The 143,879-nt window shown below is 41.4% G+C and overlaps 6 protein-coding genes across 10 annotated transcripts in view; 1 reads left to right on the forward strand and 5 right to left on the reverse strand.

The window, feature by feature from the left end:
• Positions 1 to 12,381: 12,381 nt before the first annotated feature.
• hsdl2 (hydroxysteroid dehydrogenase like 2) lies at positions 12,382 to 26,785 on the reverse strand. Its single transcript, XM_061733526.1, has 11 exons — positions 26,621 to 26,785; positions 23,905 to 24,068; positions 22,263 to 22,361; positions 22,075 to 22,189; positions 20,603 to 20,706; positions 20,421 to 20,519; positions 17,496 to 17,690; positions 16,316 to 16,387; positions 16,079 to 16,225; positions 14,893 to 15,021; positions 12,382 to 12,832 (listed from the first exon to the last, which is right to left on the reverse strand). Exons 1-11 carry the CDS (start codon positions 26,635 to 26,637, stop codon positions 12,723 to 12,725), a joined length of 1,251 nt encoding a protein of 416 aa, XP_061589510.1. The 5' UTR covers positions 26,638 to 26,785; the 3' UTR covers positions 12,382 to 12,722.
• Positions 26,786 to 31,140: 4,355 nt separating this feature from the next.
• On the forward strand, positions 31,141 to 56,597 carry LOC133455502 (polypyrimidine tract-binding protein 1-like). Of its 2 annotated transcripts, none has more exons than XM_061734575.1 (14): positions 31,141 to 31,241; positions 32,706 to 32,769; positions 35,824 to 35,990; positions 37,319 to 37,453; positions 38,817 to 38,978; positions 43,583 to 43,693; positions 43,802 to 43,958; positions 45,406 to 45,465; positions 47,842 to 47,954; positions 48,038 to 48,071; positions 48,150 to 48,242; positions 49,543 to 49,765; positions 49,855 to 49,932; positions 54,194 to 56,596. In XM_061734575.1, exons 2-14 carry the CDS (start codon positions 32,739 to 32,741, stop codon positions 54,324 to 54,326), a joined length of 1,497 nt encoding a protein of 498 aa, XP_061590559.1. In that variant the 5' UTR covers positions 31,141 to 31,241; positions 32,706 to 32,738; the 3' UTR covers positions 54,327 to 56,596. The 2 variants fall into 2 exon arrangements, with proteins under 2 accessions (XP_061590559.1, XP_061590560.1); XM_061734576.1 differs by having other exon boundaries at positions 31,168 to 31,289; positions 54,194 to 56,597.
• Positions 56,598 to 56,637: 40 nt separating this feature from the next.
• On the reverse strand, positions 56,638 to 74,860 carry ugcg (UDP-glucose ceramide glucosyltransferase). Its single transcript, XM_061734577.1, has 10 exons — positions 74,548 to 74,860; positions 70,717 to 70,861; positions 68,020 to 68,122; positions 67,828 to 67,929; positions 67,625 to 67,737; positions 65,131 to 65,309; positions 64,970 to 65,056; positions 63,232 to 63,339; positions 61,818 to 61,896; positions 56,638 to 58,100 (listed from the first exon to the last, which is right to left on the reverse strand). Exons 1-10 carry the CDS (start codon positions 74,643 to 74,645, stop codon positions 57,930 to 57,932), a joined length of 1,185 nt encoding a protein of 394 aa, XP_061590561.1. The 5' UTR covers positions 74,646 to 74,860; the 3' UTR covers positions 56,638 to 57,929.
• An 8,445-nt stretch (positions 74,861 to 83,305) lies between these two features.
• On the reverse strand, positions 83,306 to 91,184 carry LOC133454801 (molybdopterin synthase catalytic subunit). Of its 2 annotated transcripts, none has more exons than XM_061733528.1 (5): positions 91,051 to 91,184; positions 90,489 to 90,600; positions 88,868 to 88,997; positions 83,496 to 83,619; positions 83,306 to 83,424 (listed from the first exon to the last, which is right to left on the reverse strand). In XM_061733528.1, exons 2-5 carry the CDS (start codon positions 90,598 to 90,600, stop codon positions 83,335 to 83,337), a joined length of 456 nt encoding a protein of 151 aa, XP_061589512.1. In that variant the 5' UTR covers positions 91,051 to 91,184; the 3' UTR covers positions 83,306 to 83,334. The 2 variants fall into 2 exon arrangements, with proteins under 2 accessions (XP_061589512.1, XP_061589511.1); XM_061733527.1 differs by having other exon boundaries at positions 88,841 to 88,997.
• Positions 91,185 to 99,585: 8,401 nt separating this feature from the next.
• LOC133454802 (protein asteroid homolog 1-like) lies at positions 99,586 to 110,081 on the reverse strand. The gene is made up of 4 exons (XM_061733529.1): positions 109,048 to 110,081; positions 108,790 to 108,973; positions 100,125 to 100,281; positions 99,586 to 99,885 (listed from the first exon to the last, which is right to left on the reverse strand). Exons 1-4 carry the CDS (start codon positions 110,047 to 110,049, stop codon positions 99,669 to 99,671), a joined length of 1,560 nt encoding a protein of 519 aa, XP_061589513.1. The 5' UTR covers positions 110,050 to 110,081; the 3' UTR covers positions 99,586 to 99,668.
• A 2,756-nt stretch (positions 110,082 to 112,837) lies between these two features.
• Positions 112,838 to 143,879, reverse strand: part of man2a1 (mannosidase, alpha, class 2A, member 1) — a 34,934-nt gene continuing 3,892 nt past the window's right edge. For 2 of the 3 annotated variants that reach the window (XM_061734579.1, XM_061734578.1), the window contains exons 4-24: positions 143,075 to 143,219; positions 142,908 to 142,995; positions 141,266 to 141,349; positions 139,394 to 139,521; positions 139,143 to 139,316; positions 138,209 to 138,395; positions 136,552 to 136,729; positions 134,982 to 135,172; positions 134,711 to 134,908; positions 132,847 to 132,961; positions 131,736 to 131,803; positions 131,425 to 131,593; positions 130,310 to 130,546; positions 126,932 to 127,060; positions 126,744 to 126,858; positions 124,726 to 124,859; positions 124,491 to 124,632; positions 122,096 to 122,223; positions 118,077 to 118,271; positions 114,030 to 114,140; positions 112,838 to 113,953 (exon numbers count right to left, since the gene is read on the reverse strand). In XM_061734579.1, the coding sequence (XP_061590563.1) occupies positions 113,783 to 113,953; positions 114,030 to 114,140; positions 118,077 to 118,271; positions 122,096 to 122,223; positions 124,491 to 124,632; positions 124,726 to 124,859; positions 126,744 to 126,858; positions 126,932 to 127,060; positions 130,310 to 130,546; positions 131,425 to 131,593; positions 131,736 to 131,803; positions 132,847 to 132,961; positions 134,711 to 134,908; positions 134,982 to 135,172; positions 136,552 to 136,729; positions 138,209 to 138,395; positions 139,143 to 139,316; positions 139,394 to 139,521; positions 141,266 to 141,349; positions 142,908 to 142,995; positions 143,075 to 143,219 (3,087 nt within the window). In that variant the 3' untranslated portion in view covers positions 112,838 to 113,782. Of the gene's footprint in view, positions 113,954 to 114,029; positions 114,141 to 118,076; positions 118,272 to 122,095; positions 122,224 to 124,490; positions 124,633 to 124,725; positions 124,860 to 126,743; positions 126,859 to 126,931; positions 127,061 to 130,309; positions 130,547 to 131,424; positions 131,594 to 131,735; positions 131,804 to 132,846; positions 132,962 to 134,710; positions 134,909 to 134,981; positions 135,173 to 136,551; positions 136,730 to 138,208; positions 138,396 to 139,142; positions 139,317 to 139,393; positions 139,522 to 141,265; positions 141,350 to 142,907; positions 142,996 to 143,074; positions 143,220 to 143,510 lie in introns of all 3 variants that reach the window. The other variant, XM_061734580.1, reaches the window with a different exon arrangement.

Genomic DNA, 143,879 nt, shown 5'->3' on the forward strand with positions numbered 1-143,879 from the left:
GAAAGGTTGTTTCTGCCTAAATATGATTTGATCTCATTCTTGAGCTTCATAATCTGAAAATCTGACGTTTCAGCGCTATCGCTCAACAGGCTGCTGTGCGCGCTCCCGCGGCCAGAAATCAGATTCTGGCAAGGAACTCGCTCGCTTTATTTTTGTTAGTGATGCCACTACTGTGACCACCAAATAATGTTGTTTTCCTGCCTCCACCTCATCCACAACATCTCCATCTCAGTGTCCATGAAATTTAGTGGCACCGGCACGGTTACCTGGCTCGACACGTCTCATTCATCCTGACGCACAGCAGAAACAGACTGCAGGAAGCCGCTGTGCATGCTCAGCAGGCTCATTTATATGCAAATACAGTCATCAAGTACTTTGCATTGCCCATACATGGTATGAAGTGGGCGTGTAGAGGGCGGGATATGAGGCAAATTCACCTGCGCAACCTTCCAGCTGGACTGTGATTTATAAAGAGAACATTGCGTGCAAGTGTGCGTGCACACGGTTTTATAAATCCAGATTTTTTTTTGCGCCCGCCATTTTCGGCTTTTGGGTTTACATGCACTTTTAGTATGAATCCTACACACTCTTTTATAAATCAGGCCCCAGATCAGCTGCAACTTACCTGGGCTTAATACAGCATGTCAGAGAAGTGAGTGTGTATGGAGAGTTAGGACTGCTTAAGAGTGATCCTGTGAAAGTAGTCCTTAAAGAAAACGCAGTGCCCTACTGTGTTGCAGCACCCCGCCGCATACCCATTCCAATTTCCCACAAGTTGAAGAGGAGTTAAAGCAGATGGAGAAGAATGGCATAATAGAGCGCGTGACGGAGCCCACAGAATGGGTTGCACCTATGGTACCAGTGATGAAACCGTCTGGGAAAGTGAGGATTTGTGTAGGACTCACAAAACTGAAGGAGAATGTTAAAAGAGAAAAGTACATCCTGCCCGCTGTCGACAGTGCTCTGCATAAACTAGCTGGAAGCTCGGTATACACGACGCTGGATGCAGCCAGCGGCTTTTGGCAGATAGCCCTGGATGAAGAAAGCTCAAAGCTAACGACATTTATAACTCCAAAAGGCTGCTACTGCTTTAAACAACTCCCTTTTGGAATAACTTCCTGGCTAGAAATATTCCAGAGAAAAATGCAGGAGCTGTTGCAGGACCATGAGGGAACAGTGGTTTATATGGATGATATTCTAGTGTTCGGATCCACAATGGAAGAACACGACCGCCATAAGTGTAAGGTCAGACTGTGTTCTCTTCACTTTTTAGGCCATGTTATAAACCAGTATGGCATCGCCACTTGCCCAAAGAGGGTGTCCGACATCACAGCCTTGGAGATATCCAAAAATGTAACTGAACTGAAGCTGGGCATGGTGAACTATGTTGGCAGATACGTACCACACTTGTCTGACACTTTGCATCCTCTTAACAAACTGTTAAAATCGGATGTGACATGGACATGGGGCCCCCAGGAAGAAGCCTTCAGGAAGGTTAAAGCACTGATATCCTCTGCTCCCGTACTCCAGTACTTTGACCCAAGGGGACCCACAGTAGTAGGCGCTGACGCATCCAGTTATGGACTTGGTGGCGTACTGCTGTAGGATCATGGAGGTACGCTGTAGCCTACTGCTCTCGTACTCTCACTGAAGCAGAAAAGAAATATGCCCAAATAGAGAAAGAATGTCTTGCTGGTGTGTGGGCTTCAGAGAGGTTTTACCTCTATTTGTGTGGTTTGGAGAGGTATAGACTATTGACTGATCATAAACCGCTAGTGACGCTCATCAACCACAGAGACCTGGATAGAGCTCCTTTAAAGTGTCAGCGACTTCTTATCCGTTTCATGAAGTTCAACCCAGTCGCTGAGTACATCCCAGGCAAGAATGGGCCGGATTCACAAAACATTCTTAAGAAAAAAATATTCTTAAGTGTCATTTTTTTCTTAAGTTCAGTCTTAAGAAGAAAAAAGTCATATTCTCCAAAAAAGTTCTTAAGTATTTTCTCAACTTTCTTCTTAAGTTTCTTCTTAAGAAAAAACTTAAGAATAAATGGTATTCTTGAAATAAAAGTTCTCAAATTTGTTCTTGACTTTTTTCTTAACTTTAAGACAACCTTGACCAGTCTTGAAATTTCTTCTGTGAAAAGGTAATAATAATAATAATAATAATAATAATAATGATAATAATAATAATAATAATAATAATAATTAAAGCTGCAAGCAGCAATGAACGGGCCCTCGCACTCACGGCCACCGCCCCCCATAAGCATATCAGAAACGACACCACCCACGACTTCCTATGTCAAACCATTCAAAAGTTATAGCAGAAAAAAGGGACAACCAATCAGAAGAAGGGGCGGGGCTAATTCAGGCCAATGAAGGTCAAGGACTCCATACAGAATCTGATGACACCACCCACGACTCTCTATGTCAAACCATTCCAAAGTTATAGCAGAAAATCGGGACAACCAATCAGAAGAAGGGGCGGGGCTAACTCATTACAGAGTCCCATGACACCACCCACAACTTCCTATGTCAAACCATTCAAAAGTTATGGCAGAGAAAAGTATTCTAGGGGGCGCTGTTGAGCCGTTAGGCCACGCCCATTAATGCAAACCATGAAATATCAAATGTATCGCCAGGCCTGGCTTGCATGCAAAATTTGGTGACTATCAAATATGGACCAATCAGATGAAGGGGGGGCGCGCCTTTTGGCGTCTAGCGTCGCCATGGTAACACTTTTGAAAGAGAAAAGTAATGCGTGGTGTCGCAGCATGGAGACGCACATTTTGATGTATAACACTCCTGGGTGCACGTTACGGTTCGGGCCGTATTAATTGCCGAAGGAATGGCATAAATTTAGCCAAAATTACACAATTAATTCAAAATGGCCGACTTCCTGTTCGGTTTCGGCCATGGCTCCAAGAGACTTTTCTTTAAGTTGTGCCATGCTACACGCGTGTAGCGATTTTCGTGCATGTACGTCAAACCGTATCGTGGGGCTTGAGGCACAAAGTTTTCCGGGGGGCGCTGTTCAGCCATTTTGCCACGCCCATTAATGCAAACCATGAAATATCAAATTTATCGCCAGGCCCTGCTTGCATGCCAAATTTGGTGCCTTTTGGGGAACTATCAAATATGGACCAATCAGATGAAGGGGGGGCACGCTTGTTGGCGTCTAGCGTCGCCACGGTAACACTTTTGAAAGAGAAAAGTAATGCGCGTAGTCGCAGGATAGAGATGCACATTTTGATGTATAACACATCTGGGTTCATGATACGGTTCGGGCCGTATTAATTCTCGAAGGAATGGCATATATTGCTCCAAAATTACGTGATTCATTCAGAATGTTCAAAATGGCCGACTTCCTGTTCGGTTTCGACCATGGTGCCAAGAGACTTTTCTGTAAGTTGCAACATGATACAGGTGTGTACCGACTTTCGTTCATGTACGTCAAACCGTATTATGGGGCTTGAGGCGCAAAGTTTTTTCTGTCTGAACCAACCAGATGAAGGGTGGGCGCGCTTTTTGGCGTCTAGCGTCGCCACGGTAACGCTTTTGAGAGAGAAAAGTAATGCGTGGTGTCGGAGGATGGAGACGCACATTTTGATGTATAACACACCTGGGTGCACGTTACGGTTCGGGCCGTATTAACTGCCGAAGGAATGGCATAAATTTCGCCAAAATGACACGACTAATTCAAAATGGCCGACATCCTGTTCGGTTTCGGGCATGACGCCAAGAGACTTTTCTTTAAGTTACGTCATGCTACAGGCATGTACTGATTTTCGTGCATGTACGTCAAACCGTATCGTGGGGCTTGAGGCACAAAGTTTTCCGGGGGGCGCTGTTGAGCCATTTTGCCACGCCCATTAATGCAAACCATTAAATATCAAATTTTTCGCCAGGCCTGGCTTGGGTGCAAAATTTGGTGACTTTTTGGGCACGTTTAGGGGGGCAAAAAGGCCCTCCTTTCGTCAGAAAAATAATAAGAATAATTAAAGCTGCAAGCAGCGATGAACGGGCCCTCGCACTCACGGCCACCGCCCCCCATAAGCATATCAGAAATGACACCACCCACGACTCTCTATGTCAAACCATTCAAAAGTTATGGCAGAAAATAGGGACAACCAATCAGAAGAAAGGGCGGGGCTAATTCAGGCCAATGAAGCTCAAGGACTCAATACCGATTCAGGTGACACCACCCACGACTCTCTATGTCAAACCATTCAAAAGTTATAGCAGAAAATAGGGACAACCAATCAGAAGAAGGGGCGGGGCTAATTTTCACCAATTAATGGTCAAGGACTCAATACTGAGTCCCATGACACCACCCACGACTCTTTATGTCAAACCTTTAAAAAGTTATGGCAGATAAAAGTATTCTAGGGGGCGCTGTTGAGCCGTTAGGCCACGCCCATTAATGCAAACCATGAAATATCAAATTTATCGCCAGGCCTGGCTTGCATGCAAAATTTGGTGACTTTTGGAGAACTATCAAATATGGACCAATCAGATGAAGGGAAGGCGCGCTTTTTGGCGTCTAGCGTCGTCACAGTAACACTTTTGAAAGAGAAAAGTAATGCGGGTAGTCGCAAGATGAAGACACACATTTTGATGTATAACACACCTGGGTGCACGTTACGGTTCGGGCCGTATTAATTGCCGAAGGAATGGCATAAATTGCGCCAAAATTACACAATCAATTCAAAATGGCCGACTTCCTGTTCGGTTTCGGCCATGGCGCCAAGAGACTTTTCTTCAAGTTGCGACATGATACAGGTGTGTAGCGATTTTCGTGCATGTAAGTCAAACCGTATCGTGGGGCTTGAGGCACAAAGTTTTCCGGGGGGGCGCTGTTGAGCCATTTTGCCACGCCCATTAATACAAACAATGAAATATAAAATTTTTCGCCAGGCCTGCCTTGCATGCAAAATATGGTGACTTTTGGGGAACTATCAAATATGGACCAATCAGATGAAGGGGGGCGCGCTTGTTGGCGTCTAGGGTCGCCACGTTAACACTTTTGAAAGAGAAAAGTAATATGCGTGGTCGCAGGATGGAGACGCACATTTTGATGTATAACACATCTGGGTGCACGTTACGGTTCGGGCCGTATTAATTCTCGAAGGAATGGCTCATATTGCTCCAAAATTACACGATTAATTCAGAACGTTCAAAATGGCCGACTTCCTGTTCGTTTTCGGCCATGGCGCCAAGAGACTTTTCTTTAAGTTGCGCCATGATACAGGTGTGTACCGATTTTCGTTCATGTACGTCAAACCGTATTATGGGCCTTGAGGCGCAATGTTTTTTCTGTCTGAACCAACCAGATGAAGGGTGGCCGCGCTTTTTGGCGTCTAGCGTTGCCACGGTAAAGCTTTTGAAAGAGAAAAGTAATGCGTGTTGTCGCAGGATGGAGACGCACATTTTGATGTATAACACACTTGGGTGCACGTTACGGTTCGGGCCGTATTAACTGCCGAAGGAATGGCATAAATTGCGCCAAAGTGACACGATTAATTCAAAATGGCCGACTTCCTGTTCGGTTTCGGCCATGTCGCCAAGGGACTTTTCTTTAAGTTGTGTACTGATACAGGTGTGTAGCGATTTTCGTGCATGTACGTCAAACCGTATCGTGGGGCTTGAGGCACAAAGTTTTCAAGGGGGCGCTGTTGAGCCATTTTGCCACGCCCATTAATGTAAACCATTAAATATCAAATTTTTCGCCAGGCCTGACTTGCATGCAAAATTTGGTGACTTTTTGGGCACGTTTAGGGGGGCAAAAAGGCCCTCCTTTCGTCAGAAGAAAGAAAGAAAGAAAGAAAGAAAGAAAGAAAAATTCCTACAGATACAATAGGGCCTTCGCACTGAAGGTGCTCGGGCCCTAATAATAATAATAAAAAAAATACAAATAATTCCTACAGATACAATAGGGCCTTCGCACTGAAGGTGCTCGGGCCCTAATAATAATAATAATAATAATAATAAAAATTCCTGCAAATACAATAGGGCCTTCGCACTGCAAGTGCTCGGGCCCTAATAATAAGCCTCTAATATCACCTTTTTCAACACATTTTAGACAAGTTTAGACTAGTAGGTCATAGTTTGAGGATATACTTTGTAATTAATTACACAAAGAGCCTGTTAACTGTTTGTTAGCATGTTAGTTAGCATGGTAGTTAATTATAATTAATTTCCCCCAATAGTATTTTTTTTCAACACATTAATCTCATCCACCATAACCTTGAAAAGTTCCTGCATCTCTTTTTCTCCTTCTCCATGTTTAGTGAGTGACTGACGGTTAAGACCAAACTACCTGTATAAATGTTGTTTGTTGGCGCGTGCAATGCAATTACATATTTTAAGAAGTTCTTAAGTAGGAAAAATAAGAAATTCGTAAGAAATGATAGTTCTTAAGACGGTAGAAGAAAATATTGAGGAATTGCACTTAAGAACTTTCTTATGAACTTCTTAATTTTAGATCTTAAGACATTTCTTAAGATCGTTCTTAAGAACATATTGGTGAATTCAATTCAATTCAATTTTATTTATATAGCGTCTAATACAACAAATGTTGTCTCTAGACGCTTTCCAGAGACCCAGAACATGAACATAAACATAAACATAAACATAAACATAAACCCCCGAGCAGTTATTACATAAACAATGGCAGGTAAAAACTCCCATAGTGGGAGAAAAGCCTTAAGCCAAACAGTGGCAAGAAAAACTCCCCTTTAGGAGGGAAGAAACCTTGAGCAGGACCAGGCTCATCAGGGGGGACCCTCCTGCCGAAGGCCAGACTGGGGGTCAGGGACGGCAACAGCACAGCAGGCAGGTGGAAGCAGCAGCGGGATGACCAGAGGTGGGGGGGGGGTTTTGTGCCCGACACACTGTCAAGACACCCGGAGTCTGACGTGGATGATACTGGACTAAACAAGGACATCGCAGGCATATGTGGATGCGATTGAGGAACAGGAAAAGCATAAGTCAGTGATAGAGCGTATAAAGGCGGAAACTGTTAAAGATGACTCTCTGCAGCTGGTCAGAGACTATATCAGGTCAGGGTGGCCACAACATAAGAGAAGTGTCGCAAAGCCTGCCATGGATTATTTTAGGCACAGAAGCAGTCTACGTGAACAAAACGGCCTGCTGAAAAGAGCAAACCAAATTGTTATTCCACAAACTCTAAGATCTGAGATGTTGGAAAGGATCCAGCACAGGCATCGAGGTCTGAACAAATGTGGAGAAAGGTACAAAGAGGCCATCTGGTGGCCTAAAATCAGCTCAGCAGTAAAGCACATGGGGAAGGGATGGAGTGGAACTGGGGGTCATCCAGGCGACAGGTACAGCACCACGGTCGTTTGTTGTGAAAACGCCAGGCGAGGACACCATCAGACGAAACCGCCGGCACTTGCAGATTGTTAACAAGGCCCTGCCCCTTTTCAACCTTTCCCCGACCCTGCACCCCAACCTGGGACTTGATGATTGGGCCGGAGCTTCGGGAGCTGCATGCTGGCCTGCGGTCCCCACCCCTGGTCATCCCGTTGCTGCTTACACCTGCCTGTGGTGCCCACCCCCGGTCATCCCGTTGCTGCTTCCACCTGCCTGCGGTCCCCACCCCCGGTCATCCCGCTGCTGCTTCCACCTGCCTGCTGTGCTGCTGCTTATGATCCAGGTCCTGGCCCAGGTTTCTTCCCTCCTAAAGGGGAGTTTTTCCTTGCCACTGTTTGGCTTAAGGTTTTTCTCCCACAAGGGGAGTTTTTACCTGCCATTGTTTATGTGCTCGGGGGTCATGTTCTGGGTATGGGTCTCTGGAAAGCGTCTAGAGACAACTTTTGTTGTATAAGACGCTATATAAATAAAATTGAAATTGAAAATTGAATTGAAACAAGGAAGTTACAGAAGCTCCATCAGGAACAACTTCCTCCCCACCAGGCAGCAGTGTCACCAGACAGGAATTTCCTGGCCCTGCCTGTACCGAAACAGAGACTGTTGTGACACAGACACCAAGAGTCAAGATGACACGTTCAGGACGTGTTGTGAAACCTGTTGTTAAGTTAACCTTTTAGTTAGTTGGAAGGAAGCAAGACGGGGCAGAATAATCCCTCTTCCTATTCCACCAGGGAGTGGTAGTCTACCCACTACCCTGTAGTTTAGAAAGGTTTTATTCTATTATATATATAATTGTGTTGCTATTTCATCCTTAGTTGAGTATTTAGAAAGGACGCTTAAAAATAACATTTTTTGGTTACCTAAAAGGGGGAAATTACATAATAAATAGACAGAAAATGCTAATGCTGAATTACTGTACGGAACAAGTTTGACTGTTACTGTTCTGAATTAATAATATACTGAGAGAGCTCCCGTGAGCTTTAAAGGAGCTTGAGGCAGGATTGAGGCAGGATTTATGAAAAAAATGTGTATACGTTTTAAGTTTTCTAGTAATAATGTCAGATGAAGCGTTCCAAACCAAAAAGAATGTTTCCTCTAGTGTATTTCTCCGTTGCCTTGAACAGGCTGTGTGCTGCAAAATGTGCTGCAATTCTGGGGCAGAGTTTCCCGCGCTGTCCTGCGGATGTGACGTCACATGACGCTGCATGCGCGTTCTCCCCGTTCTCCCATGCCGGCTTCACTGTTGGCTGCAGTACCCCCGACGGCCGTCGTGGCGAAGGGTGGCGCTAGAGAGTCTCATTTCTTAAAAGGAGCCTCATGCTCCTTTTAAAAGGGGGAGATGTGGCGTAAGCCAGTTTATTGTGTGAGTTAGAGCTGCACTCCTGCCCGAGCAGCAGGGGGGGCACGCTGTGTGTGAGTTCAGTTAATTGACAGCCGACAATAAAGCATATGTAAAACTAGAAAGAAAACCCTCGTCTCTCTCCTCTGTTCAAACAGTTTAAAACCAAACGAAACACATCACAAAAAGGACCACCATAGTCCCTGTCTCCAATAAATCCTCCATCACCTGCCTCAATGACTACTGTCCCATTGCACTGACATCCACCACCGTGAGGTGCCTTGAGGAGCTAGTCAAAACACATATTTGCTCCTCCCTCCCCTATCACTGGACGCACTCCAGTTTGCATACCGGTCCAACGAGTCCACGGACAACGCCCTCTCTAGAGCACTGAAGCCCTGTGTATGTGAGGATGGTGTTCATCCACTCCAGCTCAGCATTCAACATTGTTGTTCCCATGAAAAGCTCAGGATCCTTGGACTGACATTTCAATTCTGCAATTGGATTCTGGACTTTCTGACAGAAATGAAGATCCTCCTCCTTCACTATGACACTGAGCATAGAAACCCCTGTAGTTTTCACTTCTAAGTTGAAGTTTAGGGTCTATAGAACAATTTGAGTCCGAGTCTCAAACACACAGATAAAAAATGGCCTCTAGGGGGCGCCGCAAAATATGGAAACTGCTACAACTTTTGATTAGATTAACCAAATTTAACATATGAGGTATGTATGGATTCAGAATTAAAAGGAGAAACTGGTATACTAAGCATTTGGCGACCAGATTAAAAATAAATAAACTTTTAGCCCAAAATATTAAATGGACACAAGCGCAATGATGCGTTTTTAAAGAAAAAGTCTGAAAATATCCTCGCAGTTGCTAAGGAATTTTACTTTTTAATGTTATTTCATTAAGTCAATACTGTGTGGCGATTAAACTGAAATTGAAATGCTCCTCACTCTTCTATTCTATGCCCAAAATGTAGTAACAGCCATATTCTTTGTATGTATGGATTTAGGATCAGGAGTCCCAACTTTTTTTTTTTTTTTGTGTGTGGGGGGGGGGGGGGGGGGGGGGGGTGACGACATCCACTGCCAATCCAGGAAGCAGGAACACACGGAAACACACGTCAGGCACGTGTGGAGGGCATGGAGAAGATGCACTAGGACACGAGAGTCAGCTTCCTCTTGGTTGCAGCGATCCATTGGAGGACTGTTTCCAACATGGTGGACGCAATCATCTGCTGTTATGAAGACATCTTTGTCATCTGGGAACTGTCCATTTGTTACGAGCGCAGTTGACAGGAATGAAAACAGTTCTGTCTTATTATCCCCATTTGCCAGAAATGCCTGCCAATCTCTTGGGACTTTGGCAGTGACAGAGATGCGTTGTCGGGTGCTTGATCCTCGTTTTTCTCTTGTTCCTCCTTTCCTTTACTCTTGGGCAGAAGACCTTGTCGAAGTAGGACTCAAAGGTCTTCCCTTGGACAGTCGTGCCAGGCAGTGAATGGATAAGTGCTCCATCGTCAATAACAATGAAATCATAAAGATCTGGTGCAACTATCTCCTCATTGTCAGATCATTCTCCACTCATAGGATTTCCCAGGATGTAAAACAACAAATCTGACTTGGTACAGGAGTTGAGGGATCCTTCACATGATAATGCAGGTGGGTATGGAGAAGACTCGTGACGAAAAAACTCTTCCAAATTCCCGTTCCGGCTTTCCAGCACAATGATAGCTTTTCCATAAAGCTCTGCATGATGTTTGAAGTGCTGCATTCTCAGTTTAGCTGCTGTCTTGTTGCGTGTTTTCAAATGAAGGGAAATGTGTCTGCTAGTCTCCCCTCTTGTGGCAGTAGATGGCATAACTCTACCATAACCTTATTTTTGAAAAATCACAGTATTATCTATATGGATGAAAACAGTAAAATAATTAAGAAGTGCAACAATAACAAAAGGCCTGCAATTTGGGTGCTTCATATCACGTCGGCTATATGCAGCCATATTTGTGTATGGGTATCCTAGCTATCTTTGTGCTATAGGGATATTATGAACACCAATCTTAAATCCAGTTGAGTCATTACACAGCCTTTATTTACAATAACTTTAAAAATCCTGTTTCATAGCAACTTTGAGGACATTCCCAGACTTTATCTTCAAAAAAAGCACAATTTTGCTTGTGTCCATTTAATATATTGGGCTAAAAGTGTATTTATTTTTAATCTGGTCACCAAATGTTTGGTATACATGTTTCTCCTTTTAATTCTGAATCCATACATACCTCATATGTTAAAATTGGATAATCTAATCAAAGGTTGTAGCAGTTTACATATTTTACGGGACACCCCAGAGGCCATTTTTTATCAATATGTTTGACACTCGGACTCAAATTGTTCTATAGACCCTAAACTTCAACTTGGAAGTGAAAACCAAACTTTAACACCAATTTGAAATGACTGAGCCTTAAATGACCCCACTAAATGGTTAGACTTGGACATAAGCAACTAATATCTGTAAACTATACATGTAGTCCCAAATGGCCATGTTTAGGACCAGCACGGGTGTTTCAATTTGTCCGATTGATATAGAGCTGAACACCTGTGTTTGGTGCTCGACATGGCTGGTGTAGGACTACACATGAAACCCATCGATTATGTAGATGTGGGGCTAACGTTAGATAGCATTTAGGAAACTAAACTATACTACCACTAAACTATAACCATAACCAGCGCATGAATTACAGAAAGTAAGGCATTATTTAGAGGAGTGTATTTAGCTGGCACTGAACCCCATGCTGAGTTTCACAGCAGTGGTGTTGCCAGTGTACCCTGGCTGAGCTTCAACATCCACATTACTTATCCATTCATTGGATGGTTCAGTTCTTGCAGATATGAGGATCTTTTTTGGTTTATTAGTTCAAAGTTTGTTTTTATGTATAGGCTAATAGATCTATTTTCATGAAATTACGGTATATATATTTTTTTTTGGCTAATATGGCTGTTATCATGAAAGAAACAGTTGTCATGTTCAGGTTTGAGGTAGAAGGAAGCTTCTGGCCAATTCCAATGTTTCAAATTTGATTTTTGCATCATAAATAATGACTGATTAGACACCAAGATCATCCATATCAGACACTCACACAAATGATGGCTGCCATCTTTAAAAAATGGCGGCCATCTTGAATATTAAATGACAACTTTTCAATTATCCAAGCCACATCTACCAAGTACTATATGTGGTAAATATGTCGAAAATATCATATTATGTCCCTAAGTCATATAAAAAGAGTTGTTTCTGGCATCCATTTTGAAAAATAGCTGCCATGGGCACCATGTTGAAAATTCACGATGGCTTCACGTCCAATTATTTTTGGAATTTCTTTGGCTAATGTGTGTACCAATTCTCATGCTTGTATCACAAACTGAACGATTGTTTTGGTTATCTCTAAGTATAATTCAAAGTATAAGGACATTACCAAATGTGTTTGTATCTGTTTGTCTTCTAATCATTTCCTAACCTTTTATGATGTGGGGCTGGGGAACCAATCAGACGGCTCTGGGCCAGCCGATCAGACATCAAGACCAATCTGAAGAGACCCCCCCCCCCTCCCTGGTTCTGCCCAATGTGAAGACATGAACGACATCTTGATCTGCCATGAAGCAAACCTTTTTATTTACCGTTACCACGGCGATACAGTTGTCACAATTAAAAGTATTAAACTGTTTCTAGCAGTGAAAATCAGAGCTGTTACAAACGTGTTTACTGGCTGGCTGTCACACCAGCTGGACTGGACCGGATGAGAGCGGATGAGACCGGTCCAGAGCAGTCAGGCCTTGATCTTGGTCAGCAGCGGTGCCGTCACCCGGACGCTGACGTCATGACTGCAGTGCAGCTTGTTGTTAGTGTGAGACGTATTCACGTCTGCACATATTCTTGTTAAGGCATTGTTGAGGAGGCGTTGCCGGGGAAACCAGTGGGCGGGGCTTCAGCTTTACAGCTTGCTCATGCGGCCCATCAGCTTCTCCAGTTTTAAGGCCAGAGTCATGTCGCCTTTGATCTTCAGCTTCCCCGACATGAAGGCCATCGTGGGCTTCAGCTTTCCTGAAACGACACGCCACGGGGGGCAGCTGTTACCACGGAAACCACAGAATGGAAAAGCAAACATACTCTATACAGAAGATCACACATTACCGGTACTGCCAATGGTATGAAATGGTTTACACTTCCTGTCTCCTAAGTGGGCGTGGTCGCCCACCCAGTACAAGATCATCAGATCAGTCTAATATTCTTTTTCCCTTCCAAAAAGACTTCAATAATAACAATAATAGTATTATTAAGCAAAGAAGCAAGTTTTATTTTAGTTTTAAACTTCATTTTATCCGATGGGAAAACGACTTTGGCAGTTCTGCAGTGACCGACGACTCTGAGCAGAGCTATGTATTATTATTATATTATATTATATTATTAGCTATGAGAGCCAAATCTGTGTGTGTTGCTCAGACAGAGACAGGTCTCAAACAAAGTTCATTTTCTCCTAATCTGTCGGTCTGAAAATTTCCATTTTGGTGTCAGAATGTTCAGAAGGTTTGTGGCTTTACAAAAATGGGTCCCATATTTACTTACCGTATTTTCGCGACCATTCGGCGCACCGTGTGGAAAGGCGCACCCTCATTTTTGTGTGTCATTTTTAGATTTAAAACATACATATGGCGCACCGACCCAAAAGGCGCAGTCTACAGAGCAGAGCTGCACACACGCGTGCCGCAAAACACGCTGGCCGGAAAACACACACACCCGCTGCAGAACGCACACACAAGCACACAAGCGCTTATTTAAAAAATAGAGCGGGAGCAAAACCTCTGTTTCTGCATTAAAGAGCTCCGCTAATTCAGCTGCGCCAGTCCGAATTTCCTCGGTGTCAGTCACTTTCTGCACAACAGTAAATAAACTTTTCATACCCCGTTGTGCGGATCCTCCACCGCGCAGAGCCCGTCTCTCCCCAGCGGGGTGGAGCAGCGCGCGTCACAGCGGCTTTAACCGGGAATGTGACCTGTTCGGACCGGCTGGGACCGAAGCCACCCACCTGTATGGGAGCAGGGGCTCCCGGGGAAAGACCAGCGGCCTTTCGGCCGGATCTGCCCCGGGGATGGTGCGCCCTGGCCCGGCAAACCCGCGGCGGGAGCCTGGCGGCTCCTGAGCGCATCCTCTGCATCTTGGTTACCGGAGATCAAACCGACAGATTTGCCTGAAAATCTTGCAGGGTGAAGCTGATCAGACCTGAGACAGACCCCTGAAATCTCTGCTCGCAAAGCGGCCGGGAACCAGGTCATCGGACCCCGCTTGGGGAACCAGGAAGTCGGCTGCAGCAGCGCCCATCACCGCGCTGCTCCAGCCGCTGCTTTAACCGGGGAACGTGGACGGTTCCGACCAGCCGGGACCGGAGGAGCCCGCCTGCACTGTTGTAGGGGCTCCCGGGGAAAGAGCACCGGAATTTCAGCCGGATCTGCCCCGGGGAACCGGCGATCGGACCCGCAAACCCACGGCAGGTGCTTCCTCGGTTCCCGACATGCAAAACACACGCGCGCTGCAGAACAAGTGTGCTTATTTAAATAGAGCGGAAGCAAAACTTAGTTTGATTGTATTTTATTTCACTTTACACATCAAGCAAATCCTTAAAAGTTTTCATCATCTGTTTCGCATTAATCAGCTCAGTGGAGTCTCATTCACGTCGCAACTCACGGGGGTTTCACCCGCCCCCTTCTCTTTTTACCATTCACATGGTGGCCGGCCTTACATTACCGTAATTCAGGTAATAGACACAGCGCACCGTTTCTTAAGGCGCCCGGCACATTTAAAAAAAAAAAAAAAAAAAAAAGTTGCGCCTTATGGTCGCGAAAATACGGTAGGTTACTATGGGGTGAAGGAATTGGTAATAATCTGTGCTCACGTTCACTTTTCCCATAGGACTCAACAGACTCAGGACCTGCTTTAGTCTCCTAAAGGGGCAGGGGGCAGTGGGGAAACCCACGTGACACAGATACAGGAAACACAACCGGAGTGGGCTGTCTCGTTTATAGAACGTCTCTGGTAAAAGTAATATTACATTCCTTTACCGGAGCTCGGCACTTTTATCCTGTCCCGACGCCACGGTGACATCTCACCTGAAAACATCTTGCTGAAATCAGCGGAGTCCATGGCCATGACGACGTCAGCCTTAGCAGGTGGTTCTCCTGGCCCAGCGGTACCGGTGCCATTCTTCAGGTCCAGAAACCAAACACCAGCATGTTCTCCTGAAACACAGGAACAAACTCTAAAGGTCAGAACCACCTGTTAAAAATAATCATCTGCGTGGAGATTTAAACGATCAGACAAACAACCCAAAACCTTTATGCCATTATTTGTTTTATTTGTTGTTTTTTTTAGAGCCACCCTAAGCAGGAAAGACATTAGCAAGAGTCTCAGGGGAAACTTTTATCGACCTGGGGCCGGATTCACCAATATGTTCTTAAGAACGATCTTAAGAAATGTCTTAAGATCTAAAATTAAGAAGTTCATAAGAAAGTTCTTGTGAAATTCCTCAATATTTTCTTAAGAACTGTCATTTCTTACGAATTTCTTATTTTTCCTACTTAAGAACTTCTTAAAATATGTCATTGCATTGCACGCGCCAACAAACAACATTTATACAGGTAGTTTGGTCTTAACCATCAGTCACTCACTAAACATGGAGAAGGAGAAAAAGAGATGCAGGAACTTTTCAAGGTTATGGTGGATGAGATTAATGTGCGAAAAAAAATTACTATTGGGGAAAAATAATACGGTAATTAACTACCACGCAAACTAACATGCTAACATTCAGTTAACAGGTTCTTTGTGTAATTAATTACAAAATATATCCTCAAACTATGACCTACTAGTCTAAACTGGTCTAAAATGTGTTGAAAAAGGTGATATTAGAGTCTTACCTTTTCACAGAAGAAATTTTAAGACAGGTCAAGGTTGTCTTAAAGTTAAGAAAAAAGTCAAGAACAAATTTGAGAATTTTTATTCATTATATATTTAAGTTTTTTCTTAAGAAGAAACTTAAGAAGAAAGTTGAGAAACTACTTAGAACTTTTTTGGAGAATATGACTTCTTCTCTTTTTTCTTCTTAAGACTGAACTTAAGAAAAAAATGACACTTAAGAAGATTTTTTTCTTAATAATGTTTTGTGAATCCGGCCCCTGGATATTAAATTAATTACGAAACAAAGTTGTATTTGCCTAAAACTAAGACCAGATCACTCTTGCTGTGTTTCTGTTGTTTTCTGCACGTGGAAGTTTGGATCATGTGTCTCTGTCGTGTTACCTGAGAGGTCAAACTTGTAGACGCCCTGCGTCGACTTGATGACGTCTTCATTCATAACTCCTCTAATGACGTCAAAAGTGCTCTCTATTGGTCCACCAGACTGCGATGAGGCCGATGATGGTGGTGGCTTGAAGGCTGGAGTTGCCCCTGGCAACCAAGAAAAGACAGGTCATGTCAATGAAGACAGCAGAGGGAGCCAAAGCAAGTCCTAACTGTCCCACAGACTGTAGTACCGACCATGTTCCTCCATGTGCTGGACCAGTTTCTCTGGTGCTTCATCCAAGAAGAAGTCTGGCAGCAGGGGGTGACCTGTGGACCACAATCCATCATTAGTACCACATGCTAAAGTGACTACCTGCTCTAGGTCAGCTCGTAGGGGTGGAACGATACACTAATCTCACGATACGGTACGATACACGATATTGAGGTCACGATAACGATACGATATCATAGCAGTATTTTTTTAACAACCTTGAATGAGGAACATATGACTGGAAAAAAATGCTCTTTTATTTAAAAGACACAAAATACAAAACAATGCTGTGCGTTTGCCCTATTGTTACAGTTTGTAATGTTTTATAACTGTTTAAGTTTTAAAGAGAAAGCCAGGCCAAACATTTTCCACAAACTGAACTAAAAGTAAATGTCAGGTTTGGATTATGATCTTCTGTTTCATACAAGTACAAATATTTTGCCACAAACTGAATAGTTTTTCATGTATGATTTGACTTTTTTCTTTTCCAGAAATTTAACAACTAAAATTAAATAATTAAATAAATGTAAATAAATACATACAATTTTACATCATAAAAAAAGACTGATTCATGCATGAGATTTATTTTTGTTAAGAAGGTTATTTTGGTAATTCAGGGTTCATTATTTTATAAATATATTCTTTATATTGTGATGTAAATCAGGGACTATAATGACACTAGTCAGTTTATCTGTAGTGATTAGTCTGTTTTAGATTGGGCGGAGTGATACGCCACAGTACGGCACTAGGTGCTGTGTTGATGTTCTAAAATCCTACACTGTTGAGGGACATTGAAGTACACTGGAACTCAGCAGAAGTTGTCCCCGCGTTTATCCTACTCACCACCCCAAAAAGGTTTAATTTAATAAGGTAAGGCTTAACTCTACACCAGCCTTACATCAGTAAAAGTTCAGAGCTCAAAACCCTGCAAGAGTCCCGTGATCGGGACCAAAACGGTACTAGTTTCTTCTGAGCGGAGGAAGATTTTGGTCTGCGGGTCGAGGCGCGGTCGTTACTAGTCAACACAATAGATTAATATTAAATACCCAATATCGCCATAGAGTTTGTCACCTCCACGACACGTATCGTGATGTTTTTGTATCGCAAAATTTCCTGGCACGATATATTGTTCCACCCCTACCAGCTCGGTTCCACCACAGTCACCTGGCTGGACGGCGTATGGCTCGAAGTCCTTGACCCCCTGTGCCCTGAGGAGATCCTCGTCCACCACGAAGTGACCTGTGTAGTCCTTGGGTTTGGACAGGATGACGTAGGCAGCGTCTGCCATGATGTCAGAAGTACGACACTGCTTCCCCACGCTGTCGCCACCCAGCATGTCCATGGCTGCCGTCTGGATCGCTGCAGCAACAACACAGAGGTGGCACGGTTAGGCAGCATTATTATAATAATAATAATAATAATAATAATAATAATAATTATTATTATTATTATATTATTATTATATTAATAATAATAATAATAATAATAATTATTATTATTATTATTATAATAATAATAATAATAATAATAATAATTATTATTATTATTATCTATGTTTTTTTTTTATATGGACATAGCAATTACATTGGACAAACCACATGCATTGTTTAAGTGTTTTAGCACAAGTCCTAATTCACAACACTTGTCCATAGGCAGCTTTTGAAAAGAATAGAGAGCAATAAAATATGAAGATAACAAGAATGGTAAAAAAATAAAAATAATAAAATAAATGAAAAATGAAAAAAACAAACAATAAAACAATTGGAAAGGAAATCAAAGAAATACAAACAATTTTCAATTAGAAACATAAAAAGACAACAAAGCAAGGAGTCAACAAGTTAAGAACTATTCATGTGTCACTACTGATTAGATTTTAACCACTGTTTGAGTCCTTTGTTAAAAGCTTGTGTGGTATTTAAAAATAGAGCGGGAGCAAAACTTAGTTTGATTGTGCTTTATTTAAGTTATTACATGAATCAAACCCATCGAAATCTCCATCCTCCGTTTCTGCATTCAACCGAGCCTGATCAATGTGACCAGGAGAACTGATCAGCTGCGACGGGCAGAGCCCGCAGCTCTCTGGCCGCGCTGATAGCCGAGTCATTTTCCTTCCGTGCGGCCCCTCGGAAATGATGCCGGCTTTTGCAAAAGCCTGAACAACAGTCCAACCCAGCAGACACGTCAGCCCACGCATCTATTCTTAAACAATCCTTCAACAGTAAACGACGGAGCCCGCCGCCCGAGCGGCAGCTGACGCATCGGCTCCCGTTCGGGCGGTGGTTCCTCCGGCCTTCGGGCCCGTCTCTGCGGCGCAGCTCCCCCGGGAGCAGCGTCTCCTTCTCGGTAGTCGCTCCATCCGCTCCAGGCGCCCCGCCACGGAGCCTACGCCGTAGGCTCTGCGTCGGTGTAACGCGGAACCATAAATCAGCCTTTACAATAATACTATGGGCGCATTGCGTCATTGGGCGTGCGGTACATTTAAAAATAAAAAAAAGACGTTTATATCCGCCTAAAAGTCGTAAAAATACGGTAAAAAGCATTAGGGGACCATAAAAAATGTACCCTGGAACTAAAGTGCAAAAACAACGATTGACGTTGGACGGTTAATTGCAGCGGGACAATATTTGCAGCATCGGACAGAAAGCTTTAAACATCATTCTTCCCTTTGCCACTTCATATCTCTGCGAGAAGCTTTTCAGCTGTTGCTTCTCTAAAAACTAAGTAGGGCCTATTGATCCCAGCTCAACATTGAGCATGATTTGAGAGTGGCAGTTTCCAGCCTGCAACCCCATTTTGAAAGGATGTTCAGTGCAAAACAAGCAACACTGCAGCCACTAATGCAGGGAAAGTTCACTTGTTTATGTTTTTGCAAATTAAGTTATGATAGCACAACTGCACTTTTATTTTCTCTTTTTGAACTTTGTGTTATTTGTTGTTTTTGATTTTGATTCAGTATCAAATATGACTCATATACTTGGTGCTCGTAATTTCAATACATTTAAAATAATTTGAAGTAATTCGTCAAGATTTTTGTTTGGGCGACGGGGGCAAGTGGGGCTTGAAAATCCCCACTTGTTCAAAGTGGGGAATGACGAAAAAAGTTTGAGAACCACTGCACTAGTGGATGTTCGTGTGGTCGCTCTGCGAGAGAACAGTTTTGACACATGATTATTTAAACATTTAAAGAAACATTTTAAAATACTGAGGTTAATAAAATTTTCCTGTCCAGAGGTGTCAAGTAACGAAGTACAAATACTCCGTTACCTTACTTAAGTAGAAATTTTGGTTATCTATACTTCACTGGAGTAATTATTTTTCAGACGACTTTTTACTTTTACTCCTTACATTTTCACGCAATTATCTGTACTTTTTACTCCTTACATTTTAAAAACAGCCTCGTTACTCTATTTCATTTCGGCCTTTAAAACAAAACTATCCAGTTAAATTGCTCCATCCGGATAGAGTGAATTTGGTTGTGGTTGTTTCAGATGTTCTTGTCCAGTTTTGTTCTTACATCCGTTCCCTCAGATTCCTGCAACTAAACTTGGATGTACATTCCAATAAAGGTTAGGATAAATGATAACATGCCTCTGAAGTTTGACTTTTTGCACCATTACAATACTTATAGGAACTAGTCATCATATCTGCTGCTCTCTGAAACACATGTTAATGCTCAATAGTACACATATATGCTTCTTTAATATATTTACATTATACTAAGATACATTCATTTTCAATGGCTTTTGTCCTTAATGGCTTTTTCCCCCTTACATTACTTTTACTTTTATACTTTAAGTAGTTTTGAAACCAGTACTTTTATACTTTTACTTGAGTAAAAAACTTGAGTTGATACTTCAACTTCTACAGGAGTATTTTTAAACTCTAGTATCTGTACTTCTACCTGAGTAATGAATGTGAATACTGAAGACACCTCTGTTCCTGTGAGCATGATGTGATGCAGTATGATAAATGAGAAAGAATCATAGCATGCATGTATAGTTTAGCAGCTTGGTGAGACAAGTTCCTTCTGATAAAATGAAAACATCCCAGGAGGAGGTCCGTTAGAGAGGATACCCGGTAGCCACCGACCTGTTTTAGGCCAGAGGGCGTTGACGGCAATCTGACCCCGGAACTCTTCCGCCATTCCCAGGACGCACATGGACATGCCATACTTGGCCATCGTGTATGCTACGAAAAACAAAGAGCACAGAAGATCCTGATGCAACGGTGGTGGGGGGGGGTTCACATTATTAGCTGGTTGCTATGGTTACCTGTGTGGTTCTTAAACCAGACAGGATTGAGGTTAAGTGGCGGTGACAGATTCAGGATGTGAGGGTGGCGACTCTTCAGTAGATGAGGGATGACCAGCTTCGACCTGCAGAAGACAAACACTCGTTAACTGTTGCTCGTAAAACTGCAGATCCTTCACTGACTGCGTTTCCATGCATCAATAAGCCTTTTAAAACCCAAATATTGGCAATAACACGGATTAGCACGGCCAGGTAAACATCAATAACCCCTTTGAATAACCCGAATTTGCTCATATTCTGGTTTTTACAAACCTGAATATGAGCCCTGGGTTACTCCTTTTAAAACCCGAATATTGGGTCATGTAAACACCAAACGGAATATCCCCATCAAACGGAACAGGAATTTGTTTTCTGCGCATGTTCTTTTTTTGAGTCCAGGAAGTTCTTATAAACATCGAGAAACGCAAGACCACGCCACACTTTTGGAGAGAGGAGGAGACTAATCACTTCATAAATGTAATGAAGGATATGAACATTTCTGCATTTGTAGACGGTAGAAAGTACCGGGATAGAAGATTTACAAGGTGAGCGAAAAGTTGCAGGAACCAGCATTTGTTTTGAATTTGGATACAGGAAGAAGAAGTGGAAATGACAGGAATTGCATCTTCACGTTCTCCGCGCGTCGCTGGTTTGATCCAGATATCCCGAATGATTAATTACCATGGAAACAGAATATTCCCAATGATTCAGTAACCGGAATATTAGCAATAACCTGAATTTTGACTGCATGTAAACGTAGTCAATGTAGAGCTGCAGATCACCAAGCGTAGACCAGCAACTGTTGATTCTTAACTGCAGATCGTCGACTGTATATAACAGTGGACAAAGCATTCGGTCATGTGACTCACTGGTTTCTGATGACCGGTGTTTGAACCACTTAAAATCCTTAATTTTTCTCAAAAATCAGCAGAGCGCCCTATAATCAGGCACCCCTTATATATACATTTTGTGGAGCTTACTGATCCATCAAGGTCCACAATGATCATGTTAACATAAATCAGATAGATTTGTCTGGACATTTCTCTTGTGGGACGGGAGAAAAGACTAAATCAATGAATTCATGAGTTTTGCGGATGCGGGCGGGAGCAGGATGAAGAAAACAGTCCCGCTATATCAGGGCTCTAGTGCCATCTTTCTTGTTTTTATTATCATTTGCCACATAATTAAAGCAACCACATACTACATTTTTTTTAATTACTAATTATCAGATTAGTCGACTAATCGTTTCAATAGTCGGTGACTAGTCGACTATTAAAATAGTCGTTAGTTGCATCCCTATTCTTTGATGAGATTTAAATGAAATGACAACTGCAATTTGAAAACCTGTTAACTACCACTCGGTCAGCGCACTGAAGGAGCTGTTTGCAAATGCTCAGTGTGTGTTTGTATTCAGTAGCATGTTTCAAGGTCAGGTTTGTTGCGTGTCCTCATACGTCAGGTAGGTTCCTCGCAGGTTGATTCCCATCATCAGGTCCACCTTCTTCATGGGCGTCTCCAGAGTTCCCGTCAGGCTGATGGCGCTGGCGTTGTTCACCAGGATGTCGATACCTGCGAATCAAACACGAGAGCGGTGAAGATATAATCCCTGGGACAGTGACATCAGAAGAGAGGAGAGTTTTACCTCCAAAGGTCTCGACGGCTTTCTTAACAGCTGCTCCGATCTGCTGCTCATCCCGAATGTCAACAACACACGGCAACGCTTTCCCCCCAGCCGCTACCACTGCAACGGATAAACATCAATGTGAACAAACCCAAACCCACAGCGACACCTTGCTTCACAAAGGACCTTCCACGAACTGATGCTGTATTTCCACTTCACCTAAATGACCCCTGGACCTGCAGTAATGCTGACATCACACTCCAACAGCATTCACGTAATTTATAGACAATTTATTGACCTTGGAAGGAACATTGAGGCCTTGCGTTTCATTAATCAATTAGCACTATGTAACTTTCAGCTTTTGTTGAGTTTGGCGGCTCCTTTGGACCAAAGCGGTAGTGCTTTACCAGAAAGAACTACATTTCCCATGAGCACCAGCACGTACTGCCGGAAAACTCCTGTCCCCGTCGCTGCATTTGTTTTGATAGTGAATGAAATAAGACGGGACGGACTTTCAAAACTACTTTTCTGTTTTCAGGCCGTTTGCAGGATGGATAGTGAAGAGGTAATGTATCTATTTTTGGCTAAACAATATAATATTACGATGTTGAAAATCACTAAGTTCAACTTGGTTTTATTAGGGAAGTCTCCTCCGCCCCCCGTCCTGTTTCAGAGTTTCTACTGCACCTTTTTCCTGTCACATTTTTTAGAGGGACTTCGTCATAAATTAGTAGTCCAACATACTTACTGACAAAATAAAAAAATACTTTATAACCTGTGAATAACTGAATGCCCATTCCTGATATTTTGCAGATCAGCCCTGCACAATTTTACATTTCTCAGGAAAAATACTAGAACCCAAGACGAATCCCCTGTATGTGAAAACATTCTAATGTTGATTCTTATTGAACATAGAACTCTACATTTACATTTGTATCATAACAATTCTGTCTCTCTTGTCGGACATCCCTCCTCGTCTTTCAGCTCACGCCAGCGAGTGAACGCCGGGCCAATGTTTATTCTTGTCCGGGCATTTAGCTCGTTATTCTCCCGCTTTCTTTTTTTAATCGCCTCCTCCGATAAAACTTTTATTTTCTTCGTTTTTTCGCTGCTTGGGCCATGACACCAGCTTCTGCTGAGCTCTGCGCTCCACGCCCCGCCCAGCTTTGGTCTCCACTACGAATCGGGAAGAAGAGGTTCATTAAACCTGTTGGAAGTTGATGTACCATCACAATGACTCTGGAAATATTAGATTAAGGTGGAACAGTTACATAGTGCTGCTTTAAACTTGAATATGAGTTAAAAGCATCTGATCAGACAGTCAAGAGTTAAGTTTCAGTGACGACGCGTCACATTTTGACACGGGACAAAATCGGAAGGGTCAGTCTTGGTTTTAATTTTCCATCGTAACAGTTAACGTAACCGTCCTAAATGTTTTGCGCTGTCATACAGGCTTTGACCTTGATGAAAGATAAAAAGCCTGCTACTGCGTGATCTGGGCATCATCTCGTTGTCATTCTTCTGCTGACCTGGACTTGTGTGAAGCTTAATGTTGATTCATTTCTTTATGTTCAGGTTAGCTCACCCTCCTGCTACACTGTTTGCTGTTAGCGTGTTGGCTTACCCTCCTGCTACACTGTTTGCTGTTAGCGTGTTAGCTTACCCTCCTCTGCGGCTGTGTAGATGGTTCCAGGCAGTTTTGGGTGCGGTTCAGCCGTCTTGGCCGCGATGACGACGTTGGCTCCATCCCTGGCAGCTTTCAGAGCGATAGCTTTGCCGATGCCTCGACTTGCCCCTGTGATGAAGAGCGTGCAGCCGGCTAGCTTCCTGTGAGGTGCGCATGCAACATTTACTGTACATAAAAACCACACATAAAAACACATTACACAACATGGTTTACATTTTTGTGTTCAGGAAACATTTGGTATTACGTTTATTTGTCAACTATACTTACATAAAACTTACTTATTTAACCCTTTAAACTATTATAGAACAAGACACCTAATGATCAAAATTTGTTATTTCATCTATTCTATCTATTCTTTTTCCAGAGGTGTCAAGTAAGTACAAATACTTCGTTACCTTACTTAAGTAGAAATTTTGGTTATCTACAGTGTATACTTCACTGGAGTAATTATTTTTCAGACGACTTTTTACTTTTACTCCTTACATTTTCACACAATTATCTGTCTGTATCTATTTACTCCTTACATTTTAAAAACAGCCTCGTTACTCTATTTCATTTCGGCCTTTAAAAAAAAACTATCCAGTTAAATTGCTCCATCCGGATAGAGTGAATTTGGTTGTGGTTGTTTCAGATGTTCTTGTCCAGTTTTGTTCTTACATCCGTTCCCTCAGATTCCTGCAACTAAACTTGGATGTACATTCCAATAAAGGTTAGGATAAATGATAACATGCCTCTGAAGTTTGACTTTTTGCACCATTACAATACTTATAGGAAACTAGTCATCATATCTCCTGCTCTCTGAAACACATGTTAATGCTCAATAGTACACATATATGCTTCTTTAATATATTTGCATTATACTAAGATGCATTTATTTTCAATGGCTTTTGTCCTTAATGGCTTTTTTCCCCCTTACATTACTTTTACTTTTATACTTTAAGTAGTTTTGAAACCAGTACTTTTATACTTTTACTTGAGTAAAAAACTTGAGTTGATACTTCAACTTCTACAGGAGTATTTTTAAACTCTAGTATCTATACTTCTACCTGAGTAATGAATGTGAATACTGAAGACACCTCTGTCTTTTTCTGCTTGAGCTCTTGCAATTTCTTGCGAGTTCCAGGTTGATTTTTCAGAGGTGGGTTGTTGACAGGGCGAAAAACATTCGGATACGATGGATACTAATTAAATTCTCTTAAGTCCAGCAGTTTGTCAAGTCTTTATTATTGATTGTTATTATATTATTTCAGTCTTTTATTGTCCCTTAATGGTTAAAATGCATATACTGATGTATTAGATGTTTGTTCCACAACACACTTGGGCATATCATATATGGTTTTACAGAAATTACAGTCACATGACTTCAATGTAGTTTTCCACCGAAATATGTTCGTATGTTAATATGATACTACAAAGGCAAAAAATCTGTAATTTTCAAGCAGAAATCTCAATAATAGATATTTTTAGGAATTATTTAAGTTTACTGTCAAACATGGATGGAAACAAAGTTTGTGTATTTGTATCAGCTGTATAAAAACTTCTGGGGCCGGATTCACCAGTATGTTCTTAAGAAATGTCTTAAGATCTAAAATTAAGAAGTTCATAAGAAAGTTCTTAAGTGCAATTCCTCAATATTTTCTTAAGAACTGTCATTTCTTATTTTTCCTACTTAAGAACTTCTTAAAATATGTCATTGCATTGCACGCGCCAACAAACAACATTTATTAGCTAGTTTGCGTCTTAACCGTCAGTCACTCACTAAACATGGAGAAGGAGAAAAAGAGATGCAGGAACTTTTCAAGGTTATGGTGGATGAGATTAATGTGTTGAAAAAGGTGATATTAGAGTTTTACCTTTTCACAGAAGAAATTTTAAGACAGGTCAAGGTTGTCTTAAAGTTAAGAAAAAAGTCAAGAACAAATTTGAGAACTTTTATTTCAAGAATACCATTTATTCTTAAGTTTTTTCTTAAGAAGAAAGTTGAGAAAATACTAAAGAACTTTTTTGGAGAATATGACTTCTTCTCTTTTTTCTTCTTAAGACTGAACTTAAGAAAAAAATGACACTTAAGAAGATTTTTTTTCTTAAGAATGTTTTGTGAATGGTTTACAAATGCAAAAATAATAATAAGAAGTTTTGAATAAATGTAACATAACTGAGAAATACACTGAAGTTGTTGTACAAGATTGGACCAGGTTAAAAACTGCATATAAAAGTGTGACTGCTTACTATAAGTATTTTTGTTATGTTATGTTGTTTGTTACATGTTGGTGTTATGCAAGGTCAAAAACTGAGTTTGACCTGTTCCGGTTATTTCTTCACAATAAAAGCTGCGCCCCAGACAATGACATTGTGAGGTTTTATTTTGAAATGTCTTTTTTCCCTGTTCAACTTACAACAACACTGAAATTAAAAAAAGAAAGTCTTAAAAACTAATGTCAATTATGGGAGTAGATTCTCCTTCAAACTTTCAGAAGTTTTACACTTTTTTTCTGTACAATGTGTCACAGAATACGCGGCGGGACAGAAATATCCGCAGTTTCCTCGATAATAAAAACCTTCACGACTTCTCATAATCGGCTGCAGTAAAATACTGATTCTCCCCGACAGATTGAGTCAAACCTTTATCCTTAAAGGCTGTCCTTGCTGGCCTTGCTGGGGTCAGCTGGAGGGAGTGATGGTGTGAACTCACCCGCTGTTCTGCAGCATGGTGAAGACAGGTGAAGACAGGTGAGAACAGGTGAGGACACGGCGAGGACGAGCGGAGGACCGAGTGAGGACGGCGGCAGGGCTGAGGTAGAATTTAATAGGTCGTCTTTTCCACCTTTCACCCACTTACAGAGTCCACCGGATGTTGAAGAGAAGAACTTCCGCTCTGCACCCAAAGATCCAAAAAAATTCAGCCCATAGGCTGATTTATGGTACCGCGTTACACCAACGCAGAGCCTATGTAAGCGTAGTGGTGCGTCGACGCGTACCCCTACGCCGTAGGCTACGGTGTAGGATCTGCGTCGATTTAACGCGGACCATAAATCAGGTTTACAGGACTGTCTCAGAAAATTAGAATATTGTGATAAAGTTCTTTATTTTCTGTAATGCAATTAAAAAAACAAAAATGTCATACATTCTGGATTCATTACAAATCAACTGAAATATTGCAAGCATTTTATTATTTTAATATTGCTGATCATGGTTTACAGTTTACAGTTACAATTTTTTGAGATAGGATATTTGAGTTTTCTTAAGCTGTAAACCATGATCAGAAATATTAAAATAATAAAAGGCTTGCAATATTTCAGTTGATTTGTAATGAATCCTGAATGTATGACATTTTTGCATTACAGAAAATAAAGAACTTTATCACAATATTCTAACTTTCTGAGACAGTCCTGTATGTGCTGCTCCATATGTAACTTGGTATGGTTCTACTGGTTCCTTAAATGTTTGTTTGGTTTTATTTTTCATAAGCATGTAAAAGACACTGTAGATTTTCCTTGTTTTTGATTTTAAAAATTCTCTTTGAAATAGTCAAAACGGATGAAGGTGTGCAAGCAAGAGTGTAAAAGTAAAACTCATTTATCTAGCTTTCTAGATCTTATCCCAAATAAACAAACCTAAGTCAATTTGGAGACTATTTGTTTTGTTTTATAAAGTTGATGTATGTAATACTTTCTGCTTTAAAAAAAAAATCTATAATCTAATTCTTCCGTCTGTGTTGGGAGTTCAGGCCTTTGTCTTGTCATCAGTCACTTGTGATACTTGACCTCATTTAAACAGTGCTGACATTAAAGCGTAAAGAGACTGCACCACACAGCTCCATTTATGTACTACTATATGCCATTGCTTTTTCCCCGTTTTGTTGAATATGCCACGCCACATCTGGCCCGTAGGCCTTGAGTTTGACACATGTGACATAGATGATTGTTTATAACTATAATAAAAAAATCCTACTAATGTTTTAATTAGTTTTTTAGAATAAAGCAATCGCTGGTATGAATGAACTGTATTTACAATTGATTTTTTTATTTTATTTTATTTTTGTTTGGAATCACACACACACAGCAATACATACATCTTTATCGCATAGTTACTTGTTTCAACACAGTGCTCCAATTTGTATTTTTTTTCATTCACAAAACATGTTATAACAGAACACATGAACATGGGGTATTTTCTATTATAATAATACAAGAAAATAGATACTTAAACAAATCTTGTTTAAAGGAGGTAAAAGAAAAGAAAATTAAACAAAAGCAGGGCGTTACAGGGAAATATACATTTTCCATTGCTCCCAGAAGTCTTTGAATTTACATTGCTGCAGCCTCATTGAGAAAGTAATTCTTTCCATCACAAATATATCATAAATTATATTATACCATTCATCTATAGATGGGGTGTTTGGCTTAAGCCATTTCCTTGTTATTGCTTTTCTTGCAGCTAAGCTCAGTATTCCAAATAAGTGTTTAGTTTCAGAGCTTACAGTGGTTGAACGTACAAGCCCAAGGAAGAGTTCGTCCTAATTAAATGCAATGTCCTCCCCAAATATCATCACTAGTTCTGTGTGAATGTTACGACAGAAAATATTTATTTTTGGACGGGCTCAAACCAGGTGGTGATGATTGGCTTCCTGGGAATGACAAATCCTCCAGCAACTGGAAGAACCAGAATAGTGACAATGCTGAGCTGCAGTGATAAAATATCTAATGAGACACTTCCGGCCAAATGATCTCCATGTATTTGAGCTTGTGATCCTCCACTGAAATTACCAGGATTTTTCCCAGATATCTTCTACAAGACAGCTGTTGGTTTCCCTGTCCCATTTTTGTTTTATATATACAGTATTTGCTGTTTTAATGTCTTAAAGTCCTCTATAAAGTCTGGAGATGATCTTTAACCTGGATTCTGACCTGTAGGCACTTACAGCATGAACACTTTTAATAGACTGTTTTCAAACGCCTTTTGACTTTTTAACATAGAGCTGTTTAGGTGATGGCAGTCGGACAAGTAAAAAGTAAGAATTTTTTTTTTTTTTTCTTCCCTTGTCTGCACACATATTAATGATTGATACCATGACGGTAGAAACCAAAAGTATATATATGTGCATTATTACTATATTTAAAATATATACATATATATACGCATACATATGCATACACATACATAAATATACACATACAAACCCAGTGTTTTTTTTTTTTTTTTTTAATAATATTTTTTTTAAATATTTTTAATATTCTTACTGCCTCTCTGGGCAGTAAGAATATTAAAGATGGACTTCCTCAACTTTATTTGAAATATAAATCTAGTTTTTCATTAGATGGTCGGCAGGGTGGCTTTGTTTTTTTGCCAATTAATTTCCTCCACATTTTTCTTTTCCTTCTTAAATGCATTTTTATAGAATAATAGAATAGATTAGAGTAGAATAGAATAGAATAGAATATGCTGACAGGGAATTTGTTTTCGTTTTTTTTCGCTCACTGAACCCAGATTTAGATAGTTACAAACAGTAACAGACAAATGGCTCTTATTAACATTTATACAATTAAAAAAGTGAAAGTTGCAGCAGTATGAGGTAGTCATGGTTATTGAAAGGTGCATTGTTACAGCATATGATTGTGGTTATTGTTATTATTATTATTATTATAATTATTATTATTGCACAGTGATTGATTACTCTGAGACTCTATGAGTGATGAGAGTTCATCAGAGCAACCACTTGGGGGAAGAAACTGTCTCTGTGACTGGAGGTTTTGGAGTATCTGGAGTTTTTTTTCCAATTAATTTCCTCCACATTTTTCCTTTCCTTCTTAAATGTATTTGTTTTTTTATTGTTTATTACTTTTTGTTTTCAACCCTAATCATGTGGTGTAATTTTGCTCCTTATTTATTTTAATCCTGATTTGTTCCACCCTTTTTCTTCAGTTTTAGACATCGTAATTTCGTATTTTTTATTTATGGAGGAGTATTAGGGCCATGCAGAAGAAAAAATATTTGAGAGGGGAATATTTTTTTTTTATGGTGCACTTCGAGAAAAAAAGTGGAAATGTCGAGGTTAATGTTGAAATAAAATTTCAAGAAAAAAGTCGAAATTTTGTGAATAAAGTCGAAATTTGGCTTTTTTTCTCAACATTTCAACTTTATTCACGAAATTTTGACTGTTTTCTCGACATTTAAATTTTTTTCCTCAACATTTCGACTTTTTTCTCAAAACTGTACTTCAACATTAATCTCGACATTTCGACTTTTTTTCTCGACATTTCCACTTTTTTTCTCGAAATTGTACTTCAACATTAATCTCGACATTTCGACTTTTCGCCTTTTTTCTCAACATTTCGACTTTTTCTCGAAATTGTACTTCAACATTAATCTCGACATTTCGACTTTTTTTCTCAACATTTCGACTTTTTTCTCGAAATTGTACTTTTTTCTCGAAGTGCATGATGAAAAAGAAATCTTCCTCTAAAATATTATTTTTATTTTTCTCCTGCCTGGCCCTAATCTTATTCTACGGAAGAGTATTAGGGCCATGCAGGAGAAAAAATATTTGAGAGCGGAAGATCTTTTTTTATTGTGCACTTCGAGAAAAAAGTCGAAATGTCGAGATTAATTTTGAAATACAATTTCGAGAAAAAAGTCGAAATGTGGAGAAAAAAGTCGAAATGATGAGAAAAAAGTTGAAATGTCGAGATTAATGTTGAAGCACAATTTCGAGAAAAAAGTCGAAATGTTGAGAAGAAAAAAGTCGAAATGTCGAGAATAATGTTGAAGTACAATTTTGAAAAAAAGTCGAAATGTTGAGAAAAAAGGCGAAATGTCGAGAAAAAAGTCGAAATGTCGAGAAAAAAGTCGAAATGTCGAGATTAATGTTGAAGTACAATTTTGAGAAAAAAGTCGAAATGTTGAGGAAAAAAGTCAAAATGTAGATATAAAAGTCAACATTAATCTCGACATTTCGACTTTTTTTCTCGACATTTCGACTTTTTTCTCGACATTTTGACTTTTTTCTCGAAGTGCACAATAAAAAAAAAATCTTCGCCTCTCAAATATTTTTCCTCCTGCCTTTTTCCTCCTCTTCCGTATGTATTTCCAGAATTTATTCTCATGATTGAACTGCGCCGGGCTGGAGCGAGGCGTGGCCATGGGGGCGTGGCCCAGGGCGTGGTTATGGGCGTGGCCTCCGGCCGCCATATTGAGCAGTGACGTCCCCAAACGGGAAGTGTCTCTCGGCGGCGACGGCGGAGCTGGCGGGCCGAAACAACACGTTTACTCTCTCCATCCTCCTCCTCCTCCTCCTCCGCACGGACCATGGACGGGTGAGCGCGGGAGCAGCTTTACCGCAGCTCCCTCCCCGCGTCCCCCTGGTGACCGAGCCGCCCCTGCCCCTCTCTGTCTCTGCTGTGTATTTGTTTACTCCGGGGCGCGTCCCCGCCGCCCCAGGCGCGCGGCCGCGCCTCTCCAGCACGTTTGTTCTCGCGCGTCCGTCAGGTCTTTTTATTTGGATGGCAGTTACGACCGGTGTCCTGACAATTTCTGCTGCTTTGCCAAAAAAAATGCTCCCTAATGGTTTTCTACCTTTGTAGCAGTTTTACTGTGTTTTACTCCCTAAACCACTTCCTTGTCGCTTGCCAGGCCGTCATTGTAAATAAGAATGTGTTATTAATGACCTGCCTGGTTAAATAAAGGCCAATGACTGAATGAATATCAAATAAAGCGATAGAATTGTATATAATCGTATAATGTTCACAAAGTGTAATGCAATTCATGTCATGGGTAGTGTATTTTGAAGCATCAAATACTCAACATCACATATTATCCATTTAGCGTGGCAATCAAACTTTGAAAATCTAGTGCGCATGCGCAATACCTTTCTCGGCAGGTAGCAAAGGATTGGCAGAACACCAGTGGCACAGGGTTCGACCGAAATCTCGCGATAACTGGGTGGTGGGATTCAGCACCGTGGTTCGCTGTTTAGAGTTGTCCAGGTGGACTAACGTTGATGTTACTATCTGTGGTAGTAAACAAAGGTACAGCTTGAGTTAAGCTCAATATAATATAATAATAATATTTCTTAAAGGAGCTTGAGGCTGGATTGAGGCAGGATTTATGAAAAAAATTCGTATACGTTTTAAGTTTTCTAGTGATAATGTCAGATGAAGCGTTCCAAACCAAAAAGAATGAACCCTCTAGTGTATCTCTCCGTTGCCTTGAACAGGCTGTGTGCTGCAAAATGTGCTGCAATTCCGGGCCCGAGTTTCCGCGCTGGGCTGCGGATGTGACGTCACATGACGCTGCATGCGCGTTCTCCCCGTTCTCCCGTGCCGGCTTCGCTGTTGGCTGCAGTACCCCCGACGGCCGTCGTGGTGAAGGGTGGCGCTAGAGAGTCTCATTTCTTAAAAGGAGCCTCATGCTCCTTTAATTATAGTAGTTTTTTTTTAATTCACAATAGCTGAAAATCTCCTGAAGCAGACTTGAGTTTTCGTCATTGCATTTTATCCCAGTCCCTCATGTGCTCAGACGAATAAAACGATGCCATCTTAGTTTATTTTCTTCTTAAAAGGGTTCAACTCCTCTGTCAAACTAATTTTAGTAAATACGAGCCCCGATCTTGCACAGTTCCCCCAAAAAGCTAGAAACAGCCCTGTGTCTCATTTTTAACTAGACAGTAGGTTCGGAAATTTGAAGAAACGTCGGATTGTAGAATAAGTGAAATAATCACATAAATCAACCTTCATCTTACAAATACGCTGCTGTACTGACTCACGGCTGTCTCCCTGAAGGAATCAGAGCTCAGGTTGTCTATCGGCCGCTCCATGAACATGAGCTCCGCCCACCTGTCCACAGGTGAGTCCTTTGGCTACAGGCGGTTCAATTTCTGGACTGCTTTTAAAAGCCCCCTTTTCTTCGCACTTAACAGCGCCATGTTATACAGACCAGGGGCCTCATTTATAAAGCTTGCGTGCGCACAAAACAGGGCTTGAAAGATGAACACGCCACCTTCTACGTAAAGGTTGGGATTTTAAAAAAAAACCTAACAGGAAAATGTGCGTATCTTTACGCACACTTTGATCCTAGCGCACTAACATTTTGAAGATATGGGGAACTGGCGACGCAGGCGGTGAGGTGGTGAAATGAACCCAGATTCATGTCATACTTTTAATGTCATCACATATCAGACTTGTAATATAATAGCGCTGATCGGCCACTTCCAGCTGCGCCAGCGTTTGGATCGCTCTGGTGCTGCTGCTGCAGCCGCGGTGCAGGACACGCCGGGCCGGGAACCTCCTCGTCACCCACCCCGACATCTGTAGAGTGACTGAGGACAGAACAAATAATACTCTCCTCTTGGCCTCCACCTTCAGATCGCACCACTTCTTTTTTTATTTCTGCCACAGATCTGTCCATGGCACTCACAGCATTTAGCGCAGCAACGACGAGCTGCCACTCACTCGCTTTCTTTTTTGTTAGTGATGCCATTACTGTGACCACCAAATAATGTGGTTTTCCTGCCTCCACCTCATCCACAACATCTCCATCTCAGTCTCCGTGAAATTTAGTGGCACCGCCACGGTTGCCCGGCTCGACACATGTCTCATTCATCCTGACACACAGCAGCACAGCACAGTCTGCAGGTGGCACTGCGCATGCTCAGCAGGCTCATTTATATGCAAATACAATCATCAAGTAGTTTGCATTGACCATTCATTGTAGAAAGTGGGCGTGTAGAGGGCGGGATATGAGGCAAATTCACCTGCGCAACCTTCTAGCTGGACTGTGATTTATAAAGAGAACATTGCGTGCAGATGTGCGTGCACACAGTTTTATAAATCAGGATTTTTTTGTGCGCACGCCATTTTCGGCTTTTGAGCGCACATACACTTTTAGTATGAATCCTACACACTCTTTTATAAATGAGGTCCTTGGTCTGGAAGCTTGAACACACCCACCTGGTGTCAATCACAGTTAGCTATTTTAGTTTGGATGACTTGCTAACCTACAATACTACTTTATATTCATTCTGATCTAATTTTTCAAAATATCCTAATTTCAAGTGTCCCTACCAAATCACATCTGAAACAAGGACTAGCAGAACTGAAAACCAGGACTAGCACTTTGGGACCTTTGGTTGTTGTTCGTGACATTGTGACCTGACTGATGTGCTGAGGGTTTTGGGTCCTTCAGCTGATCAATACAAGAGGTGCTGTAGAGACCAGCAAACGTTTGAAACAAGAACTCCAGCTTCATATGTGTCATGTTCCCATCTGATCTCATGTTCATCAGCTCCTCTGGCAACATCAGAAATATTGCTGTGTTTAGCAGACACTTGGTTAGCATAAACTGTCCAGACTCACAATCAGTCACAGTTATTAAAATAACTACACAACGAAACACAATACAGAGTTGTCTACACAAGAGCCCTTCAGAGACCTGGACCAGTGGACTACATATAGACTGATAATGTTTCGCGAGAACCCAAAAACAGATGAAAAAACAAGAGCGTTATGACATATACGACCACGAGAGCACAGTGACCGAGAAAACACGACAACAGGCAAGAACAGAAGAGAACACAATAGCAAACAAGAATAGATTAGGACAGATGAGAAGCCAAACACTGGCAAAACACAACAACAGATGAGAACACATCAACAGATGTTCAGAAATGGTTTGTAACTTTCTTAACTTCCTAAAGGAAGGGTTATTTTGAAGTTGAAGGTTTGTGAAGTCCACATTTGTGATCTCATCTAAACAGCTTTTTAAACCTGAGTTCCTGAGTCTCTGTTCACATGAGCCATCGCGCTAGTTCAACTTATATCTTTGCTAGCCAAGTTTAATTTAACTCAACTTGAATTTTAAGCATATCTCACCAAACCTTGCCTGTTTGCTTATTAACTCTTGTGCTGTCTTTGGGTCAAAATGACCCAATTCTTCTATCCTTCTTTCCTCCTGCTCTCTCCTTCCTTCTTCCTTTCCTCTTTTCCTCCTTTTTTACCCTCCTTTACTCCTTTTTTTTCCTACCTCCCTTCCGTCATTCGTTCCTTTATTACCTTCTTTGCTTTTCCTTCCTCCTTTTCTTTCTTTCTCCCTCCCTTCCATCTTTTCTCCCTTACTTACTCCCTTTCCTACTTCCTTCCTTCTTTTCTCCTTTCTTCCTTACTTCCTTCTTTCCTTCCTTCCATCTTTTCTCGCTTCCTTCATTCCTTCTTTTCTCCCTTCACCCTCCCTTGACCCAAAGACAGCACAAGGGTTAATAATATAACAATAATAATAATAATAACGGATCATCTTAAAGCACTCAACTTCTCCATCAATTTATTTATTTATTATTTATTTAAAGGTTTAGTTATCAGGGACAATGCACATTAATAATACATTTAAACAAATGTAAAATGTGCCAGAATTAGCCAAAAAGGCTATTTTGCATCTGCTGTCCCTGGACTGGTGTAAAATAGTCAACCTAAAAGAAAGGTTATTAAAATATAATCAATAAAACATTTCCAAATAAGAAGGCTACATCAGAATAAAGATTAAAAGGTAAGAGACTAAGCTAAAATACATACACACACAGGTTAAAATAAGCTCAACAACAGACAACTGCTACAAACGAAAACAGAAACAACATGAAGCAGCAACAGTAACATCAACATTAATAACACAAGACACAGTAACACACTAACAGGCCAAAAACAAACAAGATGGAGGTTTGCTGAATGGGGTACTGAAACAGAGAAGCAGCCCTGGTTAATATTATTAAATGTCAAATATTGTGTGAAAGCATGAGCCTGATAAAGCTTGGCGGCCATCTTTGTGATATCATGTCTTTGTGTCCATGCAGACCTGTCCTCAGGTGTGACCCTCTGCTGCTCCGCTCACCTGTGTCTTTCTGTCTGTCCACAGTGGATGGCACTGAACCGTTCTGTGTTTCTGAGCGAGCTCAGAGCGTCCCGTCTCGAGTGCTTCACCTGCGTCAGCTGCCAGCTGACGTCTCTGAACCGGAAGTGATCGATCTGGGACTTCCCTTCGGCCACGTCACCAAACTCATCACGCAGAGGTCCACAAACCAGGTACCAGGCCATCTTCAGGATGCATCAGCTGGAACTTTGACCACTCTTTCTGTCTTTGTGGTCTCTATTTTACAGTTTCTCCATACACAAGACACCTCACTCTCTTTAATTAAACGTTTTTAGTTTTAGTTTAGACCAGGTAGGACTGGGCGATATATCGAGTATACTCAATGTATCTCGGCTTCTACTCTGTGCGATGTACAAAATGACTATATCGTGAATATTCGAGTATACATTGTCACACATTTGCTTTTAGCCACGGGGATTAAATTACAGGCTTTTCTCACTCTCTCATCTCGTTTAATAAATATTTAATAAATACAGTTTTGGTAAATTTGACTTATTCCCCCTTTTTGCATGAAAGTTTAAAATTAGCATATATTAATGCAGTATGAACAAGAATGTTTTAATGTAGACATATAAAATCATCATACTGGTGTGATTATATGCATCAAAGTGTTAATTCAAGGTTAAGGCAAAATATTGAGATATATTGTGTATCGTGACATGGCCTAAAAATATTGAGATATTAATAAAAGGCTATATCGCCCAGCCATAAGACCAGGGTCGGCAACCCAAAACGTTGAAAGAGCCATATTGGACCAGAAACACAAAAAACAAATATGTCTGGAGCCGCAAAAAATGTCTTAGAATGAAGGCAAACACATGCTGCATGTATCTATATTAGTTATAACTGGGGGAAGATTTTTTTTTCTTCATTATGCACTTCGAGAAAAAAGTCAATGTCGAGAAAAAAGTCGAAATGTTGAGAAAAAAGTCGAAATGTCAAGAAAAAAGTTGAAATGTTGAGAAAAAAGTCAAAATTTCACGATTAATGTTGAAATACAATCTTGAGAAAAAAGTCGAAATGTTGAGAAAAAAGTCGAAATGTTGAGAAAAAAGTTGAAATGTTGAGAAAAAAGTCGAAATATTGAGAAAAAAGTCAAAATTTCGAGAAAAAAGTCGAAATGTCGAGAAAAAAGTGGAAATTTCGAGATTAATGTTGAAGTACAATCTCGAGAAAAAAATCAAAATGTCGAGAGAAAAAAGTCAAAATTTCGAGAAAATAGTCGAAATGTCGAGATTAAAAAGGAAAGGAAAAAGGAAAAAAAAAGAAAAGAAGGAAAAAAGGAAAAAAAAGGTCAAACATTTTTGAAAAAGCTCCAGGAGCCACTAGGGCGGCGCTAAAGTCCCGCATGCGGCTCTGGCGCCGCGGGTTGCCGACCCCAGGTTTAGACTATTTCATTAATGGGTTAATTTAATTATTATTAATTAATCCTGCTACAGTCAGCTGACCGATCTGATGGTTTTAATTCTTGTGTTTCCAGGCGTTTCTAGAAATGGCCTCTGAGGAAGCAGCTGTTAGGTTGGTGAACTACTACACCTCAGTCACACCCACTATCAGGAACCAGCCGGTCTTCATCCAGTACTCCACCCACCGAGAGCTCAAAACTGACAATCAGGTGAGGAACCGGTGCAGGGGCGACACCCAAGTGACGTTAGCCCATGTTTAACCTTTGTAGTGGCTCCGAACCATCACAGTGGTGCTGCCACTGAGCCATTTAGTTCAATTCTGTTCAATTCAATTAAGTCCAATTCATTTTAGTTAAATTCAGAGATATTCTCATTAAATTTTTGTCTTTCCAGTTCTGATTCTGGTTCCTGACTTTGATACTGAGCAGTGATCCAATTTTAGTGTGGTTTATTTTTCAATTTTCTAATAATAAATTGACAGTTTTTTTTAATTAATATAGAATAAAGAATATCTATTAAAAAAATATCAATATAGAGTGGAATTTCCTTTTCGATTGATAAAGTATTATTGAATCAATACAAAATAAAAGGGAATTTACATTTTGACATTTGATCACAAACATCATCAATCTGACTGTAAGGTATTTTATCATAAATCTGATCAGTCTCGAGGCGTTTGCAGAGATCAGTTTCAGGTGTATTTCTGACCTGGACACTGAAAAATCTCTAGATGTTCAGTTAATAAGTTCAATCCGACATCTTTGACGGCATAAGTATGGTAGGAAATGTTGTGATGTTCCATAATCTGAGCTAGCAGTAGCATATAGATGTTGAATAGAAGCGGTCCGAGAATGGACCCTTGAGGAACCCCACATGTGATCTTGGTTCTCTCAGACTCATGGTTTGCAATTGACACAAAAAAGGCCCAATCTTGCAAGTAAGATTTAAACCATTGAAGCACAGTGCCGGTAAGTCCCACCCACTTTTCCAGTCTGCTGAGAAGAATGTTATGATCAACTGTGTCAAATGCAGCACTGAGATCCAGTAATACCAGAACAGAGGATTTCCCTGCATCATTATTCAGATGAATATAATTTAAGACTTTGATGAGTACAGTCTCAGTGCTGTGGTGTGGCCGAAATCCAGACTGAAATGCATTAAAAAGGTTGTTTTGCATCATAAAAGCATGGATTTGTTGGAAAATGACCTTTTCAATGAGTTTCCCCAAAAATGGCAAATTTTATATTGGCCTATAATTACTAAGTGTTGTAGCGGAAATGACGGTAATTGTGTCATGATGTTCTCCGCGCGTCGCTGGTTTGATCCAGATATCGCAAATGATTAATTACCATGTAAACAGAATATTCTGAATGTTTCAGTAACCGGAATATTAGCAATAACTCGAATTTTGACTGCATGTAAACGTAGTCATTTTTGTGGCCAGTTGTTCAGATAATGATCATCCCTTGAAGTTCCGGACATGTGCCCGTTTATGGCACCAGAGGCTCCAGCTAGGTCGAGCTGCTCCAGCTCTCCTGAGTCATCCTTTTTTTTTTGTTTGTTTGTTCACAGAGGGCTCAGGCGGCACTTCCGGCCATCAATGCAGCATCAGTGCATTCTGGGAACATGGTGTCCGGTGCAGAGGGGCGGGGCCTCGCTCCTGCTCAGGGTCCCGTTTTGAGGATCATTGTGGACTATGCGTTTTATCCGGTAACGTTGGAGGTCCTTCAGCAGGTAAGCTGGTGTTTATAGTTTAACCCATATGTGATGTAAGAAGGTCATGTGACTTGTTTATAGCTCCTGAGGTTAAACCTGGAGCTAGGGTTTCCACCTTTCAGAAATAGAAATAAGGGACGCCCCGATTTCAGCAGCGCAGACGCCAAAAAAAAGCCCCAGAACTTCTAAACTGCATAAAAATGTGTTTATTTTATATGAAAAGACAAAATGCTTTGATTTTAAAGTTTAAAGTGCTTTAATAGCATTGAACTAGCATGACTGTATAGACAGCGAACCGTACTAGCAACTGAAATATCCTCATATGATATGCATGTCCATCAGCCAAGATGTAGAATATAGTTACAGGTGAAGAATATGGTGTAAAAGATAATTTATTTCAATAATTCAACTAGAATATGGTGTAAAAGTTAATTTATTTCAATAATTCAACTAGAATATGGTGTAAAAGTTAATTTATTTCAATAATTCAACTACCTAGGCTAGTCTTATTACATGCAAACCAAGATATGTTAAACCTTTTATTTGTTATCATTTTGATGATGGAAAATGTAAATATTCTCTAATTTATTTTTTATTTGGGGTTTTCATAAACTGTGAGCCATAATCACCAAAATCATAACAAAAAAAGGCTTGAAATATCTCACTTTGCATGTAGTGGGGAAATAATATATTTGTTTCACCTTTAGTTAAATTTACTAGGAATGACGTTTTGCAATATATTCAAATTTTCCAACCTTCACCTGTATATTATGACATCAATAAATAAGAGCATAATATATGTCCGTATTGGTTCAATACGGAACGCAACTTTTAATTCCCAATTCCCAACCCCTACCTGGAGGTGAAGCCCGAGTCCTCCCCGCTGTCTGGCACACACATATATATATATATTATTATAATAATAATAATATATAAAGATATGGGCACAGACGCAGCAGGTCCTGTTGTCCGGCCACAAAGATTCTGCTGGCCTTAATGTTTCCTGTGTTTTATTTTGTTCATTATTGTTAAATGTAGTGTAGATGTGTGTGTGACAGACTTGTGTATGGGGCATTAATGAAAATACGGGACAAATCGCGTCCCGTATTAGTTAAATACGGGACGCAACATTTTTTTCTCAAATAAAGGACAATTCCGTATTTTACGGGACGGGTGGCAACCCTACCTGGAGCTGATGTTAGCATCAGCATCAACCTGAAACACACCTGCCGGTCCACACAGATAAAAACTGACTGTCTTCTGTTAAACTGCTGCAGCAGCAGCTGCTGTACCCACAGACCTGGACAAACGCTCTTTAACATCCTCACACGTTTGTTGTTGCGCTGGACGACTCCATGCTGACAGGAACTGCTTACACACAACCAGAGCCGTCTGGGAGATTTGCAAGGCCCTGTGCTATATGCGCAATTTTAACTCTCCAATTAGCAAAATACTGGATACAAAAACATACACACGTTTCATTATGAAGCATTACATTGACAAGACGTGACAAGTCAAGATATTTTTTATAGTAATGCCTGTTTATTACAACACTGTTCACACACAAATAATCTCACATGAATCAAATCAGTCTGTTACTGAGAGTGACTTATACATTAGTGACATAGGGGCCTAACTCAACTGACATTATATAGTGTGTGATTCATTCCAGTTCTACACAAAACCAAATCGCCCCATAAGTTAACACATTAACAACATGCTTATGCATATAAGTCGTAATCTTCTCAAATTATAGAGGCTAAATAAATGAAAACGAAAAATATGTGCCTGGACTGCCTCAGGTCGGGGCCCCGCGGCTGCTTAAGACCCGGTCGGATCAGTGATTTTTGTAACAAATTTATCAAACAAGCCTTTCAGAGAGGCATTAAACTCTTCCATTTTCTTTAGTTTTTTTCTTTTTGCGTCCCCTGATGGAAATTTCCTGAATCTGTCTCGTTCTCTCGACATTGTGTGACAGTTTGTTCCAACTCCACCCGTCTGGATCAGAGCAGCTTGTGTCTGCGCTTGGTCTGATCAGTTGTATTGAACAACAGACACGCGCATCATTGCACATATATTTATTAATTTATTTAAAGGACAATGTGCAGATACATTAAAAAGATGGCTGCACCAGAGTTAGCCACAAGTTAATTTCCATCTGTAGTCCTTGACAAACATAAATTCTTCACATTAGGGTTTACAATGACGGTATTCAAATGCAAATACAAGAAACAGACTACTGTACAATGTCCTGAAACCACAATAAAAGGTTAACATTTAAAGCACTTAGTGCAAGTACAAAATACAGACTGATTAAAATAACATAGATTAGAATAATTGAACCTAAAATAAGGTTGGGTCAAGATAAATAATTAAAAAAATCCAAATGCCATCAGATGGTTCCCACAAGGGAACCATCTGATGGCCAAATACCCGTCCGATATTTTCAATGAGAACAGGACTGACTATCCAAAAGCCACTTTTTGACGGCCCTAGAAAAACTATGGAAGTCAGCCATGTTCATTAGATTGTCCGTGAGCCCATTCCATTCCTTAATAGCTTTATATGAAAAAGCTGATTGAGAAAAGGCGGACTTCCTTTTCGGAACATTGCACTCACCCCTGGAGACAGACCTTAGCACATAGCTTAGCTTAGCACTTAGCATATATTTATTGATATGCACAGACTAGTACACATTTAGGTCTGTAATGGAACGTGACTGTTGATATTTATAAGGAAAAAAGAAAAAAAACGGCCCATAGCGCGAGGCCCCGTGCGGTCGCACGGTTCACACACTCCTTGCGGCGGCCCTGCACACAACCCCAGTTAACATAAAACAACAGGAAAATGGAGCAGACCTATAAGCCCACCAGACCACCCCTATCTTAGTCCAGAAGTATCTGGACTTAGCTGTTTTAGCTTAGCTTAGCTGATGCTAACTAGTGCTAGTTTACATTCACCCTGACTGATTCTGTCCTACCGTCCTCACTTCAGACCGGTGGAGCTTCAACCAAGCTCCACCAGGAGCAGCTTGGTCCAGGCCGCTCCCTGCGGTGCAGCGAGTCAGCGGCCAGTTGGGTAGTGGTCCGCTCAGTGGAGCTGGACGGGTCCGGGAATGTTTAGGAGTGAAGCTCACTCAGCCAGAGGACAGAGCTGCTGCAAGAGGTAACAGGCTGGATGTCCTCTGGTTAGTCACGGTTATTAGGAATGGGCGATATTTTACCGTTCACGATAAACCGTCAAAAAAATTCCCCACGCTAAGAATTTGTCATCTCGCAGTAAAAAGGATAAATTCCTGTTGATGACGTTTTTGTGTGAAGCTGATTTATGGTTCTGCTTTAAATCCACGCACAACGTACGGGAAGGAAGGAAGGAAGGAAGGAAGGAAGGAAGGAAGGAAGGAAGGAAGGAAGGAAGGAAGGAAGGAAGGAAGGAAGGAAGGAAGGAAGGAAGGAAGGAAGGAAGGAAGGAAGGAAGGAAGGAAGGAAGAGGAAGGAAGGAAGGAAGGAAGGAAGGAAGGAAGGAAGGAAGGAAGGAAGGAAGGAAGGAAGGAAGGAAGGAAGGAAGGAAGGAAGGAAGGAAGGAAGGAAGGAAGGAAGGAAGGAAGGAAGGAGCCTGAAAGAAATGAGAAAGAAAGAAAGAAGGATAAATTCCCGTTGATGACGTGTTTGTGTAACAAACATGGTGGATCTGAGAGCGAGGAGCTTGAGTCATTCCAGTTTTGCAGTACAGGTGGACTCATTTAATTGGTTTTTATTAATTCAATTTAATTGGTGTAGTTTAGTAGTATTTAGTATTCTTTTAGAGCAGATTTATAGTTAAAAAGGTGGAGTTGAATTGGTATTTTTTTTATCGTTATCGGGATAAATGCCAGAAATTATCGTGATACATTTTTTTAATCCATACCGCCCATCCCTAATGGTTATCAGGAGATGAAAATCGCTGCCTGAGGCTGCTGAGGTAACATTCAACCCCGAGTCGTCCAGACCAATCCAGAACCCAGCTAGACAACCCCAGAACCCGTCCAGGACCACCTATACCAACTCAGAACCCTTCCAGACCAACCCACAACTATCCAGACCAACCCAACCCCTCTATACCAACCCAGACCCATCCAGAGCAACCTAGAACTATCCAGACCAGCTCAGAACCCTTCCAACCCTTCCAGGCCAACCCAAACCACCCAAACCACCCATACCAACCCAGGTCCGCTGTTACTGATCTCTTAGTACAGTTGACAGCACAACAAACCACGTTATCTCTAAAATACAGGACTGTCTCAGAAAATTAGAATATTCTGGGAATCTTAATCTTAAACTGTAAGCCATAATCAGCAATATTAAAATAATAAAAGGCTTGCAATATTTCAGTTGATTTGTAATGAATCCAGAATGTATGACATTTTTGTTTTTTTAATTGCATTACAGAAAATAAAGAACTTTATCACAATATTCTAATTTTCTGAGACAGTCCTGTAAGAATGATTATGCTGAAGAAGCTGGAAATATTCAGGTTCAGGTATTGAGTGGTTAACTAGCTTTGTTAGCTGCATACTAACCAATAGTGTGACTGGGCTATGATATTTTACTTTTTGTCCTTAAATTTCTTTGGTTTTCTTTCAGATCTTCTGTAAATTTGGTTCCGTGTTGAAGATCATCACATTCACCAGAAACAATCAGTTTCAGGCTTTGCTGGAGTTCAGCGACACCGCTCACGCTCACCACGCCAAGGCCGTGAGTCACAATTACACGCTGTTTATACAAAAAGTCTAAGATTCACCAATGATTGCAGCAGGTTGCTCTGGCTCTGGACCTCCGCACCAATCTGTCGTTTTCTTTCAGGCTCTGGACGGTCAGAACATCTACAACGGCTGCTGCACGCTCAGAATTGACTTCTCCAAACTGAGCGTGCTCAACGTCAAGTACAACAACGACAAAAGCCGCGACTTCACCAGGGCTGACCTGCCAACCGGAGAACTGGAGCCTCCCGCGGCTTTTGGTGAGGAACGAGACAGAACGAGACCACCACGCCTTAGGGGTGGAACAATATATCGTGCCATGAAATTTCACTATACAAAAACGTCACGATACGTGTCGTGGAGGTGACAAACTGTATCTGATATTGGGCAATTAATATTAAATTATTGTGTTGACTAGTAACGACCGCGCCTCGACCCGCGGACCAAAATCTTCCTCCGCTCAGAAGAAACTAGTCCCGTTTTGGTCCCGATCACGGGACTCTTACAGGGTTTTGAGCTTGAAAAAAGTCAAATCATACATGAGAGAAATTATTCAGTTTGTGGCAAAATATTTGTACTTGTATGAAACTGAAGATCATAATGTAAACCTGACAATTACTTTTAGTTCAGTTTGTGGAAAATGGTTGGCCTGGCTTTCTCTTTAAAACTTAAACAGTTATAAAGCATTACAAACTAACAATAGGGCAAACGCACAGCATTGTTTTTTATTTTGTGTCTTTCAAATAAAAGACCATTTTTTGCAGTCATATGTTCCTCATTCAAGGTTGTTAAAAAAAATACTGCTATAATATCGTATCGTATCGTTATCGTGACCTCAATATAGGGCTGGGGATCGAGTCAAATGTCAAGAATCGATTTGATTCCGATTCTTAAGATTCAGAATCGATTATCAAGATTTGATTCGATCCGATTCCGATATTGATTTGGGTTAGTGTTATTAAAACAGTTTTTTGAGTTGTTGCATGAATTATATGACTGTAGTTATTCAAAATATTACTACTAGTATTATATTGAGATTCAACAGCAAGTATTGCAGCTAATGATGCTGTAAGGACCAATCAGCTCCCAGAATGCTGATAGAACTGCTTTCAGAAACATCATGTGGGTCAGAATTATCAAACAGATCCAGGGAGGAAACAGAGACGGAGGAAATCGCTTTTATTTTTATTTTTATTTTTATTTATTTTTATTTATTTGTTCCACTTTCGGTCTATTTTGGTTTTTAATTTTTGAGCATTTTTTGCAAATGTAACCCCAAGACAGTATATGAAGTAATGAAATATAGACAATTTATGCAATTATAACCTAACACTTTAATGTTTTCATACCTTTAAACATATTTAAAGGCAAAAACATGGCACCAGTTATTCTCGTGTCCAACAAAACATTCCTTTTTTGGGGATAAACAAAAAAATAACCAAAAGTTGTAATGTAATGATGAAAAAAAAATACATAAATTAAAAAAAAACAGACATATGAATTGATTTTTAGGAATTAATATGAGGATCGATTTAGAATTGGGAAATCGATTTTTTCAACACAGGCCTACCTCAATATCGTGTATCGTACCGTATCGTGAGATTAGTGTATTGTTACACCTCTACCACACCTTCACACACCTGCCCTTCACCAGTGACCAGCAGGTGGGACCATGTGCACCAGGTTACCTGTCTGTTTGTGTTTCAGGCGCAGCTCTGCCCCCATATGGTGCTGCAGCGTTTCCACACACCTTCCCCCAACACACAGGTGAGAGGAAATGTTTTACACCTTCATGGTTTATGTTCAGAGAGCATCCTTGGTCCAAATTCTATTGTGTTCTTTAGGTGAAACTCAGTTTTCATGTGGTTGTTAACTGACAGAAACTCCTTCGTGAAGGAAATGGGCCACATAAAGCAGTGATAACGTTTTAAAGCCTTATGTGCACTGGTCACGCCCACTTCTACATAAAACAGAATACAAAAAGAGAGTCTTGAGATTCAGGTTCTGAGATTTACACTTTCAGAGGCCTGAAACAACAGTGAAATAAGTTCTGCTGTATCTTTTACAGTAAAAGCTCCATTCAAACAGCCCATTTGTTTCAGCCACTGTCGCTCCTTTCTTCCTCCCGGCTATGCTGTATGATTCACAAAGAAGGACAAGCTGTTAAAGGCCTGGTCCAGGTTGTACATATTATTGTAGAGGAACCATCCACATGTCTGTTAGACCCCATCCCAACTGGACTACTCAAAAAATGTTTTCTCTCTTGTTGGCACGACAATACCAGGATATGTGCTGCAGGTTTTAAAAGTTGCAGTAATTAAAACTTTACTTAAAAAACCTTCTCTTGACCCAGACACCTTAGCTAATTATAGAACAATTTCCAACCTTCCATTTGTATCTAAAATTGGGGAAAAGGCAGTTTCAAGCCAGTTATGTGACTATTTGTATAGAAATGATCTGTTTGAAGTTTTTCAGTCAGGGTTCAGAATGCATCATAGCACAGAGATAGCACTGGTTTAGTGGGATTAGTGTCCATACTGGTTCTACTGGACCTCAGTGCTGCTTTTGACATTTTTGACACTGTTGATCATGGCATTTTACTGCACAGGTTAGAGCATGTTGTTGGGATTAAAGGGACAGCTCTACGTTGGTTTAAATCATATCTATCTGACAGGTTCCAGTTTGTTCATGTACATGATGTTTCTTCAGAACAGTCAAGGGTCTGTTATGGTGTTCCGCAGGGTTCAGTGCTAGGACCAATCTTGTTCAGTTTATACATGCAGCTTAAGCATATGCAGATTTAAGATTCAAGATTCAAGATGCTTTATTTATCCCGAGGGAAATTGTTGAGCAACAGTTGCAGTACAAGGTAATAATGCAGCTGGTAGTGCAGCGGTCTCACAGCAAGAAGGTCCTGGGTTCGATTCCCGCCGGGGACACTGTGGGTGCTGAAGTGCGTGTTAGTTCCCCCATGACTTCAGTTCCACACCCTGGGTGGGGTTGGAGAAAGGGCCTTTCTCTGTGGAGTTTGCATGTTCTCCCCGTGTTCCCCTGGGTAGCTAATGGGAGCTACCCTCACAAAAACATGCACACAGTCCTGGGCTCTACATGCCCCCTCTGGCCAACCGGGGAACAGATGGGGTGGGGAGGATCTGGCCGGAATAACGTGATCCTTCCACGCGCTACGTCCGGCCGGAGAAACCCCACCCTGTCTGGTGAAAAGAAGCTGCTCACTCCTCAGGTTAAGGAGACCTGAGATCAGTGCAGGAACTCCCAGGGTTGGTAGAGGGAGCAACGCCCAGGACTGTTAGGTAGGAGCACTGCGTGATAAAAATGGGAAAAAAATTGGGATAAAAAAAAAAAGTCAACCTGCAGAGCGAGTAAGGCGGCAATATGACTGTCAATCAATAATTTTAGAAATATATGTAGGGATTCCCTTATCGATTCCAGTGGGCACGAATGACGTCACCATTCGCGCCCAGCAGAAAAACATGGCGACAAAGCGGCATAAACGCTCAAAGGTTTGGTTACATTTTACCAAAAAGGATGACAACAGGGCGACTTGTTGTTCTCCACAGCTGGACACACCACAAGTCCAGAAAGATCGCGTATTCTTCCTGAAAAAGCAGATATGCTTATTTTTCTGCAAAAGAATTGTTAATTCTTCATAGTTGATGGTTGCAGAATTGCACAATGCACAGTTCCATTGGACTTGAGTTGATTGTATTTGTCACTGGCTCAGATATCCTTTTAAAAAGGACATTTTAATTTCTATTAGAGAGAAGAATATTTATTTTATTATTATTTTAGATATTTTATTTATTTTCAAAACAAATAATTTTAGAGATAAGATATAAAACAAAGTTGATGCTAATCGACCTGTTTTTCTTCTTTTTTCCAAATGCGAATCGATAAGAGAATCGATAAAGAATCAAATCATTAAACGGAATCAAAAATAGAATCGGAATTGGAAAAATCTTATCAATTCCCATCCCTGAATATATGTAAATATAATGTATGTAAATTCTCCTGGCATGGTACAACAGCACATTGATGTCTCGCTGAAGATCTTTACATTGCCAGGTCCGAGCGACTGTCCCTGCAGTTTGTCTCCTGATGTTAATACAGATTTATCATGGTCAGGTCTCTCCATGGCGACTGTTCCTGCCTCGTTGGTATCTCCTCCTCGTGTGGCGCTGCAGGTGGCACCATCCGCTGTCCACTCGGTGCTGCTGGTCTCCAACCTGGACCCAGAGGTCAGAGTTCATTGTGTGGCGCAGCAGCTGATCACTGGCAGCGCTGCTTTGAATTAACCTCCTTGACTGCTTTGTGTGTACAGAGCGTGTCGCCGCGCTGCCTCTTCATCCTGTTCGGTGAGTTCATCACCTCCTGCAGCTTCAGACTCAAAACCCCATTCTGCTTCCGATGACCGTGTGTGTTTGTGTTTGCAGGTGTTTATGGGGACGTCCAGAGAGTGAAAATCCTCTTCAACAAGAAGGAAAACGCTCTGGTTCAGATGAGCGACGTCACTCAGGCTCAGCTCGGTCTCACACACTTTAAATTATTTGTCATATCTAATGAAAAGACCAATAACTGTTTGTGGGATTCAGGTCACAGCAGATAAAGTCCTGCTCTAATCAGGGTTTCATCTTTTTCTGTTCACTAGGGGTGTAACGATACACTAATCTCATGATACGTTACGATACACGATATTAAGGTCACGATAACGATACGATATTACAGCAGTATTTTTTTAACAACCTTGAATGAGGAACATAATGCTTTATAACTGTTTAAGTTTTAAAGAGAAAGCCAGGCCAACCATTTTCCACAAACTGAACTAAAAGTAAATGTCAGGTTTGCATTATGATCTTCAGTTTCATACAAGTACAAATGTTTTGCCACAAACTGAATAGTTTCTCTCATGTATGATTTGACTTTTTTCTTTTCCAGAAATGTAACAACTAAAATTAATTAAATAAATAAATAAAAGTAAATAAATACATACAATTTTACATCATAAAAGATTGATTCATGCTCACCTTATAAGTGTAGGAGGAGATTTATTTTTGTTAAGAAGGTTATTTTGGTAATTCAGGGTTGATTATTTTATAAATATATTCTTTATATTCTGATGTAAATCAGGGACTATAATGACACTAGTCAGTTTATCTGTAGTGATTAGTCTGTTTTAGATTGGGCGGAGTGATACGCCACAGTACGGCACTAGGTGCTGTGTTGATGTTCTAAAATCCTACACTGTTGAGGGACATTAAAGTACACTGGAACTCAGCAGAAGTTGTCCCCGTGTTTATCCTACTCACCACCCCAAAAAAGTTTAATTTAATAAGGTAAGGCTTAACTCTACACCAGCCTTACATCAGTAAAAGTTCAGAGCTCAAAACCCTGCAAGAGTCCCGTGATCGGGACCAAAACGGTACTAGTTTCTTCTGAGCGGAGGAAGATTTTGGTCCGCGGGTCGAGGCGCGGTCGTTACTAGTCAACACAATAGATTAATATTAATAACCCAATATCTCGATACAGTTTGTCACCTCCACGACACGTATCGTGACGTTTTTGTATTGCGAAATTTCATGGCACGATATATTGTTACACCCCTACTGTTCACGTGTTAAAGCAGAATTAAAATCATCTAATTGGGTTCAGCTATTAGATAAACACAACTCCTGACATAAAATAGAAAACTTGTTCTCACCAAACCATTATTTCTTTAACAAAAATGAATCTATCCCAAGTTTCCCCTTCATAGGATTAAGGATCAAAAGTTGCAGCCAAATACTGCTGATCATCATCATTGATGAGCTTTTTTGTGTTTCCTGGCAGCTATGAGCCACCTGAACGGCCAGCGTCTCCATGGTAACGTGATCCGGGTGACACTGTCCAAACATCCCATGGTGCAGCTTCCTCGTGGGGGGGCGGGGCAAGAGGAGCAAGCGCTGACTCGAGATTTCACCGGCTCCGCCCTCCACCGCTTCAAGAAACCCGGATCCAAAAACTTCAACAACATCTTTCCCCCGTCGGCGACGCTGCACCTCTCCAACATCCCGTAAGATCCTGCTCCTGCACACAACTCTAGCAGCTTCCTGTCTGTGCTTTCCTCATGGGTGTCCCCTTTTTCCTGTCCTCGTCTCCTAGCTCCTTGGTCACTGAGGAGGTGTTAAAGGATTTGTTCTCGTCCAGCGGATTCACAGTAAAAGCTTTCAAGTTTTTCCAGTAAGTAGCAACCAGAAAACAGTTTTTAACAAGAGTTTTTAACAAGAGTCCCCCCTTTACTGGGTCTCAGTGCCTGTAAGTAAGAGGCTTTCTGGAACGGCATAAATCTGATCACCTTTTTTCCGCCGCGCCCCCGAGGTAGATAAAAAGGCGTAAGACAGGAGAGATGTAAGTAAGCGCTATCCCCCGAGTCCGTAACGAGTGAGAAGTGTGAGAATTTAACAACTTTCTGATCACGTAGAACAGGGGTGTCAAACTCATTTTGCTTGGCGGGCCGGATTTGACCAATTTCTTTCTTGCGGGCCGCACGCCCAAAATAACAAAAACGGTGCAATTTTTTTTTCCCTAATTTTTTTTTTACTATTGTTATCTAATCCAATATCAGTTTAGTTAATTTTAAAGGAAATATGCACTTTGTTTACACACTAATTATGTAAAATATATTTCTTCAGGATCTTTTCTTGAAATTTCTCGTTTTTTTTTCAAATTATGTAAGATACTTTTAATACCATTTTACAAAGATAAACAGAAACAAGTATGTTTTTTTTTATATTTTGCTTTTTTATAGGAAATTTAATTAAAAGCAAAATCTTTCTTATTACATCTGAGAGTGTTTCTTTGTGATTTAGAGATTTTTCCAGTACAATTAAGTGTATTTATCTTTAATAATTGGTGCAGATATTTACGCTAGTGTGCCGAAAAAGTCAGCACTTCTCTTTTAACTGTTTTACTTTGTCACTATCCTCGTATTCAAAACTGAAATTCTCCAAATAAATATCTTCTATCATCTTTTTTAGCAGTGATATTTTTCCTGCGAAAATATATAATAGTAGTCAGTTAATAAAAATAAACGACCGTCTACAAAGAAATAAAATCGACAAATGCATTCTAGAAAACTAAAAAAATGTCAAACTGCTCTCTTTGTGGAATAACGATGGATTTGTAGAAGAAATATATTATCGGATATGCTGCGATTCATGGCAATTAACAGTAAATTAACAATTCGGTTTTTTGCGTTGGAAACTTCTCGCGGGCCGCATGAAAATCTCTCTCGGGCCGCATGCGGCCCGCGGGCCGCACATTTGACACCCCTGACGTAGAAGATCCGGATACTTCCAGCTGGTGAAGAAGATCCTAGAGGCCAAAGTAAAGTCTTCAAGACATGCTTGTAGTCTGACCAGCTGGTTAATTTCCCCTGGTTTCATGGACGGGTATAGCTGAGTGTCATCAGCGTAGCAAGGGGAATTTATAGCACGTCACCTAATGTAACTCAATGGAAGCAAATATACAGGACTGTCTCAGAAAATTAGAATATTGGGATAAAGTCCTTTATTTTCTGTAATGCAAAAATGTCATACATTCTGGATTCATTACAAATCAACTGAAATATTGCAAGCCTTTTATTATTTTAATATTGCTGATCGTGGCTTACAGCTTAAGAAAACTCAAATATCCTATCTCAAAAAATTATAATATTCTGGGAATCTTAATCTTAAACTGTAAACCATAATCAGCAATATTAAAATAATAAAAGGCTTGTAATATTTCAGTTGATTTGTAATGAATCCAGAATGTATGACATTTTTGTTTTTGTAATTGCATTACAGAAAATAAAGAACTTTATCACAATATTCTAATTTTCTGAGACAGTCCTGTAAAGTGAAAAGAATAGGACCAAGCACTGAACCTTGTGGAACTCCATAACTAAGTCTGGTACATGAGACAGGCTTCATTTACGTTAACAAACTGGAATCTATCCAATAATTATGACTTAAACTTGTCTAATGCAGCGCCTTTGATCCTAAGAACATGTTCAGGTCTTTGTAGTAAAATGTTGTGAACACTTGTATCAAAAGTCAAATACCAGAGACCGATCGTTATCGAATGTTATCGAAAAATGGTCAGATGAGACGGTTATGAGGAAAAACTCACTACAGCTTTAACCCATGTGCTGTCTTCAGGAAGGGAAAAAGAAGGAAGAGAGGAAGGGAGAAAAGAAGGAAGGGAGGAAAGGAAAAAAGAAGGAAGGAAGGAAGGAAGGGAGAAAAGAAGGAAGGAAGGGAGGAAGGAAGAGAGAAAAGAAGGAAGGAAGGGAGAAAAGAAGGAAGGAAGGAAAGGAGAAAAGAAGGAAAGAAGGGAGGAAGGAAGGGAGAAAAGGATAAAAGAAGGAAAGAAGGGAGGAAAGGAAGGAAGGAAGGAAGGGAAAAAAGAAGGAAGGAAGGAAAGGAGAAAAGAAGGAAGGAAGGAAAGGAAAAAGGAAGGAAAGGAGACAAGAAGGAAAGAAGGAAGGAAGGAAGGAAGGAAGGAAGGAAGGAAGGAAGGAAGGAAGGAAGGAAGGAAGGAAGGAAGGAAGGAAGGAAGGAAGGAAGGAAGGAAGGAAGAAAAGAAGGAAGAAAAGAAGGAAGAAAAGAAGGAAGGAAGGGAAAAAAAGAATGAAGGAAAGGAGTAAAGAAGGAAGGGAGAAAAAAGAGGAAGGGAGAAGGAAGGAGAGAGCAGGAGGAAAGAAGGAACAGGAGAAAGAGGTAATTTTGACCCAAAGACAGTACCAGGGTTAAGATGTCGCTTTAACCTCCTGAGACCATGCGTCCTCATATGAGGACATTACATTTCTGCTTTTCTGCGCCATGATACTTCATTTGTACGAACATTGACCCAGTGTCCTCATCCGGGACCCCCGCCTGCACCATCTAGTGGTGTCATAATGAAATTACACTCATTTGGGAAAAAAACAAGATGGCTGGGATCACAATGAAAGTCTTCTATGGCAGGTCCCGACAGAATTAAGGACAAGGTAAAAATCCTAACCTAATTTTATGATTGAAACCAGTATATTTATGCACAATAACGTCTGCAGCTTCACATGGCATGCTTTTTTGATATATTTGATAGGGCTGCACGATTCTGGACAAAATGAGAATCACGATTTTTTTGCTTAGAATTGAGATCACGATTCTCTCACGATTTTTTTCCAATATAAAATTTATTGCACTTATTACTTTAACTTTGCAACATCTGAACAAAAATATAATAACAATACACATCTTTTGTCTTCTTTACACAAACCTTTGAATAATTTAAACAATAATAACAATTTTGAACAATATCTGTTCCTCCCTGAGTTGAACACCCTTTCAGAAAGGGGACTTGTAACAGATCCTGTAGTTCTGAGGCAACAAATTATTCCTCTGGCTGCTTTTTGCTGTAACAGTTGACATTGAACATAAAAACAATAAACATCTCTCTTGTCTTTAAATAATTTTAACAATAACAATTTTAACAATATTTATGTGCAATATGTGTCAGGTGATGAGAAAGGTAGATGTTTCTCCAAATGTAATCCACAATCATTAACAAAATATAACAAACATGACAACATGATAGTTGACCATGACAGGACTACAACAACCTAGAACATAGGCCTAGTCCTTTTTTTATGCAGCCATCTTAAAAAAAAAAAAAAAAAAATTTTTTTTTTTTTTTTTTTTTTTTTTAAATCGTCGTCATTTGGAAATGAGATCGCGTTCAAGCATGACTCGAGATCGCGATTTTTTAACGATTAATCGTGCAGCCCTAATATTTGAGTAATATTAGCAAGCTACGACGTCTGTAAACATGAAGTAATCGTTTGAGGACATCAGGTCTATCTTCACTGCAAACACGTAAATTCTTTCCAAGAACATTTGTCTTTATTTATTGCCCAACTGTCCAATTTTTAGTCAAAATAAGTCTCATTACACTTAAAATACTTGATTTTACATTTCCATTTGTTTAAAGCACATTTTCACTAGAAATAAGTAGAATAATCTGCCAGTGGAGCAAGTTTTTATTTCCTTGTAAAAGGAAATAAATAATTGAAAGTGATATATAAATATAAATGATATAGAGATATAACCTAATACCCATGTTTTTACTCAGTAGCATTTTATTTCATTCAAAATGCTGAGTATATTGCAAATAAAATGTATCATATTTGTATTATTAGAACCTGACCAGGATGTGCAAGGATGCAGGGCAGGACCAAGAAAGGGAAATGGAGAGAAAATAAACCCATTGTTCTCATGTGAGGCCATTGGATTTGACATAGTTCAACAGCACATAGAAAGCAAACATTTAATTTCAACAAAAATTTGGTCCTACTGATCCCAAATAGTAAGGAGACATAAAAAATGCACATCAGACAAAAGCCCGGGTTTCAGGAGGTTAGATCAGGAGTGTTGCGTCATTAGGTTACCATGACGATGTCCTTCCTCTGCCCTGACAGGAAGGACAGGAAGATGGCCCTGATGCAGCTGGCGTCGGTGGAGGAAGCCATCGCGGCTCTGATCGCTCTGCACGACCACCAGCTGGACCACAACCAGCACCTGCGGGTCTCCTTCTCCAAGTCCACCATCTGATCACCGCCGCCCAGCAGCCAGTGGGGCAGCAGGGCTGCTGGTTCAGTGCCGGCCGCCCAGCAGCCAGTGGGGCAGCAGGGCTGCTGGTTCAGCGCCGGCGGCACACGGACCATTACAAGCGCTCCGACGGCCACGGACCATCTCTCTGTGCCTGCCGACCAGCTGACGTCACGCGGACTGACGACGTCACGGCAGGGCCGGTCGCCACGGTTTCCCAGGTTCCAGAGTACATTCCAGAGCAGACGGAGTAGCAGAGTATTGCGGATAACCAGTCAGTTTTTGTGTCAATGTGAATGAATGTGATGCTGAAAAACCACGAAGACATCAGAAGCTGCGTTCAGGGCTTGTTTTTGTCGTGTATCTCCGCCGTCGCGACGGTGGAACCAACGCTTCTGTCTGTCGCCTCCTCTGACCGTCTTTGTGCCTTAAGTCTTCTGGATTTTTCTGCTGGATCTTGATTAAAAACTTTTTTTTTTGGACCAAGTATGGGAGTTCAACCGACACTTATGTCCACGTGTCTTAGGAGTTTTTTCAGGATTTTTTATTTTGTCTGGTCTGTTTGTTTTTCATTTTTTAATCCTGGGTGTATTTATATCGTAGAAAGTGTGACAGGTAACACTTTTGACATCCCGCCCACCTGTCCTACCTGTGTGTGTGTGTGTGTGTGTGTGTGTGTGTGTGTGTGTGTGTGTGTGTGTGTGTGTGTGTGTGTGTGTGTGTGTGTGTGTGTGTGTGTGTGTGTGTGTGTGTGTGTGTGTGTGTGTGTGTGTGTGTGTGTGTGTGTGTGTGTGTGTGTGTGTGTGTGTGTGTGTGTGTGTGTGTGAGAGAGTTTCTACGGTGACCGTTGTCTTTCAGGAAAACAGTCACCACGGTGACGACAGAAAGCTGATTGATGTCTGAAATTCCTGCTGGAGCTGATTTCTTCTCAGCATTTTTATTTATTTATTTATTTTTTATTTATTGTAATAAAATGTTTTTATGCCAATCAGCAAATCAGAAGAGATAATATGGTCAGTGGAAAGCTTTTACAATTCAATTTTGGTTACCTTTATCAACATCTCATGTATAAAATGTTGACAAAGGGTTGAGAAAAAAAAAAAAACAAACCAAAAGTTTGTGCCTTTTAATTAGATCAACTTTTGACATCACTCCCTGTTTAATCGGCTTCTTTTGTCTCAGCGTTTGCAGCTTGAAGAGCGTGGTCACTTGTAGAAACGGGTATCTTCATCTGATTGGTCACATATCAGCAGTCTGTGTGATCATGCTGCAGTTTCATGTTGAAGGAAACTGTCGGTGAAAGTTTTAGTTTACCCTATTTTCTGGACTATAAGCTGCACCTGCGTATAAGCCGCACTCGCTCTATTTTAAAAAAAAGATATGCGAGCCGCAGATATTTGTTAGATTTAGATATTTACTACATGTACAGAAGGATTTTGAACTGTAAATGATGTACATGTTTGTACCTAAATAGATCCTTTCCTAACAGCGTCTTTTAACACGGCAGCAACTTTGCTGATTAAAACGGGACAGAACCAAGAGAAAATAACCGCTATTTATTTATCTGTTTGAAATCGGCTTCTACCTACTTCTTTCTGCTAAAGAAGAAGTAGCGTATTCTTCTTTGCATTTATTTTGTCTTAGTTTTGATTCCAATTCCGGTTGGAGCGCCCCGAGCGGTGGAAGAAAAATCCACAGAAAAGCTGCACCTTTGTATAAGCTGCATGGTTGAAAAGATATGAAAAAAGTAGCGGCTTATAGTCCAGAGAATACGGTAATTAAAACACGGAAAGAAAACTCAAACCAGAGGAGCGTTTGGAGCGTTGCTCAGGAAACATATTTGAAAGCAGATGTTCTTTATCATGAGGTCTCCGGCTGCTGGAAGTCGGTGATGTCACAGGTGGAGCATGAAGGCAGAGCCGACACATGGAAACATCCACGTCCGTAGACTCGTCAGCTGCTGAAGTGTTAACTAAACAGATCATGTGACATGTCACTTTTAACCAAACGTGGTTCATGTGACGTCTTGCTTTTTCCAACTGGAACATCCAGGAGTTTTTATGAATGTAACATATTTGTTGTGCATTATGGGAGTTGGTGGGATTTTGTTGTTTCGTGAAACATTTTTAATATGGAGCAGTGCATGATGGGAAATTACATTAGTAGACTGGGGGGGTTCAACAAAGTTTGTTAAACTTTTTTGACAGTGACGAGAAGTTGTAGCATGAATTACTAAATAAATGTGTCAACCAAAGACAAGCCCCGCCCACTCTTATCTTCCCAGCCAATCACAGAAGAGGACACGATGGCATCCGCATTGAAAGCATAAAACTTTATTGTTCCTCTGTTGACACAATCCTTGGCTGCGATTGGTCAGTTTTCAGACTACAGATATTTATCATTTAAAAAACAACATGACAGTACAAACAAGAATCCTACTGATCTGATTGGACGATAGCAACGAGGGTCAGTCCGACAAGCAGGTGATGTCATCACTCAAACCCTGAAAGGCTATGCTAGGAGCTAACAGCTAACAGTGAAGCTACATGTGCCCGCCCACACACACACACACTCACAACTCCACTCACACACAACGTCAGTGTTCAAATACACAACGAACTGCAGAGAAATGTCATTTTTGGTCCTAGTTTCCTTTTCTGAAATGTTGTGACCATTAAACGTCAGAATACTGGAATCACGACAACGCTGCGCTCTCAACGATCAAAAACTCAACAACTTTGTCTTTTATTTGTGATCAAACTGGTTTATTGTAGTTAAACTCCTTTGATCGTGAGTACCAGCAGATTTTTTTAAATAATTCATGGATACAGTTCTTTCAGATGTTGGTTTATCACATTAAACCTTTTTTTTTTTTTATAAATGTCAATGCAGCTGTGAGCTATTTAAACTAAATCAAGTCCTTTTTATTTCATATAGACCTGATGGATTAAACATTGGGGCATCAGGTAAAAACCCAAACATGACAGTTTGCTATTCAGATTATTCCTATTAATAACTTCAAGTTTTATTCTGAGTATCACTTCGATCTCAGTTTGAACAACGGAAGAGCTGGACACATTTTAATTATTGATCGACCTGCAGTTATTGGTTTCTGGTCAACAAACTGAGCTGAGCGTGCTCAGTCCGTCCGAAACCTCCTGGGATGCTGATCAATGAGCCGATCAATCAGATTCATTTCCTGACATGACACACATGTCAGGACATGAAACAGGTGTCTGGAGCTTTGCACAAAAACTGCATTTCCACTTCAGCCTCATCGCCGTTGTCCTGATTGGCTGATCGTCTTTACTGCCAGCTGCTCAAATTACACAGCAGATTATTCAGTGCGATACATCACTCCCTCTCATTTTCTCCTTGTTCTATTTTGTTTGTCGGTCCTGCGCTCTCATTGGCTCGCTCTGCGTTTATTTTTAGCACCAAAAGAAATAAATAGTTTAAAACACACACACAGACAAACATGCACACACAGATACACACGCACGCACTTCAGTTCGTGAAAAAAACCAATGTCAGTCTTTTTGCCGCCACTTCTTCCTCCATCCTATGACATTGACAGTGTGGCCCGTCACCACGTCGCCACGACAACTACACATCCAGGATTTCCTCGGCGGTGCCGCCGCAGCGTAGCCGGTAGCGGCCAGTCCTCCAGCTGATGGTGGGGTCCCACAGAGCTGACAAGAAGATCTGAACCGCCATGGACTCACGGATGAACCAGGCCACGGCGAAATCCAGCTTGGAGAAGCTCGGAGGACCGCCCTGCAGGTGAGGTCACACACAGAGGTGTCTTCAGTATTCACATTCATGACTCAGGTAGAAGTATAGATACTAGAGTTTAAAAATACTCCTGTAGGAGTTGAAGTAGCAACTCAAGTTTTTTACTCAAGTAAAAGTATAAAAGTACTGGTTTCAAAACTACTTAAAGTATAAAAGTAAAAGTAATGTAAGGGGAAAAAAGCCATTAAGGACAAAAGCCATTGAAAATGAATGTATCTTAGTATAATGCAAATATAAAAGAAGCATATATGTGTACTATTGAGCATTAACATGTGTTTCAGAGAGCAGCAGATATGATGACTAGTTGTCTATAAGTATTGTAATGGTGCAAAAAGTCAAACTTCAGGTGCATGTTATCATTTATCCTAACCTTTATTGGAATGTACATCCAAGTTTAGTTGAAGGAATCTGAGGGAACGGATGTAAGAACAAAACTGGATGTGGCAGGGTGGAGTAGCTGCAGCCACTCAGGCTGATGGGACACAGGTGTGTCCCATCAGCCTCTCCACCCTGCCAGCCTTGATAAGGAGGACTGGGAGACTGCAGCTGGGTCGGACTGAGAAGCTGCTGCAGTCTCCCAGTCCTCCTTATCAAGGCTGGCAGGGTGGAGAGGCTGATGGGACACACCTGTGTCCCGTCAGCCTGAGTGGCTGCAGCTACTCCACCCTGCCACACTGGACAAGAACATCTGAAACAACCACAACCAAATTCACTCTATCCGGATGGAGCAATTTAACTGGATAGTTTTTTTTAAAGGCCGAAATGAAATAGAGTTACGATGCTGTTTTTAAAATGTAAGGAGTAAAAAGTACAGATAATTGCATGAAAATGTAAGGAGTAAAAGTAAAAAGTCGTCTGAAAAATAATTACTCCAGTGAAGTATAGATAACCAAAATTTCTACTTAAGTAAGGTAACAAAGTATTTGTACTTCGTTACTTGACACCTCTGGTCATACGTCAGTGAACCAATCCAGCAGCAGCAATGTTTACTTCAAACTTCCTCTTGGTAAATAAAAACAATCACTTCATGATGGAAAACTTAGCCTTGGATTAAACTTTAAAATACAGAGGACCATCTATGGAACAATTTACCTACATCACTAAGACAAATATCTTCACTGGCTTTGTTCAAAAAACACTTGAAAAAATCATGTTTTAGTTAAGATCAGAAACACATCTGGAGTTGTTAAATTGTACTTTTTTTTCATGCAATTATCCTATATTTTCTTCATTTTTTTCCATCTTTCTATAATTCAGTAGTGCTTTTCTTTTTCATGTTAAATTGTCTTTTTCTGTCTTATATTATCTATTTCTATATTGTGTTTTTGCTGTTGCTGTTGTTAACAGGGGTAAAGGGGCGGCATTTTCATAAGCCTTTTTAGCTTCCACCTCTCCTGCACAATGCTTCATTTGACCTTTGTTTTTTACTGTTCTATTTTATGTGCAAAATAAACTAAACTAAAAACTAAACTAAAACTAAACTAAACCAGAACCGCTGTGAGGAGCGTGTTTTAGCCGTGGCCTGTACAGATTGATACTTTGCCCCTAAAAGACTCGCTCTGATGTCACAATCGTAAGAATGAATCATCATTAGGCTTCTTATTGATCATTGTCATTCTGCATGGAGACGCCTGAGTTATGTTGTGACCCTATCGCATGCAATTGTTTAATTAAATCTGTTAAAATCTAAAAAAAAAAGTAAAATGTTCCATCATACATTTCTTTTTTTTTTTTTTAAAGATGTTTTTTAGCTCTAGTGGCCCTTTATTGAAGTTGCAGACAGGAAGGGGGTAGAGAGAGAGAGAATGGAGATGACATGCAGCAAAGGCTGCAAACGGCTGCAGGAGGACGGTAGCCTCAGTATATGAGCCGCTGCTTAACACACTGCTCCACCGAGCGGCCCAACACATTTCTAAATCCCATAAAACCATCTGTGCTTCACAAACCACCAGACATTTTTTAGCTTTGAGTCTAAGACGTTTTGCTTTCATGATGCTCCAGATGTGTGCAGGTGGAGCAGTTCAGCAGCTGGACTCGTCTACCGTGAAAACTTGGTTCTGTGACTTAGACCGCTGTTCTGAGCAGCATAGACTGTGTTTCCATACAGTCAATAACCCTTTTAAAACCTGAATATTAGCAATAACCCGAATTTGCACGGCCATGTAAACACCAATAACCCCTTTAAATAACCAGAATTTGGTCATATTTGGGTTTAAAAACCCCAATATGAGCCCTGGGTTCCTCCTTTTAAAACCTGAATATTGGGTCATGTAAACACCAAACAGAATATCTCCATCAAACGGAACATGAATTTGTTTTCTGCTCATGCTCTGTTCACAAGGAATCCTGGTCTTTTGAGTCCAGGAAGTTCTTATAAACACGGAGAAACCAAGACCAGGAGGAGACTAATCACTTCATAAATGTAATGAAGGATATGAACATTTCTGCATTTGTAGACGCTAGAAAGTACCGGGATAGAAGATTTAAAAGAATGTGAGAGAAAAGTTGCGCAAAGCAGCATTTGTTTTGAATTTGGATACAGGAAGAAGAAGCAGAAATGACGGGAATTGCGTCATGACGTTCTCCGTGCGTCGCTGGTTTGATCCAGATATCCCAAATGATTAATTACCATGGAAACGGATTATTCTGAATGTTTCAGTAACCGGAATATTAGCAATAACCTGAGTTTTGACTGCATGTAAAGTAGTCATAGATGTAAAAACCTTCAGTTCATTATGGAATTTAGCTGCCTTTTATAGTATGCATGAATGCGCCGTGACAAACACGTGTGTCCTGCGTTCATCTGGCACTTCCTCATACAACAGCGTTCACGTGTAGTTTTTGGTTGTATCCTGCTACTACCTGGACACCTCTGGTACCACCTAGTGACCACGTAGAGGTGAAACCTTCCCAACACGGCTGCCCCCTGAACCTGAAGCCTATTTGTGGCTCTGGTGGGGCTCCACCCTCAGGTAGGTGGGTGGAACAAACACGCCCACATAAACTATGACATTTAATCTGGGCGAGGTGTTGAGAAACGGGGAAAAACAATCCAGTCAGCCAGAGTTTGGACGTCTGGAAGCTGCGAGTGATTGAGAAATGCTGGTGGATTAAGTTGCTGGGGAATTGCGAATACGTGGTTGGAGTTTGAGAAATACAGGACTGTCTCAGAAAATTAGAATATTGTGATAAAGTTCTTTATTTTCTGTAATGCAATTAAAAAAATAAAAATGTCATACATTCTGGATTCATTACAAATCAACTGAAATATTGCAAGCCTTTTATTATTTTAACATTGATGATTATGGTTTACAGTTTAAATATTAAGATTCCCAGAATATTCTAATTTTTTGAGATAGGATATTTGAGTTTTCTTAAGCTGTAAGCCATGATCAGCAATATTAAAATAATAAAAGGCTTGCAATATTTCAGTTGATTTGTAATGAATCCAGAATGTATGACATTTTGGTTTTTGTAATTGCATTACAGAAAATCACAATATTCTAATTTTCTGAGTCCTGTACATCAGATGACGTCCACCAATCAGGCCTCTGAGCAGGAAATCTAGGGAGAGGAACTGGAAGTGGCCTATTTGAAACTCTTTGCCAGAGCTCGACCCGATGTCCACTAGAACCCGTGGTCGGCCACCTGCCCAAGTCTGCCTTAAAACATGCTGAAACAAAGGTGTGTGTTGATTACCTGAACGCCGGTCAGCTGAATGTAGTCTGCGATGAACCAGGCGAGACAGTGACACATGAAGAACACCATCATGTCCCACCTGAAACACACACACACACACACACACCCTTACTTCCTGTGACCGCACTGTGCCCCCTGCAGTGGGCGAGGCTTCATGGGTGTTCACAGTCAACCATGCATTTACTGCAGAATTCCAGTGTCACATGACCTCAGACCCAGAAGTGCTCTGATTGGTCCGTGTTTCTGAGATGGTCCCAGATTGGTTCCAGGTTTCCACATTTAAACTGCCGACCTGATTGATGCAGCACCAACGCTGATGTAGCAGGTTATGTTTAACCCTGCGTTCACACTGAAAGTGTCAAAAATCTCCCGACGCCACTCCAGCATCTCGCTGTTTGGTGCGTTCATACTGAAAGCGGCATGTACTGTCGACGGCTGCAGTGGGCGGGGCTAAAGCTGCAGTGGGCGGGGCTAAAGCCTCGCTGCAGAACTGGAGGGAACAGTGGGAACAGCCTACTCATTTAGCGTACACATCTTCAGTTTCCTGTTTCACCATAGATCTCACTTTGGGACGCCTTCTTTATATCTTAGCGTTATTTCCGCGTAGATAAGAGTGAGTTTGATGCTCCTTACAAGCTCCTAACAAGTTTGGTCCGCGGATCAACATCAACCACCAGCGAGTCGTTGCTCCCGGTGATTATTTATGGTTCCGCGTCACACCAACGCAGAGCCTACGCCGTCGATTTAACGCGGAACCATAATTCAGGCGAAGCTGCAGTCTGTCTGCGCTGATACTGACACACCGGGTCGGAGTGGATTTGGTCATGGTGTTTAAACTGTGTTTTGTGATTAATAGGCACGGTTTTTAATTATTTTGCGTTGGATCAATGTAGCAAATAAAATCGTTGGGACCATCCAGTTCCTCACCCATCAGATACGTGTTTCACATGAGCAGTTCAGGTAAAAACGGCAGTCAAATCAGCAAAAATGGCAGTTTGCTGGATGAAATATATTAATTCCTGATAAAATAAGTTTGTTAGTGACAGCTCTGCTCATGTGAGCATGTGAATGAGTGAACGTTTGTGAGTACATGAAAGTACAATCTGCATTGAGGCTTCTTACTTCGGGAATCCCGGTCTGTGATTGGACGACGCCTCGGCATCGCCGCTGCTCATTTGCATAAAGTTCAGATTTTTCAACTTCAAATTGACGTGCTGTTCCCGCTGCTTCTCGACGCGCGTTTTCATAGACAATGAATGGCAGCCGGCTGCCTATGACGCCCGTGACACTTTCAGTGTGAACGCAGGGTGAGTCCAGGTCAGTGTTGTTCAGGTCAAGTCATGGCTTCAATCAGACAGACCAGTTAAAGCCCTGCCCAGCAGGCCCCTCCCCCCTCGTCTATGATTGTCCTCACCTGAACACATAATGAGCTGCCCAGCCGATGATGAGGCTCGCCAGAAAGCACTCAGAGACGGGTTCCAGCACAGTGCCAGGTAACATGTTGATCCTTAATTTTGTCCACCTGCACACAGAACTTTATTAACACCAGTGGACATTTACAACAGCTACATGGTTTACAGGTTAATTGCATTGAAACATCATAATAAAATAAAATAATCTCATGCACGTTAGTCTAAGTAGACAAATACAGCTTTAGATGCTTTAGACTTTGGCCCAGTCCCAATACTCCCACTACTCCTACTTTTCAGTCCTACCCCTAAATTGTGCGCGTTCCCGTGAGGGTAGTGGTGTCCCAATTCCTCTTTGCATGTAGGGCTAGTGGACATAACGAGGGCTAGTGTGTATGAATCTAGCCCTTCACAGCGAGGGATTTCAGATACTGACTTCGCGACCGAGGGCTAGAAACATTTCCCAGAATGCTTTTCGTCGTCATTTGCGGACTGAATAAAAAAAAAAAAACATGCAGACATTTGTTTTTTAGTGAATAAAATCAATATTTTGAGTTAGTTTCTGCATAAAAATGCATTTTGATTACATTTCTAGTGAGAAATATATATTTTACTTTCATAATATTCACTCAGTGAATGTATATAATCACTTGTTTGCCCGTTTTTGTGAAGTCTTTTTCAGACCTCGCCAGAATAAAGTCTGATTTATGGTTCCGCGTTACACCAACGCAGAGCCTACGGTGTAGGTTACGCGGTGACGCGCGCCGTACCCTACGCCGTAGGCTCTGCGTTGGTGTAACGCGGAACCATAAATCAGCTCCGGAGCCGGCAGCCGGCTGTAGCCTACTCATCCCGAAATTTTCGGAGCAATTTTCTTAACAGGCGTAGCTACAACTGTTAGATTTCATCTATTAAACCAACACTTATCTTCCTAAATGATTTATTTCAGCCAGTGGTAATTCTCCACAGAGCTGCAGGTTTCTCCCCAGACCGGCGACTCTTCTCATCTCCGAAAACATCAGATCAAATTTCTTACCAGGCGTTATTTGGATAAACTGAGCCCAGGTTGGGGATCTTAACGGTTACTTTTACGCCTGAAAAAATATTAAAACTTAATAAAGTGGCATATTAACAGCGCTACAGCTGAAATTAAAACAGCTTTTATCTCTGGGCTTCCTGATATGGTGTGACGTTTGTGCAAACGTAACTACGCAGTCGCTTACGTACCCGAACGTAAACCACGCAGTGACGTAGCAAGTGGTGTCCCAATCCCTAGGGAAGATTACAAGGGCCCTAAAGTTTGTGGCTTGATTTTTAGGGCTAGTGGTAGAAAGTAGGGGGTGTATTGGGATTGGCCCTTTGGTTGTTCAAATTGTTTCTTTAACAAAAGCAAAGTCCAACAGGAAACCCTGCAGAGAGCTGCTGCTGCTGAAGGTGGATCTATAAGCTACCGAACCATGTTCTCAACAGCTTTAAGTACTTTGTATTGCCCTCATGATTTTGCATGTTCACCAAGCATTATATATCTGAACTTGTGGCCTCATAAACCCCATCTACTCCTTCAGATTTATACATTCAGAGCATTTCCAACATGTTAGGGTCCTCAACTAACCTGTCAAATCTAAAGTCACTTACGTCACTTGTACCACATTCTGTATGGATATTTAAAGTACCCCCCCCACTACACTGATGGTGGTGAGAAGTGTTCCAGCAGCCAATCAGGAGGTGAGCTGTGATTATCACCTGATCATCCGCGACTGGAACTGACCAATGGAGTATGAGCCAGAGTTCTGCAGCGCCACCTGTGTTGCCATGGAGAACTTCCAGCCTCTGAGGAGCAAAGGGAATGGTGACGTCACAACCCCGATACAACCACCGCAGGATGTGAATGCTCACGCGCTAACCTGTCGGCGATGGCTTTAGCCATGAAGTAATCCTCAGCAATGTACTGAGCGAAGGCAACCAAGCCCCCCGCCTGGTCCAACACGTCCTTCCTCATCAGACACGACATCCCTGTCACGCACTTGATCCCTGTCACGTTGGCTGATATGTAGGAGCGAGGGTGGGACGTCCCGAAGTAAACCTGGAAGCAGGTGAAGACCAGTCAGCATCAACACAGCTAGGCCTGTGTTGAAAAAATCAATTTTCCGATTCTAAATCGATTCCCATATTAATTCCTAAAAATCAATTCTTATGTCTAAAGATGGATTTTTTTTTTTTTTTTTTTTCCTATCATGACATTTTCGCCCGGTGAACTTTAATCCCAGTAGTCGGACACAAAGTTTGTCATGACACTTCTGAAAAATGCCAAGTGCTTCATGGCAATATGTGTGCGTGGTGACAGAATAAATTAGATAAGCTAAAATGATTTGTTTACTGCATGAACTGTTGCAATTTCTTTCTTTTTTTGCACTTTAAATGGGTATTGAAAGGCCTGTTTGAGTTATTTATTTCTTAGTTATTTCACAATAATTATTGTAAAATTATTATTTCACTAGTTATTTTACAGTCATATAATTCAGGCAACAGCTCAAAAAACATTTTAAATAACACTGAGCCAAATCAATATCGAATCGGATTGAATCATGATAATCGATTCTGAATATTAAGAATCGGAATCGATTCTTGACGTTTGAATCGATACCCAGCCCTAAACACAGCAGCGCAGTACGAAAGCCAGTTCAGCCGACTGATGAGCTTGGAATGAGCTGCAGCAGCGACAGGACGAGAATCTGAGGTCACAGTTAGCAGTAGCTCTCCGTCCCTGCTGAGACATCTCTGCTAGCTGGCGGGGACGGCCTGTGCCCCTGGGGGAGGTTAAATGGAGGCTCCCAACCCGCCTCAGGGGTCCCAGCGGGGCTTTTTTTTTTTTTTTTTTTTTTTACTTATGGTGAGATTTTGAGTGAAAACCTCCTTCCATCAGCAGGACATTGAAGATGAAACGTGGCTGGGTCTTTCAGCATGACAATGATCCCAAACACATCGCCCAGGCAACGAAGGAGTGACTTTGTAAGAAACATTTCAAGGTCCAGGAGTGGCCTAGCCAGTCTCCAGATCTCAACCCCATAGAAAATCTTTGGAGGGAGTTAAAGTCCGTGTTCCCCAGCAACAGCCCCAAAACATCACTGCTCTAGAGCAGATCATGGAGGAACGGACCAAAATACCAGCAACGGTGAGGAAAACCTTGTGGAGACTTACAGAAAATGTTTGACCTCTGTCATTGCCAACAAAGGGTATATAACAAAGTATTGAGATGATCTTTTGTTATTGACCAAATACTTATTTTCCACTATAATTTTCAAATACATTCTTTAAAAATCAGACATTGTGATTTTCTGGATTTTTTTTCTTTTTTTTTTTATTTTGTCTCATAGTTAAGTTATACCTGCGAGGAAAATGACAGGCCTCTCTTATCTTTTTAAGTGGGAGAACTTGCACAACTGGTGTATGACTAAGTACTTTTTTGTCCCACTGTATATGGACAGTAACAAGTATATGTTTACCCTAATGCTTGTAGAAGTATATACGAGAAAAAATGAATATACAGGTCTGTCTCAGAAAATTAGAATATTGTGATAAAGTTCTAAAGTAATGCAATTAAAAAAAACTAAAATGTCATACATTCTGGATTCATTACAAATCAACCGAAATATTGCAAGCCTTTTATTATTTTAATATTGCTGATTATGGCTTACAGTTTAAGATTAAGATTCCCAGAATATTCTAATTTTTTTAGATAGAATATTTGAGTTTTCCTAAGCTGTAAGCCATGATCAGCAATATTAAAATAATAAAAGGCTTGCAATATTTCAGTTGATTTGTAATGAATCCAGAATGTATGACATTTTTGCATTACAGAAAATAAAGGACTTTATCACAATATTCTAATTTTCTGAGACAGTCCTGTATATAACAATAATAACTCAGGTATCTGCCAATTTATACTCGGATATACCACAACATATACCTATACTGTATAAAATTCTTACTATTAATTTATGTAACTTCTAAATACGTCAAGAGTTTTTATCTAACAACGAGAGTCCATCTGAAACATAGTATTGAGTACAAGGGCTAGGAGTTGATAAGTGTATTACTTCTTGCTAATCCGTTTTGAACATGTCAAGACTGCTGCTGCTAAAGACTTTTTGAATTGAATTAGCATTTAACAATATTTATCAAGCACTAAACTAAATAGTCTTACAAAGTATGTACTCCAAGAATAGAAACTCAAAATTAATTAAAAGCCAACCAAAATAATTAATTATTGTTTCACTAACGACACCAACTGATTACATAAAACCTTTTTTTTTTTTTTCCCAGACACAACCCCCCCCCTCAGCAAGCACCAGGCGACTGGAAAGAAAACCTCCCCTAATGTCAGGGTTTGGGCCTCACCTGCTCTAATGTGGCAGCAAAGCCTTGGCGGTCTGCAACATACGGCAGTCCATGGACCAGGCCCACCTTCTCCGTCATCTGATTGGTCAGATCTGTAAGGGTGTCGGGTTTCACTACCAAAGACACAAACAGACAGCATCTGCATTAGCAGGGATGGTGTAAATGACACCGGAAAAGGAGCTGGTTCTGGTTCTTGTTCTTACCTCTGATGCCGCTGTCACAGATCCATACCAGCCCATACTTGGCTCCCTCATAACCGGGCATGAGGTTGTTGATCTTGGGGTTGATTCCAACCTTCTTCCCCCCTGAAGAGCACATAGCAGGAGAGGAGGGGCACATGAGCATGGCTCTCTGAAACAACCACGAGAACTAACCAAACACCACATTTCACTCACCTATGAACAACCTGGCGTCCACGTTTGGGTATTTCCCCAACAACTTCTTACAGACGTCAACGGCTTGATCGTCCTGGTCCTGAACGCACAGAAGGATCTCGTACTGCAAAACATACATTACTTAGTGCCAATTACCAGGAGGGAATGAAGTTACCAACATGAACAGAGAGAGACGGTCGTCACAATAAGACACAGCAGGATGTACGTCAAAAAGGGAATCAATGTTAAAGGAGGGACAGTGGTAAAAGAAGGGACAGAGCAACGGTCATCACTGACTACGTTTACATGCAGTCAAAATTCGGGTTATTGCTAATATTCCCGTCATTTCTGCTTCTTCTTCCTGTATCCAATTTCAAAACAAATGCTGCTTCGCGCAACCTTTCTCTCTCCTTCTTTTAAATCTGGCTATCCCGGTACTTTCTACCGTCTACAAATGCAGAAATGTTCATATCCTTCATTACATTTATGAAGTGATTAGTCTCCTCCTGGTCTTGGTTTCTCCGTGTTTATAAGAACTTCCTGGACTCTAAAGACCAGGATTCCTTGTGAACAGAACATGCGCAGAAAACAAATTCATGTTCCGTTTGATGGGGATATTCCATTTGGTGTTTACATGACCCAATATTCAGGTTTAAAAGGAGTAACCCAGGGGTCATATTCGGGTTTTTAAAAACCTGAATATGAGCAAATTCGGGTTATTCAAAAGGGGTTATTGGTGTTTACATGGCCGTGCAAATTCGGGTTTTAAAAAGGTTATTGACTGCATGTAAACGAGTCAATGGAAGGACAAGAGGAATGTCAAAAGAGACATAGGTCATTAAAGGAGGGAGAGAGAGAACATTGTCCAAAAGAGGGACAGACCCACATTCGTCAAAGAAGGGAAAAAAAGAAACAGTTACCAAAGGAGGACAGAGTAATTATGGTCAAAGGAAGGGCAGGAGAACGTTATCAAAGGAAGAAAAGGATAACGGTGGTTAAGGAGGGAAAGAGCAAAGGTGGTCAAAGGAGGGGCAGTGTGGCGGTGAACATTGTTTGCAGGCCAGAGCTTCAGGAGCTGCATGCTGGCCTGCAGTCCCACCCTCTGATCATGCCACTGCTTACTTCCACCTAGTGCTGGGCGGTATACCGGTTCATGCCGAATACCGGTGTTTATTTTTCTTATGATATGAATTTTTCATATACCGTAATACCGGTGAGTGTACAGTAGCGTACACAACGCTGGGATCGCCGCGCGGCGCTACGTTCGCCGCTGGACACTGTTTGTGAGGGGACTGTTTAGCAGTAGTGATGCACCGATTGTTCGGTAACCGAAATTGTTCGGCCGAAAATGGCAAAAAAACACTTTCTGTGTTTGGTGGAATAAGTGGGAGAAAAAACGAACAATTAATAACAGCGTTGTAATATAAGGAAATAGACTGGCCGCTCCCGTACCGGTTGCGCGCCACAAACATAAATCGTTGGCCAACCAAAAAGTAACCACATAAGAATTTTACCTAACATTCACCAGGAGGTGGAACCAAAACAACATAATGCTGGGAAATTAAAAAAATGTTCAGTTTTTTATGTTCAATAAATATTTTCTACCTTGTAATTTTGTAAAAGATTTTTTTCTTTGAAAAGCATGCCTACATCAAATTTATTTGATTCATGCAATGGTGAAAAAATTGGCAAAATAAATGAAAAACGAAGAAAAGCGAAGAACCATGTTCGGTATTGTTCGGTATTCGGCCAAGTGTTTATTATTATTTTCGGTTTCGGTCACAAATTTTCATTTCGGTGCATCACTATTTAGCAGTTGCATTGTTTACAGCGGACATATGTGGGTGAAGATGGCTGAAAACGAAAGTCCCACAACTGTTCCAGAACATGACACAGGGGAACTTGTTCCGAAAAGAGGAGCCGTGTCGGCTGTGTGGAAATTCTTTGGCTTTAAAAAAGACGACGTCCAACAAACAACAATCATCTGCAAGTGTTGTAAAGCTAAAGTTGTAGCCGCGGGAAGCAACACTAGCAACTTGCTCCACCACCTCAGCCGCAAACATGTGATAGAATATCAAGAATGCATGAAGCTGAGATCTGTCCACCACGTCTACAGGTAACACTAGAAGTGCGGGAGAAAAGTCAAGTCAGACAACACTTAAAGTCTTTAAGTGTTGTCTGACTGATTCTTTCACTTCATTAGAATCATAAGTGCTGCCACCTCATTGTAAACGGCATCATTTTGTGGACCATGCAAACCTGTATTTATACTAGTGTGGACATTAATGTTTTTCTACAATATTTCCTCCTCATGACAGTAAAATAGGCCATTCTAAGCCAATTTACTGCAGCAATTCCTTTCCAAATCATTAGAAAATGTGGTTAACAGCCAGTTGTGCATGAAAAAAAAAATACCGTGATATACATTTTTGGTCATACCGCCCAGCACTACTTCCACCTGTCTGTATGGATGTCTAATAGACACTATATAAATAAAATTGAATTGAACAAAAGAAGGACAGTGCAAAGGTGGTCAAAGGATTGGGCAAGTGCGATGCTAAGGAGGAAAAACGTTGATCAGGGACAGTTGTAAGTTCAAGGATGGCAGGTGGAGGTGAGTTGGGGTCGTTGATGATCATTTGGGGGACAGAGATGGAGATTGATGCTCTCAGATGTTAGTTAAGCATTAACTGCAACTATAGGGTCAGGGGTAGATACCTTGGGGTAATCCAGGGTGAAGAAAGTTTCCAGGTTGGAGATCAGGTTTGGGTCGACACCCTTCAGAGGCTTCAGCAGGGAAACACCTGCTAAGTGTGCGAATGGCTGCTTAACCTCCGACCTCTTCTTATGGAGATGAAGACGCCTGAAATGCAGATGTAGGACGTCACCAGAAAAGTAAACTGTTCAGTTTCACCACCACGTCAGGGAAGGGGCATCCTCCAGCAAGATGCCGGTCTGCTTCAGAACCAAAACGCTGGTCTACCACCTAAGTCCTGTTCAGACCTGCTCCTAACATCGGCCCTGAGAGACGCAGTCACACAGGAACAGCAAAAGCCTAATTGAGAGCTTCCTGCTCTAATACAACTTAGCAAGATTTAAAGGGGACCTATTATGAAAACCAGGGTTTCTCTTGCTTTAACATATATAAAGTGGTCTCCCCTCAGCCTGCCAACTCTGAGAAGGAGGAAAGCAACCAGATTCTGCAGTGTCTGTACAGCCGCCCGGATGAGCCGTCCAGTGTGATGTGGATCTACGAGCCAATAAGATTCTGCTCCCGTCGTTACATAACGATGGGAGAGATTTACATAGTTTGGCCTCCGATGCGTGAAACCACGCCCACAACTAACTCCGCCGGCCGGAGTTTCCGCCATTTTTTCGTAGCGGTGTATCGCGTCATTCAGGCAGCCAATCAGCACAGAGCCTCATTATCATAGCCCCGCCCACTCAGAATCCTGCATAGATAATGAGGTTAGAGACTGGGAAGATAAAGACATGGTTTAGAGGCTGAATTTCTTTTTATTTATTATTTATTTATTTATTTAGCAAAAACAATCAAAAGCTTGTTTTTAAGACATTCAAGGCCTGTTTAAAATAGGTATTAGATGCAATAATAGGTCCCCTTTAAATAAGTCAATTTCAGCAACTACGAAATGTATAAATGGCGTCCGTATTAATGGTGCCATCGGTGTAAACCGGAGTCAAGTTCTCTCGTCTGATTTATGTCTGACCTGGCAATAAAGCTTTTCTGATTCTGATTCTGATATAAATAAATTTGGCATTGAAATAAAGGTAACACATGTGAGATTTGTGTAAATGTAAGTATACATATCACTAGAGATGCACTGATCGATCAGCAACCGATCGGGATCGGGTTTGATCGGAGTTCTCAAAATAATAGTTCAAAGCGGGCCGACCAGATGACGTTTACAACAACAAACTGCCGCCCGCGAGTGCGTTCCCACATCTGAGACCGAGGTCTCCTAAGGGGGCGTGTCCGTCTCTACAAAGCATCAACACTGAAAATGGCCTCGCTGGTATGGGAGTTTTACAATGTCCGAAAAGGACAACAAATTTGCAGTTTGCAAAGTGTGTGCAAAGGAGATATCCCAATGGGGGAATGCTACAAAAGAATTTCAACAAAACGAACCTCATAAAACATTTGAAAGTTTCTCACACCAAGGACTATATTGAGTTTTCAAGGTTGGCTGCTGCTAAGGCAGAGAAACAACAGGAGGGTGCAGCAACGCCGCTAGCTGTAACAGAGACCTATAAACAACAGCAAGACAAATAAAGAACTACATCATAAGGTAAAGGATTCATTTTTCTTGATCATCAACTGCTTGTCGTTGTAGAAGATCGGGTTTAAACGTCGTTAGCAGCTTGTAACCATGGTACGCGCTGCCGGTACATCCACAGCCACAGCAGGACGACAGTCGTGTCAGTCGCTTCACGAGTGACAATTGGAGCTCTGGTGTGAAGAGTTTTGCTTCACTCACAAGAGTTTCCTCACACACAGCGGATGCTATTGCAAAAGCTTTCGCAAAGCTTTCATAATTAATTTTTATTTTAAGATTTAATTCCTTTTTCCACAGGAAAACTAAGGTTTCGTTTACAACTTGTATCAACTCTGAGAGTGAAATATCTGCTGTTGTCTGTGTTGGTGCAGTGCACATGTTGTGTTGAACATAATTATTGCCACAAGAAAGCCTAAGCTGATAAACTCTTGTACTCTTTGTAAGATAAGTGTAAGTCGTCTCGAAGAGTCTGTAGAGGGGGAAATATTGCTCCATTGCCTCAGCCTGCAATAAAACAGTGGTCAATTCATGATACTTTCTCATCTCCTAATGTTTATAACTAATAACACAATGTTGTGTACATGACAATATCCGTCAATATCGGGATCGGCAGATACTACTTTTGGTGATCGGTCCTCAAAATCCTGATCGGTGCATCTCTACATATCACCAGGGCAAATTAAATAAAGATGAAACACAGGGAAAAAAAAGGAAAAATCTGTCTCCACACTATAAAAAAAAAACTTCTCAATGAAACCAAACACCATCCTATTTCAAAGGAATTTGATGAAATTGGCAACAGAGTCAGGTGACTTTCACAGATCTGAGGCTCCACTTCTGCTAATCCCAGTTTAATCCTTTGAGACGCCACAAAATTACACAATTAGTCTTTAAATTCTGGAAAGTCTGGATTTCTTGTGAGCTGTGATGCAGGTGAACAAGGTGAATCAGGTGAATGAGTCAGTGTAGGCTTGAGGAAATGAATGACATTGAGAAACCTAAAATGAGACAACTTTTACATCCTTGTTAGATGATATCAAGTATTAAACCTGAACAATCCAGGTTTACATGACACTTCATAAATAAGAGAAATATGTGCAGGGAACACACTTATGGTTGATGAATAGATGTGATAAGTAAATCATCTCTTCAGTGTTACTTATAGCTATTGTTATTAATAAAGTAACTATTAATTATAATTATTATCATTATTCTAAATTAGTTAACCGTTGGTTAGCTTTGTTTCCATCACTGGTTTTGAGACTGACTCCTTATTTCAAATATAAACAGTGAACAATGAGGTGGTACAAATTAAATATCCATGTCATAACATTTTATCGCAATATTTTGACGTTTTCAGTTTTTAAAAAGGGGGCAGGAGAATATGGCACAATTGTCAAGTCAAGTCAAATTTTATTTGTATAGCACATCATACAGGACTGTCTCAGAAAATTAGAATATTGTTATAAAGTTCTTTATTTTCTGTAATGCAATAAAAAAAACAAAAATGTCATACATTCTGGATTCATTACAAATCAACTGAAATATTACAAGCCTTTTATTATTTTAATATTTATGATTATGGTTACAGTTTAAGATTAAGTTTCCCAGAATATTCTAATTTTTTGAGATAGGATATTTGAGTTTTCTTAAGCTGTAAGCCATGATCAGCAATATTAAAATAATAAAAGACTTGCAATATTTCAGTTGATTTGTAATGAATCCAGAACGCATGACATTTTTGCATTACAGAAAATAAAGGACTTTATCACAATATTCAAATTTCCTGAGACAGTCCTGTACACTAACGGCTGAGCCGAAATGCTTCACAGAAAGTGCTTAAATGCTAAAAGCGAAGACATAAAAAGGGACATTTTTTAAGAGATATAAGAAAAGAAAAGGGCTAAAAGACAAAATCTGGATAAGATAATATAAAAAGACACCAATTAAAAGCAAGGGAAAAAAGGTGGGTCTTTAGCTGAGATTTTAAAAACATTAAAAGCCTGGCGATAATTGGTTTTAATATGCATTTTTCCCACGACATTCAGGGTAAACAGGAAACCTCCGCTGCATAACATTCATAGCCGTGAGAAACCACAGCTTCCTGATAAACCATGTTAATTATTTTTAGGCGACCGAGCCAAACGTGTTTTTATGGCCCGACAGCTTCCTGGTGGCAGCTCCAGGACGCCCCGCACCCCGGACACCGGGGTGATATCCCCGGTGGAGCAGACACCCAGCCCCGGTCACTTACACGTAGATGATGGACATGAAGTGCATGAGCCACAGCACGATGAAGAGGATGAGGCCGAACACGGCCAGGCCCTGCATGGCGACGTCCAGCGGGGCCATGGCCGCCTCGCACAGCCGCCTCCCTCGCAGGCAGCAAGGGCCGGGTTCACACCGGCCACGCTTCACTCCCGCCCGGGTAGCAGGGCCCTCGGGGGGGAAGGGAGAGCTCCAGAAACAGCCGCTCGGAGGCCAGACTCGGTCCCACACTCGGTCCCGGTCTCCGCCCGGGCGTCAGCGAGGCGACAGTCAGCAGACCGACCGACGGTCAGCTGACCCAGCGGGGCGAGCGGAGGCCGCTTCCGGGGGCCTTCAAAATAAAATGTTGTAACGTTCACAGAAACATTATTACAATATGTATTTATATATATAAAATATATATAATATATATAATATATATAATATATATAATATATATAATATACATATATATATAATATATATTATATTCTTATATTATATATATAATATATTATATATTATATAATATACATATATATAATATATATTATATTATTATATTATATATAATATATAATATAATATATATATATATATATATATATATATATATATATTATATATAATATATATATATATTTATTATATTATTATATTATATATATTATATACTATATATAATATATAATATACATATATAATATGTATATATAATATATATTATATTATATTTATTATATATTATATTATATTATATATAATATATATATAATATTATATATATATATATATAATATACATATATATAATTTACATATATATATACTATAATATACATACAATATGTATTTATAGACCAGGGGTCTGCAACATTTATTTTGCCATTTTGCACCCACTTCTACAAAGAATATTTTCTGGAGCCGCAAGAAAACAACAGAGATTTTAAAAGTTTTCATCTTTTATTTATTTTAGCTGTTACAACCCCTAAATATAACAACAGAAGTGCAGTGTGCATTTGTAGGCGTAGGTTGAAATAAATTAAACTGTGAACTGTAGGCCTATTTCAGTCTATATTTGTGTAAAAGTAAAATAAAAAATCCCCCACTTTAATATTTAAAAAAATTAGCAGCAGCTTAACAGCTTTAAAAATAAATATAGAAATATAGAAATTAAAAATAGTTATTTTAAAATAAGATGGCATCAACTCAAACTCCAAGAGAACTGCCCAACAAAATAAACGAATAATGTGACTAAAAATGAATTCAGAAATATCATTTATTTATGTTATGGGTTTTTTTCAAGGCCAAAGGGAGCCGCATGTTGCAGACCCCTGCTCTAGACTGAAGTACAATTTATTTGGAGGAAGGAACTATACCGCTTTAATTATTTCAATGTTGTTAATTTTTTTTTTTTTTTTTAAGTTTAATGCATCATAATGGTCATGATATGAGGGAAGACACGACTTGTATTCCTCACAAGGCTTTTATTTGGCACTAACGGTTAACAGAAAAACAGAAAACACCCCCAGCCTAGCTGTCAACGTTCACAAAGTGACGTCATCACCCGACTGTTGCCCAACGGGCCAACAGGCCAGATCTCACTACAATAATGTAGAATGTATGGAAGCCCCTTTCCGCCAGTAAAAGAAAAAAGTAATTATGAGATATAAAGTGGAAATTATGAGATAAAAAGTCCTAATTATCAGATAAAAATTCATAATTTTGACTTTCTATCACATAATTTCGACTTTCTATCTCATAATTTCGACTTTTTATCACATAATTATGACTTTCTTTCATCTTATTTTTTTTCTTTTACTGGCAGGAAATGGGCTTCCCTAATAATGTGTAAGCCAGTAAGAGAAAAAAATGAGGACACTGAACTGAAAAAAATTTTGACATTATATCTACAAATGGTGAAAAGTAAAAAAAGACTGTATATTTCGCAACAGATGGCATTAAAAACGGTCTTAAAACAGTTAAACATCTTTGTTCGGGGTCTGGAAACTCACCAGGGAGCAGCAGAAACTGGAGGATTTTACTGTGAAAATCTGCCAGGTATCAGTTCACACCTTACACAAAAATTCCTCCCACACACACAGGCACACACACGCACACACCCACTTTCCCAGTCCTGCCAAGACGTCATCTGTAATGAGGTCATCCTGTTAGTTTGTTGTGTAGAGGAAGGCAGATATGCTGGGTCGTATACCTGTCAAATTTTCATAAGCAAACACTTTTGGCCCGGTTTCTTATTTATAAGCACAAATCTTTACCTAAAAGATATTTAATATGCAACAATAGGGATTTTTGTTACTGAAGGAAATCCTTATTTTCTGACAGTTTGTTTAGGAATGGTATTGTACAGATCAATCAGCTTTTCAATAAGGAAGGGCATTTATTTAATTACCAAGAATTTCTTTCTCATTATAAGACCCCTAAAGAATTTGTTGTCGTCTTCAACACCATCCCAATACGGTGTTTTTATCATAATAACAACGAAGAGCATGACACAAGCTGACAGTGCCTGTCTCATACATAATTACTACCTGGAATACACACGTTCAGAACTTATGGATATGAAAATATGGACCCTTCCTAACTAGGGGTGGGCAAAAATATTGATACGGCAATATATCGCGATACATAGTCTCCCGATACGATATCGATATTCAATGTATGATTCGCGATATATTGCCGTATCAATATTTTTGCCCACCCCTAGCTGCACTTTATTTTGTGATTTCAGTGTGGGTGAGACACTGCATTTTATTTTGAGTATTTTGTATCTAAGAATAATGCACACACTGCACTTTTCATTGTGTTTCAGTGTGTTTTTTCATGCAAATATGTTGCATACGGTAATTAAAATGGAAAGTTTGAATTACATTGTTTTGACTCAGTCTGTCCAATGCATTATCACTATCATCTGATGTACATATATACAACTTGGATTTTAAGATGTGTAATGCATTTTTAAATTTTTCTGTGAACTATGTAGAATATCGCAATATATCGGGATATATCGCATAATCGGGATATCGCAATTTGTATCGTATTGTGGCTCAAGTATCGTGATGCGTATCGTATCGTGAGGTCCTTCCCAATACCCACCCCTATTCCTAACAGATATCTACTCATTAACACAGTTAAAGAAACTTCTTTCATAATCATTCATCGCTCTTAGTAAAACCAAGGTTAATCTAACATGAAGCTATTACTTGATCACAAAAACCCAACAGATACAAAAAAAGCCACCTTGGGAGTTGCACCCAAGGAACTAGTTAGAAGACTGTACCAATAATAAGGCACTCATTCTACTGACGCAGTGGGAGACGTGGTGCCATTTACAATAACCATTTTTATTCCACATATTGTACTAGTTAAAACGCTGTAAAACATTTCATGCATACAGGGAAGTTAAAAAAAAGGGGGGACCTTGTCAGGGCTGACGCTCCCCAGCAGGGGGGAAGTGTCGTCGAGGGTGAGAGGGATCCGTTATTTAATACATCCATGGAGGGATCCCTGGGGAAAATCACCCCAATCACACGTGACAGTTACACACACACAATGATGACAAATCAAAAGCCAGGGGGGGCACTCAACGAAAAGGGGGAACCACCACCAGGGACATGAGCACCACCACTGTTAACTCTCAGCCCCTGAAGGGACAGGGAAAGGAAAATAATATTAATGAAAAAAAAATAATTAATGTACAAATAAACAGAAAATATCCAAATTCACAGATCAAGATAAATGAATAAACTCAATATAACCCTCCAAAAACTAGTCTTAACTCAACGCAAACAAGATACCAAAACAATATAAATAACATAACATTATATTACTTAAATCATATACCAATCTTAATTAAAATCAGAAGTAAACAAATATCAAAATTGATTAAACAAAATGGGATATCAGAATTACTTAAATAAAAAAAAAAGACCAAAATGAACCCTGAACATAATACATACATCCACACATTAAATGAGCAAGCTCAGTTTACAACAGGGCTGACAGGAGACCGCAATTAGAGTCCAAGCATGCGTTTTCAATCGCAGGCACAGCAGGCGAGTGTACAGTCAAGCAGCAAGGTATAGCAAAGAAGATCACAGCAAAACCGTTTCATCCAAACCAGAGCGACTTCAGACGGGCAAAGCACTGGCAGGCTGCAGCACAGCAGTTCAGTGTGACCCCTGAGACGGTTCTCCACTCATCCTGGTTCCAGTTCTACCAGTCCCGGTTCCAGTTTTACCAGTCCCAGTTTCTGCTCTACTGATCCTGTTTTAAGATCTAAAATCTAAGAGGGAGGGGGAACTAAAATTATATTCATGACGCCTTTGTACCAAAGCTATGCAGATGACAGGCAGATACAGTCAGTCCGGAAAGTATGAGAACGCTTCACTTTTCCCACATTCTTTTATGTTACAGCCCTATTGATAATAGGAATAACTTTTTTTTTTCTCAGAATTCTACACAAAATACCCCATAATGACAACATGAAAGAAGTTTTGTTATGATTTTTGTAAATTTATAAAAAATAAAAAACTATAAATATCACCTGTGCATAAGTATTCAGAATGTTTGCCATGAAGCTCAAAATTGAGCTCTGGTTCATTCTATTTCCACTGATCTCTCTCAAGTTGTTTCTACAGCTTAATGGGAGTCCACCTGTGGTGAATTCAGTTGATTGGACTTGATTTGGAAAGACACACACCTGTCTACATAAGCTCTCACAGTTGGCAGTGCATGATGCAACACAAACCAAACATGAAGTCAAAAGAATTGTCTTCAGACCTCCGAAACAGGATTGTTTCGAGGCACAAATCTGGGGAAGGGTACAAAAAAATTTCTGCTGCTTTGAAGGTCCCAGTGAGCACTGTGGCCTGCATCATCCTTAAATGGAAGAAGTTTGGAACCACCAGGAATCTCCCTAGAGCTGGCCGCCCGCCTAAGCTGAGCAATCGGGGGAGAAGGGCCTTATGGCACTTTTGCACTAGGACTTACTGAGCCCGACTCGGCTCGTCACGCCTCTACCCGCCTTTACCCGTTTGTTTTTCCACTGCCAGGGGAGAAGCGGGCAGGTTTGGGTGAAGCTGCTGTGACGTTCTCGATTGCGCAACACCTTTGTTCATGTCGGTGCTGATCAGAAATCAGCTGGAGCCGGGAGCGGCTGAGAGTAAAACAGCCCGTCTACATCCCTTTTTTAATTCTCTCCTCAGTCACCAGGTTTATGAACATCTGCACCTCAGAGTTGGATCACCAAACAGACGTTTTGCGCTTTATAATAAAATCGCTGCGAGCCGCGGGTCGCTCTCGCGCTGACTCCCGCTTCCTGATTCAAACGTCTGACGACCCCGCCCCCCGACCAATCAGAGGCGTGGCGGGTGGTGACGTCAGAAATAGTCCCTGCTCAGCCCTGGTTAGAACCTCGCCAGAATGGTTACAGAAATAGTATTGGCTTGTGTCTTGTTTTCATTGCTGCAGGGAGATTGTGACTGGAGCGGCCTGCCAGGCTGCTCTGTCAAGTTCGGATTATAACATCAACAATTGTATTGAAAAAAAAAAGGCAGATCCCAGTAATTTTCCATCTGCCTTAAGTCTGTGGTTCATCAATGGCGACTCCAAACAGACGAATTATTGATCAATTTCCGCCAAGCCGAGCTTCCAACTTCTCCAAGGTCTTATCCAACGTTAAAGTCTGAGTGTTGGTCGCCGTGCTTATCCCCTCAGCAACGTCGGGCAGCTTAGAAAGGGCCAGAACAGCTTTCGACGACTTACGCGTTTGTCGATAGACCAGGAATCCACCAACTCCAAACAGCAGAAATCCTGTTATCATTAGTCCAATTATGAAGGCATCTTCAGCGTCCTCGTCGGACAGGATCCACAGACACAAAATCCTCCAATAGGAGTCCATCATGTGTCCGGCGAAAAATGTCCCGTCGGGGCAGGAGGGCTCCCTTGTCTCCTGAAAAATGTGGTCAATTGTGCTGAGAGACCAGGTAACCAATTCCATGATTGTAGAGTTTCCGAGGAGTGAAAAGAGAGGCTCTGAAAAGACAAGACAGGACAAAAAGCAGCAGCAGGGCAGATAGGGAGGAGAGGAGCAGAAAAAGCGTCCGCCTTCGCCGAGAGCCGGAAGAAGCGATGTATTGTTTGGATTTATAGACTATCAGAGAGAATTGAACAATGAGCAGACCAACCTTGCAACTATCGGATAGCCCTTGCTCGTGGTGAACGCTGCAGTGAACACCACTGACACACCGGGTAGTAGCCAATCTGGTCATATTAAACTGTGTTTTGTCATTAATAAGCACGGTTTTTAATGATTTTGCATTGGTTCGATGTAGCAAATACATCAATCCAGGAAGGTTATTTCCTTCAGTTTATCGTAATGATCACGTTTATGACTTTTTTTCTACAATTATAACTTGGGTTTTCATGTTTTAATGTTTGGTGTTTTTTAAATAAATACAGCTGGGAAAATGAGTATTGAACACGTCAACATTTTCTAATATTTATAATCGAGCTATTGACATGAAATTTTCACCAGATGTCGGCATCAACCCAAGTAATGCACACATACAAAGAAATCCAAACATTTATGTCCATAAATTAAGTTATGTGTAATAAAGTGAAATGGCACAGGGAATAAGTATTGAACACATGAAGAAAAGGAGGGGTAAAAAGGTCTGGAAAGCCAAGAAAACAGCTGGAGTTTGTCAGTATTTAGAAAGTTAACCTGTCCCCTATTAGTGTAAAGTAATATCAGCTGGTTTAGTCCTGACTGATGCCTTTTAAAAAGGTTTCTCACCAGCAAGGTGTTAGACAAGAAGCATTGCACGATGGGTAAAAGCAAAGAGCTGTCAAAAGACCTACGCAACCTTATTGTTGCAAAACACACTGAAGGCATTGGTTACAGGCGCTTTTCTAAACTTCTGAAAGTTCCAGTGAGTACCATTGGGGCCATCATCCGGAAGTGGAAAGAACACGGCATCACCATAAAGCAGCCACGGCCAGGTGCTCCTCGCAACATTTCAGACAGAGGAGTCAGAACAATCATCAGAAGGTTCTCCAACAGCCCAGGACCACTCGTGGAGAGCTGCAGAAAGACCTGGAATCAGCAGGTACCGTTGTTTCAAAGAAAACAATTAATGCACTCAACCGCCATGGCCTCCATGCACGCACACCACGCAAGACTCCATTTCTGAAGAAGAAGCATGTTGAAGCTCGTTTGGAGTTTGCGACACAACATTTGGATAAACCCATGACATTCTGGGAGAACATACTCTGGTCAGATGAGACAGAAAATTGAACTCTTCGGATGTCATAAGACACAACATGTTTGGAGGAAAAATGGCACCACACATCACCCCCGAAACACCATACCAACAGTCAGGTTTGGAGGTGGGAGCATCATGGTATGGGGCTGTTTTTCAGCATGTGGTACTGGTAGACTTCATATCATTGAAGGAATAATGACTGGAGAAAAGTATGGAGACATTCTTGATCAGAATCTGCTGTCATCTGCCAGGCTGCTGAAGATGAAAAGAGGGTGGATCTTTCAGCAAGACAACGACCCCAAGCACACAGCCAAGCTAACACTCAACTGGTTGAAGAAAAAGAAAATAAAGCTGCTAGAATAGCCCAGTCAATCACCAGACTTGAATCCAATTGAAAATCTTTGGAAAGAACTGAAGATCCGGGTTCACAGAAGAGACCCCCGGAACCTTGAAGATTTGAAGGCAGTTTGTGTGGATGAATGGGCCAAAATCACACCTGAGCAATGTATTCAGAATCAGAATCAGAAAAAGCTTTATTGCCAGGTCAGACATAAATCAGACGAGAGAACTTGACTTCGGTTTGCACCGATGGCACCATTAATTCGACTGGTTTCTCCATACAGGAGGCGTCTTGAGGCTGTAATCACCAACAAAGGTTTTTGCACCAAGTATTAAATACATTTCAGTAAGCGTGTTCAATACTTATTCCCTGTGCCATTTCACTTTATTACACATAACTTAATTTATGGACATAAATGTTTGGATTTCTTTGTATGTGTGCATTACTTGGGTTGATGCTGACATCTGGTGAAAACTTCATGTCAATAGCTCGATTAGAAACATGCTTTTTGAGAGAAATGTTGACGTGTTCAATACTCATTTTCCCCGCTGTAAATAAAAGTCTCCAAGCATGAGGCTCCTTTTAAGAAATGAGACTCTCTAGCGCCACCCTTCGCCACGACGGCCGTCGGGGGTACTGCAGCCAACAGCGAAGCCGGCACGGGAGAACGGGGAGAACGTGCATGCAGCGTCATGTGACGTCACATCCGCCGCCCAGCGCAGGAAACTCGGCCCCAGCACTGCAGCACATTTTGCAGCACACAGCCTGTTCAAGGCAACGGAGAGATACACTAGAGGGCTCATTGTTTTTGGTTTGGAACGCTTCATCTGACATTATTACTAGAAAACTTAAAACGTATACTGATTTTTTTCATAAATCCTGCCTCAATCTCCTTTAATGAGAAAAAGCCAAAAGAGGAAGACCTTTGTAATCTCCTGGAACAGAACGGTCTTTGTTGGAAACATGATTACAAACTCTTTTGTTCATTAAAAGCTTGAGGAGTTAGGAAGGAAGTACTGCTGAACTGGTCCAGAGCTGGTTTCTGTGACGTTTCCTCAATCCTGAAGAGCTCACCTGTCTCAGATAAACTGGTTTTACCCGAGTAGTTCATTTGTGCCAGAAACACAGACCTCAGAGTTTTCTCACAGTTTTTATTGAAATTGCACTCAGACAGCAGGTTTGGTCTGGACGGCGTGACTGGACCAGCAGCACTCTTGGTTCTCCTTCCAGCTGGAGTCCTGGTCATCGTACACTTCCTGTCGATGACAAACGCACCGTCAGTGGTCGTCGCTGGCCGGCGCTGGCCAGCGGTGCTCCGGGATCTTACCTTCTTCCAGATGGGAACGCTGGCCTTCAGCTGGCTGATGGCCTGCTGAATCGCCTGCTGACCGTCACTGCGGTGCGGCGACGAGATCGCCATGACAACGCTGGCCTCGCCCACCTTCACCCACCTGAGAGAGGAAGTTCACAGGTGAGACAGACAAGTGATCATGTACTGAACACCTTCATGCCAATCTCCAGTCCTCAGCACACATACCAAACAAGAATCAAACCATTCATATTAGGGAAATGACGGTGACATGTGCGCGCCAGTATGAGTGTTGTTTGCAGGGGCCGCAGATTTGGAATAGGATTGATAATGGTGTTGCGTTCTATCTCCAAGTTTAAAAGACAACTAAAAAATAATCTTTTACTAACCTATATATAATATAAAATGCTTCTTCATGGACTGCTGGGATGTATGTGTGTGACTGTATGTGTATGTAATGTTAAGTATGTATGTTAAGTGTTTTTTTGTGTACTTGTATGCATTTATCCATCACCATCTCTTTACGGATGGAAACTGCTTATTCCATTGACTGTACCACTACCCTTATATGAACTATGGGCCCCCACCTATAAGCTTTCCTAGCTTCCTTGGGGGACCCATTCACTCTACCCACTTAATTCAATTGTATTATTATAATTATTATTATGGTATTGTGAATAAATTCAAACTTCAATGTAGAGAGGAGGGCAATTACAGGAGAGATTATTTCATCACAAATCACCTTACTGCTTCTACTTCTGTCAGAACCAGATGGACTTTGTTAAAACCTTTGCCAGTTACAAGAAGTTATCAATCTGAGCTAATATTAACCTATTACGTATTAATAAAGTAATTCTGTCACTACTCAAATTTGTCACTACTGAAACAATTTTTCAAACCAGGACCGTTCCAGTTCTACCAGTCTGACTTGAATCATTTTTCTCTGTAATTTATTTCTTTGTTGTTGTATCTTTGGGTGAAAGTGTTAAATGTGGTTTGTCATTGTTGGACGGATCTGATCAGACAATAGTTAGCATGATAGCTGACTGTCAGTTAAGCTAAACTAAAGTAGCTAACTTGTGGTAATTAGCAGTGTTGTGCTAGTTACTGAAAAATAGTAACTAGTTACCGTTACTAGTTACTTCAACTCAGTTAGTAACTCAGTTACTTAGACCAAAAAGTAATGAGTTACTATGAAAAGTAACTTTTTATGGCACTTTTGCACTAGGACTTACTCGGCCCGACTCGGGCCTTTACCCGCCTCTACCCGTGTGTTTTTCCACAGCCAGGGGAGAAGTGGGCAGGTTGGGGTGAAGCTGCTGTGACGTACTCGATTGCGCAACACCTTTGTTCGTGTCGGCGCTGATGAGAAATCAGCTGGAGCCGGGAGCGGCTGAGAAAAAAAAACAGCCCGTCTACATCCCTTTTTTAATTCTCTCGTCAGTCACCAGGTTTATGAACATCTGCACCTCAGAGTTGGATCACAAAACAGACGTTTTGCGCTTTATAATAAATCGCCGCGAGCCGCGAGTCGCTCTTGCTCTGACTCCCGCTTCCTGATTCAAACGTCTGACGGCCCCGCCCCCTGACCAATCAGTGGCGCGGAGGGTGGTGACGTCAGAAATAGTCCCTGCTCAGCCCTGAGATAGAACCTCGCCAGAATGGTTACAGAAATAGTATCGGCTTGGAGCGGCTCTACCCGTCTCAGCCCGAATGCAAAAGTGCAAAATTGGGCCATGGCGGGTAGAACCGAGGAGAAGCGATACTAGTGCAAAAGGGCCATTAGTTACTTTAAATAAAAACATTATTTTAAATGCTCCCATTAATCCCCTCTAGCCTTCATTTCAGCAGGTACTGTATGGATTTGCATTGTGCATCGTGTTCTGCATTCTGATTGGCTAAACAGTCTCCCCACTTCTTCACTTCCTGTGTCAATAACGTTGGTTGCTTAGCAACAATGCTGAGAACGACCAATGAGCTTCAGCAGCAGCTCAAGAACGGGACCTTTGATGAATTGTTCATTACAGTCTCAGGCCACGTTTACACGTAGCCGGGTATTTACAAAAACGGATATTTTTCCCTCTCCGTTTTCAAAAATATCCTCGTTTACACGGACTCGCATGAAAACGCTGGTAACGTCATGCCAGCCAATCAGAATCCTGGAAAAAACATCAACAAATGACACGTGTAACTTCCAGTTAAGGCTGATTTATGGTTCCGCGTTACACCATGTCCACACGGCATGCGAGCGAGCGAGCTTTATTTTTTATTTGCACTGTCTACACTGGTTGCGAGCGATGCGGCGCCGTTTTGAGCTGGACTTTTGTCGCACGCCCTGCTTCTATTTTCTTTTCTTCCTGTTGCTTGCTTTGAAAGCCGGTTGAAAGTTGAAAAAAAAGTTGAAAGCGCTGTAGGAAACAGTCATTTCAATACAAGAACCTCAATAAAGTGGCAACTGCTGGAGGGAGATGCCAGGGAGCTGGAAGGTTCTTATAAAATAATAAGATATAATAAGAATTATCATCTTATCATAATCTTATTAGGGCTTAATTTGTGCCGGATCCAACAAGATCTGGTACCTATTTGATCATTTCTCGTGTCCTCTGCTTTTCCCCACATCCCAGTAATGACATGTTTGCTGCTTTAACACCACGAACACGCCGCTCACTCCAGCTGTTCGCTGTTTGATTGCGTCACCACACGCCGTTATTTTGTTCGTTTTTTTCCCCACTTTGGTCGGACGTTAGACCTGCTTCTACTTTCTTCCTGCCGCCTTGTCTAGGAGTTCTTTTAGGAGTTTCTTTTAAGAGCGCACGGGCGGTTGGTGGGGCGAATAAAAGGCGAGTCTCGGGCGGGTGAATAAAGGCAGATTTATGGTTCCGCGTAAAATCGACGGCGTAGCCTACGGCGTAGGCTCTGCGTCGATTTAACGCGGGACCATAATTCAGGCTTTACTTCCAAGACGGAACGAGAGTCTGAGAGAATTTAAAACAGGTAAAATAAAATAAAATATTGACGGTGGCCAAACAAATTGTAAACACAGGTCGCACTCATGACGCTGCTGGTGACGTTTCTGTCGAATAATGTGACGTAAATCTCCGTTTTCCTCCGTTTTCCTCCGTTTTGTCTGTTTAGACGCAAACGTGAAGACAGAGTTTTTGAAAATCTCCACTTTGGCCGGAGTTTTCAGAAATGATCGTTTTTGGGGGCTTTGACCTCCGTTTTGGTGTAAACGAACGGCCAAAACGCATGAAAACGCCTCAGTTTTTGCCCCGTGTAAACGGGGCCTCAGATATAATCCATGGTGTCGGCTTATAAGAATCTTTTTGCCCAGAAGAAAAAACAGCGACAACGACCCATAACTATTTTCTTCTCTCGAAAAACCACACCTGCACCGGGGGGTTTAGGATAAAAAGACGCTACAGAGTCGGGATGCAGCGCCTCAGAAGAGCAGTGAAATACGTGCGAGGCGGGGCTGATCTCTGCAATGTGAAGCCTTCTATAATAATTGTAAAAAAAAAAAGAAAAAAAGGTTGCTACTTCGCGGATTTCACTTAAAACGGGTTCTTTTTGGAACGTAACCCCCGCGAAAAACCAGGGATTACTGTAATGACAATATCTCCACGTTGTGAAACTCGCCTTCTCTTGGCCCATGACCGTCATGTTTTTGAATAAACACACACTACGTTTCCTCCGGTCTCCGCGTGTGGGGGAAAAAAGCTTCACTGTAGCTGCAGAAATAACGGAGTAATGCACCGTTTGGTAACGGTAACTGCGTTACTGAATTTAAAAAGTAATGCGTTAGAGTATTAGTTACCGCCAAACTAACAGCGTTACTAAATAACGCGTTAGCCCCAACACTGGTAACTAGTCGCGTTCAATCCAGCTTCCATTAACCAGGGTTCAACCCGGGGTGGGTGGAGTGTGCAGTGACCTTCATCAAAAAGATTTCAGCTTTCAAACCAACTCTTCACAGATGTATGGACAGGCCTTGGATGACTCGGTGGGTTTAGCGGGCGCCGTTTGCAGAGGCTATTGCCTCATCCAGGCAGCACAGGTACAAATCCCAGCCTGGCGCTTTTTGCTGCCTGCCCTCCTCCGTCTACAGAAGTTAAAATTCACTCAGAAGCCTAGAAATTCAGACTTTTCAAACTCAATAGTTAGTAATAGTTTGCTAACCCAGTCAAAGCACATGTGAGCAATAATTTCAGCTCTTAAATCGTCTTTTTTAAGTGGGTATAAAAGAAGACGGCTCATTTTGTTTCTCCACTATATCTGGACAGAGTGGGTTTTGGTGCCTCCACTGCTTGCAGGTGCTCAATATATCTGATCAGTCTGGATGTAACTGTCCTGCTGCCAGGCCCGGTTCTACGAGGGTGCATCAGCATTGCACCCTCAGTTTATGTGTTTGCATGCTCAGTTGAAAAGACGAAACGAAAACTGACAAATGCGCGGGTTAAGCCTGATTTATGGTTCTGCGTTAAATCGTAGGCGTATCCTACGGCGTAGGGTACGCGGCGACGCGCACCGTACGTTCGCGTCCCCGCGTATCCTACGGCGTAAGCTCTGCGTTGGTGCAACGCGGAACCATAAATCAGCCAGTGTGCGTCACTCATATGCTTCCAGCAGTTTCCTGCACCAGCAAGACGCTGCTCTCTGCTGCACCGTTAACACAAAGTAACCATGGATATTCAGAAGTGGTTCAAGCACAACGACGCAAGCAAGTTTATATTTATGGTTATATTTATTTTTGTTGCTACGTTTTATTTTCTGTTGCTAGATTGTCTGATGGGTGAAGTAGCCCAGACTAAATGTAGCATTTTTTCTTTGTTGCAAAAATGCACTTGAAAGACACTTTAAATATTATTGTTTGACTGGTATCATTCCACTTGAAATGACTGTCATGTTTAGTGATGGTTTTGAGCTGTATAGATAAAATTAGTTTGAATTTCTATGTTTTATTTTCAGGGTAAGAAACATCTGTTGCTAGATTGTCTGATGGGTGAGGTAGCCCAGACAAATGTAGCATTTTCTTTGTTCTGCAGCAATATTGCTGCAATAAAGCATTCAAAAATTTTTATTTTTTTTTTAAATATTCTTGTTTTGCTAGTATCATTCCGCTTGAAGTTATGGGAAAAAGCATAATTGAGTGTTGAATAACGTGCCAGGCATGTGCACCCCCTCTGATCTGAGATGCACCGTAGTCATCATTTTCTAGAACCGGCCCTGCCTGCTGCACATCACCTTTAAGAGCGACAAGCAGGTCTACCGTAATCTGACTTTGGCTTTAGTGCCCGACTCCCAGTCGGACACCCCACCCCCAGCCTGACCCCAGCCTGACCCCAGCGTGACCCCAGTCTGACCCCAGTCTGTGGTGGATGCAGACGTGCTTCACGTTCGGCCAGCGTGCTCTGATGTCATCACACAGCCTGCTGAACTCTGATTGGGCCATGGGCTCGTATGCCTCATACTCCAGTCCAACCACCTTCTTGCTGTCCACCATGTCCTCTCGAGTCGTACCTGCACACACACACACACACACACACACTCAGAAAAGGCCTGTTTCTGCTCTATAATAACTTAAAGGTATAGTCTGTGATCGTATTCAAAAACATTTATTGTTATACTGGGTGAAATGGTCCTTCCATCCTGAGAGTAGCCAGTGAATAATGTGTTCAGAAAAAGGAAAGAAAAACATCCGACCTCTCTGACAGCTTTAATCCTGTAAAAACTCTGACCAATCTGTTTTTTGCGCACCGAGTGGCACGGATTGGTCAGAGGACCAGAGGATTGGCAGGGGGAAAGAACCAATCAGATGCCTTCATTTTAAGTCCCGCCCACGCCCTCCTCTGTCCCATGCACGCACTTGGCAAAAGAAAGCCAAAGTGTGATTCTGCGGCGCAGGTTGTCCGCTACCGGGGGTCTGGGGTCCGTGGGGATGGAGGCGTCTCCATCCCGGCGAGGGCGTAGAGCGCCGGTGCGGGTGGCGGTGCGGGTGGCGGTGCGCTGCGGTGCCGTGCAGGCTCTGTTGCCACGGCTACGCCGTAGGCTACGGCGTACCCTACGGCGTAAGCTACGCCGTAGCCTACGCCGTAGGGTACGCGGCGACGCGCACCATTCTGCGTTGGTGTAACGCGGAACCATAAATCAGCCTTCAGTGTGTCTCTGTCTGCTGTTCTGAACTTCTCTGTTGTCTCATTTTGCTGGGACGTCGGGTCCCTCCGCCGAGACACAACTTTTGCGGTATGCGTTCATTGTTGTGTCTAAAAATGATGCACAGTGCTCACCCAATCAGAAACAGTAAAGATATTCTGTGATATTTTTTTATGTATATAAAAAAATAAAATTTAAAAAAAATAAAGGATCCCCATAACTTTGATTGGGTGGGCAGGATGCACGTTTGGGTGGGCACAGCCCACCCCTGCCCCCCCTAAAACTCTAGACGGAGCGCTGACGGGACTCTGTCCTCCGTTCAGTGAGCTCTTCAGCCGTATACTCTGGCTCAAAACGGTAAGGACGTCCATCATATTCAAAGTCGTCATCCACAACCTCAGAATTTGACAAATATTCAGACATGTTTCAAATAACTAACAGTAAACTAACAGTAGTGAACTCCAGCTGTACACGGAGCTGTGTCTGCGATGCGCGCACAGAGATGAAGTCATGAGTTCAGAGGTCTTGTTTACAAACTGATTTATTTATTACACACACAGCGTCGGATGTTCACTACCGTTATATGGAGAAGCGGCTCGCACAAAACTCCTAATATCTTCCGAAGGACTCCAAATGACACCAAACTTTTATGGGTGAGTACACGACTATAAAAAATGCCAGAAATAAGGTCCAGGTTGTAAAAAACTGAACTTTCCCTTTAAAGTGGAGCCTTTTTTCATAGTTTTGGTGTGCTGCATGTGTATCATGCTTCACGTAGTTAAAGGTGGACGACATCTGCATTGTGACCCCCGGGGAAACCCTTTCAGCACAAAAAAACTATTTATTTTGGTTACCGACCTATGAACATGGAAACGGCTCCACAGGAGGCGCTGTTGACGGCGTCCGCCACCTCCTGCACCGACAGCTTGTCATGGCTCAGCCTGAAGACGTCCCTCTGCTGCTCACACATCTGTGCAACAGAAACATCCACATCATCATACTCCACCTTTGTAACTATAAATCTATCACCACATTCAGTCTTTGGAGCCCCCAAATCACTGCTCTAAAAGAATACTAAATACTACACCAATTAAATTGAATTAATAAAAACCAATTAAATGAGTTACACCTGTACTTGAAAATAGGAATGACTCAGATCCATCAACGGGAATTTATCCTCCCTCCCTCCCTCCCTCCCTTCCTTCCTTCCTTCCTGTGGATTTAACACAGAACCATAAATCAGCTTTACACAAAAACGTCATCAACGTGAATTTATCGTTTTTATCGCGAGATGACAAATTCTTACCGTGGGGAATTTTTTTGACGGTATATGGTGAACGGTAAAATATCGCCCGTTCCTACATCATCATCATCACCGTCATCTCCCCCAACGTTGCATTGGGAGGGCTGGATGGCTCACCTCCTAACCTCCACTGAGCGGCGGCACCACGGCAACCTCGTCCCCGTCTGCCAGAGTCACCACCTGGTCGCCGATGACGACGTACTGCTGACGCACCGCCAACACCACCTGACCTCGCAGCACAGTCAGTCTGAACACACATCACACACACTTTTATGGTCACGGGTGTCGTATGATCATTTAGATCCATGTTTCCTATCTTACATGGTTATGTACCTGGGATGTCGCCGCAGCAACAGTTCCCAGAGATCCCTGCTACTGATTAGTGTCGGAACTGCAGCAAGTTCCTCCTCCTTCAGTCCTGTCAGCTCTGCGCTCTTTGCGAAGTACAATACCGTCACCTGAAGGAACAAATAACATCTGAGAACTCAGAGGGAAACTCCCGGAGAAGAAGAGCTGTTGTACAAGATCTGGGGCCGGATTCACAAAACATTCTTAAGAACAAAAATCTTCTTAAGTGTCATTTTTTTCTTAAGTTCAGTCTTAAGAAGAAAAAAGAGAAGAAGTCATATTCTCCAAAAAAGTTCTAAGTATTTTCTCAACTTTCTTCTTAAGAAAAAACTTAAGAATAAATGATATTCTTGATATAAAAGTTCTCAAATTTGTTCTTGACTTTTTTCTTAACTTTAATACAACCTTGACCTGTCTTAAAATGTCTTCTGTGAAAAGGTAATAATAATAATAATAATAATAATAATACTCTAATATCACCTTTTTCAACACATTTTAGACAAGTTTAGACTATTAGGTCATAGTTTGAGGATATACTTTGTAATTAATTACACAAAGAGCCTGTTAACTGTTTGTTAGCATGTTAGTTAGCATGGTAGTTAATTATTATTAATTTTCCCCGATAGTATTTTTTTTCAACACATTAATCTCGTCCACCATAACCTTGAAAAGTTCCTGCATCTCTTTTTCTCCTTCTCCATGTTTAGTGAGTGACTGACGGTTAAGACCAAACTACCTGTATAAATGTTGTTTGTTGGCGCGTGCAATTACATATTTTAAGAAGTTCTTAAGTAGGAAAAATAAGAAATTCGTAAGAGATGACAGTTCTTAAGACGGTTCTTAAGAAAATATTGAGGAATTGCACTTAAGAACTTTCTTATGAACTTCTTAATTTTAGATCTTAAGACATTTCTTAAGATCGTTCTTAAGAACATATTGGTGAATCCGGCCCCAGGTTTTGAAGGATTACTGTAGTAATTCACTTGAAACCGCGGGGACTGCCTGACCCCCTGAGCAGGGTCACGTGGATGGAAATCACGTGATAAATCAGAGCTTCAAAAACACCATGTGATGAGAGGTTTCCTCAGAATCCCTCATCTGGGCAGGTTTAGCCACAAAAGTGCATATCTCTTCTTTTTTTTAATATAGAATATGTAATTTAGTGTGAAACAGTGCCCTGTTTAATCCAAATATAATATTTTTAACGTGTTATTTTTATACATTTTTTTTTAATTTTCCCATTTTTTCACCCCCCCATCAGGCTGGCCAGAGGGGGCAGTAGAGCCCAGTACTGCTGCATGTTTTTGTGAGGGTAGCTCACATCAGCAGTAGCTCACAAGAATTGAACCCACGACTAGGGTCGCCACCCGTGCCTTGAAATACGGAATTGTTACGTAATTGGGAATTAAAAGTTGAGTTACGTATTGATCCAATACGGACATATATTATACTCTTATTTATTGATGTCATAATATACAGGTGAAGGTCGGAAAATTTGAATATATTGCAAAACTTCATTCGTAGTAAATTCAACTAAAGGTGAAACAAATATATTATTTCCCACTACATGCAAAGTTAGATATTTCAAGCCTTTATTTGTTACAATTTTGGTGATTATGGCCCACAGTTTATGAAAACCCCAAATAAAAAAATTTGAATATTTCATGAAATCAATAAACAATTAAATCATCAAAATTATAACAAATAAAGGTTCTATCTAGCTAGTTATATCTAGATGTATTACTATGTAATATATTAGTTTCACCTTTTAAGTTGAATTATTGAAATACATTAACTTTTACACCATATTCTAGTTGAATTATTGAAATAAACTAACTTTTACACCATATTCTTCACCTGTAACTATATTCTACATCTGGGCTGATGTGGTCATAATTACCATAGGAGGCTATTTCAGTTGCTAGTATGGTTGTCTGTCTATACAGTCATGCAAGTTCAATGCTATTAAAGCACTTTAAACTTTAAATCAAAGCGTTTTGTTTTTTCATATAAACACATTTCTATGCAGTTTAGAAGTTTTGGGGATGTCCCTTTTTTTTGGCGACTGCGCTGCTGAAATCGGGGCGTCCCTTATTTCTATTTCTGAAAGGTGGCAGTCCTAGTGATAACTCTAACCTAACCCTTAACTAACCCTTAGCTAACCCTAATCTAACTCTCAACTAATCTAACCCACAACTAACTCTTAACTAATCTAATCTTCAACTAACTGAATCTAACCTTAAACCAATCTAATGTGCTGATTCAAATTTGACCAGATTATGATTGAAAGTCAGTGCTCTTATAAGCCTGAATGAAAATGAAACAGTACAGTACAGTCATGAAAGTTCAATGCTATTAAAACACTTTAAACTTTAAATTAAAGCTTTTTGTTTTTTCATATAAAATAAACACATTTCTATGCAGTTTAGAAGTTTTGGGGATGTCCCTTTTTTTGGTGCCTGCACTGCTATAATCGGGGCGTCCCTTATTTCTTTTTCTGAAAGGTGGCAGAGTTCTGACTCAGACCAGAAGGAGAGAAACACATTAGGCCCATTTTAAAATCCTTACACTGGCTACCTGTTTCCATGTTGATTTTAAAGTTCTTTTATTAGTTTATAAAGCGCTACATGGGCTTGCACCAGAGTATATTTCAGATATGTTTTTATTCTATGAACCAGGAAGGTTCTTCCTTTCTAGCCGTTTCCACAGAGTAGAACTAAAACATTTGGTGATGCTGCTTTTAGCCACTAATATGCTCCAAAACTGTGGAACAGCCGGAGGATCTGAGAGGAGCTGGAAATGTGGACATTTTTAAACGTAGACTAGAAACTCATCTCTTTGGTCTGACTTATGTTATAGTTTTATTTTGTTTAACATTTTTTAGAGGTATTTGTTTTATTTATCTATTTCTTGTAATATGTTTATTATTATTATTATTATTATTATATTTTATTGTGTGGACTGATTCTTTTTTAGCCTTAATTCTTGAACTTTTATCATTATTTAATTTTAATTAACTATATTGTATGTCAGTGTGCATTGGTCTCCCAGTTTTTATTTGTTTTTATTACGCTTATTTTTCAGTCAAAATGTTAAGCACTTTGTATTTCATGTACCTGGATGAAAGGTGCTATACAAATAAAATTTGATTGGTGATTGATTGATTGGTTGATATTTCCAGTACTCGAGTTGTAAAAACAATCGGGGGGATGGTGGATTTGATCATATGGGGACAGATAATTTGTGCTGATTACAAATAATATAATATATTACAAATAATAGCACTGACCAAAACAGCTGCAGAAATACTGCAGGAATGACATAGCAGCAGTTAAATGCAGCCTTCTGTAAGCTTTAAATATCCACTGGGCTTACATCAAATACATCAAAACACAACAATAAAAAACACTTTTCTGAACTTATCAATATGACTCTGTCCTTCACAGGATAAGTAACATGGATCACTGCAAAAACTCACAATCTTAACAAGAATATTTGTCTTATTTCTAGTTAAAATGTCTCATTTTAGTAAAAAAAAAATCTCATTACACTTAAAACAAGAGTCATCACTGGAAAAAACTATTTTCACCTGTTTCAAGTAGATTTTCACTTGGAAGTAGAACAAGATTGTTTTGCTTGTAATAAGAAGATAAATCTTGTCCCACTGGCAGATTTTTCTACTTATTTCAAGTGAAAATTTACCTGAAACAGGTGAAAATTGTCAAATAAGTTATTTTTCTGGTGTTATTTTTCTGGTGATGACTCTAAATGTTGAAATAGCAGTAAAACCACATTCATTGATGAAATGACATAAGGGATGGAAAGGAGGGATGGCAGTTTTACAGGGGGATGATTTGGACCGTTTTTATTTCAGGGGATATGCCATCCCCCCTCATCCCCCCTCAACTCCAGTACTGGATATTTCTGAACAACGAATCAAAGTTTTTCCAGCACACAAACATGTTTGAAAAGTCTGACCCCTGGGTCGGTCACATGGTCACGTGCTCCAGTTCTGTGATCACGTGTTCCTCGCGCTCCTCACGAGGACACATGGTCTCGTGCAAATCTCCGCTAGGAAAATGGGTTATTTAACGACTTCAGACCTTAACAAAAAACCTGTTATTCGGAACTCAGATTCGAAGATGATCATTTATATCAGCGGCAGTCGCCCTGCAACACGGCCGGACCGTTGCTGTCCAAACTCCCCCAGCCCCGTCCTGTCAGTCTGACACTGAGATAAAACCCTGTCAGTCTGACCACTAACACTGAGATAAAACCCTCCCTGGGCTCGGTTCACACTCACTTCTGGTCAAAACACAGCCAACCGTCAGCGCCTCACCTGAGCAGTCATGAATTCACCTGCACCTGTCAGCGGACACGAGAGGAAAGTCTGTGAAGCTTCTGTTTACAACTGACCTCCTTCTTCTCGCCATTTACTGCAGGATTCATATATGATACTGAGTGTGTGGCCACCTGCTGGACAAACTGGAAATCTCACTCGAAACATGTCAGAGTCAGAGTCAGAGTCATTTTTATTATAGTGGAAATTCATTTAGCAGTATGGGAAACAGTCATCATACTACGACGGAGTATTAGGGCCAAACTAAGACAAAAAAAATGATGTATGACATTTTTGTTTTTTTTAATTGCATAACAGAAAATAAAGAACTTTATCACAATATTCTAATTTTCTGAGACAGTCCCGTAGTTGGAACCTTATTACTGCAGTGCCCAAATCAGCACCAGAAGTCCCGTAAAATACAGTAAAATCACGTTAAAGGCTGATTTATGGTTCTGCGTTACACCAACGCAGAATTTACGGCGTAGGGTACGCAGCGACGCGCACCGTACAGTGTGTGTCGCCACGTACCCTACGCCGTAAGTTCTGCGTCGATTTAACGCAGAACCATAAATCAGCCTTAAGTCAGACAAGTGTTGCGCAACACGTGAAGATGCATGAAAGGCAAGTTTGATGTTCTTTTCTGTTCTCCCGTTCTACATGTAGCTGAAAAGCTTAAAGCAGTGGTCGGCAACTGGCGGCCTGCGGGCCAAAATTGGCCCGTCTCCAATAATATCTGGCCCGCCAGATGACATTGAAAATCTGATAAATAATATATATATTTTTTTTTATTATTATTTACTATCACAAAAACGACAATTTCATAGAGAATTCCAAGCCTTTATTTAGAAAAGTTAAAATAAAATAAAAGTAGAATCTTCATGATACCGGACGCACACAATTCTGTATAGTTCCCTGTCACCTGTAGCATAGGGGGGCCTTAATTAGAGGTGCACACAAATATTCAGGAGTCACGTAGGCACAGACTCCCGGCCAAACTCCTGAAGCTGTTGAAATGGTAAGACGGTGCTCTTCGTTTTATGCAAGCTAGCTTGCTTTAAAGTGATTTGTTGTGGTTTAAACTGTGAATAATACAACTGATAACTTACCTTGAGTTTTGCTGTTGGTCTTTTAAATGGTAAAACGTCCATTATATGTCTAAAAATACGTCAGAAAATCCGCCTCATTTGCATATCCTCTCACTCGCTTCAGGACACAGAGAGCTGCTGCTCCGTGTGCACGTACTGACTGTCCTGTGCTACTGCTCATATCATGGGTTTTTCATGTATTTAATGTCGTTCTGTGTATTTTAAAGAAGGACTACATTTTTTAGTAGCTTAGCAGAAAAAAATATTACTATCACCAAGTTACTAAGCGGTTTCATAACGCAGCCACAGAGTAGCGCTAAAGCGGTAATAACACACTAATAACAGTCAGTAGCAAATTCAAGTTACTTTATTTAAATTAATTACTTTCTTAAATTACTTTTTTGTACAAAATATAATAGTATAATAATACTAGTAGCCTATAGATAAGGGGAAAAAAGTTTTGTTTAGTAGAAAAAAAAACATGTTCCCCTGATTTTGGTGATGTTCTGGCCCACCATTCAGATGCTCCGAAAAAATTTGGCCCGAAGCCAAACTTACTTGCCGACCCCTGGCTTAAAGTAACTAAAGTAACGTATTTTTTTGTCTTAGAGTAACTATAACGGGATTACCCAAATTACAACTGTAACGCGTTACATTACTGCATTACTGGCTAATGTAATCTCGTTACTTTGTAACGCGTTACACCCAACGCTGTCAACGTCATACGTCATCATGGATCACTTGTCAACAGAGCAGTAATCCTACAGCCTAAACATGAGCAGGAGTTACAAAACACAAAAGTGGAACGATAAAACGCAAAGAAAAAGAAAAAAGGGAGCAAGAAAAAGCCAAATTGCCCAAACTAGACGCATATTTTGTTGGCCCTAATCCTCCTCCTGTGGGAGATGAAGCTGACGTTGTTAGCAGCGATTCATCCCCGGGTCCAAAAGCTGCATCCTGGTCAGGGAGCAGGTTTACAGGTTTACAGGTAACTACAGTTAGAACAATCACAGACACACTGGCAGCAAGAACATGTGAGTTTGTGGTAAATTGTTGATCTAGTAGCCCGGCATGAGACGAGAGGCTCCAGGCTGCAAAGGGCCCGGCCATATGCCCCGTTCCCCGGCCCGGCTCTGATATGTTCCACTACTGGGTATTTTTAAAGGAAATCAAGTAAATTCTACGAGGGACTAATGTGGAGAAAACGGTTTGACCAAGGTCCTCAAAAATGTGTGAAGACTTCACGCTTCACAAAACTGACAAATGTGTCACATGAAACAGAAACACAAAGGGAGCTTAACGGCTGAGTAATATCCTACATTTGTTCTGGTTAAAAGTGAGGAAACTTAACATAAGTCTCTCCGGTAGCTCGCCTGACGCTGCATATTTTAGTTGAATTAGGTTGTTTCAGTGTGCTTTATGAATAAATTTAACTTGCACACATTGATGGTAGTAATTTAATGTTTAACAAGTGTTAATGTTAAAACGAATCCTGCATTTCTTTGTCATGTATTTATTGTTTCCGACAGCTCACGGCATTCGAACAACAAAAATGCCTTTTTTTTTGATACTTCATAAAAAAAGAAAAAAGTAGCCTACATATTTTGCGGGTATATAGCATATATTTGTAAGTATGTAAGTAGTTTGGTGTATATTTATTTTTTTTACTGAAGCTGTTTGACAAACATTTATTTTTTGTTATTTCATATTATTGAAACACAAAACCTCCCACACACGGACCTACAAAGATGGGACCCAACAGTCACGCATTGATTTTTTTGGCCGATTTCCTCATACTCAGAAGACAGAGTGATAGACACTCAGAACCAACAACACTGACAGATCACGAAAGTATCGCAGTTACATCATGGATGTATTAAATAACTGGATAGGAGATTCATTCATTAATTTCAATGTAAGTTGCTCACTCAGCCATGGATCTATAATAATAACACTCAGCGCATACGCCGAAAACTTTCCTGACTTCCGGGTTTACTTCCGCGTTGTGCGGCCCATAGAGCATGCGCAGTTGAGTCACCTCCCATGATGATCTGGGGCCTCCCATCATGCCCCGGGGCAATGACGCGAATATTAATATAATATGTATTAATATAATATATTAATTCATGTATATTATTACATGTTTATTATTACATATATTATTAATGTATTAGTATAATATAATTATATAATATAATACACCCGTGGAATGCACGGACACAGTCGTGACGTCACGCCCAGAAAGAGACTTTTCTTTGACTTTTCTGGCCGTTATAAAACATTTTTGACGGATATAAAGTCCATGACTTAGAAATATAGAATACAAAGATTAGTAATTGCCGGTGATTACAGCTGGAGGTGTCCTGTGAACAGTTTTAGAGGCTTCTCTTTTACTATTGCGGTCTATGGGAAAAAAGCTTTCTGGGCCCCATGGGATTTTTTGTTGCAGTACCGCGGCTGGCCACTGGGAAAAATCGGCGTGCCTTCTGAGTGCGAGACTGGGGGCCTGCGTTACATAGATGTCAACACTGACAGGATAAAGACTATTGGAAATGAAATAGCTCCTTATTAAAAGATGAACAGTTCAAAATTTACGTAATTAAACCACTTAATAAATACTGTATTCAAGCTCTAAATAATCATTTTGGTAAAAGCGGGGAATTATTTCAATTTGAAATTAGAAATATGGTTATAAAATAAAAAGTAAAAAACTTGCCAAAAAGAAAAGGACAGCGTTATCCGGACTCCACAATCACTCATGGATGGTCTCTTTTTTTTCCCCAGCAGCCTGTCTTTCCTCCTCTTATCTTCTTGGTTTTATATGAACATTTATCTCCTCTACCGTTTTTGGTCCTACATACATATACACAACTCGACTTGAAGCATGACATTTTATTATATGCACTCACTCTTTACAGGAAACTTACACCAAACAACAAACAAAAGGCTGCACTGCTCTTTCATTTCTTCTTCTTGGAGGTCTTGGAGGTCTTCTCCTGTGCTTTCTTTCCTCTCTTCTTTTTTCCTCCCACACTTTCCCAAACTTCTAAGGGCGCTGTAATCCATTCTTTTAATTGGTCAAACAGCTTGCGCTGTTCCTGATTCAGGCGCTTGATTTCAGAGTCGTCAGCCTCCAGTTTTGCTGCCAGCCGGTGTACCAGCGGTCCGCAGTAAAGCCTGAGGAGAAAAACGGAAAAAAATAAAATAAACCCTGTGGTTCCTTTACTGACCACTAGGGTCTGGATCCAGACCTGCAGTTCCTTTACTGACCACTAGAGTCTGGATCCAGACCTGCAGTTCTCTCTGTTGATTTGTGGTTTATTATTTTCTCAATCAACTGGGATTGGAAGAGTGACTCCTGAAAGCCCCCCATCAGAAACCTACAGGTGATGTCACAGTGGGTTTGAGTGGTTTACCGAGCACATTCAGGATCTGGCAGAGGGAACTGCAGCAGCTGGTTCAGGTAGAAGCTTTGCCTCATGCAGGTGTACCACTGGCTGAATGCATGAGCAACTTGTGTGTTCACCGCGCTGCGTTTACCTTCATCCTTCAAGGTTCTCACCCACTCATCGTCTGCAAACAAAACAAAGGATTCGTCACATCCTGCTGTCCACATTCTTCCTGACCAGGACCGGAACTAAAAGTCCAGTCTGTTCTCATCCTGAAACCATTTCCATTTTCGTCATGAAAAACCACAAACACCAACAACATGGAGTCATTTGTTCCTAACAATCTTTATTACCCCTAAAAAAGAAGGGACATTTTTTAGGGCACTTGAAATCTTCCCAGGCGTCTGTCCCCCAATACTCCCACTACTCCTCGTTTTCACCCCTACCTCTAATCAGGAAGCAGAGAGCCAAACGCTGTTTTAATTTCAGCTGTTAATATGCCACTTTATTAAGTTTTAATATTTTTTCAGGCGTAAAAGTAACCGTTAAGATCCCCAACCTGGGCTCAGTTTATCCAAACAACGCCTGTTAAGAAATTTGATCTGATGTTTTCGGCGATGATAAGAGCCGCCGGCTCGGAGCAGCAGCAGCTCACGCACAGACGTGATCGCCAGGTCAACCTGCGCCGTCGTCCTGGGATTTTTCGGGATTTCTGCCTGCCGGCTCCGGAGCTGATTTATGGTTCCACGTTAAATCGAGGCAGAGCCTACGGCGTAGGGTACGGCGTACGGCGCGCATCGCCGCGTATCCTACGCCGTAGGCTCTGCGTTGGTGTAATGCGGAACCATAAATCAGCTTTTATTCTGGCGAGGTTGCAAAAAACGAGCAAAAAAGTGATTATGTACATTCACTGAGTGAATATTAAGAAAGTAAAATATATATTTCTTGCTAGAAACGTAATCAAAACGCATTTTTATGTAGAAACTAACTCAAAATATTGATTTTATTCACTAAAAAATAAGAAATGTCCGCCATGTTTTTTTTTTGGATTCAGTCCGGAAATGACGACGAAAAGCATTCTGGGAAATGTTTTGGTCCCTACTGTAGGTCAGCTAGTCAGCATCTGAAAACCCTACAAACGTAGGGACAGATTCATAGCCACTACACTAGTTTTCTTCACTTTGGCCCTGTCCCAATACTCCCCCTACCTCTCGTTTTCATCACTACCCCTACATTTTGCGAAGTTCGCGAAGATCGCACCGGAATAAAGGCTGTTAGGTTACGGCGTATGCTACGTAACCTACGCCGTAGGCTCTGCGTCGATTTGACTCGCCGACCGAGGACAAACATCATTTGCAGACTTGTCTCAGATTGTGACCGAGGGAGCAAGCATTTTTTAGTGAGAAATAGAGAGAAATAATCCTGTGACTCGTCAGATTTGTTTTGGATGTTTCTGATATAATAGTTTTCAGAAACCACAAAGTAATCCAGCTGTTACAGTATCTGGGTAATTTACACACTTTCAGATAAAGCTGAAGTGAAGATAGCAGAGCTGTTTTATGGTTCCGCGTTAAATCGACGCAGAGCCTACGCCGTAGGCTCTGCGTCGATTTAACGCGGAACCATAAATCAGCTCCGGAGCCGGCAGGCAGAAATCACGAAATTTTCAGAGCAAATTTCTTACCAGGCGTAGCTACAACTGTTGGGATTTCATCTATTAAACCAACATTTATCTTCCTAAATGATTTATTTCAGCCAGCGGTAATTCTCCACAGAGCTGCAGGTTTCTCCCCGGGACGACGGCGCAGGTTGACCTGGCAATCACGTCTGTACTCCGGCTGCTGCTGCTGCTCCGAAAACATCGGGTCAAATTTCTTAACAGGCGTTATTTGGATAAACTGAGCCCCGGTTGGGGATCTTAACGGTTACTTTTGCGCCTGAAAAAATATTAAAACTTAATAAAGTGCCATATTAACAGCGCTACAGCTGAAATTGAAACAGCTTTTAGCTCTCACCTTCCTGATTTTAGGGGTGGTGCTGAAAGTAGGAGTAGTGGGAATATTGGGACAGGCCCCTGGGAAGATTTCAAGTGCCCTAAAAACTGTCCCTTCTTTTTTAGGGGTAGTGAAGAAAAGAAGGGCGAGTGAAAGAAAGTAGGGCTAGTGAAGAAAAGTAGCGGTCAGTATTGGGACAGGCCCTTAGACCCCGTCCACACGTAGACGAGTATCTGCTAAACTGAAGATAATTTCCTACGTTTGGACCTGTCATCCACATGAAAACGCAAATAAACGAATGTTTAAAAAAACTCCGGGCAAAGTGAAGATTTTTGAAAACTCTGTTTATGTAGATGCGTGTAGACGGAGACAACCGCAGTTTTGCATTTTCGAACGTCACATTATGCTCCAAAACAACAACAAATCTGCTCTGACGTGCAACCTTTGTTTACTACAGAACTACAGATGATCCAGCATCTGTTCTCCAAGCTATTTATTAAATAAATGGTCTCTGCTCTTGACCGCCGCTTACTGCGTTACACCGACACAGAGGCCATGCCATAGGGTACGCGGCGACACGCACCCTACGGCGTAGGGCTGCGTCGATAACGCGGCAGCTCCGTGGCGACCGAGAAGGAGACGCGCCTGCGGGGGAAGCTGCGCCACGGAGGTGCAGCTTCCCCGGGAGCCGCAGATGATCTACAGGTTAGAATGCTTATGAAAGTGGTCAAAAACACAGATCTTCGGTTATGTGTGGAAGGGTTTTTTTTAAAAACGATGTAATGTGGATACAAAGTATTTTATAAACGCAGGGGGGGAAATATTCGGTTTTAAAAATACCCGGCTACGTGTGGACGGGGTCTTAATCTCAGCAACCAGCAGGTATAAATGCATAAATGTGGCATCGAAACAAAAGAAATGTGAGATTCCAACATTAGTGTAGAAATAAGTATAAATAGAGGAAAATAAAATCTTCCAGTTTTAGAACTCATATCTGTTTGGATTCATGTAATAAAACCTAAACACTCTTGAAACCCATACTAGAACATCTCCTCATTTATTGGACCAAGACTGATGTTCCTGTTGTCAAACAGAGAGTTTAAAGGTTTTTACCACATTTAGTTATACCTGTGTCATTTAGGGTTTTAAGAACCCAAACAACCAACTGCTTTTATTGTATATAAATGTCAATGAATGTATTCATTCGCATCAAAGAGAACAGCTGTTTGTTTGGATCAGCGACCTCTTCAGGGTGCTCTAATGTGGAACAGCTGCTGATCTCTGGGTGCTTGAACCAGATCTGGACAAACCTAAATACAGCAGCAGGTCTTCTGTTTGTTAAAGGTATTGTGACATAATTTTTAACATGCTTTTAACACTATTAAAAGTCTTGGCCAATATCCCTCAAATGTGTCTATAAGGGTGTAACAAGAAAAACTTCACTCCAGCACTCCATGCCTGGCTTTTTTTATGACGGTGTTTTTTGTGCAGTGAAAAACGCGTCCTTTTCCACCTTTCCTGTCAATCATTGCCCCCCCCCCCCCCCCCCTTCCTCCTCTCCCCCAAACTCGCCGCACACAGCAGACAGTGGATCAATGGTATGTGATTTTGTCTTGCACACCGTCCACGGGCTGAGCCTCGATCAGAAGGACTCAGGCCCCTGACCGACACCGGGCAAGCGGTCTTCCGTACGCCACATTTCCCACGCCCGCCGCTCGGACGGGGATTCGGCGCTGAGCTCTTCCCTCTTTGCTCGCCGCTACTGAGGGAATCCTTGTTAGTTTCTTTTCCTCCGCTTAGTAATATGCTTATGCAGCGGGTTGTCTCGTCTGATCTGAGGTCGTAGGCGAAAAAAAAAGGAGAGCGCGGGTGGAGAGGAGAGAGGCGGTGGCCGTCTCTCTCCCTCCAGCCCATGACTCAGTGCTGATGGGCAGGGAGCTGGGTGGAGGGGGCGGTGATTTAGCGGGTCTATACGTATAGACCATTTTTGTGTTTGTAAACAATGATGATGTAGAACGTATGCGCGCGCATTTTGGCAACGGAAGTACGGATGAACAGCGTGTCAAGCTCTGCAAGGGGATTATCAACTAAAGATCACGAATCTTACCTTAACAAGTTGACTTTGACAAATGGTGTCCGACTTCCAGATCTGTGTTCTATTAATGAGTGGGTTGAAGACGTTAGCAAGTGGCCAAATGGGTTGTCGTCCTGGGGCAGTTCCTCCCCCTCCCCGCGGAGCTGCGGAGCCTCCAACCCGGACTGAGAGGGTCATGAGCGGCCAGCGGATCCCCGAGCTCCCGGAGCGGCTCCCGGAGGATCGGGACCGGCTCCCCGAGCTCCCGGAGGATCCGGACCAGCTCCTGGAGCTCCCGGAGGATCGGGACCGGCTCCCCGAGCTCCCGGAGGATCGGGACCGGCTCCCCGAGCTCCCGGAGGATCCGGACCAGCTCCTGGAGCTCCCGGAGGATCGGGACCGGCTCCTGGAGGATCGGGACTGGCTCCTGGAGCTCCCGGAGGATCCGGACCAGCTCCTGGAGCTCCCGGAGGATCCGGACCAGCTCCTGGAGCTCCCGGAGGATCGGGACCGGCTCCTGGAGGATCGGGACTGGCTCCTGGAGCTCCCGGAGGATCCGGAGCGGCTCTGGCCGGCCCTGGAGAGCCTGCGGCGGCGGGCGGAGCGGGTGTGCGGGGTCCCCGGGGCCGGGGCGGTCCCTCCCCCCTCACCGCGGAGCTGCGGATCCTCCAACCCGGACTGAGAGGGTCATGAGCGGCCAGCGGATCCTCGAGCTATCGGACCGGCTCCTGGAGCTCCTGGAGGATCGGGACCGGCTCCTGGAGGTTCTGGTGGATCGGGACCAGCTCCCCGAGCTCCCGGATCTCCCGGAGGATCCGGAGGATCCGGTGCGGCTCCGGCCGCTTCCTCCTCAAGTTCCTGCGGGCCAGAGACGTCGATGTCCAGCTGTCCCTGAAGGTAGGAGCCGCCGCAGGAGCACCGGTTGCTCTGAAATGGTCGTGATTCCTGTCTGAATCCTATAAAACTTTAGTCCGCTGGTGGAATAGCGATTCGTACAACCGCATACGCAACAACCAGACATGTTGATGCTGTGAACAGTTTGTTAAATGCTTGTTGCTGGAGTTTTTGTCTGAATTTTCAGATTTCCTTTCTGGATTATTGATCAGCACAGATAAATTCATCATAGTGGGTGATTTTAACATTCATATGGATGTTGAAAGCGATAATCTTAAATTAGCCTTCGATTCTCTTCTAGAATCAATGGGTATCTCACAAAAAGTGGATAAACCGACGCACTGTTTTAATCATACTCTCGATCTCGTTCTCACCTACGGTGTTGAAACTGATGGTCTGTTGGTGTCACCTGTAAACTCCCTTTTATCCGACCATTACTTAATAACGTTTGAATTTAATTTTGTTGATGTTGAAGTGCAAAATAGGAGGTATTATTTTAGCAGATGTTTGTCTGATGAAGTTATTGTTAAATTTAGGGAGGCCATTGCTTATCTTACGACAGTGCGAAATAGTGATGTAGTCGAGGCCAGTGACCTGGGTTCTACCTCTGCAGATGTTGATTTCCTTGCTAGTAACACTGCTGATTTGTTGCATTCAGCTTTAGATGAAGTTGCTCCTTTGAAAAGGAGGGTTTCTAGCCACAGGAGCTTAACTCCCTGGTATAATTCAGATATCCGCATGTTGAAACAAAACGTGCGTAAAATGGAAAGGAAGTGGTACTCTTGTAGGTCTGTAGACTCTCATCGTGAATGGAAAGATATTCTAATAGTATATAAAAAAGCCATTCGCAAAGCCAGAACAGCTTATTATTCAACGTTGATAGAGGATAACAAAAGTAACCCACGTTTTCTGTTCAGCACTGTAGCCAGGCTGACAAAGAGTCACAACTCTGTTGAGCCGTGCATTCCTGCAGCTCTCAGTAGTGAGGACTTTATGGGCTTCTTCAACAGTAAAATCGCGAGAATTAGAGAAGAAATCAACCAGCCGGTTGTGGGCGTTTCTTCAGCTTTAGCGACTTCCCTAGGCTCTGACTTGTCTCTAGACTGTTTTGATCCTATAGACCTCCCTGAGCTGACTTCACTCGTTAATAGAGCTAAATCAACCACATGTATGTTAGACCCCATCCCGACTCGTCTATTCAAACATATTTTTTCTCTTATTGGTACGACAATACTGGACCAAATTAACTTATCCCTAAGTTTAGGATATGTACCACAGGTTTTCAAAGTCGCAGTAATTAAACCTTTACTTAAAAAACCTTCTCTTGACCCAGACACCTTAGCTAATTATAGACCAATTTCCAACCTTCCATTTGTGTCTAAAATTCTGGAAAAGGCAGTTTCAAGCCAGTTATGTGACTATTTGTATAGAAATGATCTGTTTGAAGTCTTTCAGTCAGGGTTCAGAATGCATCATAGCACAGAGACAGCACTTGTTCGAGTCACGAATGACCTCCTTATGGCCTCAGATAAGGGATTAGTGTCCATACTGGTTCTACTGGACCTCAGTGCTGCTTTTGACACTATAGATCATGGCATTTTACTGCACAGGTTAGAGCATGTTGTTGGGATTAAAGGGACAGCTCTATGTTGGTTTAAATCATATCTATCTGACAGGTTCCAGTTTGTTCATGTACATGAGGTTTCTTCAGAACAGTCAAGGGTCTGTTATGGTGTTCCGCAGGGTTCAGTGCTAGGGCCAATCTTGTTCAGTTTATACATGCAGCCGTTGGGAAGTATAATCCAGAATCACGGCATACACTTTCATTGTTATGCTGATGATACGCAGCTCTATTTGTCTATGAAGCCGGATGAAACAGAACCGTTAGTTAAACTTCAGGCATGTCTTAGGGACATCAAGGACTGGATGTCCAGAAATTTCCTGCTTCTAAATTCAGATAAAACAGAGGTTATCATTCTTGGTCCAGAGCATCTTAGGAAGGGATTAGATGGTGTTGCGATGGCTTCCAGTGCAACTGTGAGAAATCTTGGTGTTATTTTCGATCAGGATTTGTCGTTTAAACCATATGTCAATCAGGTTTGTAAAATAGCCTTTTTCCATCTCCGTAATATTGCTAAGATTAGGAAAATCCTCTCACAGAGTGATGCAGAAAAAGTAGTTCATGCGTTTGTATCTTCTAGACTAGATTACTGTAATGTGTTGTTAGCAGGATGTCCAAGTAATTTGCTGAATAGGCTCCAGCTGATCCAAAATGCAGCAGCACGAGTACTGACAGGAATTAGCAGGAGAGACCACGTCTCTCCAGTGTTAGCGTCGCTCCATTGGTTACCCGTAAAATTCAGAATCCAATTTAAAATTGTATTACTTGCGTATAAAGCCCAAAACGGCTTAGCTCCGCATTATTTGCAAGACCTGATAGTGCCTTATGTTCCTGTCAGAGCTCTCCGTTCTCAGAGTGCAGGTTTACTTGTAGTTCCTAGAGTATCTAAATGTAGATTTGGAGGGCGGGCGTTCTGCTATCAGGCGCCACTACTATGGAACCAACTTCCAATCTGGGTTAAGGGGGCTGACACCACCTCCACCTTTAAAACTAAACTTAAAACATTTCTGTTTAGTAAAGCCTATAGTTAGTGTTTAGTAAACCTCTAGCTGGTGTTGGTAAATCTCTAGGTAGTGTAAACTTTAGTGTGTCAGAGTCGCTCCTGTGGTTTCTTGTGCTGGCCCCCCCCTTCTCCTCCCTTTTCTCTCTTTTGTCCATGTTGCAGCATCCTTTGCCGGACACCGGAACCTGCAGGTGGTCGTGGGTGGCTTGTAGCTTGCATTACGGAGCACAAGTCTTTCCCCGACCCTGCACCCCAACCTGGGACTTGCTGATTGGGCCGGAGCTTCGGGAGCTGCGTGCTGGCCTGCGGTCCCCACCCCTGGTCATCCCGTTGCTGCCCCCCCCTTCTCCTCCCTTTTCTCTCTTTTGTCCTGCAGGTGGCCATGGGTGGCTTGTAGCTTGCATTACGGAGCACAAGTCTTTTCCTGACCCTGCACCCCAACCTGGGACTTGCTGATTGGGCCGGAGCTTCGGGAGCTGTGTGCTGGCCTGCGGTCCCCACCCCCGGTCATCCCGTTGCTGCTTCCACCTGCCTGCTGTGCTGTTGCCGTCCCTGACCCACCAGTCTGGCCCTCGGCAGGAGGGTCCCCCCTGATGAGCCTGGTCCTGCTCAAGGTTTCTTCCCTCCTAAAGGGGAGTTTTTCCTTGCCACTGTTTGGCTTAAGGTTTTTCTCCCACTAGGGGAGTTTTTACCTGCCATTGTTTATGTAATAACTGCTCGGGGGTCATGTTCTGGGTATGGGTCTCTGTAAAGCGTCTAGAGACAACTCTGTTGTATTAGACGCTATATAAATAAAATTGAATTGAAAAAATTGAATTGAATTGTTAACCAGTTGTTTCAGTCAGAACTGCAGGATAACAACGCCACTTCCGTTGCCAAAATGCGCGCGCAACATTATGTTACGTAGGCTGAAAAAGGGTCTATAGGTCCGCCACCCAACCAGATGCGCCGTTTTTGCACAATTATGCGGAAATTCCCAGAAAGCACACAATACACTGAATGTTAAAAGTTCGTTTTTTTTGGGTGTAATTGATGTCAAGACACCCAACTAAACACAAAAAATCAAGAAAAATGTGTTTTTCATGTCACAATCCCTTTAAACTCACCCGTCTCCTCAAGTCCATACACAAACCCCAGGAGGAGCGCATCCACATTCGACTTTGGACTGTCCTTTGGGACGTGCTGAAGCCAGAACAGGGTCACACATCCTGGAAGCTTCAGCTGATCAGGGATGTTTTCAGGAGGATGCTTAACATCAAGAACTTGAAATAACCGCTGTCGACGTGATTCCTGTACAGATGTGCACCATGTCAAGCATGTGATGGGGAAGAAGCATCTGTCAGTGTGAGCAGATAACAACTTACCTCATTCAGATGTTCAACCTCCAACTGGCCGTCAGGCTGTTCTCTTCTCAACAGTTTATAGAAAGCCAGTTTAATGTCTGTGCTTGGGTTTGAGTCCTTCACCTCAGGATTGTTCTCAATTACAGCGGAGATGACGAAGGAGGTAAGTTTTCCTGTCTGAATCGCTGTTGTTATCCATTGAGGTAGATGAGGAGGATCTGGCTCTTCTTCGTATGATCTAATGGAGGTCATGAAAGGTTCTGTGTCTGTTATGTTAAAAGACCTCAGAGCTTTCTCCAGAAGTGCCTTATCTCTGCTCTCGGACTTATTCAGGTCCGTGTCCTTCAGGGTCTCACAAATGTATAGCAGTCGTTCGATGCCATACTTTTTATCTTCCCATCTGGAATAGTCATTTCCTGCTAGAGCAGCAAACACTGCCATGACGTGTTGGCGCAACTTAAAAAGCTTACGAAACGCTGAAATATTGTAACAACTGGCAGGAACTGCTCCATTACTTTGCTCCCACTTGAAGTATTTGAGAAGAAGGAGGCCTTTCTTCAGATCATAGATGCAAAAATCAGTGTCGTGTGACAAGACATGACACTCTTTCTCATTTGCTCTCTGAGCAATCGTCAGGTCTGCTTCTCCGAGGCATATTTCAAAGGATATGTCTCTGCTTTTTAGTACCTGGATGAAGACGTCTTTGGTGAGCTGCGGTATGATTTTCAGAGGTTCTTCCGTGTTTTTTTCAGGTTGGGCTTTCTGTCGAGCTTCTTTCTTCTTCCGTCTTAAAGCTCCATCCAGAACCACATGTGGTGTGATGCGACAGCTTTCCAGACGTTCAAAGAATGTTGCAACTTGTTCTTTAAATCCAGGATAATCTCCACCAAGGACATCAAACAGATGTGAGTACAGATGATAAAAGAGAGCTTGTCCATCGATGACAATTTCCTCCTCAGATACGGAAATCTTTTCCAAGATGTTCTTGTCTTCAATTAGCTTTTGCAACTGTGGAATCCCCATGATTTATGGAAGTATGAAACGGAAAAAGCGCCCTGAACTCACAAACAAGGAAGAACTTGCCCAAATGAAGCAGCCACACCTCCAACCGGTTTGCCTCTCTTCTTCCTCGTTCCACTGTTGCGCAATTCCAGAAAAACCTGCTCGGCTTGGCTGCACCTTGTGGGCTTTTCCACTAGTTACAGAAAACTATTGGCAGTTAAACCGGCTGAGTTGGGATGTGGGAGTGACTCTGACAGCGGTTTCTTATTCATTTTATTCGGCAGCAATGGCAGCACAAAAGTCTGTTTGGTGATCCAACTCTGAGGTGCAGATGTCCATAATAAACCTGGTGGCTGAGGAGAGAATTAAAAAGGAACGACCAGATCCACCAGCAACTCTGTCACTTCTGCTGGCAGCTACTAACGGACTTTTCAGCAGCAGAGAGACAAAAAAAAAAAAAGTAAAACGCCTCGCTGCTTGAAACTTCTCTCACTCTCATTGTTTAACTTTGATATCCAACACAATCAAGGAGCACATATACCATCTCCTCCATGTTCTCCATCTTTGGTGTTGTTTGTTAAATACACTCAAACCAGGTACAACAAACAAGTGGCAATTCCCAATGGTGCAAATCTATAGAGGGCAAAGTAGTGAAATAGATGGAAATATCAAAAGCAAAACTGGTATAAATAAAATAAGGTGAAAAATAACAACAGAAAACTACAACAAGGGGGTATATATTTTAGGATGAACATGTATAAGTGGGTAATTCCATAAACCGTATTAAACCATATGTTAATCAGGTTTGTAAAATAGCATTTCTCCATCTCCGTAATATTGCAAAAATTAGGAAAATCCTCTCGCAGAGTGATTCAGAAAAACTAGTTCATGCGTTTGTATCTTCTAGACTAGATTATTGTAATGTGTTATTAGCAGGATGTCCAAGTAATTTGCTGAATAGGCTCCAGCTGATCCAAAATGCAGCAGCACGAGTGCTGACAGGAATCAGCAGGAGAGACCACGTCTCTCCAGTGTTAGCGTCGCTCCATTGGCTACCTGTAAAATTCAGAATCCAATTTAAAATTTTATTACTTGCGTATAAAGCCCAAAACGGCTTAGCTCTGCAGTATTTACAAGACCTGATAGTGCCTTATGTTCCTGGCAGAGCTCTCCGTTCTCAGAGTGCAGGTTTACTCGTAGTTCCTAGACTATCTAAATGTAGATTTGGAGGGCGGGCGTTCTGCTATCAGGCACCATTACTATGGAACCAACTTCCAATCTGGGTTTAGGAGGCTGACACCACCTCCACCTTCAAAACTAAACTTAAAACCTTTCTGTTTAGTAAAGCCTATAGTTAGTGTTTAATAAACCTCTAGCTGGTGTTGGTAAATCTCTAGGTAGTGTAAACTTTAGTGTGTTAGAGTCAGTAGTCATAGTTGCAGCTATAGAACAAGACTATAATAGTTAGTCTCAAATATAGCTTCGCGGTAGATATGCTGCTATAGGCTTATGCTGCAGGGGGGCACCGACATGATCCGCTGGGAGGTGCCTCTCACCCTTCTTCTCCTCTCCATTTCCATTTTTATTTATTATAAGTATCTCATAGCTATCATTTTTGTCCATCGTTCCTGTAGTTTCTTGTGCTGGCCCCCTTCTCTTCTCTTTTTTCTTCTTTGTACATGGTGCAGCATCCTCTGCTGGTGGTGAAGAGCATCTCTGAATGCACAACACCGGAACCTGCATCGTGGGAGTGAGAGGGGCAGGGTAACGGCCCGGGCAGGCTGGGGAGAGATTTGTCCGTCAAGACTCCTCTCCCTGGCCCTGCCCCTTCTCAACCTTTCCCCGACCATGAACCTAACCTGCGGCTTGCTGATTGGGCCAGAGCTTCGGAAGCTGCGTGCTGGCCTGCGGCCCCCACCCCCGGTCATCCCGTTGCTGCTTCCACCTGCCTGCAGCCCCCACCCCTGGTCATCCCGTTGCTGCTTCCACCTGCCTGCTGTGCTGTTGCCGTCCCTGACCCACCAGTCTGGCCCTCGGCAGGAGGGTCCCCCCTTATGAGCCTGATCCTGCTCAAGGTTTCTTCCCTCCTAAAGGGGAGTTTTTACTTGCCATTGTTTATGTAATAATTGCTCGGGGGTTTATGTTCTGGGTCTCTGGAAAGCGTCTGGCGACAACCTTTGTTGTATTAGACGCTATATAAATAAAATTGAATTGAATTGTATGTTCCTATAGATCTCCTGAAGCCGTAGAAGTATTTGTAGAAAAAATAAATATTTCATTTGGGAATCCAACCAAGTACTGAGTGCCAAAACCACCAGTAAATGGTGTACTGACCATGGCATTACTGTCCTCGATTGGCCTGCCAATTCCACTGACCTGAACCCCATAGAGAATTTGTGGGGTATTGTGAAGAAGAAGCTGAAAGACACCAGACCCAACAATGCAGATGAGCTAAAGGCTAAACGCTATTGAAGCATCCTGCACATCCATAACACCTCAGCAACGCCACAGGCTGATTGCCTCCATGCCACGCCGCATTGATGCAGTAATCTGTGCAAAAGGATTCCCAAAGAACTGAGTGCATTAATGGACCTTTTCAAATGTTTGATTTTGTTTTGCTGTTATAAATCTTTTTTTTTTTACTTGGTCTAAGGAAATATTCTAATATTTTGAGATAGGATATTTGAGTTTTCTTAAACTGTAAGCCATGATCAGCAATATTAAAATAATAAAAGGCTTGCAATATTTCAGTTGATTTGTAATGAATCCAGAATGTATGACATTTTTGTTTTTTTATTTGCATTACAGAAAATAAAGAAGTTTACCACAATATTCAAATTTTCTGAGACAGTCCTGTATTTCCCAGCAGACTCTATGTGGAAGGCTCCTTCAGCTGATCCACATCAGGAGAGTGCTGGGGGACGCTGAGGAGACTTTGCATTTCAAATATTGTTTCAGTCAAAAGGAACTGCAGGTCTGACCCCGGAGGTCAGTAGAGGACCTTCAGATTTCTGGACTTCCACAGAGGACTCGACCAGAAGATCAGTTGTTGCTATTTGGTCCCCACAAGGTCTGAGACTGACCACAGAAAAAATATCTCAGACTCACACACCTATTGTCCTAAAATAAAAAATAAAATACAAGTAAAATTAAAGAATAATTTATTTCCATATTAAAATACAACATTTCCACAAACGTGAACAGTGACGTAAACTTTTTTCACTCTTCAGTTTACAGAAAATATAGAAAATGAAACTCTGAATTTAAAAAGTAGACAAGTATTCCCCAGAATTCTTTCTTTCACAGCATCAAACATTAAAAACATATCAAAATATGTAAAACAAAGTCACCGCGGTCATCAATAAAGCCCCGATCAGTCAATCCTTTTCACCCGTGATCACAGGAAGAAGAACAGCAGTAATGAGGCATCGCCATGGAGACACCCTCACATACAGACAACATTCACCAGTCCACTCACTGGTCCCTTTGTGTTGCCATGGCAACAGAATCAACTTCAGTGTTTAATTTCTAATAAATAATTTGACCTTTAATGGCTTTTATATTTTTTTTACATCCTGACTTTCCCATTTCCTTTTTGATATGTAACAGCAGTGCTTTTTCTTCATTTTTTTTAACACTTCCTGAGCGTCGTCCAGGTCATGTGTTTTCTGATTGGTCACCCCCGAGTCTGGCCTCACTGTGTGCAGCAGCTCTGAGAGAAGGCAGAACTGTGGATCTGCATCCATCTGCACTCTCAGTCCAACTGGACCCGGAATGCGCTGATCTCCATCGGCCGCAGCTGAGCGATGCGCGGTGCCTGCTGTTGCGAGGCGGCCGGCGGCTCGTCGTGGTCGCGCAGCAGCGTAAGACCCGAGCGGCGAATCCACCGCAGCGGGAGAGGAGCCAGAAGGTCATCCAGGTTCACCTGTGGTCAACAAACGAAGCGTTAAAAAACCATAGAAGAAGACAAACGGATATTTGAAGACGTGTGTCACATGCACCTCCTCATGCACACTCCACGTGCATGACGGCAACGGCTCCGGAGCGGCGCTACAGTCGAAACCCTTCCTGTGGAGGAGCAGGGCCACTTCCTGGGAAGGACTTCCTGCTTCCTGTTCACACAAACAAACTTTTGTTACCATTTGTATTATAAAAGAAAACCCATTTAAACCCATTTCATTCCTAGCAGTAACCACAGCAGCTAAGGAGTTGTTTACAAGCAGCTGACTGAGCTATAAAGAAGACAAATTATATCCAGACTGAGGTCCAGTCTCAATCCCCCACTACTCCTACTTTTCATCCCTAACCCTAAATTTTGCGCGTTCCCGTGAGGGTAGGTGTCCCAATTCCTCTTTTCAGCTAGAGGGAGTGGGGAAAACGAGGGCAGTGGCTGTCATCTGTCCCTTCACAGTGAGGGTTTTCAGTTGCTGACTAGCTGACCGAGGGCTAGAGAAATTTCCCAGAATGCTTTACGTCATCATTTGCAGACTGAATCAAAAAAAAAAAACATGGCGGACATTTCTTATTTTTTAGTGAATAAAATCAATATTTTGAGTTAGTTTCTGCATAAAAATGCGTTTTGATTACATTTCTAGCGAGAAATATATACTTTACTTTCATAATATTCACTCAGTGAATGTACATAATCACTTGCTTGCCCGTTGTTGCAAAGTCTTTTTCAGATCTCGCCAGAATAAAGGCTGATTTATGGTTCTGCGTTACACCAACGCAGAGCCTACGGCGTAGGTTACGCGTCGACGCACCCCGTACCCTACGCCGTAGGCTCTGCATCGATTTAACGAGGAACCATAAATCAGCTCCCGAGTTCTCATCCTGAAATTTTCTGAGCAAATTTCTTAACAGGCGTAGCTACAACTGTTAGATTTCATCTATTAAACCAACATTTATTTTCCTAAATGATTTATTTCAGCCAGCGGTAATTCTCCACAGAGCTGCAGGTTTCTCCCCCGGGACGACGGCGCAGGTTGACCTGGCGATCACGTCTGTACTCCGGCTGCTGCTGCTCCGAGCCGGCAGCTCTTCTCATCTCCGAAAAACATCAGATCAAATTTCGTAACAGCCGTTATTTGGATAAACTGAGCCCAGGTTGGGGATCTTAACGGTTACTTTTACGCCTGAAAAAATATTAAAACTTAATAAAGTGGCATATTAACAGCGCTACAGCTGAAATTAAAACAGCTTTTAGCTCTGGGCTTCCTGATATGGTGTGACGTATGTGCAAACGTAACTACGCAGTCGCTTACGTACCCGAACTTAAACCACGCAGTGACGTAGCAAGCAAAATTTAGGGGTAGTGCTAAAAAGTAGGGGTAGTGGGGGAATTGGGACAGGGCCCTTGGAAGATTACAAGGGCCCTAAAATCTGTGGCTTGATTTTTAGGGCTAGTGGTAGAAAGTAGGGGGTGTATTGGGATTGGCCCTGAGACTCCAAGTCCCCCAGAAGCTGAAGAGGAGGCGTTGTGGATGTAGAGCAGGAGCAACACATAGAAAGAGAGTGGAAGTATAAACCAGCACTCCCAGATGTGATCACCGGCAATGTCAGGTCTCTCACAAATAAGATGGACGAGCTTAATGGGCTGACAAGGACAAATGTGGAGTTTCTGCAATGTAGTATCTTGTCTTTTTTTGGGACATGGCTGCAGGAGCATGAGCCCGTCTCTCTGCCCGGCTTTTAGACGACACGGCCAAACAGAGACCTCAAGAGGAATAATCAAGGGCGGGGCTTGGCAACAACCGATGGTTTAATCCAGGATACGCAACTGGGAAACATCGTTTCTGCAGTCCGGATATTCCGGAAACTCTTAGCTGTGAGTTTCAGTACTTATTATCTGCCGAAAGAGTTCACCAGTGTTATTGTAGTGGCAGTTTACATCCCACTATCAGCTGGTACAGACATGTGACATCAGCTCTGCTGTCGCTAAGTTACGGACTCAGCAGACTCAGATTTCTACGGTAGGTCCTCCAGACCTCTACAGGAGATCCTCCCACATTGACTACGTTTACATGCAGTCAAAATTCGGGTTATTGCCATATATTCGGGTTTTAAAAGGGGTTATTGACTGCATATAAACGCAGTCACTGATAAACCTCTAAAATGACATAAATCAAGGCAGAAATGGGAGTTGGACTTGGGTGTAGGAATAGGTGATATTTTACCATTCACGATATACCGTCAAAAAAATTCCCCACGGTAAGAATTTGTCATCTCGCGGTAAAAACGATAAATTCCCGTTGGTGACGTTTTTGTGTAACAAACATGGCGGAAGGTGGATCTGAGAGCGAGGAGCTCGTTGTTAAACGAGGCTCCAGCTCCGTTATCTGGAACTGGTTTGGATTTAAAAAGAGAGACGAGGAGCAAACATCATCTATTATATGCAGAGTCTGCAAAAACAGAAGGAAATGGTTGTTACATTTTGATATAATGTTTGACTATTAGGAAAAAGATTTTTATTTATATTAGAAGAGGTCATCACTGATAGGATTTTATTTTCAGTGAACTTTTATTTTTTTGTCCTGTTTCTTTATTTATCAAGTTGTATTTTTTTCTACTTTGTGATTTTATAAGCTAGGAAAACTTGTTTTGGGGGCTCCAAAGACTGAATGTGGTGATAGATTTATAGTTACAAAGGTGGAGTTGAATTGGTATTTTTTTTAATCGTCATTTTTATCGTTATCGGGATAAATGCCAGAAATTATCGTGATACATTTTTTAGTCCATACCGCCCATCCCTACTTGGGTGTGACGATGGGTACAGAGCACTGGTCTGAATTGTGTCGAAAAAGTCTAACTGCCACTATTAACTCCAGATACAGGCTGACCTATGATAACTTTCTCCATCAGTCCTATCTTACCCCACTGAAATTGCATAAATATAAACCTGAGATATCCAGCCTGTGTTTTAGATGTGGTATAGAAGAGTATCTCATTCCTGCACTGCACTTGGTTCTGCACAAAACTTAACACATTCTGCCATGATTTTTCTGACATCATGACAAAACTTCTAGGAGTGCGTCTTCCATTAGATCCTCAAACATGCTTATTAGGAGATACTACAAATATTGATGCTCCATTAAGAAAACCTCAAAAGAAGTTTCTCGCTCTGGCCTTGTGTTTTGCCAGGAAGTGAATCACCGTCACATGGAAGTCTGACTCCCATCTTTCTATAGGAAGATGGTTTCAGAAATGAATAGCTGTGTTCCACTTGAAAAAAGTTACATACAGGACTGTCTCAGAAAATTAGAATATTGTGATTTTCTGTAATGCAATTACAAAAACAAAAATATCATACATTCTGGATTCATTACAAATCAACTGAAATATTGCAAGCCTTTTATTATTTTAATATTGCTCATCATGGTTTACAGATTAATAAAACTCAAATATCCTATCTCAAAAAATTAGAATATTCTGGGAATCTTAATCTTAAACTGTAAGCCATAATCAGCAATATTAAAATAATAAAAGGCTTGCAATATTTCAGTTGATTTGTAATGAATCCAGAATGTATGACATTTTTGTTTTTTTAATTGCATTACAGAAAATAAAGAACTTTATCACAATATTCTAATTTTCTGAGACAGTCCTGTATACACTCAGGAAACTATCAAACTTTTACAGAGCTGTGGCAACCCTATTTGGCATATATGGACACATTGTCAGCCTCTATGATGTACGGGTTGTAGATTTATAAGCTTTTTTTTGCTGTCAGTGTTTACTGTTGTCTATCTTGCCTCTCAACCTCATTTATTTGTTATTTATGTTTTCTCTCTCTCTTTTTTTTTGGGGTGGGGGGGGGGGGTTGGGGAGGGATTTGAAGTTCTGTGTTTGTGTGTTCATGTATATACCTTGAAAAATGCTGAAAATAAAATAATCTAAAAAAAAAAAAAAAAACCTCTACAATGACTATTTTAAGAGAGCTAAATCATGACTTTTGTTACAATTAATTTCCCTACGGGTATAAAAAAAATATTTTTAATTGGAATTTAGGCCTATAAAGGCATGTGGAGGCCTGTTCAGGTGCAGCTCACCTGTGGCTCCTCCAGGGTCCTCAGGTTCAGCAGGTGGATGTCACATGGCAGTGACGAGCTCAGCGGCAGGAAGGGCCGGAGGTTAGGCAGCTGGCTGGCACTTCCAGCAACCATGACGATGGGTTGGTGGGAGAGAGAGAGCGAAGACAGGTGGGCGAGCAGCGACAGGTGTTCCACTGAGGCTCCGCCCACTTCCTGTCAGGAACCAATGAGGATAAAAGAGCAGATGAAAAAAGCAGTTGGAACACTAAATGGGCATTCACAACAACAAGCTCAAAAATGGCCTGTGGTCGCTCAGGACGCTGCCGGAAAAAAAGTGTATATGGGTCAATGACGAATAAGGATTTTCAACAGGTCAATTTAAAAATAATTTAAAAAAAAGAATATCTATTGCAGTAGTTCAAACATTAAGAATGTGTACACAAATTCATATACAAATTTTAAATCGAGTCTTTTTGTCAAGATGAATTGGCACTAGCCTTAAAAAAGGTAATGTGGTGCAACCATGATTCATATTAAAATAAATTAATTTCCCTAACATCTTGACATCTTTTTTTTACAAGTTTTCAGTATTATACAGAAATGGTTGTTTTTTTAATGGTCGCACCACATGATATTTCATAAAATGGACATCAGTCAAACTTTGTTTGTATATTATGATGGAAATATAAATACAAATGTGTTGCAATCTTACACACTACAAGACATTTCAGAAATCATGCCAGATAGGGCAGAAGATTGATTTAAATACATTTAGAGTGGTTTCAAACAAAGTTTTCAAAACAAGAGTCCTGGTCGGACAGTCGCACCACATGACATTTTGATGCTTAAAACAACAACAAAATCCCAAATAACTAGTATTTTTTCTAAAATTCAAGTGAGTCCATATGTGGGACAGTAGGTCATAAATATGGTATTTTCTTATCCATTTAAACCTTTTTTGAAGTGAAAAACCCATATACATATATCGCTATATATAGCTGCACATCTTGGGTTTCCCCTTTCACCATGGATCACACTTCTTTATATGTCAGCAGAGCATTAGCTGAGTAAGCGCAGGGCCCGTCGGTCCATCTGGGTCGACTAATTGCTGCGAACCTGGCAACTCCACGGGGAGTTTCATCGTCAGATATCAGAGCTCCGTTTTGACGATGCTTAGTTTCAGCGTTATTAAAGACAAGAGTCTTGTCTACGTGGAAATAACTTTTTTGTGGTGTTGGGTCTTGTCTCGGCCTTGACAGTCTACGGTCTTGGTCTTGTCTCGGTCTCGTCATGTCTGGGACTGATAATTGATGCCATTGCACACACCAAGGTGACAGAATCTTGTGATCACCATTTCTTCAGTGTAATTTGGCTACTATAATGGTAAATAATGTAATTTCAAGTTGATAATTGTATCTTTAATATTTAAAATTCACGTTTCATCTAGAAATTAAGTACAATTTAAATCAGTAACATTTACTATTCATCAGACTTTTGTGAGGTGGAGGGGGGTGTTGGAGGCTGGTTATTCTGGTAGATACTTTGGGACTAGTTATCAGTCGTGTCAATCCTTAAAAGCACTGGAGTCAATCCTCCCATAGTGCAGAAATAGCGGTAGTGCAGTCGCCACACATATCTGATCTCAGCTGATGGATGAAAACATTTATATTGAGTTCACACATAAGACATCCACTTCTCTATGTTATTGTGCTGCAGTTGAATACAAGCTCATATGGAAACTAGCTGAACCAGGATGGAGCTGATGTTCTACAATCACGCAAGACGACAAAATAACTAGGTTTTCTTTTGGTCTCGGTCTCTGTCTTGAGCTGAACTAGTTTTGGTCTTGTCTTGGTCTCGGTTTAGGCGGTCTTGACTAGAAGTCTAGACAAGAGTGAGTTTTATGTTCTCCTTAACAAGGTTGGTCCACGGATCAACATCAACCAACGGCGAGCCGTTGGTCCCTGTAAACACTGCAGTCTGTCTGCGGTGAACACTGACACACTGGGTAGTAGCAGATTTGGTAATAATGTTTAAACTGTGTTTTGTGATTAATAAGCACAGTTTTTAATGATTTTAAGTTGGATCGATGTAGCAAATAACCGTATTGTCCCGAATATAAGAAGACCCCGATTATAAGACGACCCCCTCTTTTTCAAGACTCAAGTTTGAAGAAAGACTTTTTGAACACCAAATTCAATTTTTATACAGGAAATAATTTCAGTACATCTGAAACAAATGATTATAACAATATATTCGAGAGAAAAAGCATGTTATTTTGCCTCATTGAAATCATTATCTTGAAGTTTGCATCATAACTTCTCCTCAGCTGCCGGTTTACCTGCCGAACTTCCACCCTCTTTTCTCCAGATTGTCGCTACGTTTCTCCACTTTCTGTTATCTCTTCTCTTATTTTCTTCTCTTTTCTTTCTTATACTATTTTTTATTTTTCTTCTTCGTGACAGGGGTTCGCTTTGGCCTGGGGAGTTAAGTTCAGCATTTGCTTTAAAGATATCTGGCGTTGTGAATGGGTATAACGTCTAGACCCCGAATGTAATACGGAAAATCGTTGGGACCATCCAGCTCCTCAATCACCAGTTACGTGTTTCGCATAAGCAGTTCAGGTAAAAACGGCAGTCAAATCAGCAAAAATGCCAGTTTGCTGGATGAAATATATTAATTCCTGATAAAATAAGTTTGTTAGTGCACAGCTCTGCTCATGTGTGCATGTGAATGAAAGTACAATCTGCATTGAGGCTTCTCGCTTCGGGAATCCTGGTCTGTGATTGGACGCTGCCTCGGCGTTGCCGCTGCTCATTACATAAAGTTGAGATTCTCTCAACTTCAAATTGACACTCTGTAAAGTGGCACCATCACGCTGCTCCCGACGCCTCTTGTAGCGAGCTTTCATAGCCGGACGCCTATGACACCTGTGACGCTTTCAGTGTGAATCCACAGTAAGTCAACTCCTACCCCTCCTGACATCCTGCTCCTTATTTCTAACCCCATCCCTAACACAGGTGTCACTGAACAACCGCCGCATTTACCTGAGCCACACCCTCAGCATTTGAGCCTTTACCAGGAACCCACCCACTTAACAATGGCCTCCTCACCTGAAGCCCACCTGGGTGATATTTTACCGTTCACGATATACCGTCAAAAAATTTCCCTACAGTAAGAAGTTGTCATCTCGCGGTAAAAACGATAAATTCCCGTTGATAATGTTTTTGTGTAAAGCTGATTTATGGTTCTGCGGTTCAGCATGAAAGAAGGAAGGAAGGAAGGAAGGAAGGAAGGAAGGAAGGAAGGAAGGAAGGAAGGAAGGAAGGAAGGAAGGAAGGAAGGAAGGAAGGAAGGAAGGAAGGAAGGAAGGAAGGAAGGAAGGAAGGAAGGAAGGAAGGAAGGAAGGAAGGAAGGAAGGAAGGAAGGAAGGAAGGAAGGAAGGAAGGAAGGAAGGAAGGAAGGAAGGAAGAAAGAAAGAAAGAAAGAAAGAAAGAAAGAAAGAAAGAAAGAAAGAAAGAAAGAAAGAAAGAAAGAAAGAAAGAAAGAAAGAAAGAAAGAAAGAAAGAAAGAAAGAAAGAAAGAAAGAAAGAAAGAAAGAAAGAAAGAAAGAAAGAAAGAAAGAAAGAAAGAAAGAATTGGTGTAGTTTAGTAGTATTTAGTATCTTTTAGAGCAGTGATTTGGCTCCAAAGACTGAATGTGGTGATAGATTTATAGTTAAAAAGGTGGAGTTGAATTGGTATTTTTTTTATCGTCATTTTTATCGTTATCAGGATAAATGCCAGAAATTATCGTGATACATTTTTTAGTCCATACCGCCCATCCCTACCAGGAACCCACCCACTTAACAATGGCCTCCTCACCTGAAGCCCACGCAAGTACCATCAATTATTGAAGTCTTCACCCCTCACTTGGGGTCCGCCGCACACAAAGCCCTCACCCTTATTTGAACCAATCTCTCTTATACGGCCCCGCCTCTAAATAAAAGCCCCAGCCCTGACACAAGCCCTCCCTTACTTGGCTCCGTCCCCCTCACCTGGGCCCTGATCTCCTCCAGCAGCAGGTGGTACAGGCTGGCCGTCAGCTTGTTGTCGGTGACGCCCTGACCCAGCCCGCGGTTGTCGTCCTGCTGCAGCCGCCGGTCCAGCACCACCTCCAGCTCACCTACACAGGTAAGTGACCACACAGGTGAGTTTATCTTCTGCTCACTTGGCTGCTTCCTCTTCTTGTTTTTTATTCAAATTTTCTTTCAACAATTACAGTGTCAGGGTAAATTAGACATGTATAGTAAAGCACTCATCCTTATATCAATGTCCTTGTTGTTCAGTAACAATGGTGGTGTCCTCTTCTCGTCTTCTGTAATCAGTCCATTTTTCACATTTATCCTCATATTGTGTCTCTTGTAGTCTCAGTTTATATCTAATTTTCTCCATTAAAAAAATCTCTTCCACAGTCACATCCACTGCTCCTCAGTCGGAGGGTCTACTTTGTACCACATTCTGGTAATTGTTTTTTACTGGCTGACAGCAATACTCTGACAAGGTACTCATCTTCTTTCTGTATTGTATCTTGTGTTAAGTTCCCCAAGTAAAGTATCTTACATGTTTTTGGTATCTCATACCCTATTATCTTTTGTAAACCCCTCCATATTTTGTCCCAGTATCCTTTTAACTTTTGACAGGACCAGAATATATGTGTATGGTCAGCATCCATGTGGTCACGTGATCTCCAGCATGGCTGCTGAGGAGACACCACCCCTTTCCTAATCTTTGGGGTAATAAAAGATCTGACCATATTCTTCCAGTTGAACTCTCACCAGATCCTGGAGCTAGTGGACGTGCACTGTGTTTTACAGATATTAAACCACTCTTCCTCTGTTATTTCTTCTTTTAATTCCTTTTGCCATTTTTCTTTGATATAAAAAGGAAGAAGAATGACATCAAACTTTTATAAAGGACTGAGATTACTCTGCATTTTTTACCTTCATAAGCTCTCTGAAATACCTCAACAACCTCACTTTCCGTGTCAGTTTTTATCTCGTTCTCATAATAATCCTTTATTTGCAGGTAGCGATATTGTTCATGTTCGTCTAGTCCAAATCTAACCTTCCACTTCTCAAAACTCTGCAGCTTACCCCGTTCAACCATTGTACATATTGCTGTGATCCCTCTTCTTGCCCATTGTTTGAACCCTTAATCATTTGTTCCAGGTATAAACCTATCATCAAATGCGAACCAACTCAATTTCTTTATCTCTTTCTCCAGTTTATACCTTTCAACGACGGTATTCCATATTTCATATTCCATATTTGTATTTTTAGTTATTACATTCAAATGGTTACCTATTTTTCCCAATAGGCCTTTATATGCTATCAAGTTTCGTACTTCAACGCCCGCCTGTTCTACCTCTATACTTTTCCATCTTGAAAAATACTCATTGTTTCACCAATATATCAAAGGTCTGATTTGTGCGGCATAGAAATACTCCTGGAGGTTCGGCACCTCTTCTTGTTTTAACTGGGAATGTTGGACTAGACCAGGGGTCGGCAACCCAAAATGTTGAAAGAGCCATATTGGACCAAAAACACAAAAAACAAATATGTCTGGAGCCGCAAAAAATGAAAAGTCTTGTATAAGCCTTAGAATGAAGGCAAATGGCAAAAGGCGAAATGTCGAGAAAAAAGTTGAAATGTTGAGAAAAAAGTCTAAATGTCGAGAAAAAAATCGAAATGTCGAGAAAAAAGTCAAAATTTAGAGAAAAAAGTCGAAATGTCGAGAAAAAAATCGAAATGTCGAGAAAAAAGTCAAAATTTAGAGAAAAAAGTCGAAATGTCGAGAGAAAAGTCAAAATTTAGAGAAAAAAGTCGAAATGTCGAGAAAAAAGTTGAAATGTCGAGGAAATAGTTAAAATTTCGAGAAAAAAGTCGAAATGTTGAGAAAAAAGTCAAAATGTTGAGAAAAAAGTCGAAATGTCGAGATTAATGTTGAAGTACAATCTCGAGAAAAAAGTCGAAATGTCAAGAAAAAAGTCGAAATGTTGAGAAAAAAGTCGAAATGTCGAGAAAAAAGTCAAAATTTCAGGAAAAAAGTTGAAATGTTGAGAAAAAAGTTGAAATGTCGAGGAAATAGTGAAAATTTCGAGAAAAAGTCAAAATTTTGAGAAAAAAGTTGAAATGTCGAGATTAAAAAAGAAAGGAAAAAGGAAGAAAAAAAAGAAGAAAAAAAGGTCAAACATTTTTGAAAAAGCTCCAGGAGCCACTAGGGCGGCGCTAAAGAGCCGCTTGCAGCTCTAGAGCCGCGGGTTGCCGACCCCTGGACTAGGTGATTCTGCTGTTAGCTATTGTAACCTAAAATGAGGAAGCGTCACTAACACCCTGTGACACCATATCAGCGGATGTCAGGGGTGATCCTTCAGCAGATGAGTGGTCTGACCTGGTCGCAGCGAGGCCACAGCTTGACTCTGCGCGGACAGCAGCGTCAGGCGGCTGCGCGAGTCCTGCAGGAACGCTGACGAGGTCATGGGGTAGAAGTTGGCCTGCAGAGGGAGCTTATCCAGCGTGCGGCGCTGCTGCATCTGCAAAAACCATTACCAGTCAATGTGAGCCGTATCTGCATGTGGCATCACAGCCACAGAGGCCTCTGATTGGATGGTTTGGCAAGTAAAAACCTGGAAGCCATTGAGGTCGGTGTAAAAACGGTTGCCGCTGGAAACGTCGCTGACGAGTCGCATGACGAGCTCGCGGTTGGACTCTGACCTGATGTCCACCATGTTGGAGATCTCCAGGGATTTCCCAGCATGTCCTGGGTCGGACACAGCAAAGTCAGAATGAAAACCAAAGCAATAATAATAAAATAAACAATGTTGGATCAAGTGTAAGCACATTTACTCAAGATTAATAGAAATATTCACAGTTAAACCGGGCATACACTGTGCGATTATCGGCTCGTTTTGAACCGATTTTCCAGTCGTGCGACAATTTTTTGGATCGGGCCGGATTTCAACCCAATCGTTGGTCGTGCCTCGTGCAGTAAACGTGGGGTAACGACGAGAGATTAACACCTCACGACGAGAGATTAACACCTCACGACGAGAGAGTAACACCTCACGACGAGAGAGTAACACCTCACGACGAGAGAGTAACACCTCACGACGAGAGATTAACACCTCACGACGAGAGATTAACACCTGACGACGAGAGATTAACACCTGACGACGAGAGATTAACACCTCACGACGAGAGATTAACACCTCACGACGAGAGAGTAACACCTCACGACGAGAGATTAACACCTCACGACGAGAGATTAACACCTCACGACGAGAGATTAACACCTCACGACGAGAGATTAACACCTCACGACGAGAGATTAACACCTCACGACGAGAGATTAACATCTCACGACGAGAGAGTAACACCTCACGACGAGAGAGTAACACCTCACGACGAGAGATTAACACCTCACGACGAGAGAGTAACACCTCACGACGAGAGATTAACACCTCACGACGAGAGATTAACACCTCACGACGAGAGAGTAACACCTCACGACGAGAGATTAACACCTCACGACGAGAGATTAACACCTCACGACGAGAGATTAACACCTCACGACGAGAGAGTAACACCTCACGACGAGAGAGTAACACCTCACGACGAGAGAGTAACACCTCACGACGAGAGAGTAACACCTCACGACGAGAGAGTAACACCTCACGACGAGAGAGTAACACCTCACGACGAGAGAGTAACACCTCACGACGAGAGATTAACACCTCACGACGAGAGATTAACACCTCACGACGAGAGAGTAACGCCTCACGACGAGAGAGTAACACCTCACGACGAGAGAGTAACACCTCACGACGAGAGAGTAACACCTCACGACGAGCTCCCGATCACAAATCGTGTGCTCGCAAGAAAATCAAACGTGTTTGAAATCCTGGTCGCTCCTCGTGACGGAATCACAGTTGAAGCAGCTACGACCCGATTTGCCTCATCCTTTCACAGAGAGCATGCGCAATCTCTGATGCCACGTCAAAAACTATTATTTGTAGTTTAAAGTGTTGCAAATTCACATTACAAATCATGTTTTAATAGCGAGAGTTTAAAAAAGGACCGCATTTCCCACGTCTGCCAATTCCTTGTCCAATCACAACGTTGTCTAATCTTTTTTCATTTATCGCCACACAGAATGGCACAAATTGCTAAAGGCTGATTTATGGTTCCGCGTTACACCAACGCAGCGTACGGTGCGCGTTGCCGCGTACCCTACGCCGTAGCTCTGCGTTGGTGTAACGCGGAACCATAAATCAGTCTTCAGTGTGTGCTCTGTCTGCTGTTCTGAACACTGCGGTATGCGTTCATTGTTGTGTCTAAGAATGATGGGCTGTGCCCACCCCTGCCCCAAAACCGGCTTCGAGTTCCAGTAAAAGAAGTCCGACGGTAGGATTATGATCGTATAGTGTGAGCAGACGGGTCAATCAGAGCATCGGGTCGTTCAGTGTGAGATGGGGCTGAATCAAACCATTTAAAATATCACACAGTGTATGCCCAGCTTTAAGTCAAAATAGTCAAGTGATTTTTGTCTTGAATGTCTGCTGATCAATCAGTCAAATCGATTAATCAATTAGCATCTAAACCACATGTTAATAAAACTACAGAAAAAGTAACCAGAACTTGTTACCGTTCAGGTGGAAGAGTCGGACCGTGTGCGTGAAATGCTGGAAACAGGAAGTGATTTCAGAGAAGACGGGACCCCTGGTGACCCGGATCAAGGGCGGTTTGGTAAATGAGTAGAGCTGCAGGGAGAGACAAGAGTCAGACGCCAAAGAGAGACCGTTCTGGTCCAACAGTCGGAGGTCCTGGTCGCACCTGAGCACCCTCCTCCCCCGGCAGGAACAGGTAGGCTCCACTCTTGTCCCGATTTGATCCTGTTCTGGTTCCGTACCAAAGGAACTGGACTTGGACTCGACGGACCAGACCGGACGGGAGGCGGAGCTTCTGCATTTCAAAATGAAAGAATGCAATTACATGTCGGAAAGAGAAAACATTCACAGTTTTAGCTTGTGTTATGTGATCAATCAGCTTCCTTCTTCTTCCTTCTTCCACCTTCCACATCATAGGAGCTACTGGCTCAGAACAGCCAGCTCTCGATGCAGACTTTAAATAATTAATTAAATGTTGGACTAAAACATATTGGATCCAAGTTTTTATACGTTTATGGGGTTGTGAGAAGTCAGTGCTTGAATTTATTTTCTGTATTTTTTTCCTCAGAATCTTCCACAAGTGTTTCATGAAGTCATCTGCTTTCACTATGAAATGACCTGAACAAAATCATCTTTAAATATGTTTGTGTGTGCAATCTCTACCCAAATTAAACTTCTTTCAATCACTCCAAACCCCATCCATAACTCCCAAATAGTACTATAGGTACCATCATATCATATCATTGTAAAAATAACAGTCACAATTAATTAGTTAGTCCTAACAGGTGGTGTCCTGAGAGACCACCGGCTCTGGGTGAGGGAGTCTGGGGGTTCCCCACAAGGTTTTTAATGAAGTAGATGCCATTTCTTGCATTCTGATGCATTTGAACAGATTGACAGACATCTACTTTTGCAACTTGGCCTCATTCGTGGCCTCACAAAACAGTCTATTGAAAACAAATTCCTGCTTATTTTATGTCACTGTTGAATTTGGACGAAATCGCTCATTTATTTGCATAAATCTGGCAAATAAAACTAAAAGAATAACAAAAAAAACAAAAGAAAAACCTAGTCCACTCTACATGAATGAAATGATGCAAAGCTTCCAACTAATTTTGAGTTGTTTGGTTTAATGTAACATTAATTTCACGTGTAATGGACAAAAGAACTTCCCTCATGGGATACAGGATTCTGCTTCTAAAAAAAAGAAAATAGAAAAAAAAAGCTGCAGGTCGGCTCATCAAGGGCCCGTGTGTTGTGTGTTGTGCAATCACAGTTCTGAGTGAAATATAGTCCAACTCTGGCTCTAAGACCCCTACTTTTCATCCCTACCCCTAAATTTTGCGCGTTCCCGTGAGGGTAGTGGTGTCCCAATTCCTCTTTTCACCTAGAGGTAGTGGGGAAAATGAGTGTTAGGGGGCATCAATCTAGCCCCTTCAGAGCGAGGGATTTCAGATGCTGACTCGCCGACCGAGAGCTAGAAAAATTTCCCAGAATGCTTTACGTCATCATTTGCAGACTGAATCAAAAAAAAAGCATGGCGGATATTTCTTATTTTTTAGTGAACAAAATCAATATTTTGAGTTAGTTTCTGCATAAAAATGCGTTTTGATTACATTTCTAGTGAGAAATATATATTTTACTTTCATAATATTCACTCAGTGAATGTAAATAATCACTCGTTTGCCCGTTGTTGCGAAGTCTTTTCAGATCTCGCCAGAATAAAGGCTGATTTATGGTTCCGTGTTACACCAACGCAGAGCCTACGGCGTAGGTTACGCGGCGACGCGCGCCGTACGCCGTAACCTATGCCGTAGGATCTGCGTCGATTTAACGCGGAACCATAAATCAGCTCCCGAGCCGGCAGGCAGTTCTCATGCCGAAATTTTTTGGAGCAAATTTCTTAACAGGCGTAGCTACAACTGTTAGATTTCATCTATTAAACCAACATTTATCTTCCTAAATTATTTATTTCAGCCAGTGGTAATTCTCCACAGAGCTGCAGGTTTCTCCCCGGGACGACGGCGCAGGTTGACCTGGCGATCACGTCTGTACTCCGGCTGCTGCTGCTCCGAGCCGGCTGCTCTTCTCATCTCCGAAAACATCAGATCAAATTTCTTAACAGGCGTTATTTGGATAAACTGAGCCCAGGTTGGGGATCTTAGCGGTTACTTTTACGGCTGAAAAAATATTAAAACTTAATAAAGTGTCATATTAACAGCGCTACAGCTGAAATTAAAACAGCTTTTAGCTCTGGGCTTCCTGATATGGTGTGACGTTTGTGCAAACGTAACTACGCAGTCGCTTACGTACCCGAACATAAACCACGCAGTGACGTAGCAGCTAAATTTAGTGGTGGTGCTGAAAAGTAGGGGTAGTGGGAGTATTGGGACTGGGCCCTGGGAAGATTTCAAAGGCCCTAAAATCTGTGGCTTCTTTTTTAGGGCTCGTGGTAGTGAGGGAGGGCTAGTGGTAGAAAGTAGGGGGTGTATTGGGATTGGCCCTTACTGAATTCAATCTCTTCCATAATGCTTGCATAATGTTTGAGGTTGTAAATGGTCTAAACCCCAGACTAATCGGCCTGCTCCCTATCTGCCCCCCCAGCACCAACACCAAACCAGGAACAAACACCTCGTAACGGGTAAACAACAGCGTTTACATTGCACTGGTATGAGTGTTGCCTGCAGGGCCTCAGATCTGGAACAGACTTGATGACGATCTGAAGACGCTGTGTTCTCTCTCCACTTTTAAAAGAAATCTAAAAGTAAATTTACTGTCTACCTATTTATAAAATACCCTTGCTACATGACGGAGATATTGGGATGACTGTATGAATGATTGTATGTATTTGTATGTTTGATTGTCTGTATTGTAATGTAACTGTTTTCATATTCCCAAAGGTACCACATTGCACTGTAAATTTCATTTTTCCTTCATGAACTTTGGGCCCCCTCTCAAAAGCTTTCAATAGCTTACTTTGGGGGACCCATTCATACATGCCAAAGGACCATTATAGATGTCTGATTGGTCTCAATTGTATACATTTATTTCAATGGCTATGTATGAACAAACTAAACTTGAAACTTGAAACTCTTTTCAAATGTTGAAATCAGTAATGAGGATTGATGCACATATTTGATTAGAATGAAAGTGAAGTAATGATAGTTAGATCTGTTAGACATTAGACATTTAGATTTTTTAGCAACTACAAGGTAGATAATGAGGAATTTGGTCATTTAGAACTTTATACACAAGAAACAGAATTTTTAATTAAATTCTCATTCTTATGGGGAGCTAATGCAGTGAGATTAACACTGGAGAGATGTGGTCTCTCGTGTTGAGTTCTGTCAGCACTTGTGCTGCTGCATTTTGGATTATCTGGAGCCTATTTAGCAAATTACTTGGACATCCTGCTAATAACACATTACAGTAATTTAGCCTAGAAGGCTAGAAAGGAGAGGATGTTGCTGATCTTCGCGATATTACGGAGGTGAAAATACAATGAGCAGGACCTGAGGTAAAAAGTGTGAGGGTGAGGTCTGACCTGTAGCAGGCCCGTCTCTGGGGAGCTCCATATCTGAAGGTGCTTGTTGCTGAGAGATAGTGGGCTGCTGGCTGTAGATCCTTGGAGGGGGGACACCTGGAAGTGTTCAGAACGGACTGCTGGTGGGTCGTTGTGGCGGTGGACGACATAGCGGGCCCGGGGCGTGGAGCCAGCTGGTACTTTGGTCACATGATAAGCAACAAGTGACAGAGGAGGAAGTTCTGCGATGAAGGAGAGCTAAAGAGAAAAAACAACTGAGTAGGTGAGAATGAGTAATTCTACAACTCTTCACATAATTCTGGTCCTACATAAACGTTTTGTTAGGATTAGCAACTCGATCAGAGTCACACGCTTCATCTACTCCTTTATTTCACAAACTCCAGATTCTTATGATATCAATATTTTTCAGATATAGGTTTTTATTTATAAGCTAAATTCAAGTGAAGGCAATATTCCTGGACAGTTCAAGCTTTACTTTAAATTAAATTCACAGGTTCATTCTTATTCAACTGGACAATCCTCAGATCTTCATCCTCCTAAATTTCTCACTTGCAGAGTTCAATTTTCGGTGAGATTTAGGAGCACTAAATTGTGGAATTATTTTTCCCACTTGGCAAAGACTCTTCCTCTCTGAAATGTTACAAAAGACGTTTGAAGGACCACTTGACTGCTGTTTTGTAACTATTTTCCCAATGTAATGTTGTACATGTATCCATGTTCTTTTTGTTTGTTTTTTTGTGTTTCACTCATAGTGACATGTACCGTCTTATTTGCTCAGGAGTCAATATAAGTAATATAAGTTGTAAAAACAATATCCCATCCACACTCACACACACTTATTTTTTTGTCTTTATTATTTATTATTTATATATTGCATTATTAGTTTGCCATCACTTTTGTGTAGTTATACTTTTTGTTTTTGTATGTTAATCTTGTGTTCTTTATAACACGTGAAATTTTAATAACTTTGGTAGAGGCTTCATTAAGCCCGTTGGGTTTTTCGCCTCTTCCTGCACCTATAGTATTTATATTTGATATTTCCCTGTATATTTTTAAAACTGTGCAAAACAATAAACTAAACTAATTGATAAACTAATCACCGATTCCTTCCTCACCTGGAAGGACTCTGTGGATGCTTTGCTGGGCTCCAGCCACACTGCAGACATCTGAGCAGCCACGGGTTGACCTGTTTCTGCATTTGCAACGCCAGCGTCTGGAGAGTCTACAACAATGCTGATGACGGAGGTACGAAGCTGCTCTGTTGGGTTAAAGAGGATCAATAACCTGAAACAAAAGCCAACACCTATAATTACTCTAAGCTCAGGTGAGATGTATTTGTGCATATCCGCAGGTATCTGGCTAAAAGAAATTCAGTACCAGAGAGCATTGAGGGTCCACTTCCTACAGTTAAGCCTCACCCCTTTACCTGGGCTCATCACTGAGCATGAGTGGCGTCTTCTGAGGGAGCGCGTCCTGCGCTGAGATCACGTCATCCTGGAAAATTAACACAGTATGATATTCTGTCCAGCAGTATGACAAAACAGTTTATAGAGCCAGCTGCAAAAGTTAGAATCTCCTCTTTAATTATGTGGACAATCCTAAACAGCCTCTTCTGTATTGAGAACATGGAAGAACCAGGGGCCGGATTCACAAAACATTCTTAAGAAAAAAAATCTTCTTAAGTGTCATTTTTTACTTAAGTTCAGTCTTAAGAAAAAAGAGAAGAAGTCATATTCTCCAAAAAAGTTCTTAAGTATTTTCTCAACTTTCTTCTTAAGTTTCTTCTTAAGAAAAAACTTAAGAATAAATGGTATTCTTGAAATAAAAGTTCTCAAATTTGTTTTGCTTTTTTCTTAACTTTAAGACAATCTTGACCTGTCTTAAAATTTCTTCTGTGAAAAGGTAAGACTCTAATATCAACTTTTTCAACACATTTAGCGATGCATCGGTGTAGTGAAGTCTCGCTTCAGGTGCATCCACTGAATATAATGAAATTATTATTATTAATAATAATAATAATAATAATAATAATAATAATAATAAGAATAAGAATAAGAATAATAAGAATAAGAATATAATATCATTTTGGGATACTTGGCTGCTACTGCTGTGTGAACGGTCTGCTGGAGCGGCTACTGAATCCTTCATTTAGTATGCAGTATACAGTACATACTTTGCAGTATGTAGCATGTAGTACTTAGTATGCCATTTCGGATACAGCCATATTTTAAGAAGTTCTTAAGTAGGAAAAATAAGAAATTCGTAAGAAATGACAGTTCTCAAGAAAATATTGAGGAATTGCACTTAAGAACTTTCTTATGAACTTCTTAATTTTAGATCTTAAGACATTTCTTAAGATCGTTCTCAAGAATATATTGGTGAATCCGGCCCCAGAATGGAGAAATTATTTCATCTGGGACTGGTGGGACCAGGGCTGGATCTTGCTCTAACTTTAGAGATTTGACAACTAAACCGGTGAACAGGTGCAAGTCCTGAACCTGACTGACATAAAAAGAGGGGATGAGGTCAAAGGTCACCATTTGCAGGAAGGGCTTGGATTGGTCGTGGTGGTACTGGCTCTTGTCCATCAGGAGCAGCCAGTGGGCGGAGCTTTGAAGCACCTGGCGCAGGTTCAGGATTGCGTGAAACAACCTGCAATACACAGGTTTATTCAGACCGTCAGTGTTGGAAACGACACTCTGAATCAGTTTGAGATTCACGACTACACACGCAGAAACACACTAACAACATGCTAACAACACGCTAGCACACCAGCTGATGGGATGATGCACGTTGGTTAGACGCTAAGGTTAAACAGCTATGATGGAGGGCTAATGACAACTGTTCACACTAAACGAGACCTGTTACCTTTCACCGTTGCCGTAGCGAAGCCATCCTTCAACAGAAAGCATGGAGGGAAAAAAATGAGACAAGAGCACACTAAAGCTAAAGAAACTACACAAATAAAAGAAAAAGATATGAAACAAAACTTCTTTTAGATCATTAACAGTAAATGTAGAAATTTAATTGGTCATGTTTTCTGTTTCAACTTTTAACTCATCTACTTCATCAGGTGTGTTTTAATCATTTACTTTGTGTACTACATAAACATGGAGTTCTCAGTATCCACAGTCCTGTGAAAAAGTAATTACTCTCCTACAACTTTCTTCTTTCTTTTGGATTTCTTGCCAGAGTGTTATGTTTCAGATCATTAATTAAATGTTTAGATCAGACAAATATGACCTGATTTAACACAACATGCCATCTTAAGATATGATTTGATTTCCTAAGGGGGAAAAATACTGTTTATCTAAGTCAACCTGTTCCTGTGTAGAAAAATCATTCGATCCTGATAACTTCCTCTTTCCATGATTTGGGATAACTGATGTTCTCACTCATCTGTTCTCGCCCATCATAGTATCATAGTTTTTCTCATTAAGGTGTGGGCGTCAACTGCGAAACCTGGAACAGGTTAACATTAAAAGCAGATTCTGGTTTCAGGAACTCCACATTCGCGGATGTTCTGAACTAGCTTTTTCCCTCCAGACGGACATATTTTGATCATTTTTTACCTTAATTAAATGTCTGATTCAGAATTAGGGATGGGCGGTATGGACTAAAAAATGTATCACGATAATTTCTGGCATTTATCCCGATAACGATAAAAATGACGATTAAAAAAACAAAAACAATTCAACCCCACCTTTTTAACTATAAATCTATCACCACATTCAGTATTTGGAGCCCCCAAAACAAGTTTTCTTAGCTTATAAAATCACAAAGTAGAAAAAATTACAACCTGATAAATAAAGAAACAGGACAAATAAATAAAAGTTCACTGAAAATAAAATCCAATCAGTGATGACCTCTTCTAATATAAAAAAATGTGCAAATGTGCAAAATGTGCATGTTCCTGTGGTTGGAACATGCCACAAATTGGATACTATTGCAATTTGTTTTCCTAATAGTCAAACGTTCTAATATCAAAATGTAACAACCATTTCCTTCTGTTTTTGCAGACTCTGCACATAATAGATGATGTTTGCTCCTCGTCTCTTTTTAAATCCAAACCAGTTCCAGATAACGAAACTGGAGCCTCGTTTAACAACGAGCTCCTCGCTCTCAGATCCGCCTTCCGACATGTTTGTTACACAAAAACGTCATCAACGGGAATTTATCCTTTTTACTGCGAGATGACAAATTCTTACCGTGGGGAATTTTTTTGACGGTATATCGTGAACGCTAAAATATCGCCCATTCCTACTCAGAATCTTTACTGTTTTCGTATTAAACCTGAATAACGCTAACGCCCTTACAAAAGTTTAATGAGGTATTCTGACCTTTCAACTGAAAGTGAACAACTATTTTGGAGAAACAAATTTTCCAACAGGGAGTATCTACCTGGTGCCATAGTCGATCACCACCGGATCCCGGGCGGTGCCAGTGACGGCATCATGGTGCTGGAAAAGCGCCAGGCTCCGCCTGCCCGTTGTCAGACGCAGGAAATGTTCACGTGCTGGAAACTCTGGAGCCAGCTTATTGTTACCATAGAAACGTCGCATTTCAGCCAACGTTAGGCTGAAAAGGATCTCGGCAGCTCTGCAGAGGAAAAAAGGAGACCTTAACGTTGGCAGGAACCGAACACTGATGCGGACGTGTCCACGCATCTCACCTGAGCGTGGACTCCAGTGTCCGGTCCAGGCGTTTGTAGAAGGGCCGTGATGTGAAGTAGCCGCTCCAGTAATGATCGTCTCGGTCAGCGTATGTGAAGAAGTCTCCACGGACTGTTGGGAGCGATGTCTCTGTGGCGCTCAGCCGCCGATGTAGAGCAGCAAAGTAGTCCGCTAAAGTTCCAAAACGGGCCTGTACAAAACCAGAGAGGATGAAGAGTATTAAAACTGTACTGCAAATGCCACAGTGCACTTAAACGCTCTTCAAGGTTTAACAAAAAGGGGATATGGCTGCTCAAAGATCTAACAAAACATCCACTTTTAATTTAATTATAATTCTAACTTGTTTTTATATATAGTTTTTTATGGTTTTGTTTATTCTATGGTGTTTGTTGTTTTTTTTGTTTGCCTCTACCTTATGTATGGTGTCCTTGAGCGTTAGAAAGGCAAATATAAATCAAATTAAAGCTGCAAGCAGTGATGAACGGACCCTCGCACCCTTGTGCACGTTCAGGCTGCAGTGGAAGCTTGTATGACTTGCATGTAGATTCTTCAGGTCTGGACATTTAGCGGATGAAACCACCCACGACTCTCTATGTCAAACCATTCAAAAGTTATGGCAGAAAATAGGGACTATCAGATATCGACCAATCAGATAAAGGGGCTAATTTGCACCAATTATGTTCAAGGACTCAAAACCATGTCCGATGACACCACCCACGACTCTGTATGTCAAACCATTCAAAAGTTATGGCAGAAAGTAGGAACTATCAAATATGGACCAATCAGATGAAGGGGGGGCGTCTAGCGTCGCCACAGTAACGCTTTTGAAAGAGAAAGGTAATGCGCGTCGTCGCAGGATCGAGACCCACATTTTGATGTATAACACACCTGGGTGCACGTTACGGTTCGGGCCGTATTAACTGCCGAAGAAATAGCATAAAGTGCGCCAAAATTACACGATTCATTCAAAATGGCCGACTTCCTGTTTGGTTTCGGCCATGGCGCCAAGAGACTTTTCTTTAAGTTGCGACATGATACAGGTGTGTACGGATTTTTGTGCATGTACATCAAACCGTATTGTGGGGATTGAGGCACAAAGTTTTCTAGGGGGCGCTGTTGAGCCATTTTGCCACGCCCATTAATGCAAACCATTAAATATCACATTTTTCGCCAGGGAAAAAAGGCCCTCCTTTCCTTTCCTACAGATACAATAGGGCCTTCGAACTGTAAGTGCTCGGGCCCTTATAAAAAAAAAGTATTATTTTTATTATGATTACTTGTCATGCTGGTGTCCAGGTGGTGAATGTCTGACCTTCACCAGCAAGTATTTTACCACAAAAAACTATTTTTAGACCATAAACACATCAAATATACATCAATGTAACAGAAAATTGCCAGCAATAGGAAGAAATTTAGAAAAAAAAGTCATAATCTTGAATATTTGAGTAGTCAGTTAGTACAAATCAGCGGGTTTGCTGCACTCAACTGATTTAAAGTCCAGTTTCCTTGCTGCTGTTTCCTGCCTCTACCCTTAAGCCCCGCCCCTTCCCAGGTGCCCCGTGCACTCACCTTGATGTGGAGCTCTGGGTGCTGGTCGAAGTAGTCGAACAGCTTCTGGTAGTTGTTGAACTGAGCGTCCCACTCGTTGGACTCCACGTAACGAAAGTCATCACCCAGGGTAACCAGTAGAACCGGAGAGCGGAAGAGACGGGATTTCTGCCGGTACTGATCCAGCAGGAGCAGTGCTCTAGGGGGCCACAGTCAGATCAATAACATGAATGACCCACCACTTCACAGCCTCTGTGATTTAATATTAAAACTAATATCTGAAATGAACATGGAATTGATCAAGGTTGACACCTGGTTCAAGGCCAACAAATTATCACTTAATATAAAGAAAAGTTCATACATGTGTTGTTCAAATGTTCATATTTCCAATAACATTTTGGAAAGAATTACGATAACCAAATTTCTAGGTGTTATGATTGACGAAAATCTCACTTGGAAAAATCATATTGCACTCATCTCGAACAAGATTGCAAAAAATATTGGAGTAATCAGACGTATAAGGCATCTATTACCAAGAAAAATCTGTATTAATGTATATCATACTATGATTTATCCTTATATTTCATATTGCAATGTCATTTGGGCAAGTACCTTCATGAGCAACCTCAACTGTATCTTAATCCTGCAAAAATGTTTTATCAAAATGATTACATTCTCCAATAGACTTATCCACCCCATTGTTCCAATCCCTAAGTATTCTCCCTATTTCGGTTGTAAATGTTGTTCAGATTTGTCTTTTTGTCTATCAATCCATTCACAAGCTACTTCCAACCTGTTTTCATTCTTTATTTCAATTAAATTTCCCAATTTTCAGTTAGGTTCAGAGGTTTCTCTTTATTGGAACACCTTACCACTCAATATTAGAGAATGCTCGAGCACAAATAATTTCAAAAAACAAATCACAACTTTTTTGCTAACCCAGCTTAGCAAAGTTTAACAACTAATTTCCAGTTCTTCTCTGCACATCCTCATCACATTCCTGTTTTTCTAGTAATTTAGCTTTTTCTCCTTAGTTGTCCTATGTTTTACATATCTCTGTAGATATTGTTTGTTTCATTATAGGAGGACCACTCGACAAGCCCTTATGGGTTTTTTTGGTTCCCCCTGCACATTTGTTTCTGTTACATTGTATTTCTTTTTTTGTTTCCTTTTTTTTTGCTACATACTGTTCGTCTGAACTTTTGGCGGTTGTATATTTTTTTTATGTGCAAATAAACTAAACTAAACTATTTCACATTTGAAGTGCTAAGTGAGTTTTACTGAGTCACCACCAGCATATATACAGGAGTGTCTCAGAAATTATTATTTTAATATTGCTGATTATAGCTTACAGTTTAAGATTAAGATTCCCAGAATATTCAAATTTTTTGAGATATGATATTTGAGTTTTCTTAAGCTGTAAGCCATGATCAGCAATATTAAAATAATAAAAGGCTTGCAATATTTCAGTTGATTTGTAATGAATCCAGAATGTATGACATTTTTGTTTTTGTAATTGCATTACAGAAAATCACAATATTCTAATTTTCTGAGACAGTCCTGTATAGACCACAATGCATTACAGTAGTAGAGAGAAGAATAAACCTGCAGTGGCATGAAAACAGTCCCAAAAGATGCTATGTGTGATTTCTTCTCTGTGGCTCCACCCCCTACTCACCTTTCCTTGACATTCTCTTCTGTGATTGGCTGTGGAGAGATCTTCCAAGGACAGAAGACACGCCCCCCAGACAGGCGGTGGAAGTCGAACTGACAGCAGACGGCCGGGTTGGGACCACATGTATGAGGCACATCATAGCTGTAGAACGGCATCATGTGACACGTGATGTCACTGCGGGAGGAGGAGTCTGAGACACAGGAAGTGGGTGGCATCAAAAAGCAGCAGGTCGTTTTAAAAAATATCCTGCACTTGTGTGAACTTCTCTGGTTTTTACTCTTAAAACTTTACAATCGAATCTGCTGCTGGCGAAATGTTTGTGTAGACGGAATTTACATGTGCACAATTTTGCAACGGTTTGCACTTTTGGAAAAAAATTGAAGCTAAGAACAAGGATTTTATAGCTGATACACAATTAAAGAGCCCCAAAAACCACTCAGAAAACCCACTGGTTACCTAAGCTGCTACATGAATCAACCAACTATGTTCCCTGGCAGGACCCAGAAGTCCCGGCCAATCAGCTAAGCATCCCCTAATTGAAGGTATTGAAGGTTCTTGCCAGTCATCGTTGCAGTGATGTAAGCGGAAACCTGATCCTCGTTCATCCCATGAAGAAGTAAGGTGGTACTTTAAATAAATAATGGCATGGTAAAACATTATTCATTGTTGTTCAGATGAGGTTGTTATTGTTTGTTCCTGAGACCCAAAATGACCAAATGCATTTTAACCAAGTTTTGTACAAAAAAAAAAAGATATCAGGTTAAAAGACGGGGAACTCGCTTCTGTAGAAGAGGACAAAAGTACTAGTTTCTCATTTTAGTTTTCATGTTCCATAACGTAACCAAATGTAAGTGTTTTTTTCTTTTCCTGTGATTTTATCAGTTGTTTATAAATCTAAAAAGGAGAAGTGATGTTTGAGCCTTGGCCGTATCCTCACCCCAGGTCTGTCGCCATAGAAACTCAAGCGTCCTCTGCTGGGCGAAGTGTTTCTTGACAGTGTAGTGAACCCTCTGGATGACTATGTTGCTAAGCCCCGCCCCCTTCAGCAGGTAGGTCATGGAGGGGGAGTGGCCAAACGGATCGACAGCCCATCCGCTGCTCGGTTTCACACCTGCAGACAAGGTTTCACCATTAGAGCCGCCGCCGTTGAGACGGACTGTATGACTGAAGAGGAGGACAGGTGAGCACCCAGGTGAGTCTGCAGCCACTGGTGGCCCTCCATCAGCTGATCCAACAGAGCATAGTAGTGAGAGTTGGCTTCGTCTGCCATCACCCAGCCACCTGTCACCAGCTCCAGCTGTCCCGCCTCCACCAAGCTGACCAATAACAGTCACACAGGAAATGGAAAACACAAAAAATTAGACAGCAGCAAACAAACTTCACAAAAATTCAGGAGAGCAGCTGGAACACAAACTTAAGACTCATTTGTATTTCCTCTCTGTGCTGTAACCTCCTCCAGGGATCAATAAAAGGTGTCATCCTTGTATTTGCTTAGATTTTGCATATGGTAAAACTGAAACATACATTTGAGTTTAACTCCTGATTGATGCAAATGTCAGCTTCCTACATGCTAGCATGACGTAGCAGATTCAAACGCACAGATGCACTCCATTAGTCTTTCACTCTCCCTTGTGCAAAACTCCTAAAGTATGCAGATGACATCACGGGCAGGGGTTGGCAACCCAAAATGTTGAAAGAGTCATATTGGACCAAAAACACAAAAAACAAATATGTCTGGAACCGCAAAAAATGAAAAGTCTTGTATAAGCCTTAGAATGAAGACAACACATGCTGCATGTTTCTATATTAGTTATAACTGGGGTGAGATTTCTTTTTCATTATTCAATGTAGAAAAAAGTAAAAATTTTGAGAAAAAAGTCAATGTCGAGAAAAGTCGAAATGTCGAAAAAAAGGCAAAAATTTTGAGAAAAAAGTCGAAATGTCGAGAAAAAAGTTGAAATGTCAAGATTGAAAAGGAAAGGAAAAAGGAAGAAAAAAGGAGAAAAAAAATGTTGAGATTGTTGAAGTACAAAAAAAGAAGGAAAAAAAAGGTCAAACATTTTTGAAAAAGCTCCACGAGCCACTAGGGCGGCGCTAAAGAGCCGGATGCTCTAGAGCCACAGGTTGCCGACCCCTGCATCACGGTGACTGGAGTGATCTAGGATGGGGATGAGCATACAAACAGGTAGTGGACCAGATGGTCCAATGTTGCAGTCGGAACTATCTGGAACTGTGGAGACTGAAGATGACAGTGGACTTTAGGAGGGAACCCCCGCCACGCCCTCTTCTCACCATCCTCAACAACACCATGTCTACTGTGGACATTTTCAAGTTTCTGGGATCAGAAGTGGACCTCCCAAACAGATGCTGTCTGGAAGAGAGCGCAGCAGAGGTTGTACTTCCTGAAATAGCTCAGGAGGTTTAACCCGCGCCAGGAGCTGCTGATCACCTTCTACTCTACCACCATACAGTCTGTCCTGTGCTCTTCCATCACTGTCTCATTTGGATTGGCCACCACACAGGACAGGTACAGGCTGCAACGCACAGTAAGCTCTGCAGAGAAATTAATTGGGGCCGACCTGACCTTTCCACCACCCGGGACCTCTATCGATTCAGGGTGAGGAAACGGGCAAGGAATATCTCTGCAGACTCCTCACATCCTGGTAGGGGCCAAAACCACTCGTCACAGAGACAGCTTCATACCTCGGACTGTCACTCTCCTCAACTTTCAATAGTCACAGGGTGCTGGATATTTATGCTATATCTTAATTTATGGGATATTGGTTCCGTCTTGTATATAGTGTACATATTTTTGATTGCTGTGGCTTTTTATTGTATTTTATTTATTTATCTTTATTTTATTTTTTATTGAGACAATGACTATATATTTAATTATATATAATTATATAATATAGAGACAAAGTCTGCTGAATCAAATTCCTTGTTTGTTCACACAAACCTGGTGAATAAAGTTGATTATTTTATTTACAACACCCAGCAAAGTCGTGGAAAACTCTTATTTCTACAAAGTGATGATGAGTAGAAGCTGATGAAATTTACCGTTTGACCATTGCTCTCTTCTGCTCGTCAATGTCGCTCCACCATTTAGAGAAAAAGCTGATTTCAGACCAGATCATCTTCCTCCTGAGGAGCAGAGATGATTCACAGCCATCAATTCACTTCAGTTCAATTCAATTCAATGTTATTTATGTAGTGTCTATTACAATACAAGCCGTCTCTTTCCAGAAACCCAAAACATCAGCCCAGAGCAATTATTACATAAACAATGGCAGGTAAAAATTCCCTAGTGGGAGAAAAATCTTAAGTAAACAGCAGCAAGGAAAGCAGGACCTGGATCATAAGACCGTCTTGATGAAGACCGGACGGGCAGAGCAGGAAAAGGGAGATCAGAGGGAGAGAATAAAGAACAGAGAGAGGAGAGACACAGACACACTAACAAAGGTACAAAAGACAAGATATATTAGTACTAATTATCCGTGAGCAGGAGAACTAAGAGTTTTATGTACATATTACTGACACATGGTTAGTTTGTGGACTACAGAGACCGCTACATAAACAGATGTAGACAGCAGAGGGGGGACTGCAGGTCAGCATGCAGATCCTGAAGCTCTGGCCTGCAAACATGCACAGAAGAGAAAAAGAGGGGGCAGACCAGCACGACAAACTACAAGAACAATGGAGAACACATTACAGTAATCTAATCTAAATCAATGAGGATTAATAGAGAACACTTTCACGGAACCAGAACATTTTAGATGTTTTCAGTCGGACAGCACAAATAATTAAACACATTCAGTGGTCACTTGAATGCTCTTTGCAGATGAAACTGCGGTTTAGGTTCAATTTAAAACATCAGCAGTTCTGGGACCGGATTCACCAATATGTTCATAAGAACAATCTTAAGAAATGTCTTAAGATCTAAAATTAAGAAGTTCATAAGAAAGTTCTTAAGTGCAATTCCTCAATATTTTCTTAAGAACCGTCTTAAGAACTGTCATTTCTTACAAATTTCTTATTTTTCCTACTTAAGAACTTCTTAAAATATATCATTGCATTGCACGCGCCAACAAACAACATTTATAGGTAGTTTGTGTCTTAACCGTTAGTCACTCACTAAACATGGAGAAAAAGAGATGCAGGAGCTTGAGGTTATGGTGGATGAGATTAATGTGCAAAAAAAATACTATTGGGGGAAATTAATAATAATTAACTACCATGCTAACTAACATGCTAAACAGTTAACAGGCTCTTTGTGTAATTAATTACAAAGTATATCCTCAAACTATGACCTACTAGTCTAAACTTGTCTAAAATGTGTTGAAAAAGGTGATATTAGAGTTTTACCTTTTCACAGAAGAAATTTTAAGACAGGTCAAGGTTGTCTTAAAGCTAAGAAAAAAGTCAAGAACAAATTTGAGAACTTTTATTTCAAGAATACCATTTATTCTAAGTTTTTTCTTAAGAAGAAACTTAAGAAAAAAGTTGAGAAAATACTTAGAACCTTTTTGGAGAATATGACTTCTTCTCTTTTTTCTTCTTAAGACTGAACTTAAGAAAAAAATGACACTAAAGAAGACTTTTTTTCTTAAGAATGTTTTGTGAATCCGGCCCCTGATCTGGAGTCAGTGCTGCAATATGGGGGGGGGGGGGGGGGGGGGGGTTAAACAGGAAGTACCATCACCTGCTGTCCTCGCCCAGTTTGACCAGCATGTTATTGAGGATGTGTTGGGTCTGGTCCTGGTAGTACCGATCAAACGTCTTCAGCCATCCTGAAACGAGCCGCATGGTCAGCACAGCCTCCCCACACACACACACACACCTAAGCCCGCCTGCTTGCGTCTCACCGACCAGGGTCATTGTGCGAGTGTGGAACCAGGAACAGCTCCAGGGGCTGCTCCGCCCATTCATCTCCCCGGTAGGTGATCTCAAAGCCCTGCTTCCACACACCACCGTCAGGGTTATCGAAGGGCAGGAGGTCGTAAACATTCAGCAGCTGTCGTGAAACAAATAAAATCAATGAAGTCAAAAACAGTGTTTGGAAACATCATGAACCAATCACACCGTCTGGGAGCTCAATACAGTTTAATTGCGAGTCTAACACGTAACTGAGCTCCTGGTTTAGCCTGATTGCAGTGTAATAAGGACAGGGTCAGCTGATCCACACAATGTCAGCGTGTCCTGCCGTAAAATCATAGAATGCTCCGCAAGTACTGAGACCAGTACTAGCAGATCTTAAATCCGGCTAGTAGAACTAAAACTGGGATATCATAGACTACAAGCTCACCAACAGCAGCATCAGCTCCATAGCCCACCCATCTGTCAATGACGTGACGCCTATATTTTCCGAAAAACAGATTTTTTTTTTTCAATTCAAAAAAGGTTTAAATGGATAAAGAAATACCATATATATGACCTACCTGTCCCACATATGGACTCACTTGAATTTTACAAAAGAAATAGTTATTTGGGATTTTGTTGTTGTTTTAAGCGTCAAAATGTCATGTGGTGCGACCGTCTGACCATGACTCTTGTTTGAAAAATTATTTGAAATCACTCTAAATGTATTTAAATCAATCTTCTGCCCTATCTGGCATGATTTCCGAGATGTCTTGTAGTGTATAAGATTTATACACATTTGTATTTATATTTCCAT

Source organism: Cololabis saira, chromosome 11 (assembly GCF_033807715.1).
Source record: "Cololabis saira isolate AMF1-May2022 chromosome 11, fColSai1.1, whole genome shotgun sequence".
NCBI lineage: Eukaryota > Metazoa > Chordata > Actinopteri > Beloniformes > Belonidae > Cololabis > Cololabis saira.

Coding starts and splice junctions, on each gene's coding strand:
- hsdl2 (XM_061733526.1), bottom strand. Junction 15,022..16,078: donor CTACAAGTTTGACCTCTCAG/GTAACACGACAG, acceptor CCTGTGTTTCAG/GAGAACATGCTGGTGTTTGG. Junction 12,833..14,892: donor TTTCAGCAAGATGTTTTCAG/GTGAGATGTCAC, acceptor GTGTCGTTTCAG/GAAAGCTGAAGCCCACGATG.
- LOC133455502 (XM_061734575.1), top strand. CDS start 32,739: ATGAACATGAGCTCCGCCCACCTGTCCACAG. Junction 35,991..37,318: donor CGCAGAGGTCCACAAACCAG/GTACCAGGCCAT, acceptor TTGTGTTTCCAG/GCGTTTCTAGAAATGGCCTC. Junction 49,933..54,193: donor AAAGCTTTCAAGTTTTTCCA/GTAAGTAGCAAC, acceptor CTGCCCTGACAG/GAAGGACAGGAAGATGGCCC.
- ugcg (XM_061734577.1), bottom strand. CDS start 74,645: ATGGCCCCGCTGGACGTCGCCATGCAGGGCCTGGCCGTGTTCGGCCTC. Junction 68,123..70,716: donor TCACCCTGGATTACCCCAAG/GTATCTACCCCT, acceptor TATGTTTTGCAG/TACGAGATCCTTCTGTGCGT. Junction 67,738..67,827: donor CTGTGACAGCGGCATCAGAG/GTAAGAACAAGA, acceptor TGTCTTTGGTAG/TGAAACCCGACACCCTTACA.
- LOC133454801 (XM_061733527.1), bottom strand. CDS start 90,600: ATGTGTGAGCAGCAGAGGGACGTCTTCAGGCTGAGCCATGACAAGCTG. Junction 88,998..90,488: donor AGCCGTTTCCATGTTCATAG/GTCGGTAACCAA, acceptor GTGTGTGTGCAG/GTACGACTCGAGAGGACATG. Junction 83,620..88,840: donor TGCATCCACCACAGACTGGG/GTCAGACTGGGG, acceptor TTCCTCTCTCAG/GTGGGTGAAGGTGGGCGAGG.
- LOC133454802 (XM_061733529.1), bottom strand. CDS start 110,049: ATGGGGATTCCACAGTTGCAAAAGCTAATTGAAGACAAGAACATCTTG. Junction 100,282..108,789: donor GTATGGACTTGAGGAGACGG/GTGAGTTTAAAG, acceptor TTTTGTTTGCAG/ACGATGAGTGGGTGAGAACC. Junction 99,886..100,124: donor CCAGATCCTGAATGTGCTCG/GTAAACCACTCA, acceptor TTTTCTCCTCAG/GCTTTACTGCGGACCGCTGG.